This window comes from Rhipicephalus sanguineus, chromosome 8, assembly GCF_013339695.2.
Source record: "Rhipicephalus sanguineus isolate Rsan-2018 chromosome 8, BIME_Rsan_1.4, whole genome shotgun sequence".
Taxonomy (NCBI): domain Eukaryota; kingdom Metazoa; phylum Arthropoda; class Arachnida; order Ixodida; family Ixodidae; genus Rhipicephalus; species Rhipicephalus sanguineus.
In genome coordinates, this window is record NC_051183.1 from 106,491,002 (window position 1) to 106,635,180 (window position 144,179).

Below are 144,179 nucleotides of genomic sequence, written 5' to 3' on the forward strand. Positions count from 1 at the left end.
ACACCAGTATTCACATTTGTAAAAGTAACGAAAAGGCTGCGACCGAATCAAGACAGTGGCTTGTAAATTATGCCTACACTGTTCCTAATGAGTGACGTGACCGCCGGTACTTCGTTTCTCGCTTTGGCTCAACGTGCTTCCAGTGAAGACGATATGCCACGCATATACCCGAATCGACAGATTCCCGCACCAGCGCAGCAGCTAAGCCCGGCTACAGAGAAGACCTTGCAGATCGCGCCCTTTAAGCAGAATTAGCATCGCGCTAAGACATATATTCACGTTCATGACAAATGGTTTGTCTAATATATATATAACAATCCAACATTCAAACACGTGTTCTCAAACTTGACTTTACTGAATACAGTAGCCTTTTGTTAAGTATTTTGTTGCGATAACAGTTATATATACATACTCTCCTTGGGGTTTTCAGTCGCCGTCGCCGTCATGCTCCGTATGAAGTTCAAATAGATAACATCGCCCCCGCATCGTATTTTCTGCGCGCGCGTGAAAGTGTCAAGCGCTGGCAAAGAACGCAGCTGAAGCAGAGACGAAACAATCCGGCCATCTCCATCGCGCGAAGGATGCATGCGAGAACTTCGCCCTGCGTGTAAGGCGTGCAGTCGATGGTCCCTCAAGTAAACGCCCGGCCGTCTTTTTCCAGACGAAGCATGTCAGTGCGGTGGAGAGGGGAGGGGAGCGGGAAAGATTGCTTCACTCGAGTAGTAACTGCGAACTTAGCTTATAAAGACGCGGTCAGGCAGGCTGGCTGGCACGCCAACTCGACAAACATCAGGGTACGGCTCGTAAGCTGCTAGGCCCTCATCTCTTTGCGGTTTAGAGGAATGACAAAACGAAAAACGCTCTGGTCGGCCGTATTCACATAAACCGGCGTTTTGCTGACTTACGCTAAATGGAATTCAAAAGAGTTAGCCGCTAGCCTACTTCGTACAGCGTTTCTGTTTTTGTTATCGCATTCACTGCTTCGCCCTTGCGGTCGCGCTGTGATTTTTTCAAATGTGATGCATTTCTTAGCGAACCTACGGCACGTTGGTGTTTCTATCTATCTATCTATCTATCTATCTATCTATCTATCTATCTATCTATCTATCTATCTATCTATCTACTATCTATCATCTATCTATCTATCTATCTATCTATCTATCTATCTATCTATCTATCTATCTATCTATCTTATCTATCTATCTATCTATCTATCTATCTACTTATCTATCTATCTATCTGTGTAGCCATATACGTCTGGAGGCTCTCCTGGTCGTCTCCATACATTGCAATATGACAAAATTGGCATAGAAGGGAATCTGTGCGCTCACAGATTTAGAGGGATTACTGCAAGAGTAGAGCAACTGTATTACTCTCAGCAGAATTCTTTAACTCCGTCTGTGAGTAGTGGAGAGTTAGCCGCGGCACTTACTATTTCCTTGAAGACAGAGTAAAAGAGACCGCAAACTCTCTGCTACTCAGACAGATGAAGTTCCCAATCCCCGGAACTCCCACCCCGATGTAGCGTGAATAGGGTCCGGAACTCCCTCCTAAGCAGACGGAGTGGAAACTAGCGCGAGCTTCTGGCCGGCGCCGCACAGCGCTATATAACTGTCCCTTCACAATAATCCTCCGCGCGTAGACGCCACAGATGTCACTTAATGTGCTAGGATATATTTCCGTGATAACAAAAGATGTGTTTGTGATCGTCAGCCTTTGGTTTCTGAAACGCCAACAGAGGCAGCTTCGAAGCCTCGAATATCGGCACCCCTACAGCATCGCCAACTTAGTTTACGACAAAACTAATTGCCCACTGGAATAAGGCAGGCACCTAAAAGCATTATTACAATAAACATAAAAAAGCCGTAAAAAAGAACGTTTGGCAGGAGGAACCGAAGCTACCAAGCTCACATTCTCAGCCGAGGTCTACACCACTACGCCACACTCCTCTTTATTGCCTATGTACATACATACAGCTACAACACAGCACTCTTACCGTAAAAAGATTAGTCAAGACAGAGTTCACCTCTCGGCTTCATCTTTACGGGTTGTCGCATACTGAAGATAGACGTGATCTTCCTTTCCAAATAAAATTTCCGCCTTCATAACACAAAAACAGCTGCCGACCGTGAATGACATTGAATAACGTGTACTTTCGCGATCGACGATACACCAATACAGCGGCCGTGTCAGTGTACTCAACTGCATCTCAATCGATAGGTGTAATTATATACATAAGCGACTGCCAAACACCAAATCAAGTGGCGAGAAAGTATGTCATCATGTTAGTTCAACAAGGCGTACTGATTGAAAAAATGTGTGTCAGTAAGTGCCGGCGATAGCGCCCGGCGGCTTTCGGTGGCTGCCGGGGTGCGTTTGCAGTAAGCGCATCGCAACGATGCCCACCGCTTCTTGCACGTACACCGTACGTAAAGAAAATGGTTCATTCAGGTTAACCGATACTAAAGCTCTACTATACACTCATTCTTACGCGTCGGAATTGCGTATCCTTAAACCCAGAAGCTCCGACAGCAAGTACACGGACTCGGAGGTGCGCTAGGACTACCTTCGGTGGGAGTCGTACGGGTCATATTGAGTGCGACCGATCTCGGCGCAAGTGGCTGGCGAAGGTTGAAGAATGCGAATTTTAGCGTCGAAAGCTTTTCACTGTTACATTAAAATGAAACCGAGGTATGCGAAAGTGCGAGATCGCCAGAGATGCGGTTGCATTGTGGTTATGTTGTCCGCGTTGCTTTTCCGACGTACATGCCGCGCCTGCCGCGGCACCGCATGTCGGATCGGACGCCAGGATCGTAATGTCGTAAAGTATTCATGAGCCAACCCTGGTAAAAGACTGTCGCAAGTGTATTTGTAAGCGCGTGGCTACAAATAATTTAATAATACTCTCTGGGGTTTAACGCCCCAAAACCACGATACTATTATGAGAGACGCCGTAGTGAAGGGTTCCGGAAATTTCGACCACCTGGGTTTATTTAACCTGCACCTAAATCTAAGTACACGGGCCTCAAAAATTTTCGCGCCCATCGAAAATGCAGCCGCCGCGCCGGGAATCAATCCCGCGAATTTCGGGTCCGTTGTCGAGCGCCATAACCACTAGACCACCGTGGTGGGCCGGCGTGGATACAAATCTCAGACTTGAGCATGAGCGGCTGTACTGTACTGAGCCGATATGATGGAGTCCCAGCTGATATTTGCAATTTACGAATGAGAACGGCGTTGAATATAAAGCCATTTTATAGTAAAACGTCGATGTGTAAACAGTATACCAATACATCATCAGATATTTACATGTGTTCCGTGTAAATTTGCTGTTTAAATACGCACAGCAGAGCTGTTGCTACCTGCACTGGAAGGGGGGCAAAGCACCATGGGTATGTATACCGGTTACCAAGTGTATGGTTGTGTGCAGTGCCAGTAGTGCATATGTTGAGTGTTGCTGTGTTGCATATGAATGAGTGTGTGGATGTGAGTTCTCTGTATGTGTGAGGTAAGTTTCAGATATTCCAGCAATGTTCACTGTTGAATTGTAGAAAACGCACGACGGTTTTCTTTTCTCCCCTTTTTTTAGACGGTAGTCCTGGCAGCAAGAGTGATTCTACTCTTTGAAGGAGTTCATGCACTCTAGCCCAACCAGCATTGCAAAACTCTGCGAGGGAATAGCGTAATTCCAGCCGAGAGTGTATGTATTCCATTTCCAAAGCGTGAGTTTACTCGGGTGAGGAGCTTGTTCACTCTCGTTCAGCCAGAGTACCAGAACCCTGTCGAGATAGTGTGCCTACTCTGTGCAGCAGAGAGTTCCCAGCACTCCTGTAAAGTGAGTTAAATATAGGACAAGCGTTTACTCTCGCGAAGAGAGTTGCTAGCACTCTCTGGCCACTGTGAGTGTGGATGCACGATTCATTCACAACGTGAATGACGCAAAATGCCTGTCGCGTACGTAATGTAATCATTTCACACAGTCACGTGTGGCACATACCCGCATACCAAGGGTCGTCTTATGTGGGTATGCGCCACGGATGATTCACAGTCTGATGAACACACTAACAGCAAACATACATATTGAAAATTCTGGATGATCACACGCATTGTGAGAATCGATATCATGCGCACCCACCGAGTGTAACTTCTGTGGTGTGACGGTAGTTGTGGCTGTAGCGTTAGCTATCCCCTCTTACAATAATTCATAATTAGCTATCTTGGCAAATAGATAGCATGAATAAAGGATACTTAAATGAAAAAATTTAGCAGATGAGTCATTTTCACCACTTGCAATGGTCCGTCGGTTGAAGCTCGTGCACACGAAGAGCTAGCACGTGGTCTCTAGACATTCAAGTTCATTGATGCCATGCACACGGTCCGGCAGAATGACGAAGTGTTCTCTTCCTTTCTAACGACGCCATGCGATGGCCTCATGCTGATCGGTGATGACGTCAGGCTGACTGAGAGCCGCTTGGTGGAGGTAGACAACGTCGGCCATGTACGCCCAGGTAGTGTGCAAATACGATAAGCGCTATCCGCTGCAGTTGACCTACGTAGCGTTATTCAGGGCTACCAGCCTCGACGGCCTATACCTCACCAAAGCAAAAGGTGACTTCAGGTTCCGACATGTCTCCGGCTCTATCGACAGACAATTTGCGGAAGAAACGACGCGATTAGCAGAGAGGCCTTTTGACACTGTCTCGGACCAGACTGCGGCCTTCATTCGGTTGCACGGCCACAACAATCACTTCACGCTCAACACTCTGAACGCAAAGTGTGTGCACGCGCACGTGCGTGACCTCGACAAGGAAGTGTTAGCACTTCCTCAAGCCTGCACCAATGATCCCGCTGTATTCAGGGGCTTCCAATGTGCTGTCCACGCAAGACGCTTCATTGCAGGTGCAGCGGCGTGGGCACATATAAAATACGTTGATGCGGAGCTTCAACGTCGGCGGCATCACAACTCGCCCGCCTCTAGACAACGATTACACAAAGACAACCAGCCGTATCGGCGATGCCTGCGTTGCGCATATCAATCACAATAACAGAAAACATGGCTGCTTCTTCTGTCATAGAAATCGGTATATGACTAAAGTGAAAGGTGTCTTCACAGAGGTATTTAAGCGTTTGTTGTGCTTTGTTTGCCACAAGGGAGAAGGAATGAATGCCATAGCAAACATTGTAATGTCACATGAAGAACGGCAAGCAGATCGAAACTTGCAACGCGCTACTCAAGCAGAAAGGACGCAATGAATGAACATACACAGGATGAGCGCGAACCAACAACTATCACAGCTCGACCGTCATAGCGTGCAGCTCAAACACAAAGAGGACGCATGAAACGAACGCAGAAGTATGCACAGGATGCGCGCGAGACTGCCACATTTGTAGCTTATTTGCGTGTGAGGCGTGCGGCAGCTGCAGGGACCGAAGTGATATTCTTGCTTTCTGTAACTTGAACGCAAGGTTGCGGTGTAAGAACAAGACGTGCAAACCACCGTCAACACAAGATAAGCGCACGCGCGCGCGCGACCACGCCCTGTAGAGGCGCGCTGATCGCATCTCGTGGGGCGACGACCTTTAATGCGCGCCCTTTCACTCTTTGAGCCATTCGCGCCATTGCGCTGGAGATAGCTGAAAAACGCTGCAGTTCCCCCGATCCCTAAGTATCGCCACCGGCAAATGGTGTATATAAATAGCTCGCCGCTAGTATGGTGGACAACGTGCCGCCCGTGACCGAGTCGTTTCGCGATGGACGCTGCGGAGCGGGGAGCCGTAAGTTCTCATCCGGTGACTGAACGTTTTCTTCGACATTTTTTCGTTGCCATTTGTTATACTATATAGTTTACATCGTCATATCCGTGACGGAAATACATCAGTGGGGCCGTGGTGGACCCCAGCATATAACACTTTCGTGTTAAAAATTGCGCCCGTTGCCATCTATTCGAGAACCTGAGAGCCGAAGGAGTCCGTCCAGCTGTGCTTATCAACGCACCTAATCTATTACACAAGACGTACAAACCACAGCCATCACGAGATAAGCGGGCGCGCACGAGCGACCACGCCACGTATATCGCGCGCTCATCGTAACGCATGGGGCGGCGACTTATAAAGCGCCTCCCGTTCGCCTTTTGAGCCCTTCACGCCATCTCGCTAGTGATAACGAAAACACGTTTAGGTGCCGCTGATCTCGATACCGCCACCGCCTGAATGATGTATATAAATAGCTCGCCGTATATGGTGAGAAGGTGCCGCCTGTGCCCAGCCATCGTTTCCGCCGCACGCTGCGGAACGGGGATTCGTAAGTTTTGAGTCCGGGACGAACTTTTAAATGCGAAGCATTTCTTAGCGGACCATTGCCACTTTTGAACGTTTCTTCTATCTACTAATCTATATATAGATATATATATTATATTATAATATATATATATATATATATAGCCGCTTAATGTCTGGGCGTTCTGCTGATTACCTCCTTACGTGGTGTAGACCAAAATTTGCATGGCAGGGTAGAGGATTTGACGATATTACTGTCGGGTAGTGACACGATAACGTAAAAATCCTCGCATACATCGTCAACCCTTTCCTCCAGATACGTCTGACTCATACCCTGTTACCACGGGCCCGCCGTACGAGTATGCGTCACAGTGACTGACAGTCTAATCTACCCAGGAACTGCGAGGACAGACATGGTACTTAAATTTGAGAGCGTTAAGAAAAAGACATCGCACGTTGACCCGAGTAATGGAAAGAATGAAAATTAGATCCCTGCAGGAATCGAACCCAAGCATTCTGCGTGGAAATCAGCATTCTACCATAGCGCCACCCAGTTTTTAAACACCGGTTTGGACACAGGCGTCCATATCAATTAATTGTCTGTGATTCCAGTGTTTTGCTCCGCTTTTAGAGCAGTCCAATCAACATTACAGTTTATATTCATATGATTCGCAAGCTATACTGAAGCATTGCACGACCCGGTGAATACAATAACGAAAGTTCGTATGATAAACACATGATTTCAACTTAAGTACCCTTAGTTTCCATACTACTGCTATGTACTCTAGCGTGAGGCTGATGTTACGTCGTAGCATAAACCACCATTTAACGCCAGTGTTGTCACGTGCCTGGTAAGCCCGCGATGTGCACACCAGCTCTGCCTTATAAAAAGCGTCGATCCACCTCTAACGCTTGCTCAAGTCCCTAAAATACAGCATATATACTGGCTGACTGCTTCGTATAAACCGTTCCCACCACGCGTGGGATCGGCCAAATTGCTTTTTCTTCTACTCGTCTCTTCTAGTCTTGTCGCCTTTGGTAATCTATGTATTTTACAACGTCTATCGTGACAGAAATACGTCAGTTGATCCTTTGTGGACCCCGCATAAAACTCTTAAAAAGCATAAAACGCCGGGGCTTCCTGAAATCGGGCAGCCAGTCAGAGCGAAAGCTGGAAAGCGGCGTTTCTAGAGCACGTTTGTAAGCTCTCCTTGTGCTACAATAGAAGTACACTAAATGGTACCACTAGGCCATAAATCCCAATTTTTGTGAAGTTGGGAAGCACCTACTTAGCATTATTCGTCATTCTGCGGAGAAGCGAGGCACAGCTACACGTCTGTAAGGCATTATGCACTTTGTTGACGCGACGACTGATGACGATGAAGAATTATGGCTGAGCCCTTTGTAATGGGTTGGAAGCTTCAAACGGCCCACCAGATATGCAGTTTGCATTGGGTGACGCCCGGTCGCTATTTCCATCTCCCGTCATGCTGTATAACATACGTTGACATGGAGAGAGACGAGGGGGGGGGGGCGAATACCTTCACTGAGACCCCGAGGAAATGGATCATGCGCTATGGGCTTCCTTGGCAACCAATACAAGTGCACTTGCGAGGAACCACTACGCTATAAATCATTGTAATTTTACTGAGACCCCGAGGAAATGGATCATGAGCTTATGGGCTTCTTTGGCAACCAATACAATGCACTTGCGAGGAACCCACTACGCTCTAAATCGTAATTTTACTGAGACCCCCGAGGAAATGGATCATGCGCTTATGGGCTTCCTTGGCAACCAATACAAGTGCACTTGCGAGGAACCCACTACGCTAAAAATCATTGTAGTTTTACTGAGACCCCGAGGAAATGGATCATGCGCTTATGGGCTTCCTTGGCAACCAATACAAGTGCACTTGCGAGGAACCCACTACGCTCTAAATCCTTGTAATTTTACTGAGACCCGAGGAAATGGATCATGCGCTGGGCTTCCTTGGCAACCAATACAAGTGCACTTGCGAGGAACCCACTACGCTATAAATCATTGTACTTTTTGAGAAGTAGGGCAGCAGACACTGTGCCATTTTTGGTCATTCTACGGAGAGCCGTGGTACCTGCTAAACACATGTAAGGCATTATGCGCACTTTGTTGATGCTGGCCTGATGACGACGAAGAATTATGGCAGAGCCCTTTGTAATGGGTTGGAAGCATTCAACAACCTACTCGTTCCGCAATTCGCATGTGTGACGCCTGGTTGCAGAATTGGCGTTGTGCGACGCTTGGTGCTTATTTTACTCTTCTACCACGCTATATTGCATACGCTAATGTGGTTGCTTCCCGACATGAACCTGTATAGGACCTTTTTGCATAGCAGTTTCAAGCTCAGGGATGGCTCAGAGGTTGAATACCGGGCTCCCACGCAGAGGGCCCAGGTTCGAACCTCGTTCCACCCTGGAATCTTTTCTTATTTAGTTTTCTTTCTTACTTCGAGTATACTGGTTACGGACAACGGCGGCGGCGGCGGACAACTACGGCGCCAAAAACGGCCGGTGAAATGATCTCATAACAGCTTTCGCTGTAAAACCACTGTGTCTTATCAACGCACCTAATCGAAAACGCAAAGAGGATTACGATGCTTCATGGAATCGATTGGAGAAAGCATCGATGAGGGGTCATACTTCCACCAATAACTCTGCGATACGACCCGCCCTCATCATTGCCAGTGACTTTAACATTAATTTATTAAAGCCAACAACGTTTGGTTATTACACTACATGACAGCCGTTTTCGAAGTGCACAGAGCATCGCAAGACATCGTTCCCACATACGGTAGAGGAGGCATCACAGCTAATTTATTCCCTAAGAGCATCCACGATCTACACACATGTACTATGTCTCATATTTAACGACACATAGACCCATCGTCGCCGCGATCACGAACGAATCCGATAACGAGTTCTGTCCAGCTGCCGGTCCGGACCGAACGGTGGTGATGACCATCTCCAAGCACTGTCAAGAACCCTTCCACACATACACACGGGTTGGTGAAGTGTTGTGCGCTCTCCATCATAACGGAGAAGTATAAGCACTACATATCAGCTTACCCCTTCTACTGTTGGTAACACCATGCTGTGGTTGGCCTCGCTACGCAACTGTAAACAAATGGTCATATAACGCATATGCGACTCTTCACATATGTGAGTGCGTATAATAATTGTACTTATATTTAGCGTCATTTCATAACCTTTAGCTCAAAAAAATTAAGCCACAGTCACGTTCGCGCCGCATGCTTCGCATATCATCGATCCTGTTACGTGGGATCTGCCGTATTTTTATAACTAAGAAACCGGAAATAGGCGATACTTCAAAATTGGGAGCTTTATCCTTTGCCATAACAACGCTGTTACGAATAGTGCGAGCGACGATTCAGTCAATCGAGGCCGCGTTCGTTCTACTGCTCTCGCTGAGCGAAGGATCTCAACGGCGCCCTTCACCTGTGTGTTGCTATCATAAGCAGCGCTAGCCGCTTGTTTTGTACGTTGCTGATAGGTGGCAGCACACTCCAAGCATATTTGTTGTTGACAGTATAGAGAGCAAAATATTCTGAAGTGCAGACTTTCTGTAACTGTAAACGTGGTGACGCGGAGAGGTCGAAGGCTGTCGGTGGAGGAAAATGATTTAGATTGTTCTTAACCGTGGTGTTGAAAGAATCATTTTCACAACGAGAATTTTTCATTGCATATAGAATGCTCTCAAAGCACCGACAGTGATAGCAACGTGAAGATGAGCAGCTAACTCCCTCAAGAGGAGCGAATTGCACTTCACGTCGCATCGTGCGTTAATGTTTTGTGACGCTCGTAAGTCACTTTGTTTGTATATAATGTAAAATGACGTTGAGGGAGGCCGGAATAAAAGCATACTTATTCTGTAACATTTTCTAACGCAGCTTACTGTTGATATTACGAGGCCCACATGCCGCCAACCACTCGAGGTCGACCAGCGGAAGCGAAAGTGTCAGAGTGGTGAAACGTGCCGATAACCATTGTCACCATTAAACATGCCGTGACGGCCACAATCCCGGCCACTGTGTTAACTTCACCTGTACTTTACCGGTACCGGCTGAACAGGATTGTTCTTTGACGAATTTTGTTTTCACGAAAGCATATTTGTGTATTCTTTTCAAGATGCCTGTTTCAAGGTGCTGATCAAACCTACAACATCCGAGAGAAGTGAACTGTGCACGGCTAGAGCCTCAGCATGGCTGTCACCCAAACACTACTGAATGGGACGTTGAATGCTTGTGTTTCATTTAAGAAGTAACTCCGCGTTCCTGTCTACGTAAGTAATGACGACGGCGTGACATGCTTGGAAACCATCGTTACACTAAACAAGAGGTCCCGTGCAGCAACGGTGGTGCTAATTGTTAGCGGCCTATTACTGCGGCAAATCCGTCAGGCAGCTCGGTACGTACTGCCTCGGAGTTCCGTTCAGTTTAGTAAGTCAGGTACTTAATTCTAGTTCAACGCATTTTTCTGTAGCACGCAGACGATTTCGCAAAGCCTCTCTGATGCACGGTGACGGCGCCAAAATGTTGCCTTTCACACCGCGGTAAGTATTAGGTCGCGAGCATATAGTACTTTCCGTGATATGGCAAATAGTTAGACCTCATATCCATTTCAAGCAAGATCATTACTTCATTCTATTGAAACTCCGCACAGGGCGTACGTCCGCACGCCTTATCGTTCCTATGCTAGCAGATGGGATTACCATCCTGCGGGCGCCACCTTGAATTGCACAGCGCGCCACCTATGGGCTCGTGGGCGTTGCGAATAAAGTGCGCGACACTGTGGCACAAGTTAAATTTCCTTTGAAGAGCTGCGTTTTCCAAAAGAAACCATCCCCTTTTTTTATTAGCGAATATACAAAAGTATTATTATATAGCATGGGTTATAGCCGGAGTCCGATCGCTGTCTTAAAAAGAAACCTGCAGCTGAATTTTAAGTACCAGTATCTTGATTCAGAAATTTTTATTTTATTCATCGAGTCATTTACTTGTTTTTGAGAGAAGAAGTTCAGTGCTACTCAGGAAGGCAGTTTGAGCCACTCCCACGAAAAGAAAATGTTTGATCAGCTCTAATGGCACTTGCGCTGGAAGTCTTTCTAGAATACAACAACAGCAGCTACCGCTGGCACTATGGTTCCCAGGTATCCTGCCGTGGCTGTTCTTTCGTTTGACTCTTAAACGTCTCGTTATAACTTATTGATTTATTTATATCTCGAGGGTCTCGATAGGCCATATGTGAGGGTGGACTTCGACATTTTCTTGTTTGGAATGTTAATTTTTACAAACAAATGCAGACATAAACCGGAAACAGAGTTGCTGGCGCAGCGCGCTGACGCGGCCGCTGTTGCCTCAGCGTTGAGTGGTGTCACTGTGGTAGCCTAGCCTTGAGCACCATAAGAAACCAAACACGCCAAGGCGGCGCCTGGCGCCACGCCAGAGAAAAAAAGGATAAAAATATAGAGAGGCATGAACAGCAGCAGCGTCAGTAGAGAGAGTGATAGCGGGACCGTGAGAGAGCACAGCATACGTCCACAGACGATAAGTCCGAAGAAGGGAATCGCCATCGGAGTAACGGAGTTGACTCCTAAGTAACGAGCGGAGAGGCTTGTAGTGCAGAAACGCGAGTACAGCTTCGCTGGTATTCCGTCTCCGTGTAAATACCGCGGCCGCACACATTTTAACGACACACGTTTTGGGAACCACAACGCAAACGTTGCTAATTATTCGAATCATCCATAAGAACAGTCACCCTATAGCAGGAAACCACTGTTTTAGCCTTCAACCTCTCCGCGTTACCATGTTTACAATTAAAGACAAGTCTGCACTTGGAGAATATTTGCTCTCAAAACTGTCAGCAACAAAGATGCTTGCAGTGTGCTGCCACCTATCAACACGTACCGAACAAGCGGCTATGAAACTGGTTATGAAAGCAATACACAGGCGTAGGACGCCGTTGAGAGCGTTCGCTCCATGATAGCAGCAGAGCGAACGCGGCTTCGATTGACCTAATGGTCGCTCGCACTATTCGTAACAGCGCTGTTATGACAAATGATAAGGCGCCGAATATTAAAGCATCGCCTATTTCCGCTTGCTTATTTATAACAATCCGGCAGACTGCCATCCGTGGCTTCGCGCGCGGTCGCATCTCGTGGCTGGCGGCCCACATACTTCAAAACTCGTTATGGGAGCAGGGACGGCGGCGACCTTCGGTGAGCGATGGCCTCGACGTCACCGTCCTCGCATTTCAAAACCGAAAATGAGGCGGTCTTCCTCCTGTTGGCCACAGCTCGCTCCAGTGTCCCGCTTGCATGCACTAGGTGGCCCACACAGCGAGTCGAGGTCTCACTCTTCGAACCGCGGCCGATTCGGTGGCCGCCTCCACCTCCGAGAGCGTAAGAACATAACAACAACCGGAATGGTCGTGGAGCGATCGCCTGACCACATTCCGCGACATCACAGAACATTACAGACTAAGCAGACGCAAATACCCTCCACCACACGACAAAAATAAACAAATGACAGTTGGGAAGCACGCGGTGGGTGCTTCCCAACTGTCTGTTGAAGCACACGGTGGGTGCTTCGCAACTTGGTATTTTGGAGATTACTACAAACAGACATTTACCCCAGCCCGACGATCCTACGCATGTTATGAGAGCTTTTACCCGACGGACGCATGTAAAGCGTGCGGGGAAAGAGCCATACTGCGGCACATGCTTTGGGAATGTGCCGGAAGAGCTAATGTAGCTGCCGCCGCTCACTTCGCGACGCATGTTAGGCAGCGACGAACTGCTATCACCGCGCGAGGGCAGGGGCCGACCGCCGCCGCGGCTGTGGTCACTGCTGTGGATCGGCTGCGTCGGCGTTGCTCCCGCTGGCAGGCGGCAATTAACAGCACCAAGCTGACCGACGAACTTTCGGCCGTCCGGCAAGCCGAAGATGCCACCCGGGTCCAAGGGCTTGAAGCCGTCACCTGACGCCACCATCATCGACGAAGAGTTGGGCGGGACACGGGTTAATCTCCTCTACAACCCACCCCGTCCGGACTTTTATTAAAGTTTAATCATTCATTCATTCAGATCCCATGTAACATAGAATCGATTATATGCGATGCATGCGGCGGGAAGGTCACCGTGGCTTAATTTTACAGCGAAAGCTGTTATGAGATCACAACAAGGGCCGCTTTGGGCGCCCTACTTGTCCGCCGCCAGCCTTGTCAGTAATAACTATGGCTCGAAATAAGAAAAAAAAATGAAATAAGAAAAATATTTCCAGGAAGCAACGAGGTTTGAACTTGAACCCTCTTCGTGGGAGCCCAGTATTCTACCTCAGAGCCATGCCAGTGCTTTAAACTGCCAGTGCTTTAAACATGCCAGTGCTTTAAACTTTAAAATGTAGCGTGGTAAAAGATTAAAATAACAACCAAGCGTCACACAACGCGAATTATGTAACCAGGCGTCACACAATGCAAATTGCCCAACGAGTGGGTTGTTGAATGCTTCCAACCCATTTACAAAGGGCTCTGCCATATTTCTTTATCGTCATCAGCCACAGCCCCAACAAAGTGCACATAATGCCTTACAGGTGTTTACCAGGGTTCTCTGCAGAATGAAGAAAAATTGCATAGTGGCTGCTTCCCTACTTCACAAAAATTATTATGGTTTATAGCTTAGTGGGTTCCCTTGCAAGTACACTTCTGTTGTTTGCAAAGGAAGCCCATAAGGCTCCCTACGACCCATTTCCTCAGCGTCTCAATAAAGGTAAATCTCTCTCTCTCTGTATCTCTTTCTCACGTTAGCGTATGTTATAAAGCGTGGTGAGAGAGTGAAATAACGACCGGGCGTCACACAACGCGAATTACGTAACTAGTGGGTCCTTTAAGGTTTCCAAGCCATTACGAAAGGCCGAGTCATATTTCTTCATCGTCGTCAGCCGTCGCATCAAGAAACTGCACATAATGCCTTACAAATGGTACCTCGCTTCTCCGCAGAATAACGAATAATGTCGTGGTGGGTGCTTCCCAACTTGGCAAAAATTATTATTGTGGCGTAGTGGGTACGTTGCTAGTGTACTTGCATTAGTAGCCACAGAGAATTTATAACGGGCTCTAGAAATGCCGCTTTTCGGGTTTTCGCTGCGACTGTGGTGCGCTAGCCGCACAGACCTGTTTCTTTTTTCTATGAGTGAAACGTTGCGAAATGGCGCTTAAGATATGTACGCATGTTATACCGCACAAGACATATGTCGAAGAGTCGCATATTTGTTATATAACCAGTTGTTTACGACTGCGAAACGATGCCGAAAGCATCATGCATGTTACCAACACCAGAAGCGGTAACCTGATATGTAGTGCGCATACTTCTCCCTTATGACGAACACGAATACATTTCACGAACACGAGTACATTTGTGGAAGAGGTTACTCCCAGTTCTCAAACAACGTCATCATCACCGTGATGAGTGAGCACCAGCAGCTGAACAGAACTCGTTATGGTATCCCTTGGCGTCGTGGGGTCCATGTGTATTCTCGCGAGATATAGTACACGCGTTGGAAATCGTGATTGCCTCAACCGAAGAAAATATCTATGATGCCTCTTTTCCCGGACGTGGAAAGGAGGTCTTATGATGCTCTGTGCACATCGAAAACATCTTTCATGTAGAGTAAGAACCAGACGCTGTTGGGATTTGGTAAATAAATGTTGAAGCCACAGGAAATGAGGATGGGCGTGGTCCCCTCGGCAGATGTATTGTAGAAAACATCGACCCCGTTTTCTGTGTATTCGATTAGGTGCGTTGATAAGAAGCGTTGGATGGACTCCAAATCAGATTTATTGTGTCACGGAGGGCTCGGTTTGCAGGAAATATGCAAAGTCGTAGTGTTCCTTTCCTTGCAACGCGTTCACAATGAGGCTAGCACACCCGAACAAGGTAGGGTTAGCAAGAGCTTCGATTTGGTCGTCCGCTAACGCTCCTCCGGGGCGTTCTCCTGACATCAGCTTGGTCATAGGCGTGCGCAGCGTTACCCTTCAGGGGGGGGGGGGGCAAATGTGGGCGAAGGTTCATCGCAGCGCCCCCCTTACTATTACGTTGATGTATGGGGTAGACATTGCGCCCCCCCCCTCTTAGGTGACTGGGGGGGGGCTGACCGCTTTCCGCCCCCCCCCCCAACTCCTGCGCACACCTAAGTGCTTGGTGACGTGACAGCACATGTTCATTGCGAATACTAGGCGGAGTATATGTCCCTTAATGACCTCCTATGGGTGCAAATAGTGATAAGGAAAGGCATGTTTTTATGCTGATCTTCGTGGACAGCATAAAAAACACGCTTGGTTATGATATTCATTATTTTAAGTACTTCCTCGACGCTTCAACATCTTCACTCAGCTGCTTAGGTCACTGCCAGAGGAAACAATAGTGTCCATTGTGTGCCATGTCAATCAAAATTTCTAGGAGGACACTGGACGTTGATGGGTTCCAATATGTCAAGGCTGTTTTTCTGGCACAGCCCGTGGAAATGTCAGGCGTGAGGACTTCGTGTAAAAAGGTGTATATGTATGTGATTGTATTAAACAGAACGTTTGATGAAATACTATATATATGTTGGCGAAAACCACGAGTTCTCTGTGGTGTGCTCGTCCAGAACAGTTTCCTGGCTTTCATAGGGAAATATTATTATTACGAGACTGCCTTTCACCTTTGCTTGTTTCGAGATGAATAATTTTGTTGCTAGCACAATAGCACGCGTCATCTTTACCCTATTCTCTTCTTCAATTGGTTGCTACTCTGAAGGAATTAATAACCGATTCCCCAATGGTACTCTCTACAGAGGACGTACAGAGCTCAATCTTATTGAGGTAAGCAGCGTAAGTTATTCCGCCACTTACTTAATCCCCAAAAAGCCCTAAGTTCATGTTTATGCAGGAATAAGAACTGCAAGCGCTACGGTAGACAAATGTCTATGAGTTAACATCTTTGAAAGACCGTTCATATCCCCATGAATGCACATAAAACGCGTTTGTGTAAGAATCATTAATAACATGTGCGCCTCGGAATAGTAGGCCTATTTATTGAATAGTCTTTTCGATAATGAGTGTTTCAAAGTTCCGTTAGTGTTCTTCTTGAGCGCAGTTATCTCTTAGAACAAACATAGGTCATTCCTCGCCAAATACGCGAGCCATCTTGGCGACCATCTCAAATGTATTAAAAACATCGAGCTCATTTACTCCATTCGAAACAATGAATCGCTAGAATATTTCAGAGAGTATGTTTGCTGGGCACGTCGGAGGCTTCCTATTTGCGCAGAATGTAATCTGAGAGATGTTCTCCAGAAGATACATTCTAAAAGTATTGTTATTTATTTCAATACCAAATTTTGTTTTCTTATTACACAATCATATTTATATGTGCAATTAAAAGCTCAGTAATATCAGTGCAATTTCTCTGCGCTATACGCCTCCACAATTGTCGCCGAAATGTGGTATGTTTGCATTTTTGCCCGTGTAATGTTGTTCTGTATCGGAGTGTACGAGTAACCATAGGTTTGCGTTTCAAATATTTTCCCACATCTGAAGCTTGAAAAAATATTGGCGTAGCTTACACCGAAGGGGCAATGCTAAATGACGTCGGAGCTGTTCCGCACCCAGGTAGTCCTGGCTGTTGCTGTTTGGAGAAGTGTTGACATTTTTTTTTTCTTTTTTTCTTCATCTATTTCTTTATTTTGTCAATTCTATCTGTTCTTATGCGACTTTTTTCTGTGTTTACTTATATTTATTTATTTCTCTCGCTATCTCTTTCTTTCCCTTTCTTGGTCCTTCTCTCTCTTTCTCTTTATTCTCTTTCTTTCGCTCTCTCTGTATTTCTCGCTCTCTTCCTCTTGCTGTCTATTTCTTTATCTCGTAATTTCTATTACTGTCTCTCTTTATCTCTCTTTTTATCTCTCTTTGTATGCTAGGTTTTGCTCTTTCTCATCCTTAGGTAATTTTTTTTTTGCATCAAGAAAGTATGCAAAAAAAAATTACCTAAGGATGAGATTTTTTTTTTTGCATCAAGAAAGTATGGACGAAGAGCTGAAGTAGGATGGTCGTGCAAACTGCGGCTCTCGATTTTTGAAATGTTTTCGGCCGGTTTTCCGAGTTTTTTCGAGTGCCTTCTGTTACCAGCGAGCGCATAAGACGAGAGGACTACGCCGACACCAACTTTTGGCCGGTGGGTGGACTTTTCGGGATTTATTAGCGATTTTCGTCCGGACCACGCCGCCGCGGTGGTGCTAGGCCTAGCGGTGCTAGGGCGAACCCCGGCGTGGCGCCGTTCTACGCGGCTATCTCTTGCTAGAGGAAGTGGTTCCAGAACTCTCTGAGCGTAATGGAAGTGATTGTGGAAGGGGAGGATTTACCCCCAGAGTTGTTTTCAGAAGATTTGGGCTGGCAAGCGGCCGTTGCTAGACGCTCGTCCAACAAGGCTACCGTCGCCAGGAGTTTTGAGACCAAGATGGAAGGTTTTGCGCCTAAGGCCGGAGGGTCTGCTGGAGAGCGGCAGAATGGAGACAGAGTTAAGAGGAAAGTGATCAAGGCAGCTCGGATGCCCCCGCTTCCCAAGGAAGATGCGAAGATCATACTTCGTCCCAGGGGTGGGCTCGATGATTCCAGGGTCGGTGTGACGGCCGTGGGTAGAGCAATAATGAAGGCGTCGGGGATCGACGAAGCCAAGGCTAACAGCGACGTCATCTGTCCAAATTTGCAGCAGAATATTGTGGTGGTTAGCACACCAGACAGGAAGAACGCGTCGAGGTATACTAGGATCAAGACGATCGAGGTGGCGAGTAAAATCCACGAAGTCAGCGCCTATGAGGCTGCCCCGCATTCTACGTGCAAAGGGGTAATCAGAGGCATTACGCTGAGCGACGGCCCGCTGGACCTGGAAAGAAACATCGTCAACGCAAGGAACCCCTTGGCGTTAGGGGCGAGAGAATCAGAATACAGGGACGGTCATTGTGCTTTTCGACGGTTTCAAAGTGCCAAACTTTGTGCGTTACGGCCCAGTGTTAGTGCGGTGCTTTCTGTATCGCAAGCAGGTGGACAATTGCTATGCGTGTGGCAAGCTTGGTCACCGAGCCGACGTTTGCCCGAGCCCCAACGACGTGGTGTGCAGGGGTTGTGGATCTTCTAACACGGACGATCACCATCAATGCACGCCAAAATGCAAGTTGTGCGGAGGTCCGCACATAACGGCAGACAAGATCTGCAGGCAAAGGTACCAGATTCCCTACGTTGTGAGAAGAAGGAGATGGGAGAAGGCGGCAGAAGCTTCTGGAAGCAAGGACGGTGATGACATGGCCTGGAGCCCACTCACACAAGAATTCAAGGGGCGCTCTAGCTCTAAAGGGCGCTCCCACTCTAGGGACGTTCCCGCACCAAAGCCGGATACAGATCCTGGTCCAGGGGACGCTCTCGTTCCAGAGGGATCTCCCGCAACACAGCCAGGTCCAGATCCCGGTCTAGGGGGCGCTCCGGTTCCCGGCGCCGAGAAGGAGAGGTGCGGTTCGAGACGAGGAGGTCGCGCTCCAGGGATCGCCAACACGGGGGCCAGCCATCATGGGCCGACCGAGTCCGTCAAGGTGCAGCGGAAAAGGTAACGCGGGGTTCACCGCCAGAGTGTGACAGGGATAATGAGAGGCTAGCGCAACTCGAACGCGAAAATAAGGAGATGAGAGACACGATAGCTAGACTTATGGCTGAGATATCTGAGATTAGGAGTGGAGGAGGCCAACAGCCGGTTGAGGTCGTCAGGGAATCGATTCAGTCAACGGAGGTGCCCGTAGTCGAAGAATGCGAGAGGCCTGCCAAAAAGAGGGCCATAGTTAGCGAGCAGGATAAGGCCTCGGGTAGAGCTAGGTCGGAGATTCGCGAAATGCTGTCTTCACTCAGCGAGAGCATAAAACAGCTAAGCGAGACGGTCTCGCGCATCCAGGGTAGCATGCTTGCCACGGAGGAAGGATACAATCAGAGGTTTTGCAAGATAGAGTCGTTTTTGGAAAACGTCGTTGCACCCGTCATGGGTCCGAGAGCGCTGCCACTTCCGGCGACGGATAATTCAACGACGCAATCGCAACAGCAACACGATGGCCGCACAAACTAGTGCATTCCCAATGTGGCAATGGAACTGCAGGGGGTTCCTTCACAAGAGGGCCCCTCTGCAGCAATTTATTCGTTCACATTCGGAGAAACCGCACGTCATAATCTTACAAGAAACACTAACCGATAACGTGACGCTACCCTGTTACCGCTCTGTCGTGAAGAACAAAGAAGGAAGAGGTGTTGGCGCGCTAATAAGCAACAAGCTGACCCACGTCGTCCACGACCTTAACATGGCTTCGAGCAAAATCGAGCATGTCATGATAGAAATCATCCCAGGACCCACAAACAGAGAGAGCATATTTCTTCTGAACGTATACAGCAGTCCTAAGGACTTGAGACAGCGCTTCAAGACTCTCCTATCCAAGGCCGTACAACTCTCCAGAGGAGCCCCCCTTATTATAGCGGGTGACTTTAATGCTCCTCACCACACTTGGGGTTACTCGTACGACACTCGCAAAGGGGAGGACCTCTGGCGGGAAACGATGAACCAAGACCTGATGCTCGTAACGGACCCTGCGTTTCCCACCAGATGTGGTACTTCGTCCAGCAGGGACACAACACCGGACCTCACCTTTGTCCGGAACGTGGCGGAAGTCAACTGGACCAGCCTCAACGTCGACTTTGGTAGCGACCACTACATCTTGGCCACTGTCCTGCGGGTTGGACGGACAAGACAACACAAGTTCCGAGTGACCGATTGGGACAAGTTCCGCAAGCTAAGAGAGGAGAGGTCTGAGGGCGAGGAGAAGCTCGACCTTGAACGCTGGACGGCGCAGATCGGTGAGGACATCCAGGCTACCACTAAGGAAATCACCACGGACCTCCCCGTAGAAAAGATGGACAGCAGATTAGCTCATCTTCTCGAGGCCAAACAGTCCCTCCTGACCCGGTGGAAAGGGCAGCGCCTCAATCGCAGGCTTCGCAAGAAGATAGCCGAGGTCAACAGAAGCATTCAGGAACACTGTAAGGTCCTTTCTAAGCAGCAATGGGATGAGGTCTGCAATTCGGTAGACGGGCAGATGCGGAGGGGAGGCCCTTGGAACCTCCTAAAGCACCTGCTGAACGAGAACAACACCAAATCGAACCAGAGATGTACACTGACCTCGCATACTTCATGCAGCTAGGCAAGGATCCTCGGACAATCAGGTACTGGCAGAACTGGTTGGGAAGTACCTACCAATCGCCTCCGGCCCGCCACCTCCCGCCCCTGACTATGCGGGATGCGCTAACCCGGAACTGGACGCGGAATTTGGAATCGAGGAGATCCGACAGGCCATGCACGACCTAAACGGCAGGTCGGCCCCGGGTCCAGATAAGATCACGAACAAGGCCTTGAGAAACTTGGATGACAGGTCGGTGGAGTACCTGACGGATGCCATCAACCAGGCGTGGAGGAGTGGTAGAGTCCCGGAGATGTGGAAGACGGCCACCACTATCCTCATCCCGAAACCGGGCAAACCTCCCAGCCTCGACAACCTCCGGCCCATCTCGCTCACGTCGTGCGTGGGTAAGGTGGCTGAACATGCCATCCTGAACAGGGTTTCCCGATACCTGGAGGACCGCGACATTTACCCCCACAATATGATCGGCTTCAGGCCGGGCCTCTCGACGCAAGACGCCATGAAGCTCATCAAAGACCAAGTCATCGATCGCAACACAAGGGACGTAAGAGCAATACTGGGACTGGACTTGGAGAGGGCATTTGACAACGTTCTCCACCATTTCGTGCTGAGTCAGATCTCGTGTATCGGGCTTGGCAAGTGCTTCCACGACTACACGAAATCATTCCTGACAGACAGAGCGGCTATTCTCAAAATGGGCGACCTAGTTTCTGACCCGGTCCGGCTTGGCTTCAGAGGGACGCCACAAGGGTCAGTCTTATCCCCGACCCTCTTTAATCTCGCCATGATCGGTCTGTCTAAAAGACTGTCCGAAGTCGACGGAATTAACCACACGATCTATGCCGACGACATTACCATATGGTGTACTGGAGGCAGCGATGGACGAATAGAGGCGGTGCTACAGGAAGCTATTGAAGTCACGGAAGACTACCTAAAACCGACTGGTCTTCGGTGCTCGTCGCGGAAATCGGAACTCCTGCTGTACAGGCCGAAGCGCAGGGGCCCCAAACCGAAAGGTTGGAAGCCAGTAGAGGACGTCAGCATAATTCTTAGAACAGGTGAAGGCTGCATCATCCCCAGGGTGGACTCCCTCCGGGTTCTGGGTATGACTATAGAATCGAACGGCTCCAATAACCTGACGGTAACAAGACTCGCCAGGAAAACGGACAATGCCATCGGACTTATAAGGAGGGTTGCCAACCGGCAACAGGGACTTGTGGAAGATAATCTCGTAAGGCTGGTGCACGCCTTTGTAATGTGCCACTTTACCTACGTTGCAGCCATGCACAACTGGCAGAGAGCGGAGCGTGACAAGCTCAACACGTTAATCAGGAAGGCCATCAAGAGAGCTCTCGGGCTCCCTATGTACACAAGCTCGGAGAGACTGTTTCGTCTCGGAATGCACAACACGCTGGAAGAAATTGCGGAGGCTCAGGAGAGGGCGCAATTCGCCAGGCTGTCCACCACGCGTTCCGGTAGGGACATTCTGCGAGAGTTGGGGACTCCAGCGACGGAAATTGAGTCTCGCTTCTGCAGCATTCCTCGTGAACAGCGAGGACGAATCACCGTTGTCCCCATCCCGCGAAACGTCCACCCCGAGCATAACGATGGTAGGAGACGGGCCAGGGCAAAGGCTCTTTTAGAAAGGGCTCACGATCAGGCCGGGGACTGTTGCTTCGTCGACGCGGCCCGGTATCCCGAGGGGAAGGCGTATGTGGCAGTGAGCATCAACCACGAGGGGATAATCACGAACTCGACAACGGTCCGGACGACAGCAGCCGAAATAGCGGAGCAAGCTGCGATTGCGTTAGCCTTGCTGGACAACAAGAGGTCCACGATTTACAGCGACTCGAGATCAGCGATTAGAGCATTTGCCAAGGGCACCATCTCGGAACCGGCCTTGCGGATCCTCCGGGACAAGAACATCGAGCCACACACACTCGTCTGGTTCCCAGCTCACATGGGACAGATCAAGGGAGCCCCGCCCAATCTCAATGAGTCGGCCCACATAGCTGCGCGAGGACTAGTAGACCGCGTAGCTACCGGAGGGCGCGCTGAGGTTTTGGAGAATCGGGACCCGCCCACCTCGTATAACGAAATTACCAAACATTTTTACCTGGGGCGGAGACAGTACCCTCCACCACACAGAAAATTAAGCAGACCACAGGCTCTGACACTCAGGCTACTTCAAGTCGGGGCGTACCCTAACCCCGCGCTATTGCACAAGATCTATCCTGAAATACAGCCAACTAATGCATGTTCATTATGCGCAGATATCGCTAATCTCGAACATATGCTCTGGCGGTGCCCCGCGTTACACGGCGGCGAAGTCATCACGCCGTCAAAATGGGAAGAAGCTATTACAAGCTCCGGACTCGAAGCACAACTATGGGCAGTCCAACGGGCCCGCGACGCAGCAGAGAGACTTGGTCTTTCTGTTCCGACGTGGGAGCGGCCCGCAACGTGCTAGGGCGCGTTCCGAGGGACCGAAATAAAGTTTATTCATCCATCCATCCATCAAGAAAGTATCTACCAGCTGTTCGAGTGGTGTGAAATCAAACATATTCTGCAGAGGCAGCGTGAACCGCCGCGACTAACGTGTCTTGCGGTGAAGATGCTATAGGATTGAATCAATCAATCAAAGTATCATTCACCAAAAATTTATGGTTATACTTCAAGGCTATAAGCTGCTGTGAACAGCTTCACTGGTTTTCTGAAGACCCTATTATTTTCCGCTTAACATGTTCACTCGCGATGGAGAGGCTATCTTTTTCTGCACACAGTGCAGCTGAAATTGAAGATAATCATGGAGCACTAGCGCGGCACTGTGGTAGAACGCCTACTTGTCACGTAGGCGGCCTGGGTTCGATTTTCACTTGGACCAAAGATTTTATTTATTTATTTGAATCTATGTCAAATATTCGCTCATGGACAACACTAATTTTTCGCTCACCACCAACGACACCGATGTCATAACCGACGCGAATAACTTCTGCGCATCATCATCATCATCAGCCTGTCTACGCCCACTGCAGTGCAAAGGCCTCTCCCATGTTCCGCCAATCAACCCGGTTCCTGTGCTTTCTGCTGCCACGTTATACCTACAAACTTCTTAATCTCATCTACCCACCTAATTTTCTGTCTCCCCCTCACGCGTTTGCCATCTCTTGGAATCCACTCAGTTACCCTTAATGACCACCGGTTATCCTGCCGACTTGTTACGTGCCCGGCCCATATACATTTTCTTCTTGATTTCAACTATGATGTCCTTAACCGCCGTTTGTTCCCTGACCCACTCTGCTCTCTTCCTGTCTCTTAAGGTTACACCTATCATTTTCCTTCCCATCGCTCGCTGCGTCGTCCTCAATTTAAGTTGAACCCTCTTTGAAAGTCTCCAGGTTTCTGCTCCGTAGGTAAGTACCGGTAAGATGCAGCTGTTATATACCTTCCTCTTGAGGGATAGTGGTAGATCACCATTCATGATTTGATAATGCTTGCCAATGAGCCCCAACCCATCCTTATTCTTCTAGTTATTTCACTCTCATGGTTCGGCTTTGCGGTTACTACATGTCCTAAGTAGACGTACTCCTTTACAACTTTCAGTGTCTCGCCACCTATCGCAAAGCGCTGTTCTCTGCCAAGATTGTTGCACATTACTTTAGTTTTATGCATATTAATTTTCAGACCTACTCTTCTACTTTCCGTATCCAGTTCAGTAATCATGAGCTATAATTCATCTCCCGCGTTACTCATCAATGCAATGTCATCAGCGAATCGCAGGTTACTGAGACACTCTCCATTAACTCTTATCCCTAACTCTTCCCAATCTAGGGCCCTGAAAACCTCCTGTAAACACGCGGTGAATAACATTGGAGAGATCGTGTCTCCCTGCCGTACGCCCTTCTCTATTAGGATTCTGTCGCTTTCTTTATGGAGGACTATAGTGGCTGCGGATCCACTGTAGATTTCTTCCATTATGTTTTCTGCGAATAGAGCTCTTCAATGCTATCGCTTTAAAAACTCGGCGAGTGTGCTCGACAAAAAGACGGCATGTGTCAAGCTGTTCCTTGGATATGGTCAAGTCATTGTGACAGTGAGCGAAAGAATCGCAGCCGATAAAATGAACCTCTTTATTAACGCGATAGCGCTAAAGGACTCGTTTTGTAGAAATTGTGGTGGCCGTACCGGTATCGGTGACCTTAGTTGTGAGCCAAAATTAACTAAGTCGGTGAGCGAGAAATCGAGAAAGGTGTCAATAAAATGAATCGTAAAAATCTGAGCTTCGAGTGAGAACAATTCCAAGTATTCAGTGTGGCAAGCAGGCTTTCCACCCCATAGCCACGCCACTGCTTGAAACAGCTTCGAAAAAAAAAAAAAAACATTATATGAGTTTGTATGCAGCGGGAGGGGTCTCCTTAACGCATGTAATATTACCTGGCAGAAGCATATAATTGCGCCAGGCGTAAAGAAACATGTGAATTGCGCAAAGGGTGGGTGTGTGAAAGGCCCACCCATGAAAAAGCGTGAAGCACTTAATCATCATAAGCAGCAAAACCATCAATAAAGTGAGCAGCTGCGTATTTATGTGTTGGCTTACGGACGCATAATGGGCGCTTCACTAACTTGACTAAAGGAAAGAATATAGCGTGTTGGGCACTTGGCAAATACAATAATTATATTATCTGAGGTTCAACATGCCAAAACCACGCTATGAGTATGAGGGACGCCGTAGAGGAGGGCTTCGAAAAATTCGAGCACCTGGGGTTTTTTAACGTGCACATGAATCTAAATACACCAGCCTCAAACATTTGCGCCTTCATCGAAAATGCATCCGCCGCGGCCGGGATTCGATCCCGCGAACTTCGAGTCAGCCGTAGAGCGCCATATACTATATACCACCGTGGCGGGGCGGCATTTCACAAATGCAGTTGCAGTAGGCATTCAAAGATAGTGTGAAGCGGCCAATGTCACGTGCACAGACGTTTGTTTCCTCGCGGCACGGCTGAGGTATCCACCGAGAACCGAAGTGAGGCTAGCACTTAAGAAAGCAATGGGCACGGGGCCCGTTTACGCTATCGTGTTCTACTCTGGAAGGCGAAGCTGAAGAATCCTTCAAGTGCTTGGGTGAACTTGTGCCCGACAAAAGAACGACACTCAAAGTGCAATAGTTTGGACGAGCATCATGAGCATTATCGTCGAGCAGCCTATCCACGAGATGTGACGTGGTCATGACGGTGAAGACAGTATTCGCAGTCAAACAGTGCCGGCGAAAACAACAGACCAGATGAGGAGAAGGACACGCAACACACAGCGCTTTGTGTTACGTGTCCTACTCCTCGTCTGGTTTGGTGTTTTTGCCGGTGCTGTTTTACTGCGAATATGAACCAACTAGCCCAAAAGTACATCTTGAGAAGGAGATAGCACTCGGGCTATAATACACGAAAATTTTTATTGGATGAACTTGCGCCCAGGAAACGCAAAGTAAAATTACAAGCAATGCACGCTGTGCACTGATAGCGGCAATCACATTCGTGGGCTGACGGTAATCTGGTCGTCGGCAATTATACATGTCACATCGAGATTCCAGGCCTCTCGTTGACGGCCGTGGTAGTTGCAGAATAAATTGTAGTGTTCGCGTTGTCTGCTCAATCTTATCAGAGCATTGTAAAACATTTAGGAATGTTAGACACTGCAGCACAGTGTGCACAAGACAGTGGTTACACGTGTAACGTGTGGCTTTTATGAAAACGGAAAAAAAGAAGTGCGCGTGGCGTTACCGTCCTCTGAAAAAGCATCGTTGCCATGCTGCAAAAGGATACCAATTGGAAGAAAGAAACGTAGCCATGAATACAGAAAAAACACAAATACAAGTGGCAAAAAATTTGCGGAGGTCGCTAGCCGGCATTGAAAGGCTTAAAGGGCCAGTAAACAGGCTCCGACTTTTCTTTTACACCCCCCAAACAAGCTCGCCAATTCGTACAGTAGACCGCGGCGATCACATTTTCCGAATGTTACAGCGCTGCGCGCCGCGCAGACCCTTCATTTCGAAAAACAATTCCCGCGCTTCTCTCCTTCGCCGGACCAATCCCCCTCGTACGCGCAGTGACGCGTAATTGCCCATTAGCAACTTGACGTACCACTGAGCTCGTCGATTGGTCTAAACCAGGTCTTCACAAGTTAACGTCAGTTCCTGTTCCCACCCACCGCTACGAAACTGCGCCTTGTTTCTTCACTCTTAGAAAAAAAGTTAGTAAATGGTTAGTAAATGCTTGCATTTACTAGTTTCGAGCGTATTTTACTACCTTCGCGAAATCTGTTTACTAGCCAGCAGTTAGTAAATGTCGTAGAGTGCTGCCTTCACTAACCAGAAAGTTTACTTGGTGTTTTTAACTAAGTAACTACTAGCCACCCACGTTGCCAGATCTTTCGTAGATGCGCAGTATACTTTGACGTAATCGCGATGGTCTTTAGCGAAATTTAAACAAACTTTAATTTTATTCATTAGCTTGGAATTAACGTTTCGTGCTACGTGATGTCACGCATATAAGCAAATATTAGGGCACACGATAATGTGTAGAAAACATCAATTATTCTTCTAAATTCTATGGTTCCTAACCAGTACACGTGTACTATCCCAAAGTAGGAGCATAAATAGTGTTCAAGCCGCTTCTAGAGTAGATGTCGGCTACGTAAAAGTCTTGCTATTCTGTGCGTGTTCTTGCGTGTGTTCTCATTCGTGATCATTTCATGACTCTGTGTATGCGTCTGTGATGTGTACTTACCATGGTAATTACGACACTGTTTCCCTCGCACGGGGGGGGGGGAGGTTGTGCGGCTCGCTCAGCAACGAAACGAAGTATCTAGATCAACGGATGATAACGGCGCTCGCTTATCCTCCCCCCCCCCCACCCTCCCGTGCGAGGGAAACAGTGTCGTCACTGAGGGCGTTTCCGCAGTGAATGGCAGACGCGCTTTTTGGTGCGTAGGTTTCGACATCGCCAGCAAAATTAGTCAGATTTCATCGCACCGCGGTGATTACCAGTGGCCGCCTTTCAAACATTTCAAAGCGGCTATGGGCTATTCTCAGGAAGGGCTTCCACTCGCCCATTTGACTCGACCACTTATTTCCACTGGTTAAAAAGTTAATTTTCCTAATTTTTATAAATACTGCCGTAATTAATGTTTGTACGCATCTCAAAATGCCCTCTCCCACAGTAAAGGTAACGCCGCAGGTAGCGCGCAGATACATCCTTTCTGTGATTTTTAAAAAATACTGGACACATTTCTTGAAACACCCTGTATAGCAATATAGACGCAGCATTTCATTGGCTTCTTCACCCACGAGTACTTTCTCAAGCAGCACCAAGAGCACAGTATTGCGGCTGAGTACTCCCAAACGAGCATATATTGACAGGGCCTGTCTCGTAATATCGGAGGCAAGTTACTGGAACATCGGTTTTGCGCTGCCTTGCTGTGCGACTCTTTATTCCTGCAAGGGCGTATTATATCTCTTGTTGCTCATGTGATACGCTTGAGCCTTTCATATCGGATGAACTTGCACTTCTTTCGACTCATTGTGCTCAAAATAATTCAGAACCTATTGCTTACGCTTAGTGATGACCAAGAAGAATTATTGAGGGCGTTTAGAGGAAACAGCAGCACGTTAAACACAATGTACGCACAAATACGAGAAATAGTGTCTTAATGTGTCAACGGGTAGAATGACAAAACAGCGTATAGAATGCTTCTTGTGGCGCGCCTAAGCGGTTGTAAGCATTATTGCGAAATATGCACATTTTATGTCAGGGGAAATTTATTTATTTATTTATTTATTTATTTATTTATTTATTGGTACTGCAATCCCCTGGAGGGATTTTAGCAGGTGGGTACAAAAGACGTAAATATCAGCATATAACACCAGGCAAACAGTTGGAACAGCTTATCACATTTCACATGTTAGTAATGTTAGTAATGCAGGACTAGTGTGGTCTCGTATGTATACTACTGCCACGTGCGCTCTTTTTTTGTTTGTCATGTGCCTTCAGCCGCTTTGTACGCATAAGCGAACCCGAAGACTCAATTTTTTTTCTTTCATTATTATTGGTTTTTTTTTTTCGTGCATGCATATTTTTTCCCTTCCATGTTCTATTTTAGGCATCGGGACGAGGCTTCTTCAGAGGGAGGCAATGACACGCCGCAGGCTCCTTTCATGCTATAGTTTTGTAACCGGCCCATTGCACGTGCAACCGCTGACTTGCGCGAACCGCGTCCGAATGAGTACGAACCTTACCGATCATTGTAGAACCTTCCAATAGGATTAATCACACAACGTGAACATTAGAGTTTATTCAGGAACTTACACGGCCACCAGCGATAACGCTGGAATCTTCGATGCCAAACGTATAAATGCCGATGCTGTGATCCCCGCTATCCGTGTACAGCGTGTATTGCTTGTACTTTGAATTTTTGTTTCCTGGGCACAAGTTCGCGCAAAAAGAATTTCGTGTTTAGTAGACTGAGTGTTGTCTTCTTCCCAGTCACGACCCCGTGGCATATGACTGTGACGACGCCAGTCGCGACCACGTGTACCACATGTCAATATCATCAGCTAGTATTATTGACCAAACGATACGGCATCTGCACGTACCTACGTTGGCCCATAATTAGTTCCGAAACAAACTGACTTTCACATTTAACTGAAGTTTTCTTTTTTATGGAAGAACGCAATGAATTGGCTGCTCGTTTGTCGTGTAATTCCCAGCAATAATTTCAAAGCAGTACAATCTGTACAATCTATTGTACACCTGGGCAATCTATCCAGTGTTACGTTACGAACATGCGGCTCTGTATCCGCATCAGCTCGATTTAGCCTTCTTCAGGCAAATGAACAGCAATTACGAAATAATAAATTCGGCATTTGTAATCGACACAAATCTTTCAATTCTATATAGTCACATATTTCGAATATATTGTTTAACAGTCATTTTAACATTCTTCCCCTAGGTACTCAATACAAGTGATCCGTTGTTCGTGTACGCCTTCTGCGCAAAGGTAGAAGGCTTAAACGAATGTGAGCCCTATGACTGCTTCAATGAAACTGATACCTGCGAACATATGCGTAAAACATACTTGACAAACACAACATACAATTTTACTCTTTTCAAGTCTGAATGGTTCGCACACCTGGTAAGGTCGTTTGCAATATTAATACGTCTCAACAGTTGCACTGAATTGACGATCCAAAACAGCAGATTAGTGTATACTGCTGACGCCCTGCAATCCCAATTGTACAATTATTGTAGTAGTTCGGTAATGAATCTGAATCAGAATCAATCCTACATTTTAAAAACCAGACAGAATCTTCTTTGGCAGTTGTCAAACATGCATAGACGTAGGGTGTTCTTCTGGGCAGAATATTTTTCCAAGAACGTTGTTTGCGGACGGCATCACATGGCATCCGTTATTATTTTAGCGCTCGCCAGCGTCTCGAACTACATGATACACTCATACCACGACAACCAAAACCCGTTTTAAGGGCGTGGCACTTTAGGGGCCCTGCGTGTCGTCCACCAATGTGTCTCATGTGACGTCACCACGCTCAAAATTAAAGTGGTCAGTATAGGCCATAACACTGCTAGTAGTGCTAAAAAGGGGTTAAAATGAACAAACAAGGTATAAAATAACATAATGAACAGAAAAAACTAAGAATTCATCCCAATAATTAGCCAAAAATTTCTAAAACGCTTTAGAATCCAGCGATTGAAGAGAGGGTGGCACCGCTTCAACGAGTGAGCAATGCCCATCCCCCTACGCTTTGCCAAAGCTGAGTGTAAATCTTAAGGGAGAAACCTGACGTAACTCGCTGCAGAAAACTCGTATCTCAGCAGCCGTAACCAGCAGGAAGTTGATAAAGCAGAGCAAAAAGGAGCGCGCATGTCACACGCTGAGTTTTCGAATCTCCCTAACAAGATTCCTTGTCGTGCTAGGGAAACCCCACATGGTTACGTGAAACACTGACGTCATCGACGGTTTCGCAAACTGAGAAATAGGAACTCTGCGAACGGGAATAAGTGGGTGTGCGTGCTTTGCACTTCCTCCGGTTTCCCGGTAGTGGAGCTGTATTTGGCGGAGGATTTAAAACTACAGTATCTGCAACACGATTTTTATGTGGCATGTAATTTTCACAAAACTGTAATTTTCGTGATGTGCCCAATCTTCCATGTATGTTTTACATCTTGTCCTACAGATGAATATTATTCCACAGCCACAAAATGCAACGTGACATACAGAGAAAGTTCTCTCTAGATTTGTGTTGTATTCCGGGTGCAACACATGGATAAGGTTCAGATAGAGTGAGGTTCCTCAATCGCGGTTGTGTAGCCCAGGGGTTAATTAATTTTCTTCGGTGATGGGTAGGGGGAGGGGGGCTTGTGTTAAAATCCAGGGCCGGCAAAATAATTCATGCTTTATTATTTTTGAATGGCGACGATCGTAGTGCGTGACAGAGGGACAAACACACGGACGGACACTTCCCTCGTTTTTTCGTCACAGAAATGCCTTCGCATCTAAACACAGTGCGTCATACTCCAATGACGCATTCTCCAGCAGCTAAACGTTAAAATTTGAGGCTGCATTTCGCGAGCTTGCACTAAGCCACGTAAGGCATGAAAGAGCGAAGCTGGACAATTTTAAAGATTAATCTGGTCACTTCAGACTATTTCTAGGCCTTAGCTAGGTGATGCAGGTTGTCTCTGGGTTGTTTTAAGAACGTTGCTTGGCTTTAGTTAGGTGATGATGCGTATTTTTCTACGTCGATTCTCAGCGCAGAGAGGTTCGAGTTAAACCACAGACTGTTACGGATGACATGGATATCCAAACTCCAGAGGCAGAAACTCCCGCGGAAACCAAGCGTTCGCCCCTTTCAGATATCTACGGCCACGTCATCGTTGGTGTAGGCCTTCCATCACTTCGGGGACTTGCCGCAGCCGCCGCTGCTTTTCCCGTTACCTAGTATTATCTCGTTGTACGTACTCAGGATCTTCGGCTCACCGCCGTGGCTTCGCAGCCATTTGTTGTGGGGCTAACTGTTGCATTCTTCCTTTTTAGTGGACCAGTAGTGAGTAGTCCGAATTTCGCAGTTTCTGTGACCCATAACAATTCACGATGATGGTATTTTTTCGTTCGTCGGACAGGTAAGGATGTGCTAAACAGCTTCGCTGCTAAAATAGCGTTACTACGATGTTCTGTCAATTATGCCAAACATATTCTAATGTTTAGCACAAAGAAATCGGAGGACGAACACGAGCACTTGAGGAAGCACCACATCTGTAGTACCAAGTAGACCACCGGTCAGTTTTATACAACATTTCGTCAAACAAATCTTACGGGAAAGTGCGTATGACAGCGCATCTTCGCTCATGCGCCAGACCTCTCACAGGATAACTAGTCAAAATTATTCCACTACGAAATCCCCATTTTCCATAACTTATGCATCAGGGCACTGGCTCAAATGGGACGATGGTAAAAAAAACCACAGTTTCCCTGCAAGGGCGAAGCAATGAATGCGATAGCAACAAACTGTAACGCTATGCACAATACGGCTATCAAATAACTCTTTCGAGTCCGACCTCGCATAACTCAACAAATCATCTGATGCCTGCCGAGATAGCGCTAGCGACGCATCCTGATCAGCAGAGTTTGCAGTTGTTGCTCGTGTGACAAAGCCCCTCCCCCTCTCCCACCATCGGTGCCCCAATCACACTCCTAGCCCTACCAAAAGCGGCCAGGGCGTTTCCTTCTCTGCATAAGGAGCAATCGGCTGCAGGCCTCGCACGCAGGACGAGTCTATGGCATGCACCCTTCGTGCGACGGAGATGGCCGGCTCCCTTCATCTCTGCGTCAGCCGCATTCATACGCAGCGCTCGCCAGCTTTCGTTCGTGCATCGACAATAAGATGCGTGGGGCGACGTTGTTGGTTGAGGCTATATACGGAACATGACGATTACTGCGACGCCAATGGCGAAAGCCCGCCGAGGGTGTGCATCTAATTACTATAACAATAAAAGTGTAGTCGTAATGACATATGATCTAATAACCCTCTTGCAAAAACCAGCGCCGTTCCAGTACCCCCAGTGTCATACCAGTACGTTTTTTGGCACTGCATCGCACTAGGGACAACGGTGTACGCTTGCATTCACTAGGACTCCGGTGAACGCTCTGGGAAATAGCTCAGTCGTACTGGTAGGGGCACTGGCTTTGCCGCTGTGACGCTGGCGCTCACTGCGAAGCGCTGGAATTTTCAGTGGCGTACGCTGGCACATACTGGAGCCTGCACTGTTTCTGCCAGTGCCGCGCGCTGTTTTCAGTATTGTGCGCGGCGGAATGCTTTGGTATCGTTGAATGTCAAATATTTGATTCGATGGTACCAATAGATGCTATCCTAACAGGTCCCAAACATGTGTCGCAAATTCTAGCTAGGCAAAGAAACACGAAGCAACGCGCACTATTTTCATGATACACGTGATATGTGAAACCACGGTCACTGTTAGTTTTTCCCTGTCGAGTGTGGAGAAAAATATGTTGATAACACAAAGCAGCAGCACTGATCATTTTGCTTTCCAGGACGCTTTTTTTATTCATGCAGTGCCAATGATGTCGTTAAATCTTGCGGAGCACGTAGCAGCAATGAATACACAATTTGTGCACGCGTCGGTGTGAACATACACAGCAAACCGTTACATCCCCGTGCAGTTGGCAAGAAGTAAACGAGCTCTGGCTTCGCGACTTCTACCAATGGAGGCCAGAAGAACAGCCGTCGTTCGATATCGCCACACCGGAAACGGATCTCGGGCAATTCTCGCACTTCCACTCACTTCAGCTATACGTTAGGTAACAGTTAAAAAGATTCCGAGGCCAAAATTCAGAAACTTCAAACATCGCAACTCATCTCCGCCGAGATCGTTCCTACCCAGTGCGACTCCCAGAGAGCGTTAGGCCTAGCGTACCGGCCGTGTCTGTCTACATGCCACCGGCTGACTTTTGTTAAATTACACGCAATTACAACCTTCCCGTTCGCCGTCGCCAGGCCGCTACGTCTCTCCCCAACGCCGACCATACACTGGCCCAACTCGGGGCCGGTCACCTAGCCCGCATCCGGAAAACTAAGGGCAGCAACCGATGGAGGTGCGGTTGCTGTACGACGAAATACTGGAGATCCTCCGCCGTCGACGACGACGCCGCGACGATATCCCGAGCCCCCGCCGCACGCCGAACGACGTCCTGAAGACGGAAGACGGAAGAAGACCTGACGACGCAATGCGGAAGCAGCGGTGCAAACCGACGTAGCCGTGACCCGACGCCGCGACGTAACCGCAACGCAAGACGGCGGACTAGCGACCTCGACGTACTATTCGACGGACACAACGTTACCGCTCTCGTCGATACTGGGGCCGACTATTCCGTCGTCAGTTGGTCGTTCGCGACGAAGTTGAAGACAGTTAAGACTGCATGGGAAGGACCTGAAATCCGCACCGCTAGAGGCCATTTCATAAGGCTGGATGGAGTCTTCACAGCAAGAATCGACATCAGTGACCGAACTTACCCTGCGAGCTTTCTTATCCTGCAGCACAGTTCCAAGGACATGATAGTCGGGATGGACTTCGTAAGTGAACACGGTACCGTAATAGACCTGAGATCTGACTCTATAACGCTATCCTCAGACGAAGCTCTGCCACCCCCCACGATGCCAAGAAACCACGCCTTGAGTGTGCTCGACGAGCAGGTCACCATACCACCTCTCTCCAGCGTCATTATTTCCGTCTGCACCGAAAGAGCGACCGACTTGGAAGGCGTCATCGAGGGTAACCAGCACCTGTTGGTCAAACAAGACGTTTGCGTCGCAAGAGGATTAGCCGAGCTTCGTGGAGGAAAAACAAACGTCATGCTCACAAATTTCGGCTACGAATACAAGCACGTGAACAAGGGTACGACAGTAGCCTTCAGTGAAGAAATTGTGGAAGCCAACAATGCCTTCACCCTCACAGATTTAACCGAAGCTTCAGCAAAAACACCAGGGCCGGAACCTGCTTTTGACGTCAACCCAAGTCTTCCCGAGCGCAAGCAAGAACAGATCAAATCCCTGCTCCAACAATACAAGGACTGCTTCTCGTCGTCGTCACAAATTCGACAAAGTCCGGTGGCGAAACACCGAATTATAAGGGAGGAAAGTGCCAGGCCTCTCCGCCAGAGCCCCTACAGAGTTTCGACTCGAGAGCGTGACGCGATAAAGAAACAAGTCGACGAGATGCTACGCGATAACATCATCCAGCTGTCCAAGAGTCCGTGGGCATCACCCGTGGTGTTAGTGAAGAAGAAGGATGGGACACTGCGCTTCTGCGTTGATTATCGGCGTCTGAACAAAATCACGAAGGACGTGTACCCCCTCCCACGGATAGACGACACACTGGATCGAATTCACAACACGACGTACTTTTCGTCGATGGACCTCCAGACCGACTATTGGCAGATCGAAGTAGACAAAAGAGACCGAAAAAAGACCGCTTTTATAACACCTGACGGCCTCTTTGAATTCAAGGTCATGCCTTTCGGTCTTTGCTCGGCACCTGCGACGTTCCAGCGCGTCATGGACACCGTGCTGGCCGGATTGAAGTGGCAGACGTGCCTTGTGTATTTGGACGACGTCGTCGTGTTTTCCTCGACCTTCGACGAGCATCTCCGGCGGCTTGAGGCAGTACTTCAAGCAATCAAGGCCTCTGGATTGACCCTGAAGCCAGAAAAGTGCCGATTCGCGTACGCCGAGCTCTTGTTTCTGGGTCATGTGATCAGCAAGTCTGGAGTGCGCCCGAACCTGCGGAAAACAGCTGTCATCGCCGACTTCGCGCCACCCACCGACAAGAAGGCCATGCGCCGATTTCTCGGCTTATGCCCCTATTACAGACGCTCGTCAAAAACTTTTCACGGATCGCCGAACCACTGACGCTTCTCACGAAGACTAACGTGGAATTCAGGGGGGAAACGGCGCAAGTGCAAGCATTTCAAGAACTTAAACGACGCCTGCAGACGCCATCCATACTTGCGCATTTCGACGATTGCGCCGATACGGAAATACACACCGACGCATGCAGAAGGACTCGGTGCCGTCCTTGTGCAAAGGACTGACGGGATTGAAAGGGTTATCAGTTATGCTAGCTGGTTCCTATCCAAGGCAGAAGCCAACAATTCCAGAACAGAAAAGGAATGTCTTGCCATCATCTGGGCTACGTCAATGTTTCGTCCCTAACTCTATGGCAGGCCCTTCAAAGTTGTCAGTGACCATCATGCCTTATGTTGGCTAGCTAACTTGAAGGACCCTTCAGGTCGTCTTGCACGATGGAGTCTGAGGCTTGACATTACCGTCGTGTACAAGTCCGGACGAAAACACTCTGACGCCGTCTGCCTGTCTCGTGCCCCCATCGACGCGCCGCCACAAGACGACGACGATGACTGCTTCCTCGGAACTATAAGTACCGACGACTTCGCCGAAAGGCAACGAGCCGACGCGCAACTGGGGGGCCTTGTGGAGTAGCTCGAGTGCAAGACCGCCGTTGTTCCGAAGGTATTCAAGCGAGGACTGCCGTCGTTTTTCTTACGGAACGGCGTTCTCCTGAAGAAGAACTTCGCGCCACTTCGAACCGACTACCTTCTTGTCGTGCCCTCAACATTGCGACTAGAAGTCCTCCAGGCCCTACACGACGACCCGATGGCTGGACACGTCGGTGTTTCCCGCACGCTCCCCAGAATACAGGAAAAATACTACTGGCCACGCCTTGCTGCCGACGTCGCCCACTACGACGTTAAGACTTGCCGAGATTGCCAGCGACGGAAGACGCCGCCGACTAGGCCAGCGGGACTTCTGCAGCCAATCGAACCACCTCACCAGCCGTTCCAGCAAATCGGGATGGACCTATTGGGGCCGTTCCCGACGTCGACATCCGGCAACAAATGGATCGTCGTGGCAACTGACTACCTCACCGGCTACGCTGAGACAAAGGCGTTGCCTAAAGGCAGTGCCGCCGAGGTAGCCATTTCTTTGTGGAGAACGTCGTCTTGCGTAATGGCGCCCAAGAGGTCCTCATCACAGACGGAGGTACCGCATTTACTGCGGACCTGACTCACGCGATCTTGAAAAACAGCGAGACGAGCGACCGCCGCACCATCGCCTACCACCCGCAGACCAATGGCCTCACCGAGCGTCTAAATAAGACCATCGCCGACATGCTGGCCATGTAAGTACGTCGACGTTGAGCACAAGACGTGGGACGCCGTCCTTCCGTACGTGACTTTCGCTTACAACACGGCCGTCCGAGAAACGACGCAGATGACGCCGTACAAGTTGGTCTACGGAAGGAGCCTGGCGACGACGCTCGACGCCAGCGACATGCTGATTAACGGGCTCCGCTCTCCCACGATGAGCCGTGCTACAACGAATGAGTAACTATTGTCGACTAGCCGGAAGCTCGGGACGGTATTGTGAAACAATACTGAAAAAAGAAAAAAAAAACGAAAACGTTTTCTTATTCAGCGCAATTAGAACCGAGGTCGCATAGAAACAACGCATCATCCCAACGCTAGGGCTGTCTAACCGCCGAAGACATGAACGAAAATGTTACGACTCCGTCAGAGCAGTAACGTTGACGTTGACGCGTGACCTGACCAAAAAGAAACTAATGCTATATGAAGTGAGGCTCGCCAATGGATACTCTCAGTTTGAACAGCGCTCCTGTTGCAAAGGCGACCGAAGCAGCGAAGGAAACTAGCGTGCCTCAAGTGTTGAGCTGTGACACTTTATAGTTCGCGCTCATCTTCTGTTTGTTCGTTTAGCGGCGTCCCTTGAGCTTGAGTGGCTTTCGTACGCTCCGTAACATGAGCGCGGACATCACGGTGAAAGTGTGAAACAACCCTCTTCCCCTCAGCGCAAGAAAACCGCGCGAGCAGACAGCGGAAGGGCAAGGTTCTCCCTGCGCAAGTATAAGAAGCGAGCGAGCTCGCCGACGACTTTTAAATGCGCCTGTCGCGCTCCTAACGCCATCTCGCTGGTAATGAAGAAACGCTTATAAGCGCAGCCGTCTCTGAGTCCGTCCAGCGGTAAAGGGTGTGTATATAACGCTCGCCGTTACCTACGTGGACGATCTGCGTTTCGTGGCGTAGTGGCTAGCGCCACTCGCTGCGGAGGAAGTGGTCCCTGGTTCGATTCCGCGCTTCGGAAGCATTTTTCTGAATTATTTTTCTTTGGGGCTTATATATATATATATGTATATATATATATATATATATATACATACATACATACTTATACATATACGGTGCATGACGGCGGCGACGGCGACGGCAAAATCCAGCCAAGACTGTCCATGTAATTGCTATCGCAATAAAAAAAAACGGGTGGAATTGAACTCACGACTCGCAGCCGTAACACTCCATGGAGAGTGCGCCAACCAACTACGCCTCGATCTCCACACGACGACGGCGTCTAAAACGACCAAAAATCTACGGTAAAGGGGCCCCGTCACTTTTACGACGGTACTGCGCTGATGAGCCCCGTCGCCGTAGTCACTAGTTTACGATGACGGGGCCCGTCACTATAAGTACGTCGCTCTTATGACGGGTCCCGTCACTTTTACGACGGTACTGCGCTGACATGCCCCGTCACCGTAGTCAGTGCCATGTATGTTTTTCGTGTACAGTCTATGACTGACATGCTAACTTGACTAATAACACAGTAGAGCTGACTGAACACTCGTTTATCAAAAAATAGTGAAAATTGTTTCATGACAAAAGCAATAATGTTTTGTTCTAAAAAATATTCTATAGCCCCTTCCTTGGTAAATAATAAAAAAATGAATTTGTTTGGTTTTTCTTATTTGTAGTTATTTAACAAGCACCTTCAGGATCCGTTAGACCACAAATCAGGGAGGATGCAAAATGAAGTGGAAGTACAAATTTCATGAATAAATATATCATGCTATACAATATTATATAATAGGCAAATAACGAAGCACAGTAAACATCACTCTAGCCAACACAATTAGCTGTTTATAAAATGTTATGTACGTTTTGTCACACGCACTAGCTTCATTATTTCATTGTGGCCGGTTATCAATAAAAAAAAAACTCTTAGACATGCTGCCAGTCAGTGTCATCTGTTGTCTCCAAATACGAAAAGCACGACAATCAGGGATAAGACCGTACACTTTATATGTGTATAAAAGGCGAAGGTTCTATCGATCACCAGATTATCGATGGTCCACGATTGTGGTTGCCAGGGGCGCAGCCAGAAATTTTTTTCGGGGGGGGGGGGGCTGGTTCAGCCATACTTTATGTATGTTCGTGCTTGCGTTTGTATGTGTGCGCGTATATATATATGCAAGAAAAACTAAAAGTTTTCGTGGGGGGGGTTGAACCCCCCAACCCCCCAAGGCTACGCCCCTAATGGTTGCCGCTGCAATTGTACTGCGTGTTTTGCTGATACGGTGACTGTTTGTTTAGATGTTTTTGTGGTTAGTAGGTTTAGCCTCCTCAGTGAATAAGACTTTGTGACGCCATACTGGAGGGCTAGAATTATTTCGAGGAGATGAGGTATTTTTGACGTGAAGTTACATAGCACACTATAAGGGCATCTAGGATTACGCTTCCTGTGATATGCGACCACATGGCTAGGATCAAACCTTCGTCTTTCGGTTCTGCTGCCGAACACCCTAACCACCGAGTCACTGCGGGGGTCAATCTGTCTGTGGTTTACTGTTTGTTCATCACAACATCATATCGACATCATATCGACACAATCACACCATCATGTCGAAATATCGACATTCACAACATCATGCTTGTCTGTTTATGCATGATATATCCCCAACAAACCGTGAACCAAGCACGTACCATCAAGATGGTGCCAATAGAGTCATGCATCATTTAACCAGGAGCAGTCAGCAAGGACAGGAGCCAGAATGCGGATTCTTAACCGACAAGATCTGTAGCCCAATACCATGACCACGACAGCGGCGACGAGGACTGCCCCAGCACATCCTACATAGTTCCTGCTACAGCCATATAGAAAGCCATGAACGAACCGTAGACGCGGAGAACTGCCGCAAAGTATACAACACGACCACCATACAAGGGGACGTATTTCGCATGAGCTTTTTCATCACCTCCACCAACGTCGTCCCCAATGAGACGACTGAAGCTCTGCACGAAATATGCGAAAAGCACCGAAACAAAAATATTACACACGCTACGAAGTCAATGGCCAGCTTTTTCTCTACACTGACCTGGACATGCCTCAGTAGGAAAAAACCATATAGCTCATGCGAGAAGTAAAGCAAAAGCCCGTCGTTAGACTGATAATGTAGTACCTATACAAGACTCTCAACAAAACTCTGTCTTGGCCAAGCGCTATTGAATATACGCTGAAGCTGAGCGTGGTAGCATAATCGTCGCTTGACTTCAGGTAGCGCAGCTGGTCAAGCAGTCGCCTCCGACGAAGGCACAAAATCATCTAAGCCATGATGCAGGAGGAACTGCGAAAACTGTCACCTATACCGCAAACTCAGGTGACGTCACTTGCTGCTTTGAACGCAAGGGCGCCTTTGAATAACTGTGTTTCCTGAGTAACCTGCACTTATGGCTTCCAATCACTTGATATACCCTTACAACGTGAAGTCCCCTCCTACACATTCGATGCCTTCAGTATTTCACTACTTGCAGCATCGGTCCAGTCGATTGTTGCTATCGTTCGTGTCCCCACAGCTGGACGCTCAATAAATATTGCCTGATGTTTACACAACCAATTATTACATCACTGAATTTATAAAATACGCCTAAACACTATAAAAGTAATGTCAATAGTATATAAAATGTTAAAACATAACCTTACAGCAAAAAGTAGAAAGTGCTATAAGTAATGGTGGTAACCTTGCCATTTATGCGATTCTAATCCGACAATGTGCGCGGAAAAAATATTTCTGAACATCTCACTTCAGCAATTGCAGAAATGAGATGTTCAGAATTGAGATAGTGAGGTTGGAAGATGCAGTTAACCCGGTCTAAATCTGTTCTGCACCAAAAAATGTTATGAAACTTTTTTATTCTTGACTTTTTATTCCATTCTTGATGCGTTCCCTCCCAGTTTCGATGCATAAAACGTGCTAAATTGCCAGCTGCAATCAATATTTTCACGTCGTGCAACGTTGAAGAAGGTGGCAGTAGAAGTGTTTAAGACGAAACTCTTTATTTGGGAGAACTTGTCACTCGAAATGAAAAGTGAAATCACAAGCACTAAACGCCGTACACAGATAGCAGCCAACACTGTCTCCCATCGTCGGTAATGTGATCTGCGGTAAGGCGCGTTGGCACTTATACACAAGATTACAGCCTTATCGTTGGTGGCCGCGTTAGTTCCACAATAAACTCTACTGTCCTTGTTATTAGCTAGAGCTTATCACAGGGCTATAAAATAATAGGGATTGTTCCTATAGACTCAGGCGTGGATTGCGCGTCGCTGTGGTCATATGTGTAACAGATCGGTTCTATAAAAATATAAAAAGTAGAGCGCGTGGCAATATGGACAAATCGTATCGTTACATTCTGTAGCGTTCCTAGTGTTTTATATTCCTTATGAGCCATGGGTCCTGCGCCAGAGTTGCAGACTCAAGTGTTGACCAGACATCAGTTTCGCACAAGATCACCGCTTGTCCGTGTCAGCGCTCTTTTCGTGCATTCCTGTTTATTCCCGCGCTGTTGAGCTTTTCTTCACGATCAACTACCAACTCGCCCAAATACTCACGTTAATTTGCACAATTATTGTTTAGCTTACATATGAACATATATTGCGTTTATCCACAGGAAGCCAAGCGTATTACAGGAAGTATTGTGACATATTGCATACGGTAGTCCCCTGACCAATTTAATAGTAAGAGCATTTCAATCCTCTCACTAAGCCAATATATCAATCCTGTATATTATAACAGACATGTTAAATATTGGTTGAAGGGTAAACGACATTCTCGCGATTTACTCAAAATTTATGTGCATTTTATATCTGTCGCAACAATAACAATTTGTTTAAGTCAACCTGAAACAAAATAATTTGCTCAGGTTGCGTAATTTTCTGCATAAGAAACGGCCATCTGAGAATGAGAATGCGGCGGGGCCGTACGACCAAATAGATTTGTTTTCAATCGAGGCTATAGTTGCACTTAAAGCGTCACTTCTTTTTCTGGGTACAGGTTCGCCGAATAAATTTTCAACAGCGGAGCTGTTGAAGCAACGATTTGGCTTGGCATGCAAAATCATCATGAGTGGCCTCTACCTTATATGGCATCTCGCGTCGCCTAGCACATAGCATAGCTGCGGTGAGCGTGTGCAACGCAGTTACTCGGTTAGTACGCGCTCTGTTCGTTTGCTTCATCTTCTGCTTCGCTACCCGAACACGTGCGCCTGGAGCGTGCTCTCGTGCTACGCGAATTTGTTCGGCGGGGCATGTAAGAACTCGGATAAGCGAGAGAACGAGTACGAATAGAGAGTAAGAAAGAAGAGAGAAATAGAGACAAAGAAAGGGAAGTAAGGGAAAAAAGATACAAAGACACAGAAAGAAATATGGTCAGGGAGAAACAGATAAGAATATAGAGTTTGCAAGAAATAGAGATAGAGAAAGGGAATAAAGAGAAATAGTACAGCAATAAAGAAAGAGAAAGAAATTCAAGGAAACAGAGGCTAAAGGGAGAGAAAAACAGAGAGATAGAGCAAGAAAGAGACGAACAAATAAAATAGAAAAATAAAGACAAACAAAAAAGACCCTCCAGCTCCGCTGTTAGTTCCCCGCAATCACAACCACGTGACAACAAACAAATCTCACTAGAGTATAGCGTGATCTGTATTTATATTGGTAGTATCTCTGTTTCAAGTGCATGTCGGCTATATTAAATACCTACGGGCTCAGGAAAGCCCCTTGTATAACCTGCTTGTCAACACCATAACAATATAATCGAAACATTTGAGTTTCGTATTACAACTGAAGACTGCGCTCAATGCACTGTACTCTGTAAGAAACAAGGATAACAAATAAGGTGGCTGGACAACAAGCGTGAGCGATCAGATTTAGCGTTTTATCAATGAATAAATATTGCTGGTAAGGTATGAGAATATTTACCAGCCTTGGAGTGAAGCAGCAGATCCTATTCAACAAAATGTTTGTAAATTTTCCCGTTCAAAAGCCAAAATGTTCTGTTTCTAATAGCATGACATGGCCCAATGCTAGACACAATAAAGCTCGTGGCACTTCCTAGCTCTAATACACACCATACGATCACGTCGATGAAGCTTTACTATTCTTTGCACGAGTACTCTGCCTTTGCATATGTACGCACTCGATTCAGAAATGAGAATGCGCAGAATTTTGCGTCAAAATAATGAAGCTTTGATATGATACGAGCTACCACAGCAATAAAAGCGTCGCTGCCAGGTTTATCTCAGCAGTGGGACAAATATTCCCGTGTCAAGATAAATTCACATACGGTGAGAAGGGGCCTCTCTCTCCAAGTAGCTTCTCTTAGAGCCTGGCCGAATAAGAACATTCTTCTTGTGCGTCTGCTCTCGGGCAGTATCTATACTGAATCTTGATTGCTGTAGATAAATTCTACACTCATTTCAGTGCATATCCAATGCCCTTTACGGAACATACCGTGCGAATATGCGTCCCGAAGAAGACACACGTGGTGAACAATTCTCACGACCTTCGCAATGCTGAGGGTCAAAATATGTGCAGTTTCAAGCTTCAGTCCATCCGTAATCAAGTACGGCATTTGTGAATGTTCCCGATTCGATCATGACTCTCCTAAACTACCCTAAATAGTTTGATGGGGCGTGTGACACAGTTTTCTGAATGTACCGGGTGTTCGAGCAATTATTTATGTTTGATGCAGCTTGTGCCCGAAAAGAACCTTACCGTTTTGTGAACTATGGGACTTCCAAATTTGCACTCTGTGTAGAGCGTTAAGCGCTGTATGTAGTCCTATTCCTCATTCACGCAGTGGACAATTGTGCCTGTTGTAAAAAGGGGGCTTGTATTTCGCTCACAATTTAGCTCTAATTGCTGATCATTAGCTCCTTACTACCTTCCTATGGAAGTTGCATATGTCCTTTTCACGCTGCGAGGCTCAAATTCATATAGTTTACGAGTACATCATGCTAGCCTGCAAAACAGAATATGCAATAGCATTTTTTCAAGAAAACAAGTTGGTTTAATGCAGTAAAGGCAAGCACAACCCGTTAGATATGCACTATTCTATTTGCCAGCTACATAACTTGAAAGTACGACACAAACTGATTAGGTATTTCAGAATGGAGATACACCAATGGACTTCATGAAAAACGTTTTATGACACTAGCAACACCGAACTATGCTGGAGCCAATCTGACTTTTTTTCACATAACAATACAAAAATACACAACTAATAAAGCACGTGTTTTCAGCATTGTCGCTGAATTTTTCTCGTGTTTACCCCAGGCAGAACATGTCATATAGTGCCCAAATTCTTGGCAATCGGTGGCCACCAGTTGAAATGATATACAACGACACAACACGTGAGTATTGCAGGCTAATGTATTACGTAAATGAGTTCGCATGAGCAGAAAATATTTCATCATTGCACTTCACCGTCCAATGCAGTACCAACAAAACATATGTAGGCGTGGTTCAATAAGGTATCATATCGAGTGAAATTATATGCAGCGTATTACATTTAACAGTATGGCCGGTAGTTTTCTTTTTCTTTTACTAAATGCGGAGCGTTTCTTTGCAGCAAAGGCGATTTGAGCGTTTTTATCTATCTATCTATCTATCTATCTATCTATCTATCTATCTATCTATCTATCTATCTATCTATCTATCTATCTATCTATCTATCTATCTATCTATCTATCTATCTATCTGTCTATCTGTCTATCTATCTATCTATCTATCTATCTATCTATCTATCTATCTATCTATCTATCTATCTATCATCAACTCAGGAACAGCAAGAACAGACTTGGACGTCTTAATGCAAGGGCGTTAAGGAGCACTCCTCGCAGAATATGCGGTGCCTACGTCGCGCCGGTTGTTGGTGAGCCGAAAATGAAAACAACGGAAAGAATGAACACCACACTGCTGGAACCCAATCGAGGCAATCTCCGTGGCAGTTGAATATTCAACCCCAGACGCATGCCAGGGCTGGAATCTTCGTCGGGAAACAACGCTTACAGGGGTGTTGTCAGGACAACATCAATAGTGTTCCAGTGTTGGCTAATCGCGTTCATAGCAATGTCATAAGCATTACATACGTACTGACTCCGCAAGATATAGTCAACGGTTTCTAGACCCCCGAGGTATACGCCGATAACCGCTATATATATAATGCACATCATCGCACCGTATCTTGCACTGTTTCGATAAAAGTGACCTGTATATTCTAATGTGAGTGCCGTCGTTACGTCGGCCTAGAAACTACCGTTTGGGATTCAATGCAGATGACGTGTTTGGTAAGCCCAGGATATGTGCACAACCAATCAAGGTGCAGAGAGACAGCGATCTACCACGCAACACTGGCCTCAAGGTACCAACAAATATGCAGTATGGGCTGTTATTCGGTTTCTGCTTCCCATGACGTCAACTCCAACAATGCCTGGGATCTGCCGTAATTTTAGTTAGTAACAATTTCTTTGAAATGCGCTTACGGTTTGTTTTATTGCTGCATTAGTTTACTGCTTTGTTACCCAGGCGCAGATAGCGTTCCCTGCCTTTAAATTACCAGTTCAAACGCTTTTGGTGCTTAATTGATGCGGATAATGAAAAAGGTTGCACGTCGCACTGCTGTTCGTCTTTCCAGCTTGAAGTCCTTGCGTGTTTTTTGTAAAAGGCGTATTTCGTAGATACATTACCTTCCAGCGAAACTGGATAGTAAATAACTGCACGTAGTTATTGCTACACGAATTGACATCACGCATTATTTTATGTGTAAAAGGACCATGCTGACGATTCAATGTTGCCATGATACGAGAAAAATAATTATTATTAAGGCATTTCTCTCTGATGAGCGAATCTAAACAGTAAATAATGCTACAGGACGTCATGTTACCGTCACGGTTGACTGTTATACGGAAACCGAAGGTCACAAAGAAAAAATATCTATGGATGTCCAAAACGAATATAAGCAGGCAGAGGTGTCCTACGTACACAGACTATCCCTCAATCAGAAGAGGGTTGTAAATAGATATGGTGTGCCTGCCTTGTTTTTTGCACCATAGATAACTGGGCTGTGTCCACGCATTGAACGCATTGACAAAAAGCCTGAATACATGATGCACGTGGTGTACGAGACACCGCTGTCATGTGTGCCATGTGTGCCCAACTGCTCTCTTTGTGAATGACCTGCCAGGTCTGCCATTTTCTTCCGGGCAAGTCGAAATGTATAACGGTCGTCGTCTTTAGTGTGACTTCTCTCAAAATGTTGCAGCCTCAGTTCCCTGGACAACGCAGTTTCTTCCTAAGGTCTGCCACGTAAACATCTCGGATTCCTAAATTCTGTGAGAGCCTCGTCAACACATTTTTCTCCTAAGCAAGTTCGAAGCATGATGACGGCAGAATGGTGAACGGTGTTACTTGGGAAAGGAAATGGCTATTGCACAGTTCATGCTACATTAGTGTGAACGGTTATTTTTTTATTTCAATTGTTTACACACGGATTTCACGTCATCATTACCAACTTGTCACACACTAAAAAAGGAGTCGTTTGACTCTTTTCTGCTACGTATGTGACTCTCACATGTGTAACTATCTTAAAAGAGACACTTTGACCCTCGTTTGGACAGCCGTGGGCTGTAAAATTCTCTTTAAACAGACACGCTAAATCTCCTGTAGAGGGCCCTGCGTCCCACGCCTCTCATAATGACAGCCACCATGTCTTTCTAAAGCAATGGGAAGGCACAGCGCAACTGAGACAATGGACAAGAACACGCAACACACACGAGCGCTGACTTACAACTGGATTTATTTTGCAACCAACTACCTTATAAATGCGCTTAAACTTGATAAATGACACTGTTATACACGTGACTATTATGCACGTGAGAGTCACATATGTAGCAAAAAGAGTCAAGGACATTTTTTTTTCTTTTCATAGAGTTCACAAATAGCCGGAGTTCTTTAAAAGGGCTAATGAATTTCCATTGTGTCCGTCTAAGCAAACTGCTGGTGTATACATTCCAGTTTATTTCATTTTCTGTATAGCTTCTTCCCCTGGAATGGAAATCTGCTAACCACAACTAGCCTATACTTACGGAGCTTCAAATTCAGTGGCTTTGTCTGGCTTTCCTGGGAAAAAGATCAAGCGGGCTCTTCTCATCGTTTCCTGCGTCTTCTCTCCTTCGAAAACTCCAACCGTCCCAGTTTCTTCTTAGAGGAGCTGGAAGCTAAGTTTGCGTGATGCTTATGTGGTGATAAGGCTCCGCTGACCTCCTCCATCGAAGTAGTAACCTGTAGTACCTTGAAGACATCGCGCCTGCAATATTCCCCGTCAATGACTGCAGTAGAATCACAGGGCTCACGTGATTGGAGAAAATTTTCACTGCTGTCAGAGAGGCGACATGAAATTGAGAGCACATATCACATCTACAGCCCCTAATGAAAACCGGCCGATGACGAAGCCAAGGAATGCGTAGGGGACGTTTATTGTACTGTCTTCAGTATATTTAAGCATACTTAGCACTGTTTCTTAGCCAGCTAGCATCACGTAGTTTGTGAGCCTTTAACGAACGGACTGCTGACAAACTGAAGGTTACAGGTTTGGTCCCTGCCAGCGGCAAGTTGTTTTTTTCATCTGCTTTACTTTCTTCACATGTATGTCACAATTTCTACAGCACACTTGAAATAACAGAATTAATGTGCCCTATGCCTGTAATTGCTTGATTACCTGCTTTCATCAAAGCGGAAGATCACTATTGGTGTAAGATTGTTGTGTAACAAACCTCGACCACGATAAAACGGGATTTTTAGCGCTTCGATGTTAGTGTAATAAACAACATAGATTGATTTCTTGTGGCCCATTTTTCTTACTTTACAGCTTCGAAGAAAACGCCGTATCAAATTGATTTGAATTTGACATACAACCAGCCTGATACATACAATTGCAGTGTTTTTACGGTGTCTTATCCACCGTATGTCAATGCAGGTAAGGCCAAATAGAACTTCATTCTATATTTTCTTTGAACCAACGAAATACGCAAGAGGAAATGAGGAAGACAGAACAAGAGTTGGCTTCACGTATTGGTGCTATAAAACTTACCAACCAGCGCAAAAAAATAGAACAAATAGGCAGGAACACTATATAGAATCGCGCAGCACTGTCAACAGTATAACTTCCGTAGAGAGTACTGCGGTTATATCGTCTGCTTTTTCCACCATGTAAATAATGTGTAGATGTAATATGGAGAACGTTATAACTGCTGCTGCTTTGAAAAAGCGTTATTTCGAATGTACTTGCAAATCTTACATCTGGAACAAGAACAACATATTATGTGGGCGGAACTACGAGGGTTAACATTTACTTGTATTAACCCTCTATTGCATAGAATCCCATATTTGGCCCATACCGATTAACATTTCTTATGGAGGGTGCAAGAGACCTGGCTGAGAATGTGACACTGCCAGAGTAATTCCCATAGATATGTGCACTTAACATAAAAAACGTGCTGCCATCCATGGAGCAGTAAAAAAGTTGCAGTGGCTTAGCTCGGCTATGCCAGGATAACGTAGCGTTAGCAAAGGTTCCGCTGATTGTTCTTAGCTTTCCTGATTGTCTAGGATTAGCTTGATTATCATGCTTACTGCTGCTCCAATGACACACACATGGTATGCATATTATGTGGCACATGTATATTTATTTTGGCAGGCAACTACTTCGGGATCCGATTAGTTAAGCTTCTCCGCTCTTCTGCGCCTTTGAGCAGCATTTGCGCTCTCCTTCTACATGGCTAAAGTACACTGGCAAACGCCAGTCAGAGGCGCTACCAAGCGGCTCCAGCGGAGTGTGGGACGGTGACTGCACAGCGAAGGCGAATAAGCGCGCGCGCGCCGGCGCCAGTACGTCTACCTTGGCTACGATGTCACTCCTCTGGAAAGCGCAGACCAGTGGCAGCGAGTCGCGCGTGGCAGCGGCGGAGTGCGAGGGAGGTTCCCGCTCCGATGCGCCAGCTGTGTGACATCACTGATCCTCGCGCATGCGCAGCACGGCTTTTGAGGAGCCACGTGAAAATGGCTCAGCTAGGCCAGTGTAGTTAACGCTACAAGAAAAGAGACGTGAAATAAATTCCGCAGTGCACGTGCAAGATCGGCATGCGAACAACAGCGATTGCTATTTTTTTATCCCAACCTTCTTTTTCCTGCAGAAGCATGAAAAAATTATTCTGGGACATTTCGTGAGCTTAAAAATTACTGCTCTTTATTACTTTTCTCGATTCCTTTTGTCACTACGGTATACAGACGGAAATCGGTGTGTGCCATATTTGGCACAGTATGTATATTAGTGACAGAATGCGCAATATGCTGCCATCTATGTTGTGCTGCACAATACAAATATAAACAAAGCACAGCCTTTGAGATCTTGCAGCACAACTCTGTTGTGCCGGATTTAAGTATTGGTGGTATGTTTTAGCTACTTGACAACAGTCTGAGGTGCCCGTAGCCCTACCTGACAATTCTTGGTTACAATATTGGCGTGGGTACATAAAAAAAAAAATAGTGAGCTCCGACCAATTCGAGTCGATATTTACCTTTTTCAATTTCCTCGGTAACTGATGCTTCGAACCGCAAATCAGTGGCTGGCAATTCAAGCAGGAAAGTATAGCAAGGCGGCAAATTTCGAACAGACAAACATGTAAGCGGCCCTCTTGTACAGAGATATTGGCGGTCAGATGCACTCAGTGAAATGTTCAATTGCGCCTCAACACAGGAAGCAAATGCTTTGCTTCATTCCACACATCGCCTTAAAAAAAACCTCAATCAGTGATATTTTGTTTTTCAGCCATGGCAGCAACATCGCTTGCCCATCTGCATGGTGATCTTCGTTAATAGTCACAATAAATCTGAAAATGTTTGCATATGTTCTTCGTTTATCTGATGATAAAAGTTGATAAAATAATTTTTCAAATGACTTTTTCGTAATTCATGCAATAAAAAATAACATGCTCTAAATTTCTGTTACGGCGGTAGGCTACCGATGGTGTTTCGGGAAACCCTTTTCTAAGGCGCTCATGCCTTCCTAATATTGCACAATACTTTCGGCGGGCATTTTTATACACAGTAGTGAAGTGGAGTACCTTGGTATAAATGGTGGGGGCTGTTTTACCATACTTTGGGTATCTTGTGGCTGGTTCTGATTTCCTACTTTACTTACAAGTTTCGTTGTAGGCCATTCTTGCTTGCAATTTCACAGGTGATCGCTAGCCTAATCTAGATACGCTTGGTTATCTGTTGCTTTCCTGAAACGTCGCTATTTACTTTCCTCGTATGTCACTATAAAATCTGTCTTAAGAGAAATGATCTGTACTACTAGGCAGAGTGGCAAGCCGAATAATGACAATAACGACAATTTGAAGCCGAACAACCACAATTTGAAACAAATTGCAGTCAAAAGGATATAATTATAAAACCTGCACACAAGGATAATAATATCTAAAATATGCTTATGGCAAATATGAAACGAGGCTCTCATGCAACTTAGTACAAAAACCCCTTATTGAAAATTAAACTCCGACCCCTCTCCAGAAAGTCGTAAAAACGTGTATTCAGATGAAAGCCTTAGATGCGTCATGAATTCCAAAAATTGACCGCCCGCGTCGGCGTCCTGCGGCATCGGTGTCAACATGAGTGTTCGAAAAGTGAGAACGTGATGGCGTCACCATATGACGTCATCATGTCATCACAAATCCCCAAAATGTGTTGCACCATTGTCGTGGGTTTATAACAGGAGACAGCGTGGGCTAACGGGAGAAGACTGACTGGAATTGGCGCTGCTAATTTTGATCAGACTCTCATATCGCGCAAATATCATGATTTTCTAATATCCGAAGCATTCGCAATTCATTTCATTGGGCCATCGTGTGTAAGCGCACCGTGGATCATACTAACCGACAAGCAGAATAATTATCTTTGCGCGTGAACATTGTGTCTTCAAGGACTAGTTGGGCCACATGCGTAGGGCGCCCTTTTTCTCCACTTTTAAAGACGATAGTCTTTCTTGGGGAACCTAAACGCCTAAATTTTGGTCTGTCTTTCTGTCTTTCTGTTTGTCGGCACGTCCCTCGATTCAGCCACCCGGCCAAAGTTGAACCACTTGCTTACCGCCCACCCATCTTGAACTCGTATGGCTGTTCATACTAGTGAACGTTGTCGATCAAAAAGTAAATATTACGCATATCTGATGCGTAACATCATTAGGTAAGTATTAGGTGGCGTGTTCCTTTAATAGAAAATGCATACATACGTAATTTTAAGGACCCTAGTTTCTTAAGCTGCGCTGAAAATGCATAAGAATGGAAGCTTGAGCGAGTTGGTATGCGTTCATCTTTGTTGAAACAGCGCTCACTAGACGACGACGAAGTAAAAGAAGGCACAGGACAGGCGCTGCCTGTCCTGTGCCTTCTTTTACTTCGTCGTCGTCTAGTGAGCGCTGTTTCAACAAAGCTGAAAATGCGACTGCGCTGAAATTTGCCTTCCTCCGCGCCCTTCGCACGAGCTCATTGTTGTGTTTCGGTTTCGGTTCTGTATTGCACTGTACGAATGCCACGGGTTGGTGTTGAAAAACTTTAGTTTTGAGAAGGCCAAGAAGGTGAAAAAAAATATTTAAAAAATGAAAAAGCAGCGTTGTGGGCGGCCTTCAGGCTGCCGGTTGTGGGCGCCGCTCTGGCGTTCCTGTTTTACCCAGGCGACGTGTAAATAAAAGAGTGTGTGGAGAGTACTCGTTGAGTGCGGACGTTTCTCTGCAAAGGTCTTCGCCTGCTGCTGCCCCGGGACTACCAGCACGCAACACAGCACTCATGTTTCCCGACGTATTGCCAGATGGCGTCCATATCTCACACAGCGCCTCTTCTATCGTCTTTACACGACATTTGCAGCGAAGCACGCAGATACGCGGCCAATTTTTTTGTTTTTTTTCTATTACCCAAAAGCGTAGATATGTGGAGCTACGAAATAAGCGCTCACGTTTAGCCATCACCAAGTCCTGTTAGTGTTTCTTGTCCCGTTTGCCCGCGAGTTTCCTGTTATGTAGACAAACCAACAAGCTCAAGTTCATACCTTATCAGGCGGGATAATGATGCCACTGTGCAGTCACAATGTGCGGCGCCACGATAACGTAACCACATGCCATCGTCGCTTGTTCAAAGTTGGGCCGGTCACGGAAGCAATGCAAAATAATGTGCGTGCAGCAAGCTTGCAATGCCTCAGGCTCTGGAGGCTGTGCAAGACAACGTTAGGTGCAGAGAGCAGGGTGCAGGGGGGGGGATCAATACCTCTACTGTGAAGAAAACGAAGACGAAGACGGCTTTCGCCTTCTAGTGGGCATAGGCAAATGGTGTTTCTTTTGTGACGAATTCCCAAGCCAGAGAATCACGCATATAAGTATCACTTCTTGATGCCTAACAATAAACAAGGAGGCCGCTTCTACCTTCTTCTGAATCCTCATAAAGTTGCCATTCAATTATTACTTACCGCGCCATTCCCAGTCGTACATTTAGTATCCAACCATTACACCTCTTGAGCCGTTATGAAAATTTGTAGCGTATCATTTTTCTGACAAACAATTCGATCATTCATTTTAATTGTTCATACCACCTCACTTCCCTTCGAATTACTGACTACAGTAAAGAAGCAGTCTCTGATCAGGGCATCCTGCTTACCATGTCGCCTACTTCTATACGAAGATACCTGTCACTGAAGGGATTGGAGCGGTGTCGAAGTCACTCAAGCAAAGCGAACACACATATAATCTTGAAGGTTACGTCTCACCAATGAAAGTTTGTTTTATTGCGATAGCAATTATATGGACAGTCTCGGCTGGATTTTGCCGTCGCCGTCGCCGTCGTCATGCACTGTATATGTATAAGTATGTATATATATATATAAAGGCCCCACAGAAAAATAACTCAGAAAAATGCTTCCGAAGCGCGGAATCGAACCAAGGACCTCTTGCTCCGCAGCGAGCGGCGCTATCCACTACGCCACGAAACGCACATCCTCCACGTAGCTAACGGCGAGCGTTATATACACACCATTTAGCGCTGGACGGACTCGCAGACAGCAGGCGATAATAAGCGTTTCTTCATTACCAGCGAGGTGGCGCTAGGAGCCCGACGGGCGCATTTAAAAGTCGTCGGCGAGCTCGCTCGCTTCTTCTTATATTTGCGCATGGGAGAAGCTTGCCCTTCCGCTGTCTGCTCGCGCGGTTTTCTCGTGGCGAGGGGTAGAGGAATGTTTCACGCTTTCACCGTGATGTCCGCGCTCATGTTACGGCGCGTACGAATGTCACTCGAGCTCAGGGACGCCGCTAAACGAACAAACGGAAGATGAGCGCGAACTATCAAGTGTCACAGCTCGACACTTGAAGCATGCTAGTTTCCTTCGCTGCTTCGGCCGCCTTTGCAACAGAAGCGCTGTTCAAACTGAGAGTATCCATTGGCGAGCCTCACTTCGTATAGCATTAGTTCCTTGCTATCGCATTCATTGCTTCGCCCTTGCGGCGAAACTGTGATTTTTTTTACTCTTACTTATTTCAATTTTACCAACACAATTTGAGAATACGTGAAAAAATTTGGTATGCAAACTCACTTTACACCTACGCCAGCCTACAATGTTTGGGGAAAAGTAGGATCGGGGTTTTTCAAGCACACTCTAATGTCTGACATAGCTCAGTTACCTAGTCGAGAAGTTTCTTAGGTGACAATATAGCATGAGCGCTGTAAACACAGATTAGTCATTCAACAAATTTCACCATAGTATTAAATTTACTGTGTACGATTCCTTCAGTGAAATTAGCTTCTTCGACAAGAGAACATTCATGGGAAAAGGAAAAACAAAGTGACGCTGTACAGAAAACCAAGATGTACCAAACAACACCAAGAATACTCAAGTCATCACCCATGACACTGCAACGAAGGGATATTTGTCTCACAAGCGAAGCGCATTTCAAGAATCTGTAACGACGACATGGCACCACTCACCACTTGAGCAGCCTAAACAAAAGTTTGGTTGAACGACACCAGCCTGCACGACGCCCTAAACAAGGTCTAGAAGAAAGCGTGTTAATTAGATAAGAAATTAGCGCTAGAAAAATGATCCAACGAACCCCTAGCCCCGAAGAAAGTTCTGGTTCGGCAGGTGTGTGACTAATAGCGTTACGACGCTCCAGAGCTAACGGGGTAGGGGGCTGTACGACCCCTGCCACGTTTTCCGCACTTGATCTACCGCTGAGCTGTTGATTGGACCTTTAACCCCCCCCCCCTCCACCTGTTGGGGGCAACACACCCTTTCGGCCCTGGATTCACGCAGATGGCACCCCTGAGCTAACTCACCTCAGGAAAAACAGACGGTTGCCTTTTCCTCTCTCCTTCTACATCGTTGTCATTCTTCCTCACTTTTAATATTTCACGTCTGCTTCTCGCTTCCATTGACTTTCTACTTTCCTGACCATGAGGGTTAACCTTGTGTGGCTACCCTTTCTTAGATATACAGTATTGCTTTATAGAAATGTGCGGGGCAGACCTGTTTCCATATTCTGCGATGTCCCCTTGTTGCCACAGAAGTATGTTTTAATGATATCCTCAAACGCTTTCTTGAGTGATCATGCCCTGAAACCGTGTGCACTCACACTACGCATCTCCTCTGGCCAACAAACACGGGAACCACCCAGAAGTTTTATATTGTTCACTGGAAACCACCATCTCAGAAAAATAGTGCAATCTCACTATTTCTTGCGGCTCAATATGTAAAAGCAACCATTGGAACCTGTTGCAAATCTACAAAGTTTCCAAGTGGGGACCTGCGCCTTGAGGCCAGAAACAAAGAAAAGTGCAACACGCGCACCTCGTAGCCTTCAGCTATGCAAACCTATGCGCACCTCGTTGCCTGCTTTTGTGAACGCACACCGGACTATGAACAGTATGAAAGGCGTAGTAAAGGGCACACCTAATAACATAGAATGTAGAATTCCTCATAATAATAGCTGGGGTTTATCATCCCTAAAATCACGATGAATGAAGAATTCCTAAATGGACGGAACAAAGAAGCTGTAATTTATGTGCAGCGCATCACATTAACACGGAACGACAGTGCAATGTTTACAAAACATTTAATAGTTGCTTTCAGTTCGGCTACCTTACCCGCAGCTCCAGAACACGACTATGTATGGCTTCATGTCAGGCCTTTCATCCCCAGTCAGCGACGTTCATTCAAATGCGATAGGTTCGGTCATTCATCTCGGAGCTGCCGAGGGCATACTACTTGGCAAATTGCGTTACAACGAGTCATTTGGCTGATGACAGCAAGGATGATGAGATCTGTTGTGTGAAATGCAACCGCACACACCATGCACACTGTAAAAGGTCTCCAGCCTGGATGTAAGAAAATGAACTAGTTACTGTAAAAGCCAGGGCCATATAGATCCGTGAAACAGTATAGCGTATTTCATGGCCATTATGATTTAAAGCGTCCCCGTATTGGTGCTATCGAAGGCGGAAGTACAACGGCCATTGGCGTTTGCATGGACGTACCGAGGCTAACACCACCCGCCACCACCATGCGTGCAGAAAAGGCTGCCCCGCCCTTACTGATCCTGACCACACCAGTGACTTCTACAAGCTGCAGCAGCTGTCAAATGACCGCAGAGGCGAAGAAGGTCCCGTTGACCCCTCGCCCTGTGTGGTCAAAAACTTGGTCGCTAGCGACGGCGCAGGCGCGTGTTAGACGGCGCGGGCGGCGTGAAAGAAGCGGTAAGACTCTTTCGATCACTCCATATAAGAGAAAATACCAATTAGAGGGCCTGGAAGAGGCAAGGTATAATAACTCAATCTCCGTCCTCAAGATACATAAAGTGCATTTTTTGCGACATAAATAAATTTCTACAAGAGAAAATCAGTGGACTGCTGAATAACCTAGATGGCGTCAAAGTACTTCTCAGAAAGTTTAATCATAAAGTGTGTGGGCTTCTAGACGGCAGCTGGCCCCGAACCCCTTACACAGGAGACAGAGGCACAAAGAGACAGATCTTTACTCATATCAAGCCTCAGCCGCGACTGCCTGTCAGCGGCCGCCGAAGTGCGAGCTGCGAGCGCGCCATCGTTCGTTTTCTTCCTCTATGGTAGGCGCGAGCGCAGCCGCCGCTCATACAGTGACCCCTCCCCTAAGGTAAAGTGGGGAGATGGATATGGGCTACTTAAAATGGAAAGCCCCCGCCACTGTCCTAGCTACCCTTGACCACGGCGGTGGCATACACGACCACACGTCGGCACAGTTCATCCACCACGTCACCAAGGTCGCGGCGTTGTTCGTGGCAACTGGGAGTTCAGTGTACACTTTCGGGTCAGCAGTCGTCGTGGCAGCCGCCTTGCTGCCGCTGTCTGTAGTTGCCTGCTCTTTAATGCTATTGACCTCTGATTCCTCATTGCGAGCAGGTTAGCATCCTCGGAATCTGCTTGCCGAGCTTTGCATGCATCCACGTCGTTGTTAGCCTCCTCCTTCTCGTCGTTCATGTCTTTGATGTCAGCTGACTCATCCTCATTGGTGGCTGCCGTCGGGGCCACTTCAGCAGAGGCTGCCATTCCTCTGCCTCCTTGCTATCTTCCTAAATGGGCTTGGAAGCAATAGCCTTGTTGGCACCACGTGCCCCCTCTAAGTTGCTAATGCGCCGCCAACATGCAGAGTTGTTATCGTCCTGAGTACGTGTCTTGGCCGTTTCAGCCTTCACCTTCTTGGTCTCTTGTTTGGTGCGATGCTCCATTTCACTGTCCGGGTTATTTGTCATTGCGTTGACGGCGCTCTTCGGTTGCCCCACACGAATCACCGTAACTTCCGAGATGATCTCGTTCAGCAGTTTGTCAAGGTTGTCGTCATGACGGTTTTTCTTCTTCTTCCTCTGCTCCTTAAGCAGCTTCCTCATCTCCTTCCGTTCGCCGTCGTTACCTCCTTCGTTCTCGTCGTTCCTTTCCTCAACAGCCGCCGCTTCGCAATCCTGGGGCCACACCGTGATTCCCAAACCCACTCCTCGCAGTGCGGAAGTTCACCGAGCTCTTCTTCGCCGTCTTTGCAGTCAGCGGCCTGGGCCCCGACGATCGCCTCGTTCTCTGTGGCCTCAATCACTGCGCTCTGCATCCTGGTTTTTACAACGAAAGCTGTTATGAGATCACAACAAGGGCTGTGTTTGGCGCCGTAGTTGTCTGCCGCCGCCGCCGCCGCCGCCGCTGGTGTCCTTAACCACTATCGCTCAAAATAGGAAAAAGAACGAAATAAGAAAACATTTCCAGGATGGAACGAGGTTCGAACCTTGGCCCTCTGCGTGGGAGCCTAGTGTTGTACCTCGGAGCCATGCCGGTGCTTGAAACTGCGTTGCAAAAAGACCCTATACAGGCTTCATGTCAGGAAGGAACCAAATTAACAAATGTAATGTAGCATGGTAGAAGAGTAAAATAACCAGGATTCACACAACGCGAATTGCGCAACGAGAGGGTTGTTGAATGCTTCCAACCCATTACAAAGGGATCTGCCATTAATACTTCATCGACATCAGCCACAGCATCAAAAAAGTGAACATAATGTCTTACAGGTATTTAGCGGGTACCATGGTTCTCTGCAGAATGACGAAAAATTGCACAGTGGCTGCTTCCCTACTTCACAAAAAATTATGATGTTTTAGAGCGTAGTAGGTTTCTCGCAAGTGCATTTCTATTGGTTGCCAAGGAAGCCCATAAGGCTCCCATGATCTATTTTTCCTTCTCTCTATTTATTTCTTACGTTAGTGTATGTTATAAAGCGTGGTGGGAGAATGAAATAACGACCGGGCGCCACGCAATGCGAACTACGTAACTAGTGGGCCCTTTAAAACTTCCAAGCCATTACAAAAAGATCAGCCATAATTGTTCATCATAATCAACCATCGCATCAACAAAGTGCACATAATGCCTTACAGATAATACCTCGCTTCTCAGCAGAATGGCGAATAATGTCGTGGTGGGTGCTTCCCAACTTTACAAAAATTATTATTTGTGGCGCAGTTTTTATTGTTCTCTTCTTCCATGGTCCGCATGCTCGCAGCCGCCTCTCCCACAGGTCTACAAGTGCTATGCGTGCTCGGAACAGGTCTATGTCCAAAGCACACGAAGTTTTCTGACAGTGCACTGATTTCCGGAAAGACCCCGAGGATGCTGTTTCATTATCTAGCGTTGTAATTACGTCAGCCCATATAAGTATACTGTCCATTTTATGCAACTCCTAATGCCCCTTGCAGCAGTGGCTGTACCAGTCGTACTAAATACATTGCCATTTGGTCCATGTACGTACCACCTCATTATCAACTGCACGAAGAACAAATTATACTCGACCCCTCAGAGCCCTAGTTGATTCTTGGTGATGTTATTATACCTGGCGACAACTTTCTGTGGCACCACAGCGAAGGCTACGCAACCGAACCACGCACTTTTTTACTCCGCTTCTGTATGTAGTCCGCGAACGCTAGCTTTTGTAGAATACGTAGCATAAAAGAAAACATAAAAAGAAAAGAAATGGGTATTACGTTCAAGATTGCTTGCGTTGAAAGTAAGAATCATAATCGCGTAAAGGATTAGCGATTTTCGCTCTTTCGAGTTTTCAGCTTTTTCTGGTGTCTGTTTCACGTTTTCCGTCCACACTCAACAACGATGGCGTCGCTCGGCTGCAACAGGTGCACATCGAAACTTGCAAGTGAGCATAAGCGCGTGTTCGTTAGGTGATCCTTGTTCATCGACCAGAAAGAAACGAGGACAGCGTTGCGTTGCGAATTATTTTGTTGATTAGCCCATACTATCCACGAGAAAGAAGTGTGCAAGTGATACCACCATCGCGATAGCTTCCTTGACAGTGACGAGGGTTACCTTGAAGTCTTCAGCAAGAAGAGCCGCTTGAAAGCAACACTGCGATTGGAAACAGTACGTAAAATAAGTGGCCCATTTCATAAAATGCGTTGCATACATGGTCGGTATTTCGGTTGCCTACTATTACTGATACAGTCGCACCGAAGATTGCGTCTAACACCGTGCCCGTCGGCGTCTACGGCGGGAGGTGTTTTGGCGTTTTGAATGAGAGCGATTTACGGTGACAAAATCACCCATGCACAGCTTTGCCTCGGCAACAGACGCGTTCATGTCTATTATGCGACTGACAGCGTGATTTTCAATTTGCAAAAAAAGCATTCTTGACCACGGGAGTAAGGAACGCGTTTCACCCGTTTGTATAATCACACACGTGAGACGCCCGCTCCTGACTGGTCGTGACCAAGACATCTGCTGCCTTTCGATGCCTTCGCGTCCCCTGACAAAATGACGTGAGCGTCTCCAGAAAGTTACAGCGTCTCCAAATGTAGGAAAACGACGATGTCCACCCTGTGTGCACCGAAATTCAGAAAATGGCTTGTTACCTTTGCGTAAGATTTCCGTTTGCGCAGTTACTGCTGGGCCGTGGCTTTCTTTTTTCTTTGAAAAGTAAAACCGACCGTTTTAATAAAGCTGATTCCTGCGTTCTTTCGCAATGCAAAATATTGTATCGCTTTCCCAAAAAAGAAATGTAAACAATACTAAATGGTGCTCGCTTTGCACGTGGACTTGAACCGCTAGTACATTAGCGTTATATAATTTGATTTGCAGAAGAGCTCAGCAACGATTCCAGGTATTTGTGCTGCATGCTTAAATATATCAAGTCATGTGGTAGATTTCGACTACGTCTGTGAATAAACTATCTGCATAAATTCCCCAATAACATCATGAGCCATGAATACTCGTGTGGAAACGCACATGTTTTATGCGCTCGCGAAACCAAAACCGAAATCGCCCGCGAACGGACTACTTGGCGTAGTAACACATGTGCAGAAGCTCCGCCCGCGTAGCTTTAGCTGTGCTGCCACAGAAAGTTGTCGCCAGGTATAGTAACCTGCGTGGTAATTCTCGTTTTAATGCGCGAGGACGCCATATTGAAGACCTTCTTTGTTTGCGTCAGGTAAATGTTTCTGGAATAAGAATTGTCACGATTAATAGCCGGCAGGACGACAGAGGACAAAGAAGCGAGCAGCACGAGCTTCAGCTCTGGGCCCTCTGAGGAAGACGACGTTGAAGCGTCTGCTCTTGTGTTTTCTGGTTATCCGAATACAGACTTGTCTTTCGTCGTCACAACGTGGTCCTGTATCTTGTTATTTCCGCGTTGCGACACTGGTGGAGGTGCAGGACTTCTACGTCTGATGCTCGGGACTACTCCACGATCCGGCACTTCCAGTCCGACACCGGAACCTGTTCATGCAGTGGATACTCCTGTCCACCGCTACAGTCGCCGACAGCGAGGTCTCAGTCCCGAGACGATCCCTCTGGAACCTCTCCAGCCAAGGACTCCGTCTGCAGAAATGGCAACTGGAGGCGCTTCACAGCTGACTGTTGAGCAGCCTCGGATTCCCGAGACCTTCCACGGCGAGGTTTATGAAGACGTCGAGGATTGGTTAGACCAGTATGAGCGAGTCGCCAAGGCAAACCATTGGACCGTAGAACAGAAGCTCTCGCGCGTCTACTTTGCTCTAGCGAAAAGCGCTCGTACATGGTATGAGAACCGCGAGGCCACATTGTCTTCTTGGGATGCATTTCGGCAGCAACTTCGCAGCACCTTCGCTAACAACGACCGCCGCGATTCGGCTCAGCAACTCATCGAGTCTCGTATACAGAAACCGAATGAGAGCGTCGCCATGTTTGCGGAAGACATGACCCGCCTATTTCGACGAGCTGACCCTGAGATACCTGAGGCCAAGAAGCTACGACATTTGATGCGAGGCGTCAAAGAACAACTGTTTGCCGGTCTTCTTCGCAACCCGCCGACCACCGTTGCGGAATTCGTCCAAGAGGCTACCACTATCGAGCGAGCACTACAGCAACGGTGCCGCTATTACGACCGACCAAACAACGCCGCGATCAACGTCTCTGCCCTGACGGCCGGCAGTGGAGGTTCTCTACGTGAGCTCATTCGCGAGGTTGTTCGTGAAGAGATCCGCAACCTCCTTGTGACTCCGCAAGAACCTGCAATGGCTTCTGTTGCAGAAGTTGTACGACAGGAAATCAGGCAAGCATTCACTTTGCCCAATTCGCTACCAGACCAGCGATCTGTCAACTATGCGTCGGCCGTCCTTCGTCCAATGCCAGTGCCGTACAACTCGTCTTCTCCGGCTCATACTTGCAACGAGCCGGTGATCCCAGCGTACATTCCACCGCCGCACGAGCCGGTGATTCCAGCGTACATTCCACCGCCGCCGCCGCCGACTCCACAGCTTAATGCGCGTACGGAAACATCGCCGCTCTACGCTCCGCCAGCGTCTCCTACCTGGTCACAAAGGATGACCACCAGTCGACCATTTGTTCGTAAGACGGACTTGTGGCGCACCGTCGACCGCCGTCCACTTTGTTTCCATTGCGGAGAAGCCGGCCATGTTTACCGCATTTGCCCTTACCGTGAACAGAGATCTCAGATTTATGCGCCGACCTTTCCACGAACTCGTTTTGACAACCGCCGCGACAACAACATGCCCCCGCAAGCAGAGCCATTTGGTCCGTATCGTCGAACCCGCTCTCCGTCACCTGCGTCGTAGCTACGCCGACACTGTCCGGGGCAGGTCCCCGAGCCCTCGTCGGGGAAACTAACAGCAGCGACCTTTGGGGGGAAGGTTGCCGCCCGTCGAGATGCTACAACACCCCCAACCGTACGATACGGCGACACGACGGACGATACGACGTCGCCGACACGCAAGGAAATCGTAAGCGCCGACCTAGCTGTTTACATAGACGGACGCCCAGTGACAGCGCTGGTGGATACTGGTGCAGATTTCTCTATTATAAGCCGGCAGCTCGCCGACAGCCTCAAAAAAGTTAAAACTTCATGGACGGGGCCCAACATCAAAACTGCGGGTGGTCAACTGATGACGCCGACTGGCAAATGTACCGCCAGAATTCAGATCGGTAATTCGGTTTTCGTTGCTACGTTCCTCATTTTGTCGGAGGGCTGCAAAGACCTGATCTTGGGCATGGATTTCCTGTCTGAATACGGCGCCGTTATAGACATTCCGGACAGGTCGGTAACGTTTTGGATGGCCCCAGATCAAGTTTCGGATATGCACTGTGCAGATCAGCGACGTAAACATCTGCGGGTCTTCGACGATGACGTGACTATTCCTCCGCGGTCAAGCGCTCTCGTGGCTGTAACATGCGACCTACTAGGCAAGTCCGACAAGATCGCCGAACAAATTCCAACATTGTTATTCAGTCATGGCCTATCCATTGCAAGAGGCGTCGTAAGCATAAATTCCGGACACACGCAAGTTCTAGTCACAAACTTCAGCCCCAAGCGACGACATCTTGTTCGAGGTATGGCAGTCGCGTACGTGGAGGAGCTCACTGAGGTCGCAGGCTGCTTGACTGCGGAGCAAGACGATCACAACGACCTGCTGCCCGTACCTCTATCCGTCGATGTTGGCCCAAGTTTGCTGCCTACGCAGAAGCAAAACCTCCTGGAGCTTATTATTCAGTTTCAAGATTGTTTCTCTTCGACGTCCAGAGTTCGTCAAACGCCTTTGACGAAACATCGCGTCATTACGGATGAAATGGCCAGACCCATACGGCAAAACCCGTACCGATTAGCTCCGCGGGAACTTGAAGCCATAGAAAGGCAGGTGCGAAAGATGCTTCAGGATGACGTTATTCAGCCGTCGAAGAGTCCTTGGGCATCGCCGGTAGTATTAGTGAAGAAAAAAGACGGCACCTTATCAGGTTACGAAAAATCAGGTTACGAAAAAACACGTTTACCCGCTACCTCGTATAGACGATTCCCTCGATCGACTACGGCATGCACGTTATTTCTCGTCGATGGATTTAAGGAGCGGATATTGGCAGATAGAGGTCGACGAAAGAGACCGAGAAAAAACAGCATTCGTGACACCCGATGGCCTTTATGAATTTAAGGTACTTCCTTTCGGCTTGTGCTCTGCACCGGCAATATTTCAGCGGCTCATGGACACCGTACTATCAGGCCTCAAGTGGCAAACGTGCCTGGTATATTTGGACGATGTCATTGTATTTTCTGCGACATTTGACGAGGACTTGAAGCGACTACACGCTGTATTTCAAGCAATACGATCTGCTGGACTAACGCTTAAACCGGAAAAATGTCACTTTGGCTTCGAAGAGCTTCTGTTTCTGGGGCATCTTGTCAGCAGTGAAGGTGTGCGGCCTGACCCCGACAAAATAGCTGCCGTGGCAAGTTTTCCCGCACCATCTGACAAAAGGCAGTCAGACGATTTTTAGGACTGTGCGCCTATTACCGACGCTTCATTCAGAACTTTTCACGCATTGCCTCGCCGTTGACACGCCTCACCAGAGAAGATGTCAGATTCGTGTGGGGTGAAGAACAGCAGGAAGCGTTCAACGAGCTGCGGCAACGCCTCCAAAAGCCGCCAGTCCTCGGGCACTTTGACGGTGACGCTCCGACAGTGGTTCACACTGTTATGCCAGGGCTCCCAACCCAAACTTCCTTGCTTCGACAAGGCATTCAAGCTGGTAAAACGTCTGACGCAACCAGCGTCAACACCAGCTGATGCAACGAGGCGGGAGCCTTACGCAATCCCCGGCAACTCCGGCGCTGCGTCTGACGCAACCGAAGGAAACCTCTCCCGCAACGTGCGGCAAGCCCTCTCATCCGCGGATCCGGTTCGAGCCAGCGACCAACGGCGGTTCCTGATTGGAGGCTTCGCGCTCCTGGCTGATGCAAGCGATCGCCCAGGGCTATAAAAGAACCAAGCTGCGCGGAGAGAGAGAGACAGCGAGACAGCGAACGAAGAAATCGCGGGTCGTCGTCGCACCGCTGTGCGAGCCCAATAAGCTGTGGGCCCCAGCGCCGAATATGTAAAGCCTCTGTATATATGTATATAAATTTGCCTTAACTCACCGTCGCCTTGATCGCTCCGTCTATCAGCTCTGCGCAGAAGCAGTCGCAAGCTGAGACACCCGTTTCCCAACAGTGGATGGCAGCTGCGGGATCGGCCGGCGTCAGCTACCTCGATGCGGTGAGTGCCTGATGTTTTCCCTTCAGTTCACCAGACTTCTCTAGCACAGGTTATCGTAGTTTAGAGAAGGTTGTGTGAAGCATTGGAGTGAGCTTTGATTGTTTCGAGCCAAGTCGGAGCGCTTTGAAACCAAAGTTAATGCGGAGGGCGTAAACACGGCAGGTTGAGAATTGCTTGCGTGTCTTTCTAGTAGACCTATAGGGGATACGGCAAGTAGATTCTAACGAGGGCAAATAGCAAGAGGCTAGTGTGAACGATGGAGAACCTTAAAGTGAAGGAACTCATCGAAATTTGTGAAGAACTCGGCCTTACTCTGGGCCGTGCGAAGCGAAAGCAAGCGATCCTTGAGATCATGCAGAAGGAGGGAGTAACGGCTGAGGAAGTCGATGAGGCCTGGGCGAATATCAAAGAACGCCGCGAGGAGGCCGAAAGACGAGAACGAGAACTTCGTGAGCGTGAAGAGGCGGAAAGGCAAGAACGCCGCGAGCACGAGGAGGCCGAGAGACGAGAACTTCGTGAGCGTGAAGAGGCGGAAAGGCGAGAACGCCGTGAGCGCGAGGAAGCCGAAAGACAAGAACGCCGCGAGCGTGAGGAACGCGAAGAGCGCCTCGAGATGAAAAGAATGGAATTGGCACTCCGTCAGTGTTCGCAAGCGCCTAACGTAGCTTCTGCGACGGTTCAGGCTGGTGGACATAGAATTCGGGACCAACTGCCACCGTTCGTAGTGGGCGAGGACATGGCGAAGTATCTCGTAAAGTTCGAACATGTCTGCGATAGAAATGGCATCGAGCGGTCTCTTTGGGCACAGAACCTGTTAGCTCTGCTTCCCGGAGAAGTATCCGACGTGATAACGTGTTTGTCGAGGGAGGCGTTTGAGAGCTATGACGAGGTTAAGGAGGCCCTGTTGAGAAGATATAAATTGTCACCCGAGGCTTTCCGGCAAAGGTTCCGGTATGCAAAAAGGGGGAATGAGTCACACGTTGACTTCGCGTTTCGTCTTAAAGCCGATTTAATTGAATGGCTCAAGGGCGAAGATGTCTATGACGATCGCGATAAAGTGGTAGAGTGCATGGCATTGGAGCAATTCTACCGCTGTATCGAAGATGATGTCAAGCTTTGGCTGCAGGATAAGCTTGGAGAAGTACCCCTAAACAAGGCAGCAGAGTTAGCTGAAGAGTACTACACTCGTAGAAACTTGCACAGTAGGGCCGTGCGTGTTGAAAAAGCTGAGAGAAAAGATGGCTTTTCAAAGAAACCTGATGACCGAAAACCTGCTCCGCACCGTAATTTCAGAAAAGACCCGTCTTTTACGAAGGAGACTCTGAGGGAAGGGCAAACGGAAGCGCAGAAGTCGAGTGAGCTTCCCAAAGAGCGCACTGATACTACACGGGCGTTTCAGTCACGGAAGCCGCTAATCTGTTACAATTGCAAAAAAGAAGGGCACATCGCGGTAAATTGTAAACAAAAGGTTGCTTTCGCAACGATCCGTGAATCAGAAAAGAACATGCGGTTGTTAGAACCGTATATTCAGGAGACTAGCGTCAATGGGAAAACGTGTCGAGCACTTCGAGACTCAGCGGCAACTATGGACGTTGTCCATCCTTCATTAGCGTCTCCGAACGACTTGACAGGAGAATGCGCATGGATCAGGCAAGTCACCGAGGAGCAGAGCACTTGCTTACCAGTAGCTACGGTGATCAATGAAGGCTCTTTCGGTAAGCTTCACACCGAAGCGGCTGTGTCTGCTGCTCTCCCAGATTGTTTTCCTTATCTTTTTTCGAACAACTCGGAGCAGCTTCTCAAAGAGCAGGGTAAATCGTTCTTTCCCAGCGTTGCGTACATGGCCCTCACGCGATCGCAAGCGCGGAAGCTTTCACAGGAACTTGATCTCGTTCCATGTAGTACGCCACCACCGGCAAAAGCGGCCGAGCTGCGTGACCTTGGCAGCGAGTCGAGCGAGCCTCGGACAGAAAACTCTCGAGGTGGGTTACTCCAGCCGCCGGCAGCTGAAGCGGGTAGCGTCGTCTCCGTCGGCGGAGAAACCGAAGTGGCGCCGTTGGGCGAGGCGGGCAATACGCTCAAGCCTGTAGCTGAAAGTTGGTGTGAGCTGTCGAGGGTTGATCGAGCGACGCTCATTCGAGAGCAGCGTGAAGACATCTCGATAAAAGCGCTAATGGAAAGCGTAAAATTGGGAGTAAAGAAAAAGAATGTTTCTTTTTATGAGAAATCTGGGCTATTGTATCGTAGCTACACAGATGTACAAGGTCGCAGGTATGAGCAACTCTTGATACCGCAAAAGTATCGTCGCCAGCTATTGGAACTTGCGCACGAAAACGCGTGGGCAGGACATCTCGGCTTGAAGAAGACCAAGGCTAGGATTTCCCTTGAGTTTTACTGGCCGAAATGCTGCAAAGATACCGAAGACTTTGTGCGCTGTTGCGACACTTGTCAGAGGGTGGGGAAATCCACGGACAAGTGGAAGGCGCCCATGAAGCTTGTGCCAGTTATAACAGAACCTTTTCGGCGCCTAGTTATCGACATTGTTGGGCCATTGCCGCAGTCAAGGCAAGGTTGTCGATACATCCTGACTGCCCTCTGTGTGGCAACGAAATTTCCAGAAGCGGTACCTCTTAGGGAGCTCAATTCTCCTCACGTCGTGGATGCTCTGCTCTCGATATTCACGAGTGTCGGATTTCCTTCTGAAATTCAATGCGACAATGGCAGCGTCTTCACCAGTTGCCTTACCTCTACCTTTTTGGATAAATGTGGAATCAAGGTGGTGCACAGTTCAATCCATCACCCACAATCTAATCCGGTAGAGCGTATGCATTCAGTTCTGAAACGTATACTGAGAGCTCTTTGTTATGAGCACAAATGCGACTGGGAAGCATGTATTCCTCCCGCTATGTTTGCTTTGAGGTCTGCTCCTCATGAGAGCACTGGCTTTAGTCCCGCAGAGCTTGTATATGGCCGGAGCTTAAGAACACCTTTGCGAATGCTACGCGAATCCTGGGAGGGATATGATGAGGACCCGAATGTAGTTGCTTATGTTCTCAACCTCCTTCAGAGGCTCGGAAAAACCAAAAGATCTTGTGGATAGCCACATGAAGGCAGCGCAAGTATTGTCGAAAGAATACTACGACAAATCAGCAAAAAAAACGTACCTTCGAATTGGGAAGTCAGGTAATGTTGCTGCGGCCTTCCAAGAAGAACAAGCTGGAGGTTCATTGGGAGGGGCCCGCTAAGGTAATATCGAAACTTTCCGATACCAACTACGAAGTGAAATTAGGAAAGCGGTCTAACAAAATTTATCACAGCAACTTGATGAAACCGTACGTTCAACGTCAGGCGGTCGTAAACCTGCTTTTTTGGAGGAAGGAGCAGAAATTCTGACTTCTAGCGATGTAAGCGAAAGGGGTTCAGAGGTGATGTTGGAACAGTTGAACCTGGAGCCAAGGTTAAGTCAAGTCCAGAAGGAGGATTGAGGAGGATTGTTTCTGAGTTTAAAGACGTGTTTTCCAGCCGTCCCGGAAAAACGACGGTTGTTAAGCACGACATCGAGCTGACATGTGAGGAACCAATCCGTAGTAAGCCATATCGATGTTCCCCTGTGCAGAAGCAGATCATGAAGGAGGAAATCGATAGAATGCTTGAGTTGGAAGTCATAGTACCGGGTGAGAGTGACTATACATCTCCTCTAATATTGGTTCAAGTGCCGGGAAAGGATCCTAGGCCATGCATCGATTATCGGCGCCTTAACGCCATAACTCGAGACCAGACCTATCCGATACCAAATCTAGAGGAAAGGGTGGAAACAGTGTCAAAGTCAACTACATTTCCACGCTAGACCTCGTGCGAGGTTATTGGCAGGTCCCTCTTACCGAGCGTGCTAGCCGCTACGCCGCGTTCGTTTCTCCATTCGGAACGTATCGTCCACTTATGCTGAGTTTCGGACTGAAAAATGCGCCTTATTGCTTTTCGGGTCTAATGGACCGCGTTCTTAATGGCCTGTCCGAGTTCGCACTGCCGTATCTCGACGATGTCGCCATCTTCTCGAACACCTGGGAAGAACACGTCGAACATTTACGAGTCGTGCTGAACAAGTTGAAAGAAGCGGGTCTTACAGCGAAACCTGCTAAATGCCACCTAGGATGCGGCGAGGTGTCTTACCTGGGACACGTTGTGGGGCGTGGCCGGCGTCGACCTTCAGAGATCAAGGTAGCCACCGTCGTGAACTACCCACGGCCAACCACCAAGTCTGAGATAAGGGCTTTCTTAGGGCTAGCGGGATACTATCAGCATTACGTGCAAAACTACTCTACCATTGCCAGCCCTCTAACTGACGCACTTCGAAAGTCGGAGCCAGTTAAAGTGACATGGGACCCGGAGAAAGAGAATGCGTTTTGCAAGCTTAAACAAGCCTTAAGCGAAAAACCCGTTCTCATGGCGCCTGACTTTTCCAAGGGCTTTATCATTCAGTGCGACGCGCGTGATCGCGGAATGGGAGCTATATTGTGCCAGGAAGATGACACTGGTCACGAAAGACCAGTTTTGTATTTAAGCCGAAAACTGAGCTGCAGGGAAGAGGCATATAGTACCTCTGAAAAGGAATGTGCCTGCCTCGTGTGGGCCGTTCAAAAGCTGGCCTGTTACGTCTCCGGTTCCAAGTTTGTGGTCGAAACGGACCACTGTCCTCTAACCTGGTTGAATAACATGTCGTCCAAAAGCGGCCGGTTATTAAGGTGGAGCATGATACTCCAACAGCACAACTTGAACGTTCGTTACAAGAAAGGAAAGCTAAACGCGAACGCAGACGCACTGAGTCGCGCGTTCTAATCAGTGCCGTCTTCGGCTATCCTTTCGGTTTTCGCTGGCAAATTGGGGCAAAATTTTGTCCTCATTGCTGCCTCAGCTGAGCGCTTCCATCCTGAGTGATCTCAAGGGGCCAACGTTATTAAATGCGAAGCATTTCTTAGCGAACCTCAGGCACTTTGGCCGTTTCTATCTACGTATCTATCTATCTATCTATCTATCTATCTAGCCGCCTACGTCTGGGCGCTCTCCAGGTCGTGTCCATAGCCTGTAATATACCGAAATTGGCATAATAGGGGATCAGTGTATGACGAACACGATCCACTGGTCGTGACATGAATAACGCAAAATACCTGTCGCATACGTCATGAAACCCTTTCTCTCAGTCACGTGTGGCACATACCGCATACCAGAGTTCATGTTTTGTGGGTATGTGCCACAGGTGATACAGTCTCGACTAACACAGTAACCTCGAACACACACACATTCACACGCAAGGAAAGTGATAATAATAATAATTGTTGGCTTTTATGTCCCAAAGCCACGATATGATTATGAGGTATGTCGTAGCGAAGGGCTCCGGAAATTTTGACCACCTGGTATTCTTTAACGTGTACCGAGATCACACAGTACACGGGCATCCATCATTCTGCCTCCATCGAAATTCAACCGCCGCGGCTGGGATCGAACCCGCGACCTTCGGGTCAGCAGCCGAGCACCGTAACCGCTACACTACCGCGGCGGACGCAAGGAAAGTGAGGAAACTGAAGACAGAACAGCCCTGGAGGACGCTCAACTACCATCCACTAGTCCACGTGGTCCGCAGCGTGGATCACGTGGATTACGCAAAAACCGGGATCAATGCTTCCTAAAATAAATGTACCGAGAGAACCAGGCCTCTCATCATTACCGGTGACTTCAACGTTGATTTATCAAGACCGAACAACGCCTGGTCCTTATACTGAGTGAAAGACGGCTTGAATGTGGACATGGCATCAAAAGACATCGCTGCCACGTCCAGGACAGGAGGCATCATAGATAATTTCATTGTAAGAGGCATCCAGGATTTCCACCAGCGGTACTCGCACTTAACTGCACTTAGATCCCTTGCAGCCGCGATAACGAACGGATCCGAATAACAAGTCCGGTCCATCTGCTGGGGCTGACTGATCACGGTGATGACGACGTTGTTCAAGAACTGTCAAGAACCCCTTCCACACATGCACACCGGTGCGTGCGTGCGTTCGTTCTCCTTGCGTGCGTGCTTTCTAAGTATAAGCATAACAACTGTAACTGTGACTGTAGGGTACATGCATTGCGCCTGCGCGTGCCACTCGGCTGTGTATATACCTAGGGAAACTTTCCTGAATGAAGCTTAGTTGCGAGTAACGCCTGTGCTGCACATCTGTGTTCCTTCTTTGTCTTGCTCGGATTCGCGCTATCCAGTATTGCAGAATATAAGCACTACATATGAGCTTACCGCGTCTGATATTGGTAACACCCATGTTGCTCTTGGCATCGTTACGCAACTGTAAACAACTGGTTATATAATACATATGTAACTCTTCCACATATGAATGTGCGTATCCCACTTCCACATTTCTCTAGTGCCATTCCGTAACGTTTCGCCCAATGTGAAAAATTAAGCCACAGTCACCATCCCGCGCATGCTTTGCATAACATCGATTCCCACGGTACGTGGGATCTGCCGAATTTTTTTGAATTCTGTTTCATCGCGTTTGTTACACGTGTAATATTTTGAGTTCTGCTTTTAAGCGTTTTGGTGTCCCACATGTGCCTCTTGATAAAGAGGGAACGAAATTTCGACAGAAACGTAGTTAGGAATGTATTATTCTATTTAGGTCTGGTGTTCTGTCGGGTGACCGAGGGCACTTGCTTGTGTCGTGTGTTGTTTGTTGTCGGACCGTTCTTGACAAGTTGCAGAACGATCAACAAGTGCTGATACGAAAGATCGTCAGAAGAGACGAGCAAAGCAAGTCGACACATCTTGGCGACAAGCCACTGGAGCCGGGATCCGGCCTGGCGACTGGGATCTGTTCACGGAACGAAGCGTGGAGCCGAATGACCCCATGGCCCTGGAGGTGAACCTGGATGGACCTGGCGAACGAGCGCGCCCGGCATCCGAGCCACGTGCAAGCAGCTCGTCTTTCCGGCGGATTGTCTGGCGGCGGGGGTGCTGTTATGCAGGGCTCCCAACCCAAACTTCCTTGCTTCGACAAGGCATTCAAGCTGGTAAAACGTCTGACGCAACCAGCGTCAACACCAGCTGATGCAATGAGGCGGGAGCCTTACGCAATCCCCGGCAACTCCGGCGCTGCGTCTGACGCAACCGAAGGAAATCTCTCCCGCAACGTGCGGCAAGCCCTCTCATCCGCGGATCCGGTTCGAGCCAGCGACCAACGGCGGTTCCTGATTGGAGGCTTCGCGCTCCTGGCTGATGCAAGCGATCGCCCAGGGCTATAAAAGAACCAAGCTGCGCGGAGAGAGAGAGACAGCGAGACAGCGAACGAAGAAATCGCGGGTCGTCGTCGCACCGCTGTGCGAGCCCAATAAGCTGTCGGCCCCAGCGCCGAATACGCAAAGCCTCTGTATATACGAGGGGCGTTCAATAAAGATTTCCCCTGACTAACTTCCATTTATTGCAGGATGCTGAAACTGCGTATGTGTAATGACATATGTCACTGTAGGTCACGTGCCAATTTGCAACTCTAAACTAATAACGGTCTTTCTTTTAGATGTGCTGAAGTGGTGTGAGGTGTGATAATGGATGCAGTGGAATACAGAGCCGCAGTCAAGTTCCCGTACTTGAAAGGCCGCACTCCAAGGGAGACGTTCGATGAGATAAAAGAGGTTTATGGGGAGGATTCCCCATCATATGATGTAGTGAATAACTGGCGTCGCCAATTCAAATATGGTCTGATTTCCGTGGAAGCGGCTCCGATTGCAGGGCGACCCCACTACGCTGTCAGTGAACACACCATCCAGCAAGTCAAGGCCGCCATTTTGGAAAATCGCCGCATTAGCGTTCGAGACCTAGCCCAACATGTCAAGATTAGTGTGGGCTCCATGGCAAAAATCATTCAGGACCATCTTCATATGCGTAAGGCATCCGATCGCTGGGTTCGCCGGCTGCTCACACCTTTCCAAAAGCAGGTACGAGACGAATCCTCCCAGGCTCTTTTGACCATGTGCCATGGAAACCAGCAGGACTTTGTCAACAGACTGATTAGACAGGATGAAATTTAGGTCCATCACTATGATCCGGAGACTAAAGTCCAGTCGATGCAATGAAAGCACTTCGACTCACCGCCTCCAAAGAAAGCACGCACCCTGCCCTCGACGGGCAAGGTCATGCTCACAGTCTTTTGGGACCAGCACGGAGTTGTCTTGATGGATTTCCTAGCAAAGGGTGCCACGATTACTGGGGCATACTATGCTTCACTGCTGCGGAAATTGCGAGAGACCATCAAAAACAAGAGACGTGGCATGCTCACCGAAGGTGTCCGCCTTCTGCAAGACAATGCCCCAGTTCACAACTCACATGTTGCCCAGACGGAAGCACGCTCCTGCGGCTTTGAAATTCTACCGCATTCCCCTTATTCACCCGACCTCGCACCATCGGACTTCCACCTCGTTCCAACATTGAAGTCATATTTGAAGGGCAAGCATTTTCCAGATGATGAGACTGATTTCTGAAGTTACAACATGGCTTTTGGAGCAACCTGTCGACTTCTACAAGTGAGGTGTTTATAGTTGCATAAAAAGGTGGGAGAAGTGTGTGTCCCGGGGTGTCACCTATGTAGAGAAGGACTCATAAATCTGCAAAGTTTCGTTGCTCTCCGTCCACAGGAAGTGGGTCAGGGGAAATCTTTATTGAACGCCCCTCGTATGTATATAAATTTGCCTTAACTCACCGTCGCCTTGATCGCTCCGTCTATCAGCTCTGCGCAGAAGCAGTCGCAAGCTGAGACACCCGTTTCCCAACAACACCGACGCCAGCAATGTCGGCTTAGGAGCCGTACTCGTGCATTGGCAAGATGGCGCCGAACGAGTAATTGCTTATGCGAGCAGGACCCTCTGCCGCACGGAAGAGAATTATTCCACCACTGAAAAAGAGTGCCTTGCAGTGGTGTGGGCTGTGATAAAGTTTCGCCCATATGTGTACGGCCGCCCGTTTAAAGTTGTCAGCGATCATCATTCCCTTTGTTGGTTGACGAACTTAAAGGACCCATCAGGACGACTGGCGTGCTGGAGCCTTAAGCTTCAAGAATTCGATATGGCTATTGTATACAAATCAGGGAAGCGACATACGGATGCTGATTACCTTTCTCGTGCGCCATTTGAACATGCAAATGTCGAAGATGACGACGACGCGGCCTTTGTCGGTGTTGTCAACACCACTACAATCGCACAGCAGCATCGCGATGACCCCGAATTACAATCCATTATTGGTTTCTTGGAGGGACGCACATCCACTGTGCCAAAGCTCTTCGCAAGAGGAGTAGCATCATTTTGCTTGCGAAACGACGTCCTATATAAGGTGAACTTTTCGCCGAACGGGAACACCTACTTGCTTGTTGTTCCAACACCGCTCAGGACAGAAGGACTGCAGGCGTGCCATGATGAAGCAACATCCGGTCATTTGGGCTACACACGAACGCTATGCCGAGTGAGACAAAAGTACTTCTGGCCAAGACTGACGGCGACCGTTCAACAGTACGTGCGGACTTGCCTTGAATGCCAGCGTAGGAAGGTGCCCGCCGTCAAACCAGCCGGGCTCCTCCATCCTATTGACGTACCGGAAACTCCATTCGCCCAAGTCGGAATGGATCTCCTAGGCCCATTTCCAACTTCGGCTGCGGGACGCAAATGGATAATTGTAGCCACAGACTACCTCACTCGCTACGCCGAAACCAAGGCTCTGGAGAGGGGCACGGCAAGTGAAGGAGCCCGGTTTTTTATAGAGAATGTAGTGCTGAGGCATGGAGCTCCATCTGTAGTAATAACTGACAGGTGAACAGCATTCACAGCCGAGCTGTTACGCACAGTTTTAAAGCTTAGCGGCACATCTCACCGACGTACAACGGCATACCACCCACAAACGAATGGTCTGACGGAGCGGCTGAACAAGACACTTGCCGATATGCTCTGCATGTACGTCTATGTGGAGCATAGAAACTGGGATGAGATCTTGCCTTATGTCACTTTCGCCTACAACACGGCACAGCAAGAGACAACACGCATGACACCGTTCCGTCTTCTCCATGGCCGTGAAGTCACAACCATGCTCGACGCTATGCTGCCGCATGAAAACGATGGCGTCGAAACGGATGCCGACTACATAACTCAGCTTGCTGAAAAAGCCCGACAACTTGCGCGCACACGTATTCGTCGCCAGCAGGACTATGACGCAAGGCGCTACAATCTACGTCATCGACCAGTCTACTACGAGCCGGGAGAGAGAGTTTGGGTCTGGACCCCAGTTCGCCGTCGTGGTCTCTCAGAGAAGCTATTATGGCGGTACTTTGGGCCGTATAAAGTCCTCCGACGTCTCACTGATGTTAACTATGAGGTTGTTCCCGACAGTCCACATTGTTCAAGGCGTCAAAGGCATACGCCAGAAGTTGTTCACGTGGTTCGTATGAAGCCCTATTTGTCCGAATGAACTCATGAGCTGCCAGTGAGTACAAACCCTGCTGTCGTGACGATGAAGCATCGGGACGATGCTTTCTTGGAAGGGAGGCTGTCACAATTAATAGCCGGCAGGACGACAGAGGACAAAGAAGCGAGGAGCACGAGCTTCAGCTCTGGACCCTCTGAGGAAGACGACGTTGAAGCGTCTGCTCTTGTGTTTTCTGGTTATCCGAATACAGACTTGTCTTTCTTCGTCGCAACGTGGTCCTGTATCTTGCTATTTCCGCGTTGCGACAATATTTAACCTTGCAAGCAAACATCTTCCGTGCTACATCACAGCATTTCATCGCCGACGCCTTACGTTACTTTAAATAGAATGAAGGAGAGAAGATTACTTTTAAGGGCTCGTTTTCTTTGTTAAGCACAATAATAATGAGCACTAACAGAAAATAATGCCAAGGAATGTATGGGGGGTGTTATTTATAATAATTGGGATATAAATGTGAAGAAAGTAATGTGGACTAAACGATTACGTGCGACCTTCGAATAACGCGTCCGATGCTCTACCACTGAGCTACGGTGGCGGTCATCCCTCCGTCCACGTTATAGGGTATATATCTGCCTTTAAACCTAGGAGTGTCAGTTAGCGCCGATCGCAGCCATGGCGGCGAGTGTGGAAAACTCTTTTTGTGCCTTTTGGCGTCGCGTAGTACGTGATCTTTTTACGAGCTGGCAGCTGAAAAATAATTCCTTGAATACTACCTGAAGGCATCAAGTCTGCCAGAACGAGACCCTCGCTATAAATGAAGGAAAGAAGATTATTTTAAGGGCTCGGTTTCTTTGTTAGGCACAATATTAATGAAAACTAACAGACAATAATGCCATGAAAAGTATAGAGGGTGTTATTTGTAATAATTGGGATATAAATGTGAATGGTCAGCTGCCAGTTCGTAAAAAGATCACGTACTACGTGACGCCAGAAGGCACAAAAAGAGCGTTCTAAACTCGCCGCTATGGCTGCGATCGGCGCAGACTAAAACTCCTAGTTTTAAATGCACATATATACCCACAAAGTGGACGGGGGGATGACCGCCGCCGTAGCTCAGTGGTAGAGCATTGGACGCATTATTCGTTGGTCGCAGGCTGTCCCTGCCAGCGGCAGGTTATCTCTTCGCCCACTTTACTTTCTTCACATTTATATCCCAATTATTACAAATAACACCCATATACTTTCCTTGGCACTATTGTCTGTTAGTTCTAATTATTATTGTGCGTATTCAAATAGAATGTGCTCCAAAACCGCTGTAGGATTGACCACTTGCAAATAATCCTGACTGCAAAAAATCCTTCCCCTGCAAGTCTCGCGCTCGAAGGTTGATTCAGCCAATAGGGCACGCTCCCGAACTCTTACTCACATGAAGTGAGCTCAGGCGTCCTCTGTAACCATCGATGATGGTGTTAAGCATTTCACTGCTTTTCAAGTTGATGGCGCTCAAAAATATTTCATCGAAGCGGTCAGGACAAAGTCCGAACTGCTTCCCCGAGATTCGCATGTAGTTTCTGTTCCTCTATATATCGAGCACACGAAACAAAAAGAGAATGTATATAGCACAATGCTTAAGACGCTCGCCTTCAGAGCATGGGGGCACTTGGTTTGGAACCCAGGCTGCCAGGAAAACTTATTTGTTATTATACGATTGTTTATTTCTAGCGATGATGGTCTTATGTGATAGAGGGAAGGACGAAGGGACAGTACTCTCGTTGAGTAGGCATATAGATGCTTACGCGTTTATGAAAATGCTTACGCGTTTATGAATAAAAGGAAACAACTTGACATGAGGATACCTTGAGCACTTGTCAGACAAAGGACTGACAGAAGCATCTTACCAGTGGCCGAACACCTATAAACATGAAACGGCATTCTGGCAGATGCTTTAGAAGTCGAAAGGAGAATGTCATTGAGCGAGTGCGGGCTTTGGTAACAAAATTCGGTATCCACATATTCAGACAATTTGCTAGCGAGATAGCGGTATTAATCAACCAATACATAAATTTTCTTGTGATGTTGCCTGGCGCAAGCGACCGGACCTTCGGAAGACAAAAACTCCGCGTATTCCTCCTGATGAGGTATCCGCCCATTCTGCACATCTGATTTGGCTTCTTGTGATATTGGTGGTTTCTCCAAGCTGAAAATTCCGCTGAAAGAAAACCTATACGAGTTGGAGTGGTACATCATTTGCAGTGTGACGGGTCTGCAGGTCATCATTCCAAACACTGCCTTCCAGAAATGTTTGCAAAATTGTTCCAGCGCTTGGTCAACTGTATGCATTAGGAGCACACTACATTGTTTGCAAATATGATCTTGTTCCTTCTAATGAGGGTTTAGGAATTTTATTTGAATTTTGAATTCGGTTTATGCCTTCTAGGCAATCTCTTTGTGTGAACAAAAATTTGTGTTGAACAAAAGAACAAAGATGTCGTTGTAATATAGCGTGTTCTCGAACTGAACCATTTAAAGTGTACAGGCGACTTTAAAAATGGTTTTGTGATGTGCATGGCAAATAGGCTTCTCTGAAGCGTAATAATGCACTTGCATACATAAGACGCGTAGCGCCATGAGATGACCACCGCAGCATTGTGCAGAGGAAGGGGATGGAGAGAACATTTTGTTGCACGAGGCCGCAGAGTTCGGGTCACGCCCCTCTGCGGGGTCTTCCCGTGCCGATTTCTTGGGTTCTGTAGTGACAGGGCAACACATTCTACGCACAAGAGATATGATAAAGAAGTGCTCGGGCAGCAAATTGCGTCCTTTCGACCTGCTTGACCAACTTGTAAAAAGGAGTACTGAAATTACATGGGCACTAAGAGTACCGGCCTTCTTGGCAATTAAAGAGAGATGCACAATTCTCCACTTCTTGATAAATGAAGCTTACAGGAAAGATGACATTTGTGCTACATTGGACGAGGACTGCGGCTAGTGCAATGCGGCTACGGAAATAGTTCAGCATCAGGCCATTGACACCACGAGAACAAAAGGGATCAACACAAATACAGAAACAAAATAGCTTTTCAGCAGAGCTATATTCGAAAATGGCGGTACCAGCATCCAGTGCCATATCTGTTTAAGGCCGCAGTATAGCGCTGGATACAGGATCACTGGAGCGGCGCTTTACTGGGAGGTTCTTGAGCGCAAAATGGCTCTAGAGCGTTCATACAGTAGTACGTACTTGCCATTCATAAATAATTGAGCGGAGAAAGCGATACAGGGAGCATTACTAAAAAAAGCCGTCCGAAAAAAAATGTTTGCAGTGGCTTAGCTCGGCTATGCCAGGATATACGTAGCGTTAGCAAAGGTTCAGCTGATTATTCTTAGCTTTCCAGATTGCCTAGGATTATTGGCATTCTTCTGTTCATTCTTCGTACGCAACGGCTAATTGGCAAGCAACTACTTCGGGATCCACTGAGATAAGCTTCTCGGCTCTTCTGCGCCGTCGAGCAGCATTTGCGCTCTCCTTCTCCATGGCATTACCCACCTGCAAACGCCAGTCAGAGGCGCTATCAAGCGGCACCAGCTCAGTGTCAGACGGCGACTGCACAGTGAAGGCGAATAGCTGCGCGCCGCCAGCGCCACTGTGTCTATGGCTACGACATCACTCCTCTCGAATGCGGCGCAGACCAACAGCGGCGAGCCGTGCGCGGTGGTGTCGGAGAACTCGTGAGATGCCAGCTCCAGTGACCCAGCTATGTGACATCAGTGCTCATCGCGCATGCGCAGCACGGCTCATGACCATCCACGCGAAATCGGGTCCGGCTAGGCAAGTGTAGCTAACGCTACAAAAAGAAAAGCCTCCGCCACTTGTATTCGCAGGTGTCATCTCCTGATTTGTAACCGAGTATTCTGCCACTGCGCCACGCCGAAACATGCGGGCTTAAGGGTAACAGCACTAGTCAGACCAGTAACACATTATATCTCATCGTTTTATGTCGCATACTCAATAAAGACGCGATATTCCTTTCCTAATAATGCTTAATTGCTTCGTTATTAGACACAAACAAACGACTGCCGGCCACGAATGCATGCCAATATTATCAAGAACGCCAAATTTCTTAAAGAATACATATCTTAACTTCGAGAAATATGAAATGAAACGAGAAGTAAGTACAGCTTGCGGTTGTTTGAGAAATTTGAGTATATTTTCGCGTGCGAGTGACGATATGCCAGTGCTGTAGCCTTGCGAGCGTACTGACTTGCAGATTTATCGATACCTACAATTGTAACATCGCTTAGCAAAAAACTAATGCAATACGCCACAAAAAACGCCAGGCCTGCGCGGAAAGCGCAGCACAGTCACAGCGAAAGCTGGAAGAGCGGCTTTTCTAGAGCGCGTTATAAACTCTCCTGTGGCTACTAATACAGGTACATTAGCAACGTACCCACTACGCCACAAAGCGTAATTTTTGGGAAGTTTGGAAGCACCAAGCACGACATTATTCGTTGTTCTGCGGAGAAGCGAGGTACCATATGTAAGCGATTATGTGCAGTTTGTTGATGCGGCGGTTGATGACGATGAATAATTATGTTTGCCCCCTTTGTAATGGGTTGGAAGCTTTAAACGACCCACTAGTTACGTAATGCATATTGTGTGACGCCCGGTCGTTATTTAACTGTCCCACCACGCTTTATAACACACTTTAACCGGAGAAACGTGGAGCGAGAGAGAGAGAGAATTGACTTTATTGAGACCCTGAGGAAACGGATCATGGGAGCCTTATGGGCTTCCTTGGCAACCAACAGAAGTGCACTTGCGAGAAATCCACTACGCTATAAATCATTGTAATTTTTGAGAAGTAGGGCAGTAGGCACTGTGCCATTTTTCGTCATTTTACAGACAGCCGTGGTACCTGCTAAACGCATGTAAGGCATTATGCGCACTTTGTTGATGATGTGCGTGATGACGATGAAGAATTATGGCAGGGCTCTTTGTAATGGGTTGGAAGCATTCAACAACCTACTCACGCAATTCGCATTGTATGACGCCTGGTTACATAATTCGCGTTGTGCGACGCTTGGTGCTTATTTTCCTCTTCTACCACGCTATATTGCATATGCTAATGTGGCTCCTTCCCGACATGAAGCCTGTATAGGACCTTTTTGCAAAGCAGTTTCGAGCACCGGCATGGTTCAGAGGTTGAATACTAGGCTCCCACGCAGAGGGCCCAGGTTCGAGCCTCGTTCCATCCTGGAATTTTTTTCTTATTTAGTTTTTTTTCTTATTTCGAGCGATACTGGTTACGGACACCGGCAGCGGCTGCGGCGGACAACTACGGCACCAAAAACGGCCGGTGAAATGATCTCATAACAGCTTTCGCTGTAAAATATTGCCACAGGCGCTTCTTTCTGTTTTATGCTACTGCCCCATTCCACGTGTATTACTGCCTTGTGCATATCGCGCGCCAATATCTGAGAACATTCAGATTATTTTAGAATCGCTGTTAGGCTTGAGCGCGCAAACACGAAACAAAGCTGCGAAACTAGCCAGCGCAGCCGTGATCCGTCGGCGCAACCCAGCCGCAACGCAAGAAGACGAACTAGTGACCTCGACGTCACCGCTCTCGTCGTCGACACTGGAGCCAACATCGCGACGTCAGTGGGCAGATCGCCGCGAAGTTCAGGGAACTTAAGACTGCCTGAGAAGGCCCCAAAATCCGAACCGCTGGAGACCATCTAATAATGCCGGCTGTAGTCTGCGTAGCGATAGTCACCATTAGCCGGACTTATCTTGCGAGATTCCTAATCATTCAACGTACCTCCAGGAATGTCATAATTGGCATGGACTTCTTAAACTATCACAGCGCCGTAATTGACCTAAGAATCAAATCACTAAACCTATCATAACCTATCGCGGCGTATTTACGTGATTGCTTGTGCTGCCATCAGTTCAGTTTTTTTTTCTGTGTCTTTCGCACTTCGCTTCTTTTCTTCCGCTTTTCTTTTTTCAAATGTTTCCACAATAACCTTGTTTATTTATTCAGACCGTGGATGTTTACTGTTTTTCTGTTATAGTTAGTATATGCATTATGTATACCGGGTGTTTGTTTGACCTCTTTGAAGCTGCCCAGCGCATGAGGCGGCCAGGTTCCCCTCAAACTGCTCAATGCAGCTTTTTTGCCTGGTAATCCCCGCAACCTTGTTGTGAATAAACACAATTAATTATATAATTAATTAATTAATCATCGGAAAAAGCGACATTTCTTGATAAAAGACGCTGTCATCGTACCATGAAGTTGCTGGAAAATCAAGACGCCGTTCAGCCTCGCTCCAGCATCATAATTGCGGTCGGCACCGAAAACTGACAGCAGTGAAGGCGTCATCGAGAGCGATCAGCGTTTGCTGCTGGACCGTGACATTTCCTTGGCAAAAGGGATTGCTTGGTTGCATGAAGGAACAGGGGGCGTGATGATAACGAACTTTAGCCAAAAATAGACACCTCAGCAGGGCTCGACGATTGCCTACATCGAAGAAATCGAGGCCGCAAGCGCTGCGTTTACCCTTTCAGATATTGACGAAACTACAACGACGTCCCCATTACGTCAGCCCTCCTTCGACGGCAATCCGAGTCTTCTCGTTCGCCAAGAGCAGCAACTCCGATGCCTTTGTAGTAACAGAAGGATGTTTCTGGTCGTCATCAAAAGTTCGACAAGCTGGCCGTATGCTGGCCGTATGCTATGGCCGTATGCTGCACCCGAGCCCGTACAGGGCTTTGACGCAAAAACGCAAAGCCCTATAGAAACAGGCGCGACGATATGTTCCAGCTGTCCAAGAGTCCGTGGACGTCTCTCGTGGTGTTAGTGAAGAAGGACAGAACCCTACGTTTCTGCGTCGATTATCGTTGCCTGAACAAAGTCACGAGTATAGTGTACTAGAATTGTTCTAGTACACTATAGTCACGAGTAGGCACGTGTATTCTGTCCCACTGATATACGACTCCCTGGATCGACTCCACAACGCGAACTACTTTTCGTCGATGGACCTCAAGACCGGCTACTGGCAAATCGAAATCGACGAGAGAGACCGAGAAAAGACTGCCTTCAGAACACCAGGCGGCCTCTTCGAGTTCAACGTCATGCACTTTGGTCTTTATGCAGCACCTACAACTTTCCAACGCGTTGTGAATGCAGTACTGGCCGGCTTGAAGTGGCAGACTTGCCTCGTCGACGAACACCCTTGGCGCCTTGAAGCTTTACCTAAAGCAATCAAGACCTGCGGACTCACCTTGAAACTAGAAAAGTGCCGCTTCTCGTACTAGAAACTCTTGTTTTTGGGCCACGTCTTTAGAAATACTGTTCGCGGAGACCCGCGGGAAGCAGCTGCCATCGCTGCCTTCCCACCACCCATCGACAAGAAGGCTGTACGCCGATGTCTCGGCTTGTGCGGCTATTACATACGTTTCGTCAAGGAATTTTCAAGAATCGCCAAGCCGCTAACACACATCCAGAAGACGGACGTGCAATACAAGTGCAAAACTGTGCATGCAGAAGCATTTCAAAAAGTGAAACGACGCCAACTGACGCCCCCAATACTTTCGTATTTCAACGAATGCGCCGATACGGAAATCCACACCCCCGCATGCAGCGTGAGACTCGGCGCCGTCCTTGTGCAGAGGACTAACATACTGGAAAGGAATATCAGCTATGCTAGCCGGTCGCTCTCCAAGGCATAAGCGAACTATTCCACAACCGAAAAGGAGTGCTTTGTCATCATTTGGGCTACATCAAAGTTACACCGCTACCTCTACGGCAGGCCTTTCAAAGTTGTGAGCGACCACCACGCCTTGTGTTGGCTAGCCAACTTGAAAGACCCTTCAGGTCGCCTCGCACGGTGTAGTCTGATACTTCAGGAATTCAACATTGCCGTCGTTTACAAGTCCGGAAGAAAACGTTCTGACACTGACTGCCTGCCTCGTGCCCTCGTCGCTCTACCGCCGCAAGAAGACCAGGATGATGCCCAGCACGAGAACAGATTCATTGCATGGGCCGAGAGTGCAATGTATAGGATACCGCTGTCGTGTGGCAGAAGGTACGTCTGCCAGGCGGAAAGATGCGTAAACAACCACTTAAGGGAGCACAGCGACAACGTGACAAAAGGAAGGCAAGGGCATCTGGTGCAACATTGCCAGGAATGTGGGTGTACACCGTTATTTGACAATAGAGCAGTGTTGTTTAGAGACAAGGACCGGTGCATGTGTGAGAATGTAGAAGCTGCAGCAATGAACTGCGGGGATTACGAGTGTGTCACCATACCATTCGTTCTCGTATCCCCAAGAAAATACGTTTTCTCGATGGCCGCTGGTGAAAATGCAGTGTAACCCAGACGTGTTGTTATGATCAGGCGATTGGGTGCAGTTCTTGCTTCTTTCTCTTTCACTCTATATATTCCCGACCTCTGGTATTAAACTTAGTTGGAAGTAAGCGCTTGCGCTTGTCGTGCGTCCTTGTCTGTGTAAGAAGTTCCGCGCTCTAACTTGTAACCAGGATGATGAGTACTTATTGGGAAGCATAATTGCCGGCTACGTCGCTGAACGACAGCGAGCCGACCCGGAACACAGGGGCCTTGCGTATTACCTCGAGGGCATGGCCGCCGTTGATCCGAACATAGTAAAGCGAGAATTGGCCTGGCTTTTTTTTGCGAAACGGCGTTCTCCTAAAAAACTTCTCGCCACTTCAATCCAACTACCTTCTCGTGATGCCTTCAGCATTGCGACCAGAAGTCCTCCACGCCCTAAGGAACAAGACCACAGCTGTGCAACTCGGTGTTTGGCGCACGCTCGCAAGAATACAGAAATACCACAACTGGCCACGCCTCGACGCCGACGTCGCTCGCTACGTGAGGACATACCGAAACTGTCAGCCTCGCAAGACACACAAGACCAGCAGAGTTTCTTCAGCCGATCGAACCAGCTCGCCGACCTTTTCAGCAAATCGGGAGGGGCCTCCTGGAGACGTTCTCAACGTCAACTTCCGGAAAAAGTCACAGTTTCCTCGCAAGGGCGAAGCAATGAGTGCCATAGCAAGAAATCGAAATGTCACACGAAGAACAAGCAGCAGCTCGATACTCGCAGCGTGCCGCAGAAGCGCAAAGAAGGACGCCCTAAAAATTACACCATCTCCCGGTAAAGGGGACCATGAGGCGATGCGAAGCCGGAGCACTTGCACGATCGCGTTCCGTTGGCGATCGTTGGGCATGCTACCGACCTCGCGTCGTGGAACGCGAAGAGGGACGCTACGCGCGTCGTATCTTCCATCTAGCCTGGCCGTTAATTCTCACAGGGCGAGCGGGGAACGCGGTCGACAGGCAGGCGAGAGGGGGGCAGCGTAGGAGCGGAGAGAGGAAAGGAGGGGACGCGCATGCGCTCGAGCTCACCGCGGCGTTGCGCAGGAGAGAATTTCGGCATGTCTAGCCCGTGTTTCAGAGGAAGAGTGGAAAGGGGGAGGGGAGAGGGGTATGGGAGAGGGGAGAGGAGAGGTGTATGGGAGAGGGGAGAGGGGAGGGGAGAGGGTAAGTGGAGAGGGATAGTGGAGAGGGGAAGGGGAGAGGGTGAGTGGAGAGAAGGTGTGCGGAGAGGGTATGCGCATGCGCAGTAAGGGTGGTCACGCCGCACACCACCACCACCACCACCGCCACCACCGGATTGAGCTCCGCCTTAAGATACTTCGTATCTAATAAACGCTCAGACATGCACAGGGCAAGCGCGAACTAACAACTGTCACAGTTCTTACGCCTATGCGCTTGAGCAACACGATGCAAGTGTCGACAATGGAGAATCAGACGCTTGCTTGCTTGCTTGCTTGCTTGCATGCTTGACCCTTAATACTTGGCTTTTACCCACTACGGGGGATTGGCCATGAAACCGGCTGTTAATAGATGCAGATTTAGATGTAGATCCTGCACTGCTGGCTCACACCCACTCAGGGGGATTGGCGAAGAATCGGGTAGCTTAGAAAAGTTATTTAAAAACTGTTAATGAGAATAAAGTGGGGAAATTTGGAATTTAGACGCTCTTAGATATTTCTTCTTCTTCTAAACTGCGGCGCGTGGAGTGGCCCTCTGGATCTCCTACAACAGGAGGCGTCTGATGCAAGGTGTGCCCGGTGTTCTTTGTCTTTTTTTTTTCCTTCCACGTCGCGAGTGGGTACAGAAAATGGCCACTTTGCTGTGCGCGTCTCAAGGGCAGTATTCGAAATGAAAGAAAGTTAGGAGCGCTGCGTCTGCAAGTGTCGACAATGGAGAATCAGACGCCCTTAGATATTTCTTCAGTTTTTAGTTCACGCTTGCGCTGTGCATGACTGTGCGTTCATTTAGGGCATCCTTCTTTGTGCTTCAGCAGTACGCTGCAAATATCGAGCTGCTTCTGGTTCTTCGTGTGACATTTCCATTTCTTGCTATCGCATTCATTGCTTCGCCCTTGCGGCGAGACTGTGACCTTTCTTTTAAACTGTTGCGCGTGGAGTACTCCCTGCGTCTCCAGCCACACGGGGCCGTCTGATGCAAGGTGTTCCCGGTGTTCTTTCTTTTTTTTTCCTTCCGCATCACGAGTGGGTACAGAAAAGGTCCACTTTGTCGTGCGCGACTCAAGGGCAACGCAAGAGCGTTGCGTGATAGAATACACTCCCACGCTCATACGGGAGTTGCCTAGCACCAGCGGTACAAGGTGTATATAAATAGCTCGCCGTTATTTCACCGGCGCATACATGGCGTGTGGTTGAGTTGTCTAACGCAGCGCGTTGGAGATCTAGGGGTTGCTGGTTCGAATCCATGGTCGGGTACCTCAGTGCTTTATTTTTCATTGTGGCTTTTGTACATATATATACATACATATACATATCCTGGACATGACGGCGTCGACAGACGCCGACGGCAAAACTCAGCCGAGAGTGCCCATATAATTGCTATCGCAATATTAAATGGATCGTCGTAGCTGTTGACTACCCCACCCACTACGCAGAAACAAGGGTTGTGCCGAAAGGAAGTGCTGCCGAGTTACCCAAGATCTTCGTTCAAAACATTCCTGGCATACTACCTGAACAATACTTCCTCTCATACTACCTGAAGGCATCCGGTCTCCCAGAACGAGACCTATGTATGAATGAAAGAAGAGGAATTTTTTTAAACATCTTTATAAGGGGAATTTTATAGGCTCGTTTTGCTTTGCTGGACGAAACATTAATTAGAACTGAAGGACAAGAAAACCAAGGAATGTATATGGGATGTTATTTGTAGTAATTGTGATGCAAATGTGAAGAAAATAAAGCGAACGAAAAGATAAGTTGCCGCCGGCCTGACCCGAACCTGCGACTTTCGAGTAACGCGCGCGATGTTCAACCACTGAGCTACGGTGGCGGTCATCCTCCTTTACACATTTTGTGGGGTATACACGACGTGCATTTAAACTTAGGAGTGTTAGTCAGTGCCACTAATAAGCATGATGACTAGTGTGGAACACTCTTTTTCTGGCTACTGGCATTACGAAGCACGTGAATATTTTACGAGCTGGCAGCTGACCAATAATCTCTCGCATACTATCTGAAGGCATCCAGAAGATCCCGTGAACCGCAATTTTTTTGTGTCATACGCATGTCAGCCGGAAGTTCTCCACAGCTGGTTTGTTTACTCCTGCATTGTGCTGCGCGACGAACCAGGTCAGCCGTTTCTTTCTGAGGCTTTCTTCTCACTTATGCCACTGATTTAGGTCCCCACAATTACCATGTTGCAAGCTCGGGCACACGCACACGCACATGCGCGCAGAGTATGGCTTCAACTGTGTGCGACTGCGCATGAACAAACACAGTGATAATATGTGGGTCTGCTAATCGGATCCTCATTCGCTGAGTTTCGGTTTAATGTGGAAAAACACGAAGATTTTGCTGCCTCTAGGGCTTCAGAGAATGACTTGCGTTGCTTTATAAGCTGATATGGCATTGACGTCTTGATAGTTACAAACTCGCCAAAGACAATAAATGCCAAATGTCGGTAATGGAAGAGTTCATCAGTCAATTTTGGGATCGTAATTAGGGCTGAAACGCGAGCGCTGCGAGAAAAAAAGCTCAAAAACAAAAACACGAGCGAGCGAGTCGAACCCACCACCTCGAAGCACCGTGCATCCTTCATCTGAAACGTTGCCGCTGCACTGCACCTGGAAGACGGTAACGGTTTCTTTTTTTCTTGTTGTTATAACTACTTCCGGTAGCCAGTAGTTTCATTTTTCTCGTTTCGAAACGCAGATTTCAGTCCCTTGGTGCTCGCGAGAACCTAAGAGAAGGTAGTTGATTTGTTTGCCATGTCCTGCCCAGGATCAGAACGTCTATCTGCACGTTTTGCCGCAAAAAAAGTTTGGCGTAACCGCAGATGTGTTGCAGTAGTCGCACTGACTTGCTAAGTAGTTAGCCATACCTATGTAAAAAACAATGTGCATCTAACCTGCACACTGAACAGGTTAGCCTTCGTCAGCTGAATGAACATATTTTCTGTCCTTTTTGTTTACGTTCCGCCTACTTACAGCCGCAGTAGTTCATCCTAGCCGAACCGACCGTTAGGCTTAGAGCTGTACTCTGTGCGCCACGATCGCTGTGATGAACGTGGATATTCAGATATGAAGAATCTAATAACCGTTCACATCTAGTTTCGATCATGCCTGACTCAAGCGAGGCTATAATTGCACCTTCGACTACATGAATCAGATGTTTAAAACGCCGACATTGAGCGTTACATTGGCCCACTGTTGCCGGTGACGTCGGCTTTCAGCGGTACGAGCCCATATGGAAGGACTAGACTGGCTGCTAGAGTAGGTTGATGGTATTATCAGACTAATACTAATGTCATATTGCAACAGATAAGTTCTTTAGATGTAGTTACATGAACTACATTTACGACACTCGATCACACACTTCAGAGAAATCTTCAATGCAATCATCTCGACAGATGATAGCATTAGCATATACGTACGTCCGTCGCTTAACAAAACTAAAGCTAGATATGTGTAGGGCACAGAATAGAATAATATTTTCAAGGTATTCGATAAGTTTTTCTTTCGACTTCTCGCGACCAAATACCAAATCTTATATGAATTCCACCCAGCGCCCCCAGTTTTTTCCAAGGTGCTGCCAATGTTTCCAGTGTGCGGGAACACTGTACAGCGTGGCCAGTGCCTCCCAGTGCGCTGTAAGACACTAGGCCACTGGGTATAGTATTCCCAGCGTCTTTCAGCGCACTGGGCGGCACTGGCCCCGCTGTACAGTCTGTCCCAGTGCCTCCCAGCGCGCTGTAGTACACTGGACCACACTGTACAGCGTTTCCTATGCCACCCAGTGCGCTGAAAGGCACTGGGAGGGACTGGCAACGCTTTTTTTTCGATAGGAATCCCTTACAGTGAGATAAAAAATGGTTGGCGGGTCAGCAATGAACACAACCTGCAGGGTGAAATTGGTGCCTTTAATTTCTCCCTCGCTAAGAATGGTGAAACTAAACTGCCACGCTAATTGAATGTCAACAGCTTGTAGTTGCGACATCTGCAGCGCCATTCAAGCTGTTTCTAGCTATGTTTTGAAGCGGTATGAGCCTTTGTACAGAAGATGAAGAAGCACGAGAGCCGGGGCAGGAAAGAAAAGGGGGATGAAGTTAAAAATAAAGCGGATTAAGATGGACGCCAGTTCCATACTGAAGCTTTAATGCTGTTCCGTTATTTTAAGTAGGAACACTACATTATTTTGGCGCAGCCGGCCATCGAAGCCATCATGTGGGTGACGTTCTTCATTGACGAGACCTCCGAGGAGAAGATCATCTTTTCGAAGTACCAAGTTCAAGACGAAGCAGCGGTAGACCTACCTCGTGAGCTCAGCTCGGAAGAACTCGTGAACCTGGTTGTGGAAAAGGCAGCCGTGGACACTACAGAACTACGACAGAAAGGTGCTGTGAAAGTGAACTTACGTGTGGCGACCTTCAACGACCTAGTTCTTGAACCAGCGCGTCGAAAAGACTCGGGATCACGACCTTCGACAGAAGAGGTGAGCCTCGTTTTGAAAGCTCTTCAGCTGCAACAGGAACAGATGGTTCAACAAAACGAAATAATGACATCTCTTATAAGCTCTCTGAATGCTGAGAAACCGATGCCTAAATTCGTAGAACCTGATGCCTTCGACGGTGTGTCTTCAAGTCCAGAAAGTTGGCTTGATTTCTACGAATATGCCGCTGGAAAAAACAAGTGGCTCTCTGATGAGGCTAAAATCACCAACATGCGCGTTTACTTGAGAGGTGTTGCGCGAAAGTGGTATGAAACATGGATTCTGGAAGATAGTGACGACTCTTGGAGCCAATGGAGGAAAAAGTTTTTGACTGCATTCCGAAGCAATCCAGTAGAAAAATGGAACACAGCGCTTAATTTCAAGTCTGAGCGAAGCTGCCTTGTCGAGTACTTCTTTGAGAAACGCCGTCTTTTAAAGCTGGCTGAGCCTTTGCTTCCGTCTACAGCCGTAGTTGCCTTAATAATGCATGGATTGCACACTAACGTGTTGAAGCAAGTGCAAATACTGTCGCCAAAAACTCTAGATGACCTCCTCGCGTGTCTTCAGAACATACCATCAGCTTCGGAAACAAGCATAACCGCCGAGTCAAGCAGCTGTTTCAGTCGGAGTAAAGCGGACTGGTCAAGCCGCGCTCAGCGAGAACCGAGCCACCTCGCAAGTAGCACAGATAACTTGCCCTGGCGCGTTCCAAGAGGTCGAGTGAATAATATCGACACTGAAGCTCAGGAGTATTCGACAGAAAAAAACTAACAAACGAGGGTGATCAGTCCCACCCGATGACTCCAAATGAGACTGTTTATTTAAGTTGCTCTAGCCTACTTCACATTCCCGTCAAAGTAGGAAACAAACATATGATGGCTCTGGTAGACAGCGGTGCTTCTGTGTCCATTATAAATGCCAAGCTGGTGGATACAAGTCGCTTGCATAGTGGAAGAATCCTACGAGTACAAGGCTATGATGGAAAAGTAACGTTGCATGATCAGTGGGCCTTTGTAAACATCGAGTTCCAAGGTCAGAAAATAGAGAGCGAAGTGTTGGTGATAGAGGGGGTGACGTACGACTTTTGCTATCAAGACCAGATATAAAGAAGCTAAAGATCAATGTGTACTGGGACGATGTGGTTCTAGTCGAAGGAGTAGCAAGGAACGAGATATATCAGGGTAGACAAGATAATCTACGAGTTGTCAAGTGCGCGGAGGATATCGCAACGACCTACCCTGAACTTGTATGCATAGGAAGCTATCCTCAGGCGATGAAGTCGCACAAGGTTCCTTTCGAACTCGCTGACAAGACCGTCATCCGAAAAGCACCTTACAATATGTCAAGGGAGCGAAAGATGTGGCTCAAGAAAGAGTTGCAGGAGATGCTAGATGCTGATATCATACGACCTTCGGTATCACCCTTCGCTTCTCCCATAACGATCGCACCGAAAGAAGACGGAACCTTCAGATTATGCACCGACTACAGGGTTCTCAATCGTCAGACAGACCTCATACCATTTCCTATGCCGAAGATCGACACAATTATAGATGAGACCGGGGGTTGCCGACATTTTTCCCGCATCGATTTATGCAAAGGTTTCTGGCAGATCCCACTAACCGAAGAAACAAAAATGTACACCGCTTTTATCACGCCATTCGATCTCTACGAATATAACCGGCTTCCTTTCGGTTGGAAAAACTCGCCAGCGTGGTTCCAGAAGATCATGAACGACGTCCTAAAGCCTTTCCTTGGTGTTTTTTGTAATGTGTACATAGACGACATTATAGTCTTCTCCAAAACAGAGGCTGAGCATCAGGACCATCTGTCTCAGGTGTTAAACGCCTTGAGCTTGGCACATCTCAAGGTTAATTTTAAGAAGAGTGCATTCTTTCAACAAAAAGTTGTGTTTCTTGGAAGAGTCTTCGATGGGAACACCAAAAGCACAAAACAAGAGTCCGTCGAGAAGATCTCCCAGTTGAAGAAACCATATGACGTCCATTCACTGCGTGTTTTTGGGATTGGCAGGACATTTCCGATCTTTCATAAAGGACTTTGCTGTCAAAACTAGATGCCTCACGCGCTTAACGCAGAAAGAAGTTCCCTTTGAATGGAGTGACGAATGTGAGAGAGTGTACCGTGACTTGGTGCACAGAATTTCTTCTGACCCAGTTCTGCGCATACCAGACTTCACTTTACCCTTTGAATTGAACACTGACGCCTCACATTATGGGACTGGTGCAGTGTTGTATCAAAAATGTATTGAAGCATCTGGCCGAGAAAAGCGACACGTAGTAGGTTACTACAGTTACACTTTCAAGCCGTCTGAAACAAACTACACTACTACGGAAAAGGAAGCACTGGCTGTTCTGAAGGCCGTTGACTACTTCCGCACGTACCTGGAAGGGACGAAGTTCACTTTGTTCACCGATCACCAGGCACTCACTCATCTCTTGAATATGACCGAAACTAAAGGGCGTATCGCCAGATGGGTGAATTACTTGCAGCAATTTGACTTCACCATCTCGCACCGACCAGGACCGCTTTTAACCGATGCAGATGCTCTATCAAGATTGATGGTACAAAACAACACAGAACAATCTGAAGAAATCAATGAGGTGAAGCTGTGGGAAGGCTCAGAACAACTGGTTTTTACTCAAGGTCGGTATCAAGTCCCACCAACTCTTGTTTCCAAAGTGCTTTACTTGTACCACGATAGCCCAGAATCTGGAGGACACGACGGATTTTGGCGTACCTACAACAAGTTGGTCAAGAGGTTTACGTGGCCTCACATGAAGAAAGACGTCAGTCAGTACGTTCGTTCATGCCATGTGTGTCAATTACACAAAGTCAAGTATAAACAGCCTACGGACACCATGATACTACCTTGCCACTCGAACGTGCCTTTTGAAGTAGTTCACCTGGATTTCGCCGAACTTAACAAGAAACGGGAAGGAGTCAGAAAAACGCAAGCTTTTCTGCTGGCCATAGATGAATGCACCAGGATGGTCACGGCACGAGCAGGAAAGAAGATGCAAATAGCGTCATAACCCTGCTCGAAAGAGACATGTTTAGAACTACGCGGACAATCGTATGCGATAACGGCCCCGCGTTCAAGAGTGAAAAGCTAGCAAGATGGGCTCGAGATCACAATGTATCGATCAAGTTCTGTGCGCCATACCATCCTGCGGCGAATGGGCTTGCAGAACGTGCCATACGGGACGTGAAACAGTACATCAAGATGTACGATAGTTTTCCTGGTGGATGGAAATGTTCTTTAGAAGCAGCCATAAAACATCATAACCGATCCTACACAAGTGGCTTGGGGTGCAGTCCACAGTACGCTTCTACAGGAGAAACCCCTATTCTGCAGGCAGACCGTGAGTTGGGACTCTTGGAAAACCTCAAGATTGTCGAGGAGAGGCAACAAAAATCACAGGAGGAGAGGTACCGAAAACGAATGAAAAAGAATTTCGACAAGAGGCATCGAGCAGACATGCCAGACATTCAAGTCACCGACCTCGTACTAGTGAGAAAAGGAATAAGACATTCCAGTGCCAAATTTTACGGGCCTTACTCTGTGACCAAGACAGCCACCCAGAACGGAATTTTGAAGACTGTCTGGTACACTGGTGAACGTGGATCAGTTGAATGTGCTTCAATTGGGAATGTCTTCAAGTATTACCCCAGGAGGGGCAATTAAAAGAAAGCGGGAAGGGTGAAGCGGTATGAGCCTTTGGACAGAAGATGAAGAAGCACGAGAGCCGGGGCAGGAAAGAAAAGGGGGATGAAGTTAAAAATAAAGCGGATTAAGATGGACGCCAGTTCCATACTGAAGCTTTAATGCTGTTCCGTTATTTTAAGTAGGAACACTACATGTTTGATATTCAAATATGCAAGCCTAGAAAAAAATATGATTGCGTCCGTATGTCGCAGAAAACTGCAACGCAAGCTTTACAGCCGTCTCATGGTGAAGAAGAACATAAGTCAGCTCTCTCCGCCACAATGAGAAAGTGTTATGCGTTGAAGCGAACCAAAAATTAAAAGGAGCTGCTGTTACAGGATATATTGTGCCTCCAAAAAACGCGGTTCTTTTAGATGCGAAATATCTTAAGGCGGAGTTCAATCAGGTGGTGGTGTGCGGCGTGACCAACTTTACTGCGCATGCGCATACCCTCTCCGCACACCTCCTCTCCACTCCCTCTCATCATTCCCCCTGTCATTTACCCTCTCCCGTTTCCCGTCTCCACTCACCCTCCCCTACCCCTCTCCACTTTCCCTATCCCCTCTCCCATTCCCCTCTCCACTTCGCCTCTCCCCACCCCTTTCCACTCTTCCTCTGAAACGCGGGCTAGACATGCCGAAATTCTCCTGCGCAACGCCGCGATGAGCTCGAGCGCATGCGCGTCCCCTCCCCTTCTCTCTCCTCTCCTACGCTGCCCCCTCTCGCCCGCCTGTCGACCGCGTTCCCCGCTCGCCCTGTGAGAATTAACGGCCAGGCTAGATGGAAGATATGACGCGCGTAGCGTCGCTCTTCGCGTTCCACGACGCGAGCTCGGTAGCATGCCCAACGAACGCCAACGGAACGCGATCGTGCAAGTGCTCCGGCTTCGCATCTACTCATGGTCCCCTTTAGCGGGAGATGGTGTAATTTTTTCTTTCGAAGGTGGGTTTCCCGGACCCTAAAATGGCTCCCGCAGACCCCAATTTGAGAACTACTGGTTGAGAGAGTCTTGCACCGAATTGTCTCAGGCGGGCTGAGAGCGAAGTTCATAATCGTAACGTTCGTAAATGAAGAATATCTTTTTTTTAGCAGCGCAGCTATTGAAGTTCGGCGTAATTTGTCTGTCGGAAACAGAAATGACCATCATCATGAACCGGCATTCATCATGAACCGCTCTCCTCTTCTGTCGTTTTCTTCATGTTCTGCTTCTGGCGTTTTCTTCATGTTCTGCTTCGCTCCCAGAACATGTGCGGCGATTTCTCTGGCGCGGGATACCATAGCCTTCTGGCTACTGTATCCCGCGAGTACAGAGTAAGAGATAGAAAGAAAGAGAGAAAGGGAAAGCGAGAGAGAGAGAGAGAGAAAGAAAGATAGAAATAAAGAGAAACAGAAAAATTCTTGTCGAGGCGGGATTCGAACCCGCGCTCTTACGATCCAAAAGCAAGCATCATAACCACTCATCTATCCAGGAACGCCAACAGACCCTAGCATAGCCTTGTATAGCATAGTATAGCAAGGCAGTGGGAAGGGGAAGGTAGGGTGTGTAGGAAAGATGTAAGGGTGAAGCGAAGGCAATGTGTGAGAGAAGAGAGTGAAGCTCAGCATAGAAAGAGTTACAAAGTGTGAAATAGAGAGAAAGAAAGTGAGAAAAAGAAAGAGTCAACGAAATAGGAAGAAAGAGAGAAAGAGAAAACGAGAAATATAAGAAGGAAGCAACCGAGAAAACGAAAGAGAGAAAGAAAGAGTGGAGAGAGAATAAAAAGTCATAGACCAAGAAAGTGAGGGAGAAAGAGAAACTGAGGGTGAGGAAGACATAAAGGAGGGCGGGTCAGAGTGAATCATAGCATAGACGGAATGAGCAAGAAAGAAATAGAGAGAAACAAATGTAGAAAGAGAGAAAAGAGTGGAAGAGAAATCAAAGTGAAAGATGGAAAGAAATAGAGAAAAGAAAGATAGATTGAAAGAGGTGGCAAACAAAAAGTACAGAGGGAATAAAAATCAAAGGAAGAGATGGAAAGGAATAGTGTGCGAGAAACAATTATATTGAATTAAAGAGAAAAAAGACAAAAGAGAAAGAAATAGAAAAAAAAAGAAAGAAAGGGAGGGAGAATAAAGAGAAAACAAAAAAACGAAGGCCGCGCAGCTCCGCACTTCCTTCAGTCTTCGCACCATTAGTGTAAAGCTACTTAAATCTTTTTTATTGAGATAGATTCAACTGCGCCTATATTTTTTGTTTCATTTTCAATCTGCACCTAACTAGAGCGATGCCACTTTTGCAGAGCATTAGAAAACAATTAGCAACATTGAATTTAGGCTTTTCAAGGAAATTATTTCATCCGCACATGCGTCTTTCATCATTTCCCTCGCTCGAAGTTTTACAGCACCGTTTACTCCAATTTTAACTTCTTCCCACAATATGCTACCATTTACTAAAAATAAGGCCGTCCAGTATCTAAATACATTCCTCTGTACTTAATCTTTTCAGAATCAAGCCTAAAGACTGCTGCGATGTTTATTCGTAAAGGGCTTCCGAATGGTACCTTTCCACCAGATTATTGCCAAATAGAGTTTTTTCGCCGTTGCTACAGAACAAGAATTTTCAAACCGTACAACTGGAACTGCTCTGTAATTGAGGAACACAGCACAATCAATGCGACAGAAATTTCCACACAAAATTAAAAGAAAACAGGGAATACTACTGTAATGGAGAAGAGCAACAGCCAATAAAGAATTTCTTGTAAATTTCTTGTAGTGCACAATAAATTTTTGCGTTTACTGCACTCTGTGTTCTCTGTTTCTCCTGCACATAGATCATCGCACAATCGAATGCACTGCATAAATGCTTGTGAAAAATGTAGTATCGACACCGCACTGAAAAATGCATACGTTGAGAACTGCCCCGTTATTCATTGTCCATACATTTTTTTCTACAGTACCGCGCACTGTGGTTTTCCGAAGTGCCAAAAAGCAATAAGCGGCGTACCATGGGCCGTTTGTGAATGTTTAAATGATGTTCCTTCGGGATAATAAACGTTGAACAATAAAATGCGTATATCTGGCGTAGTACATTACCGCAAGATTGCAGGCATTACTCGAAATAGCAGATGCGTTATGGAAAATGAGAGATGAAGGCTTTCATAGGTGGTATGTTCTTGTAATTTAACAATGTGCAGTTCACAATTACAATAATCAGCTTTGCAAATAATTCTCCTGGCATTGTAATTGAGATTTGCGGTAGGACATAGTATTCCCATTTAAAAAGTTCATCCGCCCTGTACAATAAATGTGAAACACTGATACTTATACCCGCATTTAATGTGTTTTTTTTAGTTGAATTCTATGAGTGCTGAAAATGTAGTTTTTCATTTCGGCTGATTGATAGCAGTTTGCGTGTTCGAAAGTCGCAGTCTTGGGTGAAAATCAATCGCTACATGTGGTTTGCGATACACAAAAATCTTGAGTCGCATTGTTTATGGCGTTTGTTGCTTGGAGACCTGCCTGTTTTAAATAGGTAATTGTTTCAGGGGCTAAGTGTGAATTCCATTTTGCCGAAGGGATGCACCGACATTGAAGCGTAAACGTATTGACACACACATTACTTTATGTGGCTGTCTGCCTTTGCTCAAGAAAATAACTTTGCTCTGCGTCAGCTTAATTTTGCCCGTGCCTAGTAAGGCATCACTGAGGCTAGTTTTTGATCACTATCATCATTATAGGGACGTCCCGAGGTTCAATTGAATTTTTACGCATTTTCGGCAGCCCGAATAGCCTTGTAGAGTATAGCATATCAAGGCGTGGGAAAGAGAAGAGAGGGTGTCTAGGAGATACATAAAGGTGAAGAGGAGGGGATGGAGGAGGGCATAGAGAAAACCACAGCATAGAAAGAATTACAAAGAGACAAATAAAGTCAGAAAAAAGAAAGAAAGAGAGAAAGAGAATCTGACTATGGCAAACAAAGAAGAGGGTGAGAAATGGAAGTGATGTTCAGGAGGAGAGGTGTGAGGGGGAATAGGAGGAAAAGGAGGACGGGACAGAGTAAAGAACAGCATAGACAGAATGAGCAAGAGAAAAATAGAGACAAATGAATGAAGAAAGAGACAGAAAGAGTTAAAGAGGAAAAATGCAAGAGAGAGCAAAAAATTAAGTCAGAGAGAAAAAAAATAGAAATGAAAGAGGAAGCAAACGAGAAATAGATGGCCAGAGAGACTGATTGAAGGAAAGAGTAGAAAAAAATTCGGCAGATCCCACGTACCGTGAGAATCGATGTTATGCGAAGCATGCGCGGGAAGGTGACTGTGGCGTATTTTTTCACATTGAGTCAAACGTGACGGAATGACGCTAGACAAATGTGCAAATGGTATACGCACATATATATGTTGAGGAGTCGCACATTTATTCTATAACCAGTTGTTTACAGTTGCGTTACGTTGCCAACAGTAACGTAGGTGTTACAGCACCAGACGCGGTAAGCTGATATGTAGTGCTTATATTCTTCAATACTGGATAGCATGAATGCGAACAAGACAAAGAAGGAACACCGATGCACAGGACAGCCGCTACTCGTATTCATTTCTCTAGATATATGCACAGCCGAGTGGCACGCGCAGGCGCACTGCACGTACACGCTGCAGGCACAGTTGCAGCTGTTACAGTAGCGCTAAAGTTATGCGTATACTTGTCCGTTATGACGGACAACGCATGCACGTTTCACGACCTCGTGTGCATGTGTGGAAGGGGTTCTTGACAGTTCTTGAATAAAGTCCTCACCACCGTGATCAGTCAGCACCAGTGGCTAGACAGGACTTGTTATCGGATCCGTTCGTGATCGCGACTAGGGGGGGGTCTAAGTGTGGTGAAAAGCGAGCTAGGGTCAGGGCTGGGCAGAGATACTCAGAAAAGTATTCCGGAATACAGATATCGAAATACATGAACTGGAAGCCTAAAATACAGATACTGAGATACACTTGCTTTTAACGTAACGGGATAGTTCGGAGATACTTTTGCAATAAGACGAAAAAAGTATTCCGGAATGCAGTTACAGCGATACAGATACTGGAATACTTTTTTTATTTGAAGGATGCTCATACTACGCAAAGACACTTATTAGTGCAGCATAATAGTGTAATTAAAGTTACAGTGCATCGAAACGTTCAGTTCATTTATTTATTTATTAGAGTACCCTCAGCGCCATTAAGACATTGCAGGGGAGGGGTTGGACAAAGTACATAATTAGCAATAATGACATAATTACAAGTATCAATTGCAATAAACATACACTATTTCACAGCAACAGTAACGAGGACTGGACACCGAAATCGACATACTTGGCGAACAAACTAAGCTATGCTAGAAATAGCACACTTTAAACAAATCACTCGAATCATTAATGAACACCAGTGAATTGAGAAAAAAGTATGCATTTACTTTGCACATAAGATCTGCTTTGCTGAGAAGGTTGCTGTGTAGGCTTCTCAAATAGGCTGTCTTATAACTGCGTCGGTTCAGCCTCAGCACAAGACTCACGAAAGAAAAAAAGTCTGTCTACCGCTGAAGGCGAGCACAAATTCGTGTTATAGTGAATAAATATCGCCTTCATAGCCGGGATTGCCCTGCAACGTGGCGATATCTCTTCTCCGCTCATCTAGATACCGAAACGCTTCCGCCCTCACTTGGGTTGTTCTGACTGTTCAGAATCTGGTCTGTCCCCATCTTCGGAATCCTAAGCCGTCTCACCCTGTCGGCTTCAATGAAGCTGTCACCACCACCGACGCTACCAGCACCTATTTCGGAAAGGCGCAACCGGCGAAGTCGGCTCCGGTGGTGCGGGAGCCTGCTACCACAAAGACCGTTTCACGCATGTAATCAATTAGGAACGCATCCTGACATTGGAGAGGTGGCTGGAAGCGCGTCAAAGATAGCCATCTTCTAACCCTTCCGCCGCGACTACGGGAACTGCTTTTGGAAGTGCCCCCGCTTTGAGAACTGAATGCACGCGAAGAATTGCAAAGCCCGTTCCAAGGCGGTATCCGCACCGGGGGTCGCGAAGTAATAGCTTGCCACCTGAAAAAAATTAGGCGTGCTGCAATGACCTTGAGAGACAGCGAATTTCGTCGGCGGAGGCCGACAACACTGCCCCCGCGATTCTGCCGTCTGCGGCGTCGCGCGCTTTACCACATGGACCATTCTGTCCTTGACGGGAAACCATCGCTGCCCTATCTGTCGGTGACCGGCGGCGCGCCTTTGCTGGTCTTGGCACAAAAAGAAAAAAAAAACGCCATTCCCCCTTGGAAACACGCCTCAACTCATTTCCGACACAAAAAGCAATGTAACGAGATACCCGTGTCCAGCATAGTATCGCGATACAGGCGATACATCGTAAATGTATTTCACTACTGAGATACAAATACATTTTTCAAATGTGTCTCGATACAGAAATACAGATACTCAAAAGTATCTCTGAAATACTATCGCGATACTCTTGTATCGCGATACTGCCCAGTCCTGGCTAGGGTAAAGCTGGTGGAAATCATGGATGCCTCTTCCGAAGAAATGATCTATTATGCTGCTGTCCTGGACGTGGCGACGAGGTCTTGCGATGCCCTGCTCACATCGAAGCCGTCTTTCATGCAGTGTAAGCAGCAGGCGTTGTTGGGTTTTGATAAAACCAGTGTTGAAGTCACCGGTAATGAAGAGGGGCATGGTCCTCCCGGCAGAGTTATTGTAGAAAGCATTCACTCCGCTTTTTGCGTAATGCACGTGGTGCACGTTGCAGACCATGTGGACGAGTGGATAGTTGTCGAGCGTCTTCCAGGGGTGTTCTACATTCAGTTCCCTCAATTTCCTTGCGCCCGCCGGGGTGGTGGAGCGGTTACGGTGCTCGTCTGCTGAGCTGAAGGTCCGGGGTTCGATCCCGGCCGCGGCGGTTGCATTTCGAAATGACAGAGAGGTGAACTGATGGAGGCCCGTGTACTGTGCGACTGCAGTGCACGTTAAAGAACACCAGATGGTCACAATTTCCGGAGCCCTCTACTACGGCGTCACTGGAATCCATATCTTTGTTTTGGGACGTAAAACCCCCAAAATTATTATTATTATTATTATTATTATTATTACTATTATTATTATTATTATTATTATTATTATTATTATTATGATCACTTTCCTCGCGTGTTAATGGGCATGTTCGCGGTTACTGTGTTGACTGACACTCTGTATCACCTGTGGCACATACCCGCATAACATGAACTCTGGTATGCGGGTATGTGCCACATGTGACTGAGAGAAAAGGTTTCATGACGTACGCGACAGGTATTTCGCGTTATTGATGTCACGACCAGCAAATCGTGTTCTCCATACACTGCTTCTCTGCTGTGCGATCTTTCGTATATTACAGCCTATGGAGACGACCAGGAAAGTACCCACACGTAAGCGGCTAGATAGATAGATAGATAGATAGATAGATAGATAGATAGATAGATAGATAGATAGATAGATAGATAGATAGATAGATAGATAGATAGATAGAAACGGCCAAATTGGCTGAGGTTCACTAAGAAATGTTTCGCATTTAATAGGAAAGAAAAATAGGAAGATCAAGATACAGAAAGAATTAGATAGAGTGACACATAATTAAATAGAATTAAACAGAGAAATAAAAGACAGAAGGAACAGAAAGGCAGATAGAGAGAAAGGAAGAGAAACAAAGAAGGCCGCCCAGCTCCGCACTTCATTCAGGCTTGGCACCATTAGTGCAAAGCTGCCTTGTTTTTTTAGAGCTTGAATCAATGCGACGTGTTTGTTCGTATCTTTTATATGCGTAATCGTTTCTGCGCCGAGTCAATAAAAAGACAGTCAGTCCGTCTGCTCTTCACGTGAGATGAGTCTCGCTACGAGGAAATAAATGGATAAAACAAAATTTCCTTAGTGGTGCTGAGTTTCAAATCCAAGCCCCCAGGCTCTGAAGATCACTAGCGAAAATGCGGACAGCCTGTCCAAGAGAATACGTAATTTGGGCCTGCATGTAACGTTTGCATTTTAACGTTCTGGATGTGACATTCTATATGTGGCAGTCTGCATGTGATGGCCTGGCCGGGACACTGTGTTTGACTGTCCGATATTTACAGCGTGCATGTGAGGGCCTGAATGCAGAAGACTCTGCCGGACCCGCTCATTTAGCAGTGTATGTGCAATCCTGCGCCAATTTAGTGACAGTGACAACCCAAAGGTTGCATGAGTAAAATTACCGATGATTTACATTAGCTCGTTCCTGCACTTCTCTGCGTAGGGTGCAGTGTAAGGTGCATCTAATGCCACTGATCGTAAAACAATGTGGATTAGTGCCATGCTCGAGTGCCTTTGACTGCTCACGTGCAATTTGCATACTGTACACATCACAAAAGCATACGGCGTTTTGCGCAGAGCTCGCCACGTAAAACAATATCAAAAATGATTTTAAAATGTGACCCTCAGGAACTATGCAAAATAATATACAATATAAACTCTTCTAGGTACCCTCTTGATGGAGAAGGTGAGGCTCTGTGTAAGAGTATTACTACCCACTAAAAAACAGCATCAATGCTGATGTGGCGGTCAGTGAAAAAAAACAGTGAAGTGTTGATGCATATGTTATCGGCTATTTCCGCGTGTATGCCGCCGCGTAATATATGCATTTTCCTGGAAATGAAAGCCTACATACGTTACGTTTCGGCTTCAGTTTTACTGAGTAGTAAGCATAATAACTGCAGCAATGTTCAAGCTTCCTTTTGCAAGCTCTTTCCAAGCGAACATTTTCCGTACAATTTGCGCTCTTTCACTTAACAACAGCCAGCTTCTGGTCCAGGTGCATGCGCAGATTCGTTAACATTTAGCTGGTAACTTCTGCCATTGTTGTGTCCTCCATGAAATATGGTAATTAGCTGCAAAAAGGAGAGCACAGCGTTATACTTAGACGTTGCCCATATGTAATACAAATGTGTTGTAGAATTTCAATATTTAAAACAAAATTCTTAGCAATGCTAAGGTTAATTCTGGTACCCTGGTTCTTTAACGATTAATTTGGTGCAATGCATGTGGGCGCACTTTAGTCAGATCACGTGAACAAAGAATGTTTTGAAATGCTGACCCTTCATGGTCGAGAACTACTGCTCAGGAATGCAATCCATGCGATGACATGTTCTCAAAGTGCGTGTACGCTTTAAACTTTAAAAAAGCTCCTGCAACACTTTTCGAAGACTTTCAGAAAATGCTAATTGGTAGTCGAGGCTCCTGCAAACAAATGGGTGAAACATAGCTCAGCATGGGGCGTGGAATGTAGAAATAAATCTTAAAGTCGGCTAGCAATCACTCTCTTTGCTCTGGATAAATGACGCCACTTACACAAAATCGACTGCGTCATAAGTACATGGACACTGCCATCGGCACATTTGAGCTTCATGAGATGCAGACTTATTGCGGTCTCCACGCAGTGCCGTGTTATGCTGACGCCGAGCCTTACAGTCCTAGAATTACGCACGATATAGAATTACACCAGCACGTTCGGGATCATATAGAAAGTGAGCCATGTAATCAAGGAAACATGGTTGATTCCTCCGTCATAAGAATCGGTGTATTAGGAAAGTTAATCGTGTCTTCACAGAAGTAGTACTTCTTGTGTAGTGATATATGAGAGCTTGTACAATGTCTAATGTTGTTTGGCAGCTATAGCACCATTTTACGTGGATGTACCCACGTTTACGCCTGCTGGCACAACTCCATCGCAACGGCTAACGCCCATGATCATGATTTAACCGTTGTGGTAGCTGAAGTTGTTAAGATGTTCCTGGACGCAGCATATCCCGCGGAAAGATTGCATCGACAAGCACACAGTAAACACTGGTACTCGATATGCACTTCTTCAAAGTGTCGTCAATTAAGAAGAGAAACACCACGGTGTGCACTCCCGAGTAATAGGGTAACATACGCGTGTGCTCATGCATACACTACAACACTGCACTTCAGCATCATGGGAGTCAGAGGTCCATAGCTTGAGCCGCGAACGCGCGCAGGCGTTCCACGTTACTCTGGCATCTGTCTCACTCCACCAAAGCAGTACATTCGCGCGTCGATATCGTTGTCTTTCCGCAGCGCTTACTTCGGCACTTTTATTAGAACGTAACCTGAACTACTTCGACAACGAGCCGTCACACGCCAACCTGAAGCGAAAGAGAAAGAACGTAACCTAAAGCCTAGGACTCATCCTTGATGCCAGCCAGGCCGGCGTTTCTTCACTGGCTTCTATTAGTCGAATATTTGCGCTGTGTTTGCGTCTTTGCTCGCTCGGTCGCTGTCGTGTTGCGCTGCTCCGTGTAATGAATCCCAGCCAAATAGCCGGGCAACGTGTCCCATTACACGTTCAGAAATCGTTTTGGCGGGAAATGCAACAATGGCACAAATTTAAGGCTTGTACAAAATTTGATGCCACATTTATCGCAATGTGGTGCAAAAAGACATATTTCAGCACAGGAGGTCAAATTATTTGACATTCTTGACAATTAATATGTATGATGACCTCGTTGAAAGTTGCGTGGTAGCACCTCGAAAACAAGTCATGGAATAATAAGACGCTCTCATGAAGCTCTCATCCACATAACCTTGTTACGTATAGTGAGATGAGATTTGACCGCATGTTTTGCTAGTTTAACATATTTGAATAGCTCCCTAAACCAGAGGATGCAGACATGTGCCTATACCCATCAGTAGCCGAATATGTGCTTTTGTTAGCCAAATCCACTTTAAATAAAAGCTTGCAGTTTTCAATAAATAGGCATAATGCTCAAAGCGTAGAACATGCCGCAGAGAACCTGCGCGTTGTGTAAACTACATAGGGCCAAAGAAAAAAATTTGGAGGACGCTCGAGCTTAACCTTCAAGAGTAGAACGCGATAGCTTACTCGGGCCCCGAGCGCGTCTCCTCCTCAATTGCTAGCCTAGCTTGGGTGGTCGGTGCATCCCTCGGTATTACCAGAAAGAAAGGAAGGACTGTTCGCGAAACATTGGCCATTTCAAACTATCCTAGAATGCCTATTGCAAGTACAGTCAGGTGCCCACTTCGCCATATTTCTTCCTTTTGCGAATCCGCGAAGAGCCTACTACGTGTCCCTAAGAAAACACGCGAACCTACGCAACTGTTCCCTTTGTTGATGTTTTGGCTGATGATAGTGACTAAATCTGTCTGGGGGCTTTGTAATGTGTGGACCTTTGAAACACCCAATCGTTGCGTAATAAACACCTACTCGTTTCAGGCGTGGCGCGATTCTACGCTTCTGCCACGGAATATTACATGAGTTAAAGGGACTCCATCCACTACATGACATGCAAATATTCCTTTTTTGCGAAGCAGGTTCAATAAGTAGCGTAGCTCATTCAATCACTTGTTCCTGGAATATGTTTTTTGTATCGCGGAGGCTGAGCATTTCTGTCAATGGGTCTTGCTTTCCAGAGACTATGCTGACCAATAAGAAAGATAAGGTCATGGGGCATTGCCCTCTCTTGGTCCCATCAAAGTACCTAATGTTAACAGCCTTGATTTCAAAATCTATTTTCAGTGTTCACTGCAGCACATCCCAAAAGAAGGCTCCATAACAGCAATCAATAAAGCAATGATCGATTGTATCCCGTTTTATGCACAATCTGCAATTTACATCCCAGGGAAGAAAGAGTCATTTAGTGTTTTGCCATGTCTTCACAGGAAGAGCACCTGCGTGCATCCTGAAAAAAAAGACACACTTTGTTCCCGGCGACACGCACATTGTGTTAACTCGAGCAAGTACATTAGGAAAGCGACGATTTTCAAATGTAGCCCGATATAGTGGGATCGGAAAGCATACATCAATAACACTCTACGCGAGATATACGAAAGCTCTAGTGGTGCTCTAGTCTGGTTTCCTCTGTTTGATATGTGTTGAAATATGCCTGAATATATATTTTTTTTTTAAATCACTCTAAATACACCGGTTCCCTTCCATGTAATAACGAAGGAAAAAAAATAGGATATATCTGTAGTAGAACACCTGCTTGCACGCAGACGTTCGATTCTCACTGGATTCCGAACATTTTTATTGTTGTTTTACTTGCTTCTTTCTCGATTTTTCTGTCGCGGAGAAGATGACGATTTTTCGCTCACAGGCAACGACGCCGTAACCGATGCTGACAGCGACACCGGAATTTCTGCGAAATGTCATGCACTGTGTCTTTTTGATACAACCTTATCGATAGCAATGAATCCACATAAGCATCACAGCAAAGAACACCTATGTCTAGCTTTGGCTGCATGTTTCTACAAGTAGTATATATAATTTTAAATGCAACTCAAATTTTCACACAAGATGACCAAATTTTTAGTGTTATTGAGCTCAAGGTGCTTCTTGAATTTCCATCTGTGACTGCACTCAATTTACCCTACAATGACGACTTTCATGTAGCTGAACACAATGCATACTCAATTATTGAACGTTTCTAAATATACTGTTATAACATATACAGTACAGATCGCTCATGACCAAGCCGCTTACTCTGCAGAACCGGATATAACGCACCCTTTCTAACTCCAGCGTAGCCTTCCATAGAACTTCATGTTTATGCACACCGCATATTGTTTAGTCCCCTGGAATGAACGACTGCTTACAAGACGGCTACCAGAAAATCCCGCAATCAACCAATGTAGTGAGCACGATTCACAACAGCGGAGTGCTAGCCCGAGGGAAAGCAATGCGAGTGGAACAAAACAAAAGTACACTTGAGCTGTGTGTAAAGGGTTCTCCGAGTCAGTGTGGTTGCCAAGAAAATCGAGAAGCTTCCACGCCCTCTTGGCTGAGCCCGCTTTTCGGCCGCGTGCGCTCTGCATGCAATGTGCATTAAATTTAAACTTCGTGAATGCGTACCCGCTTGAAACGTATGAACGGCTAAAACCTAGTTGCGACGAATACTCGATCAAGTCTCATAGAAATTAGTTCATTCGCTGATCACATAAGCCGTAGTGGTTGGTCTTATGCCCACCGGTTATTGCGTACCTCCCGTACTGCGATCACTTTTTGCGCCATAAATGTTTTAGGCACCACTGAACTTGCCCAGCTCAAACTGTGTCGGCAAAAACTGCCACTTTTTGTAGAAGTACAGAAACCTGTCAATCACTGATTCCTAACTGGTGGGGACAACTGGCTTCCTTCAGTCTGGCCATCTGCGTGTTGAACATCTCAGAAATCGAGCGGTAACAACTCACCAAAGTGTACCGTGCAAGTATGCTTGAACAATACCACAATTTACCAGCTTGCTATGCGCCTTGCTAGCTTACTATAGTGAAAAACGTACTCCTTTTTAAAAACGCTGGATTTTTTATAAGTGTTATTAATTGCGGTGTGCATGATTACGCATGCAAGACAGTGAGCACAGGCGCAAAGCTCCTCACCGATCTGTTGCGTGCGTCGTTTAATCTGACAGCGGGTCGAATGCATAGACGAAGATGATAACGGTTACCCTTTTGCTACCGGCTGGCGAGAGCATGCAATGACTGCTCGTCACATCAGGGAGGAGCATTGCGCCGATCCACATCGTCTTGCATGCGTAATCATGGAAACCGCAATTAACTTTGCAGTGGGATATCTCGGGGCACAGGTATGCTAGAAAAATTATTACAAGTGGAACTGAGTAGAAACGCGACTGCCTCCAACAATTCAATACAAACATTCCCAGCTTGCTGCATTAATAAAAAATTCGTTATTCAACCTTAGTTCATTGGGCGGCTGACAGCGATTATTATTGTCTCACGCTGTGTCCCCCTGGATACATAACTTATCTGCAAAGGTGGTTTTCACGTTCTTTCCAGTGCTGAACTTTTGCAAAACCATAAATCTTAACTTTGAACACCGAGTATATACTTTATTAAAGAAGCTATAACACTCACTCATTTATGAATCAACGTTATTTTTTCTGCTCTGGGCAAAAATGTCGCCAGGAACACAGATGTGCATCATTAACTGATATAGTGTCTCTTTCGTACGCGTTAGAACATGTGAATCCTTCCCGCATGTAACTTGTCTAGTGTCATGCAATTACGTAACTGACTTCATGAAATGGTTGCCTCGGTAGTTTAGGCTCAGACAACATGTACTGTGTATGCATGAAAAACATGTAATGTCAACTTGCAATATGTATTTGTGAGTAGGAATGCCCATGGTTATTTTGCTTTTTTTAAAGACCTTAAAACATTAGGTTCTGACAGTATGATGACGTAACTATAAAGTATTATGGAAAACAATTTTTAAAATAAAAAGGAGCGCACAGCACAATTACGTGTGCCGGCTCACCACACTTATTAATGGTACTTCCTCTCATCCTCCGATTGGGCATTATCTGAGAACTTTTCTTCTGGGACTCAATTATCGGTGCTGCCCAATAAACTGCATGACACATCTGTTTCTAGCGATGCTGTGAAGTCACTTAGTGTTAATAATTATTCAGCATTACAAACTAGCGCCTCATGCTCAACGCTGAAATTTTTAACTTCACTCAAGCTTTTTGAATCAAACGTGCCCGGTTGGTTTCTCTAGATACCTCGCACTCACCCATCAAGCGCGTCTTAGTAGGAATATGTGACTTGATGGAAATACCTTCCAACATTTCTACATTTATTTTGCTGCGCCAGCATTGTTGTCACCCCTCCTGTGGGTAACAATGATGCATATTCCATTTGGCGTGTCTATACATTCTAGGCTGGCGATCTGCACGGCGTCATCCTATCTGTACAACGTATATTTCTGTATATACAAGAATACCCTTGTTTATTCCGTTCCTCTAGACAATTTTGTTATATAACTACACAAGTTTTGCTTTTACGCATGTGATTCATTCATTCATCTTTATTTTCCTTTGTCCAAAAAGGAGGCCCCGGCACTCAAAGCTGCACCAGCGGCTTTAAGAATGTCCCAACTCTCCGTTACATGCCAGTGCAGTGAGCAATATTTAGCAAGAAGGTGTACCTACTCACCAGCTAGTAAGCATAATTCATATTACGTGCTTTTATACCTATAAAACTGAGTAGACATATAATATGTGTGCACATTGCTAAGATAAGAAGCACACCTGTTATCACAACCCAAATATAAACAAAAATTTGGGGACGCTTAAGCTTCACCTTTAGGAGTTGAACGCGATAGCGATATCCGGCCCCATCATCATCGTGCTCTATTTCGCTTGTCATTATGTTCACTCGCCCGGTCACACACACACCACACACACACACACACACTCGACATACCTATAGTAAAGGTGAAGGTGTCCGCCCTCTTCAACAGCCCTTTAAGACCCACTACGTGTGTGTAAGAGAATGCGCGCACTAATGTGTATGCCCTTTGTAATGGGTGGCAGGCTTTAAACCAGCAGCAGTACCGCGCGTGAGACTTTTTCAAAGTTGCGATGCACCCATTATGTATTCGTAAAGAAATACGCGCAGCAATGTGTGTGCCTTTTTAATGGTGCCCGGCTTTAAACCACCAACTTGTTATGCAGTTCACATGGTGTGACACCCGATGACAATGTACCCCGTTTTACTGCGATGTTACATCTCATACTATGACACGTGTACACAGGACCAATAGGCTTGTGAAGCATTCAAGTGAATTTCATTGAAGGCCCAACGGAGTCCGTGTCTCTGATATCCCACACCTACTCTCAGTTTGTGGTCTACAAAGCCACGTGCTGATTCCTGGAAGGCCACCTTTATGCCTGCGTTACAACAAAGTAGGACATATTCGCCGACACTGCAGGACACCACGCTGAGATGATTGCCGGCGGTTTGGACATACGGCTGAAGAATGTGTGGCGACCTATGCCAATAAATTGCGACATCGCATGCGACCATCTGAAGATGCGTTTCAACACAACATGGACGCTACGGAAGTCATCGGTGCAACGGGAGACCTTCCACGTGCTGCGGTCGCTGAGCCGTGTGCTGTTGACAAGGACGCAGCTAGTGACTGTGCTGGAGCAGAGAAATCTCAACAAGCGCCAAGCAAGGTAGATGTGACAGACAGCGAAGAGAAGAAAGAGGTACCTGCACATGGGTCAGTGCTGACACAAAATGAAAGCCGCAGCAGTAATGCTGACGTAGCAACGCCACCTGAGAAGATAAGTAGTGCCGATGTGCGAGAGTCCATCGAAGTTTCTATAAGTAAGCGCCCTGCATCGCCAAACCCTGAGACGAGTGAGAAAAGTGACTCGGCGGTTGGCCCAAGTCAATCACGACATCGGAGACCATCAACGTATGCTGGAAAGTGCAGACGTTCAAGATCAAGGAGGCCTGGTAGAGGTAACGGGGAGCATTCGCGCGCCCCTTCCCCACCAGACCGGCGTATGTAGCTCTGATAAAAGTGTAGACACCATGGCGCTGTCTCAGAAAGGCACTTTCGCAGCGGTCAACGTATGTGGACTGTGATCCAAGCAGAAGCAGGTGCAGCTCCGCCGGCTGCTGATTGGCCATCACCTTGACTTCGTCGCCGTTCAAGAAACGAAGATCGAGAGTGAAGTGGTTACGGAGAGGGCCTTGCGGGCATTTCTCTCCGCATTTGATGTAATTGTTTCGCACGCTGTGGGCTTTTAGGCGGGCTGCCTTTTGTTTCTTAGAAATAGTTTACACTATTCTTTTGTTGCTTTTCACGTTGACGAAGAGGGACGGCTTATACAATGTGACCTTATGTTGTATGGATTGCCGTGGCACCTAATCAATATATATGCCCTTAATTATGCACCGCGGCGCACTAATTTCATTGAAAGCTTGGCCACATTGCTAGATTCTGACGGTTCTGACTGCAAAATTTTGCTGATCGGTGATTTCAGCTGTGTTTGCAGTCAATGTGATCGTACTGGGTTTAGCCGCAGTGATAGGAGTGCTGAAGTGCAATCTCTAATAGTTGAAAACGTGGGACTTGTCGACATAGGAGCACTGAATAGCTTATCCTTATGTACACATGCACAGGGTAGTACTCACACTCGAATTGATCGCATTTATGTTTCAACCTCTCTTATTTCTCGCGACCTGTCATGCAAAACAGAACCTATTTCTTTCTCAGATTGTTGCATTGTAGTGGGGCAGATTGGTAGTAACGCTCGAACTGATTTCAGACCGCAGTGGACACTCTGGAAACTCAACTCTTCAATTGTGAGTGATCAGGAAGTTACTGCTCGCGTGGGCGTAGCCCTGAGGAGTTGTCTGTCGGCTGACATGCCTTTGTTTGCCTCTTGGAAATTTTTCAAACAAGAAGCTCGGACAGTAGCTTTCGAAATGGGATCAGTCCGGGGCTTCTACAGAATATTAGAACAAAAGATGTTGCTAAGGAATCTTCAAAACTTATATGAATTTGAATGTGAGGCGCATGGTTGTCACAGAGACTAATTCGCTAATGCCAAATATGCACTCCAGAGGTACGACACCTTACGCTACAGTGGCGTCCGTGTTCGATCACGCAATGCTCGTACCTTGCATTCAGGGGAACGCACACCTCAAACCGTAGTCGATGAATACCGCAGCGCAAAAAGTAAGCTTATACCAGATTTAAACTCGCAAGGGTCATTGGTAAATAACACAAGTGAAATCATGTCAGAATTTGAAGCTTACACAAAGCATTGTTCAGTGATTTCTATAAAAATAGAATGAAGATCTGGTAACGCAGTTTCTGTCATTTGTGACTCCTTTATCTGACGAAGAGTGCGAGTCTATAAGTGGGCCCATCATTTTAAAAGAAGTACGGCTCGCCACTAAAGTTCAGATTCTTTTGAAAGTGAGAAACCACACTCCACACTTGGCGCCCGAGACGCACCATACGAGGTGATATAGATGAAGTGGGAGGTGAAATTAAGTTTGAAGTAGAACACAACGCTCCACACTCAGCGCCCGAGATGCACCACCCGAGATGGTATAAACGAAGTGGAAGGAAGTAAATGAGAACTGCCGCTATGCGAATAGCGGCGTTTGATTCGCTGGTCGCTTGAAGATTAAGATACGCTGGAGAGCCTTAGAGGAAAATCAAGAGAACCCATATTTACAGACTTTCAGAAGAATTACAGGCATAAATGTTACAGAGAAAAAAAAAACAAAAAAACACTGGAAATGAACCGTCTGTAGGGCGACCCTACGAGATTCGGCAGAGCCGACGGTGCTGAACACCTTAAGCCCGGTTAAGAACACCAGATGGAACGCGCGGGCCGCTTCTTATTACTCCGATGATCCGCCTTCATCTTACTGCCGGCGAATAGTCGCCTGTTTGCCCTGTAATTGAACGGTGCATGCAGCAAATCCACGAAGTCGCTACAAGGTCACCACCTTCTTACACCTATGCGGGCTCGGGCTCCTCGCCCCAAGCAACACACAAATAAGCGGGAAATAAAAAATTCGGCAGATCACACATCTTGTGGAAATCGGTGTCATGCGAAGCAGACAGCGAGTAGTTGTCTATGCTGCATGTTTTGTCTTGGAGCCAAGCGTTAGGAGGTGGATCGACGTGTTTTTTAAGCGTAGTAACTGGGTGCACATCGTGGCCTCGTCAGGCACGTCGACTACACTGGCGTTTAAAGGGTAACCTCTGGTCCTACGTAAGGTCAGCGCTCACTTTAGGGCACAGACGTGAGGTATTATCGAAACAAAGTGCACTTTACGGTATAATGATGTGAATATCATGCGTAACTTCCGTAAGCCTATTCTCCGCGGTCGAGCGACGCTTGCGTATAGCTTGCTGAGTTATAGGAATACAAATGTAATGTTTATTAGACTTCTGTGAAAACGGAGCAACGCTGGAAGCACAAGTGACGTTAAACCGCCATGATGTCTGTATCACAGGAATACATATCTTATCTTTATTGCTGTTTTTATAAAATGAGATAACCAGCACCGCAATCGCAACTAACGCTGCACGACATTACGCCTGCATAGGTTATTTTTTTAGAGCAGTCTCAAGACCTGGTGTGGCTTTGTGGTAGAGTACGTGACTGCCACGCCGAATGCTTGGGTTCGATTCCTGTTGGGACCTGATCTTTATTCTTTCCATTCGTCGGGTCAAAGCTGCCGGTGTCAGTTTTTATTTACTCTGTCGCATGTAAATTACCAATGTGTATTCTCACCGTTCCTGGGAAGATATAAACTGTCAATCTCCTGTGGCGCGTACCCGCTTACAGTATACGGGTATGTGCCACATGTGTCCTGAGGAAAGGGTTTGACGACGTACGCTGCAGGATTTTCATGTTATTCATGTCATGACCAGACAGCCATATTCTTCAAACCCTCTTACCCTCCCATTCCAATTTTGGGCTACACAAAGTTAAGAAGGCGATCATGAGAGCACCGAGACGTAGGCGGCTAGATAGATAGATACGTAGATAGAAACGCTCAAAGTGCCAAAGGTTCGCTTAGAAATGCTTCGCATTTAAAAACAAAGTAAACTAAAGTTGTGGCCAGGGCAGCCTCAGCTGACGCTACACGAGCCTAGAGCTAAATGTGACGAGAAAAAAAAGAAAAACGTGCTTAAGAAAGAAAAGTCGCCCGCATCTTCCCACGGGGGAACTCGAGTAAATGCGTCGCAGAGTGGTGGGGGTATCGCGTGAATGTTGCGTAATTGGGTATGGTTTGGGAATGCCTAATTGTTACACGATCCGCACACCAAGTACGACTTGAACGGTTCCAGCGTGCATGAAGTTCCGGGTCCGCATCTCGCTTCAAACGCTTGCGCTCAGCGTCGTATGCTCGTCTCTTCGCACCCTTGTCTTCTGCGTTGCTTGCTGTTGTTGACGCCGACGGCGGTGAGGGTGGGGTGAGGTTGCCTTCAACGAGTGGCGGGACGCTGATTGAAGGTACTGTTGCTTCCATCGCATCTACTCGAGTCAAGCAAAGCGTCAAGTAAAGCGAAAGCCATGTAAAGACGCCCTTGACTGAAATCCGAAACGCGCGCTCCCGGCGCTTATATACCACACGGCCGCGTTTCCAGGAGAGGTAGGAAGAGGAGGGGGGAGAGGAGGAAGGGAGGGAGAGGCTTGCTGCCGGCACGAGGACGAGCCGAGCATGCCAGGGGTGGGGGTGGTGGACGGCCGCCGCCGACGCCGCAGGTACGACTAAGAAATGCTCCACATTTAAAACGACCCTGGTGGCATGGCACATTTGCTGAAGAGACACCACGCTTCGACCACCCTCGGGCCAGTTTGCTGCTCCCCCCTCCGCGCACAACGTTACACGTGACACCACTTACAAGCTCGTCACCCCAGCTCCCGCTCCAGCGATTCTGCCGAACCAGACTGTAAAGCTAAGCGTAGAAATGGATACAACCTCGAAGGAAGGCCAGCGCGCAAACAATTGTCAAAGGTGCGGACCGGGCGTGCGATGCCCTGCGACGTTGGCCTCCTCCTCGCCATTCAAGCATTCGAGCGTCAAGAGCCTGTCCGCCGTCTGAGCCACCTGATGCACGCCACACATCACGAATGCCTCGGGCGACCGCGCCATGCCCGAAAAGCAGGCCGCTTGGTCTTCTACCTCCTTGGGTGGCGAGCGAATCGCGCGAACGGCTATAACGCCGGGGCCTGGAGGCTGCCCATTAATGCGCAGCCGAAAAGCATCCCTGAGCAATCAGGGGGGTCATTACGACGGCGTTTCCAACCCTTCCTTCCGCCGCCCGCGAGTGGGCGGGCTCTTTTGTCCTGAGTGCTCCAAGAAACCTGATGGGCTCACCCATCTCTGGAGCCCTATTACCTAGTGGGCGACGCGCAAGCACTTCGATGCCTGCAGTGAGGGCTCATCCAATCGCTACTCCTTTGACCAAAGGCCGCCAAAGTCACGCCGCCCGCCGGGGTGAACACAGCACCCGGACCGGCGTGGCCACCCATGTTTACCACACAAAGTATACAAAAAAAATTGGCCGCGTATCTGCGTGCTTCGCTGCAAATGTCGTCTAAAGACGATAGAAGAGGCGCTGCGTGAGATATGGACGTCATCTGGCAATACGTCGGGTAACATGAGTGCTGTGTTGCGGGATGTAGCCCAGGCGCAGCAGCCGGCGCAGACCGGCGGTGACCAACGCGACCGGCGGGGACGCCAGCCAGTCCGAACACGCGCTTCGGCGCGAAGCGCCGAAGCAGAAGAAGCGTTCGCACTCAACGAGTACTCTCCAGACTTTTATTTACATGTCGCCTGGGTAAAACAGGAATGCCAGAGCGGAGTCCCATGGCATTCGTAGAGTGCAATGCAGAACCGAAACCGAAACACAACAATGAGCTCGTGCAGAGGGCACGGAGGAAGGCAAGTTTCAGCGCAGTCGCATTTTCAGCGCAGCTTAAGAAACTTGGGTCTTTAGAAGTATGTATGTATGTATTTTCTATTAAAGGAACACACCACCTAATACTTACCTAGTGATGTTGCGCCTCAGATATGCGTAATGTTTGCTTTTTGATCGACAATGTACACAAGTATGAACCTACTCAGCTGTTCAAGATGGCTGGCCCTTGAACAAGTGGTTCAACTATGGCCGAGTGGCTGAATCGAGTGACGTGCCGACAAACAGAATGACAGACAGACAGACCAAGATTTCTCCGTTTAAGTATCCCAAGAAACACTATCCAACAACCGTGAGCCCGGATTTGACGGTGGTCCTACGTCGCCGTTGGCCAATTACCGATGTCGAAAATGCCGGGACCCGATGGAATGTCAGGCGAGTTTTATAATACCTTTAAATCCTTGTTGTGTCTGGTATTGCTGGACATTTTTACGCAGGGTTTGAATCTGGGGGCCCTTCCTCGATCTTTTACAAGCAGCAACACCGTCCTAATTTCAAAATGGTCAGAGAGACAAAAGCTTCGTCATGTTGAAGGCTACAGGCCGATTATGCTGTGTAACGTTGTCTATAAAATTATTACAAACATACTATCAAACAGACTACAATTTGTAATGTCAATTTTTATTTGCGCCCACCAGACTTGCGGCCTGAAGGGTCGTTTAATACAAACCAACATACACATCGGCCGCAGAGTACTGGAACATTGTTCTCTCTCGTATGAACAACTAGAAAAGATACAAGTAGATTTATCCAAGACGCTTGATCGGGTTCGTCATTCTTTCTATCCAGTATACTCAAAGGCATAAAACTATGCTACAGTGATTGTTCAACTCGTTTGATTGTTAATGGCTACCTGCCAAAACCTGTGTCGATTCACTCTTCTGTGAAGCAAGGTCGTCCGTTGCCGCCACTCCTTTTTGCCTTCTATTTGGAACCACTGTGCTTAAAGGGACACTAAAAGGAAACAATGAATTGGTTTAGATTGATAAAGTGTGCTCGGAGAACCCTTGTGTCGTTTATTTCACCACCATAGGTTTATTATTAGAGCAGAAAACCAAGTTCGAAGTTGCATTTTTATATTGCGCGCCGAACTTTGTAATTCGTGACGTAAAACATTTCAAAGACCATTTAACGTATTTTGGGGCCACTGGCCCGACGAAATTTTCACAAACTCGTTACGTCAAGTCTGGCCCGCTCAGAGGGCAATGTACTTCGATTTAACCGGTTAGGAACTACGTAGGCACAAGCAGGCGTCGTCAAAAATATGTGACGTCATGGCAAATGGTGCGGGAATTCCAAGGTGGCATCACCACCTGTATTTTGTTTTTGCGCGTTTTCTCGCTTATTAAGCGTCTTCTCGCAGCAAGCGTGGTGTCTTTGGTATCGTGGGAGACTACTTTACTATTGCAAGAAAAATTGTTTCGCTCTTTGGTGTCCCTTTAAGCGTGATTCGATCTTGCAGTGTTCATGGTTTCAGCGTTTATGAAAATGAGGTGAAAGCATTAGCGTATGCGGATGACCTGGCGCTCGTTTGTACAGACATTTATAGTATAAAAACAGTGGTGTCCACTATTCGGGAATTAGGAAGCATTTCTGGTGCACGAATGAGCTTTGCTAAAAGTTTGGGACTGTGGTTTGGCCCGTCGGCTTATAAACCAACAAAATTTGAGGATATTGCATGGTCCTGTGTGCCACCAAAATACTTTGGCGTTCCACTGGATACATATAAGGAAAGCGCACATTATTGGAATGAACGTGTACCCAGCCTAAAGCGTCACGCCCAGACGTTTATTCCCGATAACCTCTCAATTTTTGCAGATCTAAAGTATGAAATCTAGTCCTGGCAACAAAAATATTCTCTGTACTGCAAATACTACATTGTTCCGGAGTTTACAGTCAGAAATTTCACCGAATATTTTCCTACCATTATTTGGTCAAAAAGTTATGAGCCAATGAGGCATGACAACGTTGTTAGACCAGTCTTTGCTGGTGGTGTTGGGATGGTGCACCTCTTAATTCGACAATTGGTGTCTCGTTTCTTCTATTTTCGGGACTGTGCTCATCCCCTGCTTCGAACATTTTTACAAGTGAATCTCGTCGATGTTTACCAAGTTTAGGAGTGCCTGCTGATTGTGCCTCGCCTCCGTATTTGCAAGGATATTCGCGTGAAGTGTATGAATCAGCCCGATTTTTGACAGTCAGATTCTCTAAAGACTATTTATTCTCTAGTTTAAGAAAATATCTTTATAATGCCATATTAGATATGTTATTTCCTGCACCTTTGTACCGCTCACTATATGTTGGATTGCCTGGACATGACGTGCTTGTGCGTGTAAAGAAAATGCATATTTCACCAATATCCAAGACATTCTTCTACAAAGTGCGTACACAGACGCTGCCTGTGAAGACCTGGTTCAGCAGCAAAGGCATCTTTGTATATTCAGTTAATTGTCTCCTCTGTAAAGTTCCGGAAACTATCGAACATTGCTTCATCAGCTGGAAAGACGCCGTACTCTTTTTGGGACGTTCTACAAAGGGCTTTTACGAAACAACTCGATTTAAATTCTTACAGCATACGTTATCTCGCGCCACCCAAAAGTCATTCTATGCCTGTTGACATGCACTTACTAATGGGTATGCACAGTTTATGAAAAACTCGCATGTCAGACAGGCATGCGGAACCTATGGTAAAAACTTTTATCAGCAATTAGATTTTCAACAGGACTGGTATCCACTCTTCATGAAATGTACTGCTTTATTACCCTTTTAGGACATTGAGTTATTTTATACTTCGTTCTATGTAACGCTTGTTGTACGCTTGTAGAGGCCGTCTTGAGTATCTTGTTCGCTACGTATGCTAATTACGCACATTTGTAATAAATACCATGAAAGAGAAAAAAAAGTGGAGTGGCTCTGTGGTAGAACACCTGCTTGCCACGCAGACGGCCTGGGTTGGGTTCTCACTTGAACCTAAGACTTTTTAACACGAAAGTGTTTTACGCCGGGGTCCACCAAGACTTTAGTGCCGTATTTCCGTCACGGAAATGACGTCGAAAAAATGTACATGATCATATGGCAAAAAAAAAAATCACAGCATATCCACGGAGTGAATGATGATGAGTGGGCGAAGCTGCGGAGGTTCATCGGTAAACCGTGAATCTTCCGTGAATTCTGCCCAGTACATCATCACCGACGTGAGATCGGGCGCGTTTATACTAAAGGTTCGATGAGTTATGACGACTTGAAGCTCACTTTAATTTTACATGTACGCTGTGAATGTTCATTGCTTAGAAAACCATTGCTTTAGAAAACATCTGGCGTCTTTCGTTAAGCAGCTGGCGTCTTTTCGTTTTGCTTTAGAAACATCTGGCGTTCTTTCGTTTTGCTTTTAGAAAACATCTGGCGTCTTTCGTTGGTTTATTTCATCAATCAACGGCGTTTTGAACAAAAGTTTTATTGTTTAATCACGCACAGGGGAAATCTCACCAGGCACCACCTTGGAGGTAAACAATGGCTGCTAATGGGAATGAGAGACAGAAGAAGTCGGCTTTTAGCTAACACTTACACTTCTACTTCTACTAACGTTTCCTACTGGAACATGCCAATGGCTGCTAATGGGGAATGAGAGACAGAAGAATTCGGCTTTTAGTTAACGCGCACGCTGCGAATTTTTTATTGTTCAACAACGCACAGGAAAAATCTCCCACCGGCACCACCTTGGAGGTCAAGATGTGGTACTAGCGTTAGGACTGGTCACGCACTACGACTACGACTACGACAACTACGAGGGACGAACGGGTGCCGCCTTAAGGAGCTTCGCCCCTAAAAACGTTCCGTTAAAACGGGCATCTAACCCACGACCGCACGGTCCGCCACAACAGATGCCGGGCACGATATCCACTGCGCCACAGTCACAGACTCTAGAGAATTTACAAACACGCCTGTTATATCTACCGCTCTCTCGGTCGGCGTGGTGGTGCTGCCCTATTGGAGCGGTAATGTAATTCGTCATTACTGTGGCCTCCGCAATTAGCACCTGCAACGCGTTACACGTCCGTCCCGTTCGGCGGGTTTTCAATAGAAGTTGAATTTTGTCAATGCCTTAACACACCGCGAGGTGGCGACTTTAACCCAAGCGTCGTAAAAGCGTCGGCCTCGCTCATAGCATCAATCTAATCAAACCAAAAATAGTTCTGCTTCGCGCGCCTGCCTTACCTGGCTGTAACACCGCGTTCCCCGCCTACGCGTTCGCCCCGAGAAAAAATTGCGGCCGGGGTTACCGGGGAGGCACGACGCGCTTTGCGTTTCCCTATAATGCGGCCATGGTGTTCAAGCACAATTTAACATGCCGCAGGATGGCGACCAAGTTCTGCCTCCAATATGCGACGCTCTTCTGGCTATCACACCTCGTTCTCTGATTACGCTTTCACCGATAACTACTACAGCTACCACAAGGGTTTGTTTAATCACTGAACATGGGCGTTAGTTGCCGGCATGGAGATGTACCACCAAGCATTAAAGTGGGTGCAACCACGTTAAACGGTGCTATAGCTGGCAGACATCAATATACATTGTGCAAACTCTCTCATATCAATGTACAGTAAGCATTCAGTTACTTCTATAAGGGCACGTTTTACTTTCGTGTTATTCCGATTCCTATGACGGAGGGCTCAACCACGTTTTTTTATTATTTAGTTTATTTGAATCTTTCCCGATTTCTCGGTCACAGACAAGATGATAATTTTTCGCTCGCAACCAACGACGCCGACGCCAAAACCGGAATTTCTACGGAACGAGCTTTTTACGCTATGGCGTTAGAAATGGTGTGGAAGTTCATTCATGCATATTATGCTCTTCTGGGATAACCTTGCCCGTACAAGAACTCTTCATCTCTTTACTAGACGCCACAAGAGGATCGAAGTGTTCGTTCAGAAGTTGATGAAGTCGTTTAGGTACTGCAACTCAGAGACTGGTACAACTGTATGCCTAGGGCTGGGTACAGCCCACCGTTCCTTGAATCTGGTATACTTAGTAAACCGATTTTCTTTCAGACTTCCTAAATAGAAAGGCACTTTTCTTTATTAGGCGGAAAACACATGGACATCAATTTTAACCGGTAGCCAGATAAAATAAAACAGGCGCAATTTCATATTTCAGAAAAAGGTCAACGGTAGAATAAAAGTAAGGTACATTAGCTATAAACCTTACTGCTTTGTTTTGGAGCATGTACAACTTTTTTTTAGATTTGTAATGCCAGTTGTACACCACACAATACTGCAATACATGAAATGAGTTGACACAGTGCAAATATTATAATAAAATATTGTATTATTATAATAAAATTAATATTAAAAAAGAATTTCAACTTCAATGGGAATTCATATATCAGTTATTAAAATACTAGATTAACCCTTCAGTCACAGTTTGTACATTTGTACACATCAACTTCGGAGTCGCATCAGGCACCGCGCGTTTCTTCAAATGGCCTGAAACTTAGTGTGCACATTCGCGCAGGCTTCCTGAGTGGACAACTAGCGCTTATTTAACTTCATTATGCTGCTTATTGCTGTAGATGATCACTTTGCTAGAGAGACTACCATGTTCGACGATCGTTCGACGTGCGACGTTCCAGGACCAACGTCAAGAGTATATTTTTTCTTCGCTCGAAATACATACAGCCAAAAAACAAACTGTGCATGCATTTTGGGCCTAATAGTTGATTCATTTTATGCAAGGATTGAAGCTGGCTGATTGCAGAATAATTATATATTTAATTGCATGCTAATTAACATTAATTACTGTAACTCACACAAAATCACACATTCCTTCATTTTATTTCTTGGAATGTAATACTGAGTGCCTTGAAATCGTGCCATGCAAATTTGATGCATTTGCAGACAGTGCATCATAATTCGTGACTGAAAGGGTTAATAACGTTAGTTATGTCAAAATCTTACTTCCACTGCCAAAATGTTGAAGCTGTCCTACTAGAAAGATAGCTTTTGTGACAAACCGTGCCTTTGATGTTATATTTGTGGATAGTTTCGTAGGGGTCACATGGAGGGGTACTTGCAACATTGTGCACACGTCAGCAGTGAAGAGTGGCATCATCTATGTGCCATTATTTGGAAATTAGACAAAAAACGAATCTTCTGCCAATTGCATACATTTCCGTGTTTAAAAAACGCAAGGCTATATTAACGAAATGGAGTCATTCGTTCATTTTGTGGCGACTTATGGGTTGATCTCTAAGATAAGCTGGAATTTCACCTACTATAGTTAATGAGCGTGCTCGTACCACTATGCCCAAATGAAGAAAGAATAACTGAAACTTGAATGACTGCGTTAAAATCAAATATTTCATTGTGTATTGTGTATGTTATGCTCGCACAGAGAAGTTTGATGTCGAGGTGATCGAGTGCATACCTTAATGTATTATTCAGCACGGAATTGCATGAGATATCATCATCATCGCCGGCCTATAGTATGTCCGCAGCAAAATGAAGGCATCTCCTAATCTCCGATGAGCGCAGTACTGTTTGAACAAATCCTGTTTTATGCCTTATGCTTTGTTTCTTTTATCGCAGCTAAACCTTTGCCGTTAGCTGCGTTCCCGAGGTCTTTCTATCTCCCATTTTTACACATATTGTTCTATAGGAGGCTGTGTGGTTGCTACATTCTTCAGTTTCCTGGTTACTCAGCAAGTTTCGGCTTCATGTGCTAGCACAGACAATATTCCGAGGTTGTGCACTTTCAGCTTTCGAGGTAGCGGTAAGTTGCGTGTCGTAGTTGGGAATGTCTGTCCCCTGCGCATCATTCCATCCATATTATTCGTTGGAGTTGTTTTACAAGAGCAGTTGCTCGTCTTAGTAATGGATCAATCATTGACTAATCAGTAATTAACAGTAGGGTAGTTCGCACTACAAAATACACGCAATAGCGGACAAAAGACGACAAAAGAGGAAGAAGTGACACAAAATTGTGTCTATTCTTCCTCTTTCGCTGTCCGTGTGGTTCTTTACGTGAATTAGTAATTCATTTGGATAAACATGATTTTATAGGGGTCCTAGGCTCCGCATTTCAATCATGGGCTCTTGTTCTTTTGCTGGGTATTCTAACATTACATTTGTTGTTGTTTATTTCGTAATTATCTGCGCCCCTGTTTCTTTAAAACTTTGTCAGTTTGAATCTTCATCATTTCTTCGAACTTGTCGCCATCATTGCTAAAGGACACGCTAACTTCTGCAAACTATCAGTTGCTAACCTTTTCTTTGATAATGTTTGTTCGTAATCCTTCGCACTCTAGTCGTTTGGCTGCTTGTAAGCATGCAGTCAAGAAGATCGGAGAGATTCTATCTCCTTACCTTAACCCTATCAGAATAGAATTTTCGTGAGCTTTTGGGAAGAAGCACGGTTGATGTGAAATCTTTGTAGATGCTGGCTAGTGCATTCACACATATGTCATGTACTTTTGTCATGTCATGTACTGTTGTTTTGGAGACTACTCAAGGCCTCCAAAACAACACGCGTCTATACTTAGTAATGTACCCCTTCTTAAATGTTTCACAAAATATGACGCGCGAACAATCATGGGCACTAATCGAAGGAGACAGCGCAGGCGCTTACTCGCAACTAGAATTTATTGGAAATAAAAGCATAAATATAGTTGCCCCGTTTGCTACGTGATACGGTTTCTTTAGCCAAAGGCAGAAAGTACAAAATCAAAACTTAAGAAGATAAACGAGAGGGTGGAAACAAGTGCCTTAAGCCACACCCTTAGACAATTGATGAAATAGGGAAATCCTACTTCTATTGATATGGTGAAGGAGGCGCTTATACATTTTTCTGCGCACCTCCTAATATGAAATGCTTTGATCATATCCCAGGGGGGTTTCATTTGAGCGCTCTTTGATAAACGGTTGCATCACCAAAACTGGGAGTGCAACCACACGAGCTACAATGTGACACGTATGAAGGAGCTCTTAAATCTTACAATTTTCTGTGCTTCTGGAACCTGATATTTGCATATCTCAAAGTTTGACCTATCTAAATATGATCAGAAGACATCGGTATTAAATAAACGACACGTTGCCCACTGTACGCAAGGCGGCTGTGATCCACGCCGCATCCTTGCCTTTTGGACGATTTGGGTTTGGGTCTTCTGTGTTGGGACCGAAAAATTACCCCTGGGTCATACATATTTTCGACGTTTTTCAAGCAATGGAAAAGCTTGTGTCTTGGGAATGATGGTTGTTTTTCAGCACGTTTCCTTAATTTATCACTTCCTTGGTCGCCACATTTTACCGCTTTCAGTACCTTCTCCGCAATTTTGCTTAGGACAGGCTGTGTGAAACTAGCTCCATTCATCCTTTCTAGTTGATTCACGAAACTTCCTGTAGTTTTACCGGATGGTGATTTTCATGGCAGAACGCACACAAGACACAGCAATTGCCACCTCAACATCTTCGAATGCCCTGCGTTAAAGTCGAGTATAGGTTTGTTTGAGCAGAGCAGGTATATCCGGCGTACATAGTTTCTTCACAATGCAATTTCAATTCTAAAAACTATATTTCGTATTCGCTTGGCAGTTCAACTGTGAAGTTTAAGCCGTAGCTATATTTTCTAAACGCTTTGAAAATTTCATTCGCACTTTGATCGAGAACATCTCGCCTAATTAGTAGCATAACAGAGTCAACATATATAACAATTTTCGTGGCCGGCCCACCTAAATGAAGCGCTATTTTAAATGCGAATGTATTTCTTATTCGGGCTATGTGAGGCGTCTGTCGGTGTCCGCGCTCCTCTCCGCTCTCACTCCCTCTCCCATAGCAACAGCTGCGGGCGCTCGCGCTTATTCTCGCTCCTAGCAACCGGAGCAGGTGGTGCGGGCGGAGTAGCCGAGAGTGAGTGGCGAGGAGTTGCGCGCTCTGGCGTGTGAGGGCGCTCGCATCGCGGGAGCTCGGCGGAGCTCCCGCGTGTGTGGAGAGAGTGTAGGAGAGGGTAGGTGCAGTGCTTCGCCGCTCCTTCTCTCGCCGTTCGCTCTCTCACCACTCTGCGCCTCCGCCTCAATGTACTGCGTTTGAAACGCGTTTGTAGCATTTGTGCTGCCTTGGCACAGCCTGAAAACAGAGCGTTCTAAACGCGTTTGTGCTGCATTGAAGGCGGTGGCAACATGCCTGAGGTGATTACGAACGCACGGAGGAAGCGTTCGTTGAAACAGGCGCCCAAAAGGGAGACACTTGAGCGCGTCGATGTGTCCAACTTTACGCCATTAAAAACTACGCCGTGTACTCTCGGCGCAAGAAAAGCATTCGCATTTCCTCACGATTCCCTTCGGAGAGGGGGGGGGGGCATTTTCTTTCTGTAAACTTTTTCAAGGAAAATGCTTATCAGGATAACAGAAACCTTGGAATCTATTCAAACTCCTGTTTTGTGACACAAAAAATTATTTCACTAAATAAAAAGCTGATTTCAAGTAAAAGAACAGTAATTCTAAAAACGCGTTGATTGACATTGCACATTTCCTGTAAACCTTACCTTGTAATTGACTTCAGTAATACCTAGCTTAACGCTTTTCGTAATTTCATCAAGCGCCATCCAATAGTATAAGTCCCATATATTCACACTGAATAAGTTACAATACCCGGGAGCAGATACATTAAGAATATTGACCAATTCACCTGAATTTTATACGCTGAAAGGACAAGAAGCCTCTTCGATGTTCGCGAAAGTCATAAAAGGGTGTGTTGCATCCAACACATTCCGCAATTACTTAAGAGAGGACGGGCTTATGGTCAATTGTAGGGTACGTTTCCTGAAGCCGGCTTGGTCATTAGGTTCATTTAAGTGTTGCTCGTTGCATTCGAAATAACCTTCGTGATTATTAAGTACAATAGTTAAAGTGAGCTGATCGCTCAGTAGGGCTTCAATTCTTTTACGTCATCTTTGTCCCGTATTTTTAAGACATTGAGGTTTTTTCATATCACTCGTAAATTTGAAGTGGTGAAGCGTTGCGCTGAACAATGGTCCGGTTTTCTCTCAAATGGTAGTTTAGACACCAGCGCATCTGTGTCTTGTCATGAAAGAAATGATTCATTGTACAGACTGGCCGCTGTATAAACGACCAATTGCTCGTGCACCCACAGATTTACAGCTCTATGGCGGTCTAGGAAATAGGATGAGAGAAATTTTGCAAGCATTTTGGACGACAAAGTAGAAGATGGCTGTGTCGGCACTCCCTAGTTTGTTACGAATAAAGCGTGTCACTAACATGAAACAATTCTACGCATCGATCTGTTTAGGTTGACAGACCGGCGACACATAAGCAAGATTGAGAAAAGTGCGTTGCGCTGTTGAGAGGTGTTCTGCTCATCACATGTTCAATTTCTAACTTTTTAAATGTGGCATCTGTAGATGTTTAGTACTGTTTGGTTCTTCGCCAGGTCGGTCCTCCTCTTGTGCGCTATACCTTTATGACCCGAGACCTTGAGCTGGCTGCATGTCGGGGCAACCTCAATGGTGGTTCGGCACCTGCTCTTATGACAATGTAATAGACAGTACACATGGACAGGTATCTCCACTTTTAGAGCAAACACTGCCAGCGTGACCTTACTGCGCGCAGTACAAGTCCACCCGGCGCGGCTGCACATTGAAGGGAAGTGGCGCAAGCACACATGGAACCACATACAATAGATTTGCCTCGTCTGCTGTGGTGTGGTTATAGCGCTGATTCGCGCCACTCTTGCTTCCCTGTACTACAAGAGTGGCAAAATCATGCGCGCCTGCTCCGCTTCGTTTCGATGCGCTGCCGCACCGGATGAACTGGGGATCCGTGGAGTGCTGTCACAATGAGCCGTGTTTAGCGTAAGAGTGTTGCGCACCTGTTTCCACAAGCCATTGTCAAGTGCTGCTCGACGCAGGAAGAATACGCCTACGACGTCTACTAACGATGAGTGCTTCATGACACTATAGCGTCCCCTTCATTCGATAAAACTGATATCTTTGCACTAACGTCAGTGCCGACATGACGTCGGACCATAGGCTACCCTCAAGCCGCCAGGGTAGTCGACTTTCCTTGGAAGCCTGCGACACGCGCGCGAATACAATGTTTACACTAAGACGTCATTCCACCTCGTCACGCTTGGTGTAAAAAAATGATCTGGCGTAGGCTGCAACTCGATGAATTCTTCGCACGAAACCGATTCCCACAATGCGTGGCAGCTGCCGGAATTTTCATGGCGCCAGCATGTAGCGTCATTAAGCTTGTTGCGAAGCGCTCCAGCTTCATCAACGCAAGCATTTTTTTAATTTCATTTAGTTATTTACTGTAATACTACTAGATGGAACATAGATGCCGTGGCAGGGTGGCATCGACATCAGTACATGCGAAAATAGTCATGCATTAAAAGAAAACAATTCCTGAAAATACATCACTAACAATACAAGAATGGAAGTACAAAGCAGTCAAGCACAATGCACAAAGGAAAGAAAGCAAAAAGCAACAAGACACATACTTCACGTACTATTTTGGATGAGCACCTGAAATCGAACCACGCCCTTCATTTCAACCCACGTACTATCCAGTTCGTTCAACTCGACTACCAGGCGAAGAAAAAAAAGTGTACTTTTTGTTATTTTTATTTGTTTGTTATTTTTATTCGAATGAATACTGCGGTCTAACTTTGACCATATCAGAGTGGTAAATAAACATAGGAAACGCACATTTGGGCAAAAAAGAACAACAAACGATGTAATAGCATTCAGGACAGGTTACAGAACACTTGACATAAAATGCTCTTTAAAGAATGCCAAAGTTGTTTGGGTTACAGCTTCGTTCGATAGGTTATTCCAATCGTTTATTGTGCGAGGAAATAAATAATATTTAAAGGAATTGACTCTTTGCATTAAAGGCTTGATTGTTTGTGAATGCCGGATTCTAGTTGCGTAACCTGTAGATGAAATGCATTTATGTAATGTGTTAGTTTTATAATGACCATTTACTAAGTGATAAAAGAACTTCAGTATACAAAGACGGTTTCTTTCAGTAAAAGGTGGCAAATTAACCTTTTATCAGTTCGGTAATAGCGCTTCGACCATATGAGTAGTAAATGAATCCTAGAGCCTTTTTCTGTAATCTTTTTACTTTGCAATGTTTGATTTTGTAAAGGGGTCCCAAATTATCACGGCATACTTTAACATGGGACGGATAATTGATTTGTAAGCACGCAAAACCCTTGAGGGGTAGCTAACATGAGTGTACGCTTTAAAAACAACTTCCTCAGGGCATTGGCTACAACTTTCTTTATGTGTGTGTACCAGGAGAGTTAATAATTAGCAATCCTAAGTATTTGTAGTGCTCAACCTGTCAACGAACTTGATCTCCAGTGGGATATGCAAAAGGCAGTGTTTTCGTTCTTTTAGTGACTTTCATAAAAAGTTTTTTTTTCAAGATTGCATGCTCAAACCATAAAATATTCTTCGCAAAATCATCGTTTCACCTCGCCTGATCCTGTACAGAACCCACAGTTTGATAAAAAACACAAACATCTGCATACAACCTATTATTCGTTTAAATATCTTTAACAATGTCGTTTATAAGCACTAGAAGAGCCAGAATCAATTGACACACTTTGGAAGAAAACTGACTGAACGAAACACACTGGCAGCGATTTGAGAGGTATGCCCTAATTATAATTTATACTTCTTCGTTGTTGAATGCATGGCCTAGTGAATTTGTTAGTACTTCATGTTCTTCAAGGAAAGTGGTTATGTGTTAATTTACTATATGTTCTAGAATTTCGCATACAGTTGAGGTTTGTGATACTGGGCAGTAATTTTTCATACATGTTTTATCACCTGATTTATGAATGGGCTTGATCTCGGCAGTTCGCCGGTCGTCCGGCAAGACACCGTCTTTTAAAGACCTCGTGAAGAGCACCTGCAAAAACTTTGAGCACCATTACGCGTACTGCTATAAAATACCTTAGGTACTCCATGAGGTCCAGATGACTTTATAACATTGAGGTTTAACAATAAATTTAGGATGCCTTGTTCAGAGATTTCTATATTAGGCATCTGAGGTACTGACATTCCAAATTCTGGCAGACGTCCGTTGTCTTCGGTGAAGACACTTTTGCAATGTCTATTGAAAGCGGAAGCAATGACCTTTTGGTCGCTTTCACATCTTTCTTGTATCGGAAATGTGTGACTTGGATTAGGATGTTTTTTTATTCGTTCTGTCACATTTTTCGGGAGATGATTGGTTCGGTTTTAAATGACAGTTTGGTTTTAAAGACTTTTTCTTTTTTAACCTTTTTAAGTTCGCGCCTTAAATGTGTGGCGTCTCGAGTAATCCAAGGGTTTTTGTGCAGACATTTTTAGTTAACTTATGTATAAAGCGGTCTATACAATCTTGTACAATTTGTTTGAAAAGAATCCACAGGTCGCTAACACTGCACGTATTCTTTTGAAAACTTTGATAGAGAAAGCTCAACTCATCGATTGTAGATACCTTATCTGCGTGAGGAAATTAGGGAACATTTTATGTTCATCATGGTGACGCAATACTGTGCCTTTTAAAGTATTACAACAGCAAGGTGGTCCGAGATGCCAATCGTTACTTGAACCAAAGTATCATTTCCTATGTTGCCATTTACAAAGAATAAGTCTAGCACCGATTCTGAGTTATTGCATTTTCTCGTAGGCTCATTAACAACCCGTAGGAGATCAAACTCATCACCAATGTCGAGTGCTTTATACTGTGTTTCACAAGTCTAAACAGGAAACGTAGGTGGACAATGCTGATTTTTCCTGATAGCCATCGTAAACCAGCTCTACCTCTTCATTCAGTGACGGACGTAATACAAGTCTGATTGATGATAAACTTGACTGTTTTATTTTACTGGCTTTCCAGTTGGTTGATATTAACAAACGTAAAGGGGTCTTATATATTATTTCAAATTCAATAGGAGTTAAAAAGACAGACATGCATGCCAAAAGTGTAGTATCTATAAGGATTATGAAGACATCGCCTCGCATAATATAGCTTAGTCATGGCGATATTAGCAATGTGGTTACTGTGACAGTTCCAACGGAGATCATGTGTTATGGGAATACCTAGGCACTCTTGTGGACGAAGTGGTTCTTTCATAGAGCGCTTGTACCTGTGTCTCGATTTTTTCGATTTGTTTTCCTGCCAGTTCTGGGCGCTGCCACTCCCTCCATGCGAGAATGGATGAAGAAACCTCCAAGCACCTTCCGGGCGCGCAATGGTGAAGTGCGGCAGCTCCAAGAAAACAAGGAAACGCCTCATGCGGCACGGACAGCGAGGCAACGGAGTTCTAATCGTACAGCTTCAACTCATCGGATGACGACTTCACGGTTGTCATGAGCCAGACTGCAAAAAGACGGCTTATCCCTTCGTCATAGGAATCGGTATAACACGAACGTGAAACGTGTCGTCGCAGAAGTAGTTGATTGTTTTAGTGCATTGGTATATGACAGCGTGTACAATGTCTACTGTTTGGCAGATATAGGAGCGCTTGATGTGGGCGCATTCACGGTGACGTCTAGTGGCACACCACTGCTATCTACAACTAAGGCCCATGATTATGATTTAACCATTGCGGTAGCTGAAGTTGTCAAGATATACCCGGACACCGCATATAGGCATCGTGCACTGACCAGAAACAGCAGCGAACTTGGCCCGTTCCAAGTTCGCTTATATTGGACAGAGTTACTTGAGCTTGCGCGACAGCTTTACGGACGCAGCCTGCCATAGAAAATGGCTGGCAGGCTGCGTCCATAGAGCTAGTACACTATACATAGAGCTGCTGCGAACGCCCAATTAAATGTCTCACGCGCGCACGCGTCCCCCGTGTAGCCCAGCCACAATCCGCCTACTCGTGCCGGGAGGTAGATGCGCGCACTGCGTTCAATTTTGACCAACCCAGCATCATTACCATAGAGAAAGAAAGCATTACTGCTTTCTTATCCGCTAGGCTTCGCGTCCTGGTGCTTCAGTCGCACTAGAAAACTCGATTCTACCCGAGCAAAGATGGCATGATCAAGCACATAGTAGACACTTATACTTGATACGCACTTTTACAAAGCGTCGTGAAACGCGCAGAGACGCGACGAGCGTCATTTCTTCCTGTAGCCTGGCCGCTAATTATCACAGGGTGAGCGGGTAACGCGGTGCGACAGCCACGCGAGCGTCGGAGAGCTATTTTTTGATATGGATGGATGATACGAGCAAAAATTGGTTTAAAGCCGCCACCTCGGGTGTATGAAAGCGTTGAGGAAATTACGCTTCTCCTATTGGAAACGCGCCAAATTGGACTGTCGTAGCAACGACGTGCTGCCGCAGCTAATTGCGGAGTCAACGAAGTTTCTTTTTCTTTTTTTTCTTTCGAGCCTCGTGGCACACATGTCACCACCCCGTTATAAGGGGACGCTCATAGTATCCAACCATCCACCCAAGACCACTGTAAGACGAACGTGGGAAAGATGAAAGGCGCGTTCATGTGGACTACGTTATGTGTTTGGCGGTGGCTCAGTTGGCTACATGCCCGCGAGCGATCGTAGCTGACCGAGAAGAAAGGTCGTGGGTTCGGGTCCTGTCAACGGACCTTTCTCTTACAGTTTTTTTTCTTTGCCATCTGATGGCGATCATTTTGCTGACGCATTGCCATGGCGGTAATGCGTCATGAAAGTCTTGGTGGACCCCGGCATAAAACACGTTCGTGTTAAAAGAAGACTGCTGAGAATATCATCGTCGGAAAGTGTATCCACCGTGAAGACTATACCACAGTGCTGGCCGCACACTATGCTCGTTTTGACCTGACGGTCGATTTACGAATGCTAAACAGGCAAGTCCTCTCTGCAGAGAAGTGGAACAGCTCGTTGCTCTGAAGGACCTTCGAGCATCCTTCTTGAAGGTCGCGCATGAAGGTATCATTTCCGGACACCAAGGGACAAAGAGTACGGCGGACAGAATTTCGGAAGAATTTTACTGGCTTGGTGTGCAAGCAGATGGCACGCTATACGTGAAGACATGTGGCAATTGCCAGAGGACCGCTCTAAAACACCTAGTAGGGCGTGTACCTCTTACAAAGATGCCAATCATACATACACCGTTCTAGCGTGTCGTTATCGATATCATCGGTCCACAAGCACATACATTGGCCAATGGCAATCGATTCTTGTATGGTGGATATGGCAAGAAGCAAATTTTAGTGTAGCAGGAAACGCTTACGTAAGTGCTTGCGGCCGTCTAAACGCTAACGCTAAAGTAGAACGCGCTGAGTGCCAACTGGTGGTCTTTTCGTACAGCGGAAGGAATTCCCGCTAACGCTAACGCAAGCACATACGGCGCCATCTAGATATAAAAACACTAAATTCACTGTAGAATCCACAAAAGCGCCACTAAGTCGAGCTGATCCAAAATCACCGTTGTTTCGACTCCATGTCGTCTTTGCAGAAGTGTTTTCCAGAAATGAAACCCACACGCATCACGCATCAGATTCATGCACTGCCGCGAAAAACGTGAAGAGAAACGAATCTTGACATGTCTCGGCTTGACTTGCAGCCTTATCTTGAAAAGAGGCGACTGAAGACAACGTCGCCATCTCTGCGCGGCTACAGAAAACATGAGCGGACCTTGTAAACAAATTTTGTTAAGCCTTCTGTAACAGACATCCACTTTGTATCTCAAAAACGGAGCTATTTTATCAGCGGTACCCGGTTGGCGAAGCCTCATTACTCAAATCTAAATCAAATACGAACATTATTTGGGAATGAATGAGTTTAATAATGCAGGACGACGACTACAAAAGTTTGAAGTCGACGGCACTCGCTTCAACAGGCACCGCCATCTTGCCCTACTTACGGGATCTCTTGCGTGCGTTAGTGTTGAGAGCTATCTTCCAGAAATAGCATTTGTACGTAAGAACTCGGGCTACGTTGATGTTCTGCTCATGCGCGGTTAGGACTATGCAACGCTAACGCTAACGCTAAATGCTTGCGTTTGCTGTTTTCCGCTGTACTAAATCTCGCTATTCCAAATCATTACACAGACGCGGTTGCTCTGTGAAGTATTGAAACTGAAAGGATCGCCGAGGCGGTGTTTGAAATGTTTACCCGCGTTGGGATTTACCAGGAAATAGTCACTGACCTAGGCCCCCAGTTTACCTCGCAGCTAATGAAAGAGTTAAGCCACCTGCTTTCCTTCAAGCAACTACCAACGACCCTAGTGGAACGTTGTAACGCAAAGTTGTTAAAGCAAATTATCGCAATAATCTGCCAGGAAAGCCCCAAAAATTGGGATCAGTATTTGGTCCGACTTCTATTCGCATACAGATAAGTACCACAGATAAGTTCAGTTTTCTCGCTTTGTGATCTCTCTACGGTCGCTACGTACAAGGACCATTGAGTACCCTCAAATAGCTGTGGTCAACAAGGCAGTTGGACGAAGAGAAAAAAAATAACGTATGGCTGCATTTTTCAACTTCAAGAACAGCTGCATCAGACATGTCAACTCGACCACAAACTGCCCCGAAGATCGAAGGCCACCCGGAAGCAGCCCTGTGATCGCACGACGAAGGCGCGACACTTCACTGTAGGAGACGAAGTACCGCTTTTACTTCAATCGGAGAAAAACAAACTTCTATTGACATGGAAGGGGCCATCCAGGATTACTGGGATAAGAAGTGGCACTGATTTCGCCGTCGACTCGGGCACACGAGAAGGTATCTTTCACATAAATGAACTCAAAAAGTACGAAGAACACACTGCTGCCGCTGTCAACATTTGCGAAAATATGAGCGACCCTGTGTTTATCACACTGAAGCAAACCGAAAGCAAACGCATCAGGGCGAAAAAGAATGTCAGAGGTGTGGCGGTAAAGAAATCGACTTGTTTTTGCCAAGCGACCATGAACCGCTTTCATGGTCCGACTACTTAAGCGGAGCAGCGTAGCTCCTTGTTATGATGTATATGTGTGTAAATATTTCTTTTTTTTTCTTTGTAAACGCTTGCTTGCCCTCTAATAATGTGTGAACAGTGTTAAGAACTGTGAACTGTATCCTGTGTTTGATATGTGACAGTCAAACAGGTACTCGTCTGCCAGCGGACAATAGAGAGCAATGTTGTGTTAGGTGAAACAAGTTTCTTGAGTAAGGGGTAGTGGGGTGAAACACTAAAGACTAGGAGAGCAGCGAGAAATGTGACACGTTGCGGACAAAAAGAGAGCGCGTGGTGGTGGCGGCAAACAGAAAAAAAAATCACCATCTCCCACTAAAGGGAACCATGTGGGGATGCGAAGGAGCGCATGGGTCGACTTAAAGTTCCGTTCATCACGGGCACCTTGCCCGATGTTAACGCGTCCTTGCATGTGGAGCACACCATGAATTCGCTGTAGTTGCTGTTGCTGTTACACGTCCCGAACTCTTCTTGGAGCACGCAACGCGGGTTCATTGCGGGTCTGCAAAATCTCGTTTGCCGACGCCATCATATGATTGCTGAGAGAGTCTAAGGGGGAGAGGCCACAGCGTCTTACACAGCCCCTTACAAAGGCCCGAACGCGCTAGCGCGTGCCAACATACGTGCTTTTGTCTGCGTTACGCCAAGCTAGGACAGCATATGGCAGCCCGGGCCCCTAAAGTGCTCTGCACGTATCATCATCAAGGCGGTCGAAAAACAAGACGAAGAAGACTTCTTGGCGCGAGCGCGCGCTCTGCACGTATCATCATCAAGGCGGTCGAAGAACAAGACGAAGAAGACTTCTCCTTGGCGCGAGCGCGCGCTCTATATGTTACAGATGGATATGGTAGGTTTTAGAAAGGGGACGGTGACCAATGGAACTACGGAAAAGGTCCAGCGCAAAAGCTGCTTTGCATCTAAAAAGAAGAAGCCGAAATCTGGCAGTAGTGGCCACGGAAGCACAGCGTTCGAGAGGCCATGTTCGTGAGGGCTACCCGGGACAACCGCTGGGTAGCCTCCTGACGGGTCGCGCTCCTGCGGGCGCTAGTGACCAAGGCGTCCTAGTCCTGCCCGGTACCTGGCCGGTTTCTGCGCTGTTCGGCTCCTGCCTGGTTCCTGCGCTGGCTGCTTCCTACCTGCCTGCATGAACGCTTCGTCCACCACCACCCACCCTGCTGCTCACCAAGCCGTGCCGCTGCGTCCCGTCTATCTGCGGACACGGTCGACTGTCGGCCTGCTGTGCTGCAGACGTTTACCTGGACGTCAGCAATGTGTGAACGAATGTGAGCGCATTATTCCGGGACATAGCACGTTTCCGGAACCTTTCGTTTAAAGTACACCTCGGGGGATATCTGTTATACGTGTATTGTCGTGGGAGGTAGTTTAAGCTTGAGGATATATATTGTGTGCCAGCCTTACTGTGCACGGCTCCTTCCTTCAGAGCACCGTTCCTTGTGCCTTCACCGCCCGTGTTTCTTCAGGCTTTGCACCATCAGTGCGAAGCTGCCGTAATTTCTTGTTTTAATATTAGGTTATGTTCTTTGAATTTTCTATTATTCATGTATGTATGCAAATGTGTATTTATTAGTTGGCTTTCGAAATGGCTTCCTATTGATTGGTCTAACTCCATACCACTTTCTTCACTGGGAAACTCATTTGACATTTTCTATGACCTCCGGCCGAGATACGTGTCCTCATACTCATCTATGTTCTTTAAATCCTGTGAACACCTTCCTTTGTCGGTTAAACACAATCCACATCGTGCACAAACATAACTATAGTGATAATATTTTTCACGGGTCGCGCATCACGCACGGGAGATAAGTCACTGTCTTTCAGCCATCGTTCAACTCCTGCACATGAAGCGTGAACGACCCTGAGTACAAAGGCCCCTGGGTCACTCATCGGTGATCTTTCACTAATTCTTCGAAAATCACGCATTTCCTTACGGACTCTGACGTTCGTCTCGCTCTACTCGTCATTCAGCAGCTTGGCATTGTCGTTGTCTATACCAGCGTTCTTCCGAATTTATCTCAAAGCATTTCGCGGCCCATGCCGTAGTGAGCTCCTTTGCAATATAAAACTGCCATCCATCATTGTATCCTTCCACGCTCCTGAATGCACTGAGCACTGAGTAAGTGCAAGTGCATTGTCTTTGATTGTCTACCTGGTGTGAACCCATTATCTTGTTAGGGTGAAATATTGACTTCGTTATTTCTTGTAGGATGTCGCGTTCATTTTGATGCATTTGGAAAAGAAAACGCAGAGCTCGAAGACAGGGACGGAGGGGGACCCACACGCAGCGCTAGTCTGTGTCCCCCTTCGTCCTATCTTTTATTTAGCAATTTAGTTTTCTACCCTCATCGCTATGTCCAATTTTATAAGCTACATTACCCTCATGCATACAAGCGGTAGTGTACCGGTTCACTAAGCCATGTGCTATTGTGAAAATTATATATAAAACTCGTCCCAGTTACAGGCCAGTGGTCGTATAATGTGTTTTCTGAATGAGTGGCGCCAACGCTGTTGAGTTGGCCTACTTAAAGGTAGAGATGAAATAGTAATCCCCTCATCGTGTTACCCCTGCGGGTAAATTCACTTTACCACTGCTGCTTAGCACAAATTCACATGAAAGCGAAATTTTTAGAGGCCGCTGTATATTTATGTCCAACATTGTAACTTCCTCAACTTGTTTTCGCCTCCGAGCCCCACCAGGAACTTAATCCTGTTAAAGGGGTAATGCAGCGGAAGTGATTAGGCTGTTATAGACCGAAATTGGCATACGCGGCAACGGGTGCATGAGGAGCACGATTAGCAGGTCGTTATTTAAAATGTCACAGTTTAGCCGCAAGGGCGAAACAATGAATGCGACAGCAAGAAATTGGAATGTCACAGGAAGAACAGCAAGCAGCTAGAAACTTGCTGCGCGCTGCTCAACACAAAAGACGCAGTGTAGCGAAACCTTTTTTAAGTAATGGGTTGCGCTCTCTATAGCCTTCTAGTGGGTCGTCGCCTTTGGCACTTCGCGCTCACGCTCTGAGTCCGTGTTTGGGCCTTGACTGTCGCCATTGCATATCGTCGCCAACTACCGTCCAATAAACGCCTCAACAAATTGGTGGAGGTGCTGTGCTCCTATTCGATGCCCCTGGAGCTGAGATCCCGTACCCTACCAACTACCATGCCTCAAGACGCTGCTCAGCAAACGTCTCCTTCCTCAACGACCGCATGCCCCGGTGTCCCCCGCATCCGCGACCCTCCTATCTTCACCGGCGCGGATGGGACCGATGTTGAGGACTGGGTTGCGATGTACGAGCGTGTGAGCGTACCAAACAAATGGGACGAGGCAGGCAAACTCAGCAACCTGGTTTTCTACCTCGCGGGTGTGGCGGGCCTGTGGTACAACCACACCACCGAGTTCCCCACATGGTCTGCTTTCAAGACCGCCATCATCGATGTGTTTGGCCGCCCTGCCGTTCGTAAACTGCAAGCCGAACAACGTTTACGTGAACGAGCTCAGCAGACCGATGAGTCCTTTACGAGCTACATAGAAGACGTCCTGGACTTGTGCAAGAAGGCTGACGTGGCCATGCCTGAGTCTGACAAGATCCGCCACGTTCTGAAAGGCATCGACGACGATGCCTTCACTATGCTGCTCGCCAAGAACCCTCGTACTGTGGCCGAGGAAAGAAAACACTCACGGAGAGTGCGAACTAACAACTGTCGCAGCTGGACACTTGCACTGCGCTGCTCAAACACAAAGAAGGATGCACGAAATGAACGCACAGGTTTACACTGGACGACAGACCAAAATTTCTGCGTTTAAGTTCCCCAAGAAAGAATATTGTCTTTAAAAAAATCACCATCTCCCACTAAAGGGAACCATGTGGGGATGCGAAGGAGCCCATGGGTCGACTTGAAGTTCCGTTCATCACGGCCACCTTGCCCGATGTTAAGCGTCCTTGCATGTGGAGCACACCATGAATTCGCTGTAGTTGCTGTTGCTGTTACTCGTCCCGAACTCTTCTTGGAGCACGCAACGCGGGTTCATTGCGGGTCTGCAGAATCTCGTTTGCCGACGCCATCATATGATTGCTGAGAGAGTCTAAGGGGGAGAGACCACAGCGTGCTACACAGCCCCTTACAAAGGCCCGAACGCGCTAGCGCGTGCCAGCATACGTGGTTTTGTCTGCGTTACGCCAAGCTAGGACAGCAAATGGCAGCCCGGGCCCCTAAAGTGCTCTGCACGTATCAGCATCAAGGCGGTCGAAGAACAAGACGAAGAAGACTTCTCCTTGGCGTGTGCGCGCGCTCTATATGTTACAGATGGATATGGTAGGTTTTAGAAAGGGGACGGTGACCAATGGAACTACGGAAAAAGCCCAGCGCAAAAGCTGATTCGCATCTAAAAACAAGAAGCCAAAATCTGGCAGTAGTGGCCACGGAAGCACAGCGTTCGAGAGGCCATGTTCGTGAGGGCTACCCGGGACAACCGCTGGGTAGCCTCCCGACGGGTCGCGCTCCTGCGGGCGCTAGTGACCAAGGCGTCCTAGTCCTGCCCGGTACCTGGCCGGTTCCTGCGCTGTTCGGCTCCTGCCTGGTTCCTGCGCTGACTGCTTCCTGCCTGCCTGCATGAACGCTTGGTCCACCACCACCCACCCTGCTGCTCACCAAGCCGTGCCGCTGCGTCCCGTCTATCTGCGGACACGGTCGACTGTCGGCCTGCTGTGCTGCAGACGTTTACCTGGACGTCAGCAATGTTGAACGAATGTGAGCGTATTATTCCGGGACATAGCACGTTTCCGGAACCTTTCGTTTAAAGTGTACCTCGGGGGATATCTGTTATACGTGTATTGTCGTGGGAGGTAGTTTAAGCTTGAGGATATTGTAGCGTGGTTGCAGCTATGACTATGGTGAGGTGTGCGAAGAAGAGGCAGACGACGTGTCGGTGTGCTGGAAGTAACAACAGCCATCTTGACTGCTGGACCATCCTACACTGTAAATAAGTTATAAATATATTCGCAACATTTTGGTGGAGGTGCTGGGTACTACGCAAGACGGAACTCCGCAGTGGACGTATCCTGGACAGTCGCAATATATCAGCAGAAAGCAACTCTGCTGCTGCCGCTTCGACCGCGCCCCCGGTACAGCCGGTACAGCCGGTCGTATTGACTCGACCCCGCGATCCGGATAACTTCTGCGGCACCGACCACGTTGACGTCGATGACTGGATCGCGAAGTATGAGCGGTTTGCAGCGGTCTACCGGTGGGGCCCTACAATGATGCTTGCCAACGTTGACTTCTATCTCTCCGGAACAGCAGGTACGTGGTTTCGGGCTCATGAAGCTGACATAGCCAGTTGGGATGCTTGTAAACAGAAGCTTCGTGACCTATTTGGTAGAGCCGTCGGACGCCAGCAGGCCGCTTCTAAAGAACTCTCCTGTCGGGCACAATCTTCGACCGAATCGTATGTCTCCTACATCCTTGACGTCCTGGCCCTTTGCCGACGTGTCGACACCAACATGTCAGAGGGTGACAAAGTAAGCCACTTGCTCAAGGGAATTGCGGATGATGCTTTCAATTTACTAGTGTCTAAAGACTGCTCCACCGTGGACGACATCATCAAAGAGTGCCGCCGGTTCGAAGAACTGAAGAGTCGCCGCATTGCCCAGCATTTCGTGCGACTTCCGAACACGGCCGCTACATCATCTTGCGAGGACCTTCAGCCGCCATGCGGTCAACCGTCTACCAACGAGAGCGTAGTTCGCATTGTGCGCCGAGAAATCGAGGCGGCGTCGCCACCATCTTTCCTGACGCGGTCATCTGATGATCCTCGACCAACGATCTCGTTGATCCAGCAGGTTGTGAGGGAAGAGCTTGCAAATGTCGGACTGCAGCCGGTGTGTTGGTTGACGGAACCTCGTGTCAGTTCCATAACGCCTCCTCGTGCACCGGAAATGTTTCGCCGCTATCGTGACCCTGCCCAGTGGAGAACGCAGGACGACAAGCCGATCTGCTTTCGTTGCCACGGTGTAGGACATATTTCTCGCTACGGTGGTTCTCGCACCTTTCCATCGCGCTCGTTTTCTGGCTATCGACGTGACGACAACCACCGGCCCCTGCAGTTTCCCGCTCGTGACGGTGGACCATACGCTGAGGCTCCTGCGACATCGGTACGACGCTCCAGCCGTTCGCCGTCCCCAAGCGCTCGTCGCTCCCGGTCACCTCTACCCCGTCGCCATTCGTCGCCCCGCCCTATTGGACGCCCATACTCGGAAAACTGAGCAATGCAGCTCCCGGAGGTGACGCTGCATTCGACCCCCGACCTGAAAACCCTCTGCTGACCCTCACTACGGACCAGAACTTGCTTGCTGTGGAAGTGGATGGCCTACCTGTTACTGCCCTCATTGATACCGGCGCACATATTTCAATTATGAGCTCTGATCTCCGTGCACGATTAAATAAGGTCCTTACGCCGCCCGAGTCCCTATTTGTACGTGTCGCTACTGGAGGAACTCCGGCTGTACTCGGAATGTGCACGGCACGTGTGAGGTTCTCCGACCGCCAGACGTCCATTCTGTTTCATGTTCTCGCTCATTGGCCACATTATGTCATCCTCGGACTCGATTTCTTGTCTGACCACTCTGCTGTCATTGACTGCTCGGCCGGTGTTGTACAACTTGACTCACCTGCGTCCGCCGACGTGTCGGAGGTGGTTCAGACCAAACTTTCGTGTGCTGAGGCTATTCGTCTGCCACCACAAGCCCTAACTTGCGTCGCTGTTGAACCCTATCCCAATGTACCGGATGGTGATTACGTGGTTTCTCCTTCTCCCAGTGTTCTACTGGCCCGCAGCGTCTCCTCTCCGTACACAGTTGTAACTGTTACAGCGAACAAGACGTGCCTTCCTCTTCTGAACTTCGGATTCAGCCCTCAAGTCCTACCACAAGGCATTGCTCTTGCTACTCTGTCACCGTCGCACGAGTGCCAAATCTCATCGGTATCACCTGAACTGCCCGTTGTCGTCTCTCCGAACCCGCATAGAGTCGACGCAGTCACCTCTTCTACACTGCACAACAACATCACCAAGATGATTGCCTCAGAACTTTTGCCCTCTCAAGTTAAAGACCTCAGCGATCTCCTTATGATCTACTCTGACATATTTGACTTCGACGGTAGGCCCTTAGGTGAAACCTCGCAAGTCAAGCACCGCATAGATACCGGTGATGCAGCTCCAATGCACAGGCGTCCTTACCGAGTTTCACCATCAGGGCGCCAAGTTACTCAACAGGAGGTCGACAAGATGCTCACAAAAGGCATTATTGAGCCTTCTTCGAGTCCGTGGGCTTCCCCTGTAGTCTTAGTTAAAAAGAAAGACAACACCTGGTGTTTCTGCGTGGATTATCGGCATTTCAACAAGATCACCAAAAAGGATGTCTACCCTCTTCCTCCTATCGATGATGCCCTGGACTGCCTTCATGGTGCTACCTATTTTTCTTCGATAGACCTACGCTCTGGTTACTGGCAAATCGCCGTAGACGACCTCGACCGTGAGAAGACTGCCTTTGTAACGCCTGACGGTCTCTACCAATTCAGAGTAATGCCGTTCGGCTTGTGCAATGTGCCGGCCACGTTCGAGCGGATGATGGTCACGCTTTTGCGCAGCTTTAAATGGTCTATCTGCCTGTGTTACCTGGACGACGTCATTGTATTTGCCCCCACCTTTGAGTCTCACCTCGACCGACTTTCGTCCATTCTTTCAGTGTTTCGTGCGGCTGGGCTACAACTTAATTCATCGAAATGCCACTTTGGCCATCGCCAAGTTGCTATTCTCGGGCATCTCGTTGACTCATCTGGCATCCGACCCGATCACGACAAAGTTCGCGCTGTCCTCGATTTTCCCGTACCAACTTGTGCCAAAGACGTTCCAAGTTTTGTGGGCCTATGCTTCGCAGATATTGCTCGCCCCTCACTGATCTTCTCAAGAAAGATGTGCCATTTTGGTGGGGTCCTGACCAAGCCAGTGCTTTTTCTCGCCTCATTACGCTGCTCACCACACCGCCGATCCTCGCCCACTTCGACCGGTCTGCTCAAACCGAGGTCCGCACAGACGCTAGTGGTTACGGCATTGGCGCTGTGTTAGCCCAGTGTCAATCCGGTCATGATAGAGTTCTTGCGTATGCCAGCCGGCTCCTCTCCCCTGCCGATCGCAATTACTCTATTACTGAGCGCGAGTGTCTGGCGCTTGTATGGGCAGTTGGTAAATTCCGCCCCTATTTATATGGTCGACCTTTCACCGTTACCACAGACCACCACGCTCTATGCTGGCTTTCAGCACTCGAAGATCCAACAGGGCTCTTAGCTCGTTGGGCTCTGCGCCTCCAGGAATTCACGTACACAGTGGTCTACAAGTCCGGCCGTCTACATCAAGACGCCGACTGCCTTTCTCGGTACCCCGTTGACGATCCAGACCACGTAACGGATGGCACGTCCATCTGTATCTCCTCGCTCTCTGCTTTCGGCAACATCGGTGACGAGCAACAGCATGACGCGTCCCTACGAGATCTAATCACCCGCCTGAATACTGACTCGAAGGACAGTTCGCTTCGCATGTTCGTCATCATAGACGGTATCTTATACCGCCGGAACATGCGCCCAGTGGGACAGGAACTACTAGTTGTAGTACCCACTCATCTCCGCTCGACCGTACTTCAGCAACTACATGATGTACCCACGGCCGGCCACCTTGGTGTTGCCAGAACGTACGACCGTGTCCGGCGAAGCTTTTTCTGGCCCGGCCTCTACCGTCCGTAGATCGTTATGTCGCTTCTTGCGAGTCGTGCCAACGCCGGAAAAGGCCAGCTGTACACCCCGCCGGGCTCCTTCAACCCATAGACATACCTGCTGAGCCTTTTTTTCGTGTCGGCCTCGACCTTCTGGGACCTTTCCCACTTTCTCACAACGGTAACAGATGGGTCGCCGTCGCTACGGATCATTCTACCCGTTTTGCCATTACGAAACCTCTCCCGAGCAGCTGCGCTACAGACGTCGCCGACTTTTTGATACAAGACGTCATCTTACATCACGGCGCTCCTCGTCAACTCATCACAGACCGAGGCCGCTACTTTTTATCCAAGGTAATCGAGGACCTACTTCGCTGTTGTGCAGCCAAGCACAAGCATAAAACGGCCTATCATCCCCAAACGAACGGACTCACAGAACGTTTGAATCGCACGATCACTGACATGCTCGCCATGTATCTCTCGACTGATCATCGCGGCTGGGACATTGCTCTACCCTTTGTCACTTTCGCTTACAACAGCACGCGCCACGACACTGCTGGATATTCTCCCTTTTACCTTTTGTATGGAAGAGAACCAACGTTGCCGTTCGACACGCTCGTACCCATCCCTGACCACATCTCCACCGAATATGCTCGCCACGCTATCAGCACAGCCGAAAAGGCCCGTCAGATCGCCCATCGACGCCTTTCGGACTCGCAACTCAGCCAGAAACATAGATACGACAGTTGCCACCGGAACGTTCGCTTCAATCCGGGTGACCTCGTTCTCCTGTGGTCTCCGTCTCGGCATGTTGGCCTGGCCGAAAAACTTCTGCCCAGATACTCCGGCCCCTACCGTGTGCTACGCCAGGTGACTGAGGTTACCTATGACATCGCCCCTCTGGACCCTACGGCGCCCTCTACGTCTTCAAACGTCGTCCACGTCGCTCGCCTGAAGCCTTACCTTTCGCCCACCACCTGCTAACAGGCGCCGAGTCGGCGCTTTCGCCGCCGGAGGTCGATGTAGCGTGGTTGCAGCTATGACTATGGTGACGTGTGCGAAGAAGAGGCAGACGACGTGTCGGTGTGCTGGAAGTAACAAGCGCCATCTTGGCTGCTGGACCATCCTACACTGTAAATAAGTTATAAATATATTCGCAACAATATATATTGTGTGCCAGCCTTACTGTGCACGGATCCTTCCTTCAGAGCACCGTTCCTTGTGCCTTCACCGCTACTGTTTCTTCAGGCGTTGCACTATCAGTGCGAAGTGCCGTAATTTCTTGTGTTAATAGTAAGTTATGTTCTTTGAATTTTCTATTATTCATTTATGTATGAAAATGTGTATTTAATAGCTGGCTTTCGAAATGGCTTCCTGGTGATTGGTCTAACTCCATACCACTTTCTTCACTGGGAAACTCATTTGACATTTTCTATGACCTCCGGCCGAGATACGTGTGCTCATACCCATCTATGTTCTTTAAATCCCGTGAACGCCTTCCTTTATCGGTTAAACACAATCCACATCGTGCACAAACATAACTATAGTGATAATATTTTTCACGGGTCGCGCATCACGCACGGGAGATAAGTCACTGTCTTTCAGCCATCGTTCAACTCCTGCACATGAAGCGTGAACGACCCTGAGTACAAAGGCCCCTGGGTCACTCATCGGTGATCTTTCACTAATTCTTCGGAAATCACGCATTTCCTTACTGACTCTGACGTTCGTCTCGCTCTGCTCGTCATTCAGCAGCTTGGCATTGTCGTTGTCTATACCAGCGTTCTTCTGAATTTATCTCAAAGCATTTCGCGGCCCATGCCGTAGTGAGCTCCTTTGCAATATAAAACTGCCATCCATCATTGTATCCTTCCACGCTCCTGAAAGCACTGAGCACTGAGTAAGTGCAAGTGCATTGTCTTTGATTGCCTACCTGGTGTGAACCCATTCTCTTGTTAGGGTGAAATATTGACTTCGTTATTTCTTGTAGGATGTCGAGTTCATTTTGGTGCATTTGGAAAAGAAAACGCAGAGCTCGAAGACAGGGACGGAGGGGAACCCACACGCAGCGCTAGTCTGTGTCCCCCTTCGTCCTATCTTTTATTTAGCAATTTAGTTTTCTACCCTCAAGGCCATGTCCAATTTTATAGACTACATTACCATCATGCATACAAGCGGTAGTGTACCGGTTCACTAAGCCATGTGCTATTGCGAAAATGATATATAAAACTCGTCCCAGTTACAGGCCAGTGGTCGTATAATGTGTTTTCTGAATCAGTGGCGCCAACGCTGTTGAGTTGGCCTACTTAACAGTAGAGATGAAATAGTAATCCCCTCATCGTGTTACCCCTGCGGGTAAATTCACTTTACCACTGCTGCTTAGCACAAATTCACATGAAAGCGATATTTTTAGAGGCCGCTGTATATTTATGTCCAACATTGTAACTTCCTCAACTTGTTTTCGCCTCCGACCCCTACCAGGAACTTAATCCTGTTAAAGGGGTAATCGAGCGGAAGTGATTAGGCTGTTATAGACCGAAATTGGCATACGCGGCAACGGGTGCATGAGGAGCACGATTAGCAGGTCGTTATTTAAAATGTCACAGTTTAGCCGCAAGGGCGAAATAATGAATGCGACAGCAAGAAATTGGAATGTCACAAGAAGAACGGCAAGCAGCTAGAAACTTGCTGCGCGCTGCTCAACACAAAAGACGCAGGAAAAGAAAACACTCACGGAGAGTGCGAACTAACAACTGTCGCAGCTGGACACTTGCACTGCGCTGCTCAAACACAAAGAAGGATGCACGAAAAGAACGCACATGTTTACACTGGACGAGCACGAACTGTCGCAGTTGTTGCTTCAACTAGCCCATACATTTGTCCTTCTTGCTAGCAGCGCATTCCCTTCGTAATTGCGGCATCGGTATCGAGCAAAGTGACATTCATGCAGTCTATAGCTTCAACGCAAACTTTGCGCTGAAAGAAAAAGACGTAGAAAACTCACCCTCAAAAGATAAGCGCCGATTACGGTCGACCATGCCCTGTATATCAAAGTACATGTTGGAGGTGCACATCCCAGCGCTGGCGAGACACCAGAAAAATGTAGTATTGGGGAGCCGAGAAATTTGTGAGCGCCCAGGGCACATGCGCATAACGCTAGGTACTCTCGTACGCTTGCGCTGTCGTTGTCCCAAGTTCCTGTAGCCCCCTCGTTTGTGCGGTGAACAAAAGCAGAGAACGCGTGACCACAATAGAAGGACAGACAGACAACGCTTGGCAGTGGTACATGAAGGCACGCCTCGCGTTCCCTGCTGGCGTCTATGTGGTCAAAAAAGTGAAACTTCATTTGGGTCTAGATGGTGCATATTTCTGAGGCTAAAATTACAGCGCAAACGCACTTCTTTCTCCTTGTTACTTCTTTACTTCTTCGTATCCGCACCCATCTGAACATGATTTCTTGTCTTCGCGTTTCTAAACGCTATCATCTTTGTTACGCGTTTTGGTTTAGTGCTATTGTTGTATGCGCATGTGCGGTAAGGTTAACTTGGGCCTATACATGCATTGGTGTATAAAATAATAAAGCATTTGTTAGTCAGTGCTTGTGTCATACGTTCCTTTTCTTCGTGGGTGTCTTGTGCGTCTGCGCTGTAATTTCAGCTTCAGGATTCTGGTCACGGTTTAAGATATATACCGTGATTCTGTTACAGCCATCTCATTGCTTCCCTCCTGCGGCATAAGCCTACAAGAGCGAAAGTGTTCCCCTAGCTCGGGCAACAAGGAGCCACGGGACGCTCTTCTTTTGCCCTGGCCGACTGGCCACGACTGGCGAGGTGCTAC

At 47.2% G+C, this 144,179-nt stretch overlaps 2 protein-coding genes across 5 annotated transcripts in view; both read left to right on the forward strand.

Moving 5' to 3' along the window:
* Positions 1-15,969: 15,969 nt before the first annotated feature.
* On the forward strand, positions 15,970-95,026 carry LOC119402288 (uncharacterized). 3 transcript variants are annotated; one of them, XR_007417207.1, is made up of 5 exons: positions 15,970-16,188; positions 29,592-29,774; positions 44,149-44,225; positions 47,741-47,848; positions 49,700-49,857. XR_007417207.1 is itself a non-coding variant. In XM_049418581.1 (4 exons), exons 1-4 carry the CDS (start codon positions 16,145-16,147, stop codon positions 94,923-94,925), a joined length of 423 nt encoding a protein of 140 aa, XP_049274538.1. In that variant the 5' UTR covers positions 15,970-16,144; the 3' UTR covers positions 94,926-95,026. The 3 variants fall into 3 exon arrangements, 2 of the variants coding, with proteins under 2 accessions (XP_049274538.1, XP_049274539.1); XM_049418581.1 differs by lacking the exons at positions 29,592-29,774; positions 49,700-49,857 and adding an exon at positions 94,732-95,026; XM_049418582.1 differs by lacking the exon at positions 29,592-29,774.
* Positions 95,027-142,141: 47,115 nt separating this feature from the next.
* The window catches only part of LOC119402289 (uncharacterized), a 49,250-nt gene continuing 47,212 nt past the window's right edge, over positions 142,142-144,179 (forward strand). For both annotated transcript variants that reach the window (XM_049418583.1, XM_049418584.1), the window contains exon 1: positions 142,142-142,242. The gene's annotated coding sequence lies outside the window, so the exon portion shown is untranslated. The remainder of the gene's footprint in view (positions 142,243-144,179) is intronic.

Excerpts from the sequence above, each read along its gene's own strand:
- LOC119402288 (XM_049418581.1), top strand. The coding sequence starts at position 16,145 with ATGGTACTCTCTACAGAGGACGTACAGAGCTCAATCTTATTGAG. Across the intron at positions 16,189-44,148 it reads CAGAGCTCAATCTTATTGAG|GCAGAACATGTCATATAGTG; the intron begins GTAAGCAGCGTA and ends TGTTTACCCCAG. Across the intron at positions 44,226-47,740 it reads GATATACAACGACACAACAC|CTTCGAAGAAAACGCCGTAT; the intron begins GTGAGTATTGCA and ends CTTACTTTACAG.